This window comes from Polyodon spathula, chromosome 3, assembly GCF_017654505.1.
Source record: "Polyodon spathula isolate WHYD16114869_AA chromosome 3, ASM1765450v1, whole genome shotgun sequence".
NCBI lineage: Eukaryota > Metazoa > Chordata > Actinopteri > Acipenseriformes > Polyodontidae > Polyodon > Polyodon spathula.
The window spans coordinates 89,565,567-89,709,284 of record NC_054536.1 but is presented as its reverse complement, the minus strand read 5'-3'; the positions used below and the strand labels follow the sequence as shown (position 1 = coordinate 89,709,284).

Here is a 143,718-nt window from a genome sequence, read left to right as displayed (position 1 = left end):
ATCTTTCAACTGGCAGAATCTTTTGTAGTAGAATGAAATTATTTGTTTTCTAATATATTTATATCTTGTGGTAACTTTGACTCTAGAATTACCTTGTGAGGTTTCAGATTTGTTCGCTTGTTTGTTTTGGGACCTTTTGTTATGGTCACTTTCGTGTTTCAGAAATGCTTGTTCCTACAGTTCATGACAATTTATTAAGAAACATACCCTAACATACTGCATTTATTTGAGATTTAAATAATACACATTTAAATAATTAACAGATATTTAGGTGTCTTTATCTCTAAGTTGTACAGACGACATTACTTCTAACTGTGAAGGACTTGCAAACGTTCTTATTTTTCCCGTTCTCTCATAGGTGGACCGCATGTGACACTTTGCAATTTGTTTGTTCCTTATGACAAACAATTGGTGATTCAGTATAAACTCTACTTGCTAAACTAATCTGCACCATGGTGCTAGTTTTCAAGAACACCAGCATTTCCACTGCCAGCACCATGACTCAGTTCTCTTCCTCTAGGGATTTGTCTTTGGCCGCATTGGGCCGTTGACTGGTCTGGTCAGTAGGTTAAGGAATGAGGGTGGGTAGACAATAAGAGTTAACAAGAAGACAGAATGTAAAGCTAATGCTTTCCATTCAGATTGATTTCTTAATTCAGTCGTCATTCCAAAAGGGCCTAGTGATTGTTTAATTCAATTGGCATGTCTAATTCGACTAATCTGTATATTCATTCCAATAAAAGTTGTACACCTATTGGTATTGCCTTGGTGTCTTTGACTAAATGGACCATGTTTGCCTACATTTTTACTGCCCATAGTGTTACATCGTGTGGGAGTGAGAGCGATCCACTGGCAGCAAGATGACATTCTAAGTGGATTGGGGGTTATAGTATGAGACAGTCCTGTATCTCAGGGGTGTTCAAACCTGATCATCAATATCTCAACAGTCCAGACTTTTGTTTCATTTTTCTTTTTAGTCTGGTGATAAACAGAATCTAGAGAAATCTGTAACTGCACATTGTTTAAAGTCTCAGAGTCTGTAAATTATCCCAAATAGTGCATCATTAAAAATTTATTTTAGTTTTTTTTGGGATAAAATGGCATACTTTAAAAAACACAAGGCAATAGCCATTTGGCTTGAGTATAAAGTTTTACGTGGCGTAACAGCAATGCGATAATGTCGTCCTGGTAACGGCCATCTTTTCTGTGGATGTGACAGTATAAAGTACAATGTAAAAGAAAGTGGTTTGTTTTGTTGTAGTTGCACATGAATTCTTATTCATTCATAACATATCCGTCACTGTCATAGCATTGTGCTGATGTTGGTGTTTTTCTTACAAACCGTGGATTGAACACATTTGGGATGGCTGGTTAGCTGTGAGTCTTACATCTTACGTTTACGTTTCATCACTTATTGACTCTATTGATTAAATAATTCACATCTGCATTACAAAGTCTTCAATGACGGCTCTGACAGTTGCTATACTAGCTGTGTATCGGCTCTGGATCACTTTGTTGTAGCCTGTACCGTGCATATTTCAAATTATTTAGTTTAAAACATGATCACACACTTAGCACACAACTCTAGCATGCATTGTCTTTCTGCCAAGTTCATCCTCAACAGCAAAACCCAGTGATATACAGACGCATACTCAGCTCTACCTACCAATGAAAACACATTTTCTGCTTTGTGTTGGAGGAGTGAGACATAAAAATAAGGGTTTCTGCAATGGCCACCAAAAGATATCTAACTTTGAATACTGAACCAGTGTCGGCAGCCATTATTAAAAAAAAATAAACATTTTGGGGGCTAAAATGAAGAACAAGTATCACACCCAGTAATTCTGCATTGGCAGTAGATGGTTAGCATTTGAGGTACCACTATACATTTGGGATTTCCTGCTTATTAAATGTTGTATTTGGTATATAGTACTAAGATATTTAGGTTTAATTGTTTGATGAATGAACAAAACACTTCAGACACCAATGCACTTGATAGTCAGCTTTATCATTAATTAATTACATATCATTGAAGAGCGTATGGTTACTAGCTCAGGGGTAAACAAGCTTTTACTATTTTCTTATCAGCATGAATTACAAAGGATTTTTTTTTTTTAAATAGTTGACTATTTGCAAGCCCTTAAACGGTGGTGATCATCCTGGCAGATGCGACGAACCTTGCGGGCACAGCCATGACCACTGCCATTTGGAGGGATTGGACTGTTGTCATGACAGGGTACAAGAGGACACCTTGCGGGTAAGAAACATAGGAATGGCTGGTGCTAAAAAAACAACCTTGTCACAGACTGATCCCACGTGCATAAAATTAGCACAATTTTGTCAGATTCTCTGACAAGCTTGAAAGTGAAAGAACTGAAGTTTACATAAATATTAAATGTCAGAACTTAATTACATCTCTTTGAAAGATTATGTTTTTCTTTATTCTGAAAACCCACTATATCTTGCCCCGTTGCAAAAACAAATGTTGTCCATTGGTCTCATTCAGAGATGAACGTCACCATGAAGAGAATCGATCAGGCGACTAACATCCTGGCTCCTCTGGCAGTGGGTCAGGTGATGACTGAGGTGGCTGGCTGTGGTTTCATACTTGGTTGGAACCTACCCTCTTTGATGGTGGAGTTTATTTTCCTCTCGAGAGTCTATAAAATAGTTCCAGCCTTGCCTATGAACCCAAGCCTGAAGAGTGTGAAGATCTGCTTCTGTATTTGGAGAGGCAGATAGAAATAATGAACCTACAAGGCAACACTAAACACTTAACATATCATAAAATATTTTTTTTTATTTTCCCTGCTGTTCATGTTGTTTTTAACAAGTTCAAATCAAGTCCAAGTCACAGTTCTGTTGCAAGAAGAGTTTTTTTTTCTGTGCATCACTTAGTGAAGTGCCATCACTTTGTGTGTCTGCCAGAGTCTCCCTCCAAGTAGGGATACTGATATTTCTAACAGTCTGCATAAGATCTGGGTATGGGACAAAGCATTACCTACTGTACCTGAAATCTAAACGTATACCACATTTAGCCCTACAAACCAGTTCTGTGGAAGAATATTCATTCTCTATAGTAACAGACTACTTGCAGATCTTGGTATCAGCTCAAGCCACGAGTGACGTTCTGTGCAAGAAAGATACTACAATGATCCCATTGTCTTGCAGGTGATCTCCGGGTCGCCGAGGTACCTGAATTTACAGAAGAGAACTGCCACATCAGCTTGCATCTCAAGGACATCACACATCTTCCATTGCGCCTGAGAAAGCTTACATGGCTGCTAAGCACCTGCAAAGATGGTTGGAAGGCTTATTACAGACAATCTGTGTTGCTAGCTGGCATGGGCTTAGCCTTTCTCTACACCACGGTCTTGGGGTTCGACTGTATAACGACTGGGTAAGCCTACACTCAGGGGATCAGCGGGTCTCAGCTGTGACTGGACTCATGGACACCATCATGTTCACCAAACTGAGGAGAGTCTATGGCTTAGTGACCACAGGGATCATATCAAGTTGCCTTCACCTGGCGTGCCTGATGCTTTGTGTATTTTTTGTCTTTGCACCTGGCAGCCCCTTGCACCTCAACATGTTGTCCCCTTTCCGGATTCCAATTCCTCTGCTAAGAAGGGCAATTCAGGGCAGAAGGAGTTGCATGCATTCCCCCTCCGAGGCAGTGTCAACCAGTCCATTACCAGATCGCTCCTCCATACACTGAGTGAGTCTGAAAAGCACACAGTACTTTGCATTAAGGGATGGGAAAAAAGGTATTTTTTTGTTTTAATTTCTATTATTGTTTACAAAATATATTTTCGTAATATTGTAATGCACAGAACATACATGAACATATAAATCTAAACCTGTAATCCAAACTGTAAGATATAAATATTATATAAATAGGAATACTATATATAGGACTGTATATATATATATATTACTGAAACAGAGATTTTGAAGCTTGCAAGTGACGAATATTTAGACATTCTAATTGTATATAGATTAAATTCAGAAATACATAATAAATCCATATTGTGGTAATTGATGGTAACTAACAGACAACACATACAGATACTTCTCTGTAAGTTACCATCAATTACCACAATATGGATTTATGTATTTCTGCATTTCATCTACATGCAATTAGAATGTCTGAATATTCATCACTTGTAAGCTTCACAAAGTAAAAATGACAAAATGTTTTATTGTTGTTGTTTTGGAGATTATATATATACACACACACACACACACAGTGGCTCTCAAAAGTATTCGCCCCCCCTTGGACTTTTCCACATTTTATTGTATTACAACATGGAATCAAAATGGATTTAATTAGGAGTTTTTGCCACTGATCAACACAAAAAAAGTCCATAATGTCAAAGTGAAAAATAAAATCTACAAATTGTTCTAAATTAATTACAAATACAAAACAGAAAATAATTGGATTGCATAAGTATTCTCCCCCTTGAGTCAATATTTGGTAGAGGCACCTTTGGCAGCAATTACAGCCGTGAGTCTATTTGGATAAGTCTCTACCAGTTTTGCACATCTGGACACTACAATTTTTGCCCATTCTTCTTTGCAAAGTTGCTCAAGCTCCGTCAAGTTGGATGGGGACCTTTGGTGAACAGCAATTTTCAACTCTTTCCACATATTCTCAATTGGATTGAGGTCCAGGCTTTGACTGGCCACTCCAGGACATTGACATTTTTGTTTTTTTAAGCCACTCCAGTGTGACTTTGGCTGTATGTTTGGGGTCATTATCCTGCTGGAAGATTAATCTTCTCCCAAGTCCCAGGTCTCTTGCAGACTTCAGCAGGTATTCCTCCAGGATTTCTCTGTACTTTGCTGCATCCATTTTGCCCTCTATCTTCACGAGCTTTCCAGGCCTTGACGCAGAGAAGCATCCCCATAGCATGATGCTGCCACCACCATGCTTCACAGTAGGGATGGTGTTCTCAGGATGATGTGCAGTGTTAGGCTTGCGTCAAACATAGCACTTAGCGTTAAGGCCAAAAAGCTCTATTTTGGTCTCATCAGACCATAGAATCTTCTTCCACTTGGTCTCAGAGTCTTCCACATGCCTTCTGGCAAACTCTAGCTGAGATTTGGTGTGTTTTTTTCAACAATGGCTTTCTTTTTGCCACTCTTCCATAAAGGCCAGTTTTGTGAAGCACCCGGGCTATTGTTGCCATATCCGCAGTGTCTTCCAGCTCAGCTGTGGAAGACTATAACTCCTTTAGAGTTGCCATAGGCCTCTTGGTGGCCTCCCTGACTAGTGCCCTTCTCGCCCGGATACTCTGTTTTTGAGTACAGCCTGTTCTAGACAGATTCACAGTTGTGCCATATTCTCTCCATTTCTTAATAATGGACTTTACTGTGATGTAGTTTTTGTTAGGAAATGTACTAACCAACTGTGGGACCTCCCAGAGACAGGTGTATTTAACCTGAAATCATGGGAAACACCTTAATTGCACACAGGTGGACTCCATTCAACTAATTATGTGACTTTTAAAGACAATTGGTTGCACCAGAGCTTATTTAGGTGTTTCATAGCAAAGAGGGTGAATACTTATGCAATCAAGTATTTTCTGTTTTATATTTGTAATTTATTTAGATCAATTTTTAGATTTTATTTTTCACTTTGACATTATGGACTTTTTTTGTGTTGATCAGTGGCAAAAACTCCTAATTAAATCCATTTTGATTCCATGTTGTAACACAATAAAATGTGGAAAAGTCCAAGGGGGGTGAATACTTTTGAGAGCCACTGTATGTGTGTGTGTGTGTGTCTATATATATATATATATATATATATATATATATATATATATATATATATATATATATATAAAGTTAGTGAGTAATAATAATAATAATAATAATAATAATAATAATAATAATAATAATAATAATAATAAATATAATTGAATGTGAGGAGTATTACGTCAACGGGGGTGAGGGTACATTTGCCAACATATAATGTTATTATAATACGAAAAAAAGGTTAGATACTTCAAAAGCCATGAGTCAGTGTACAGATCTTTGAAGAATCAAAAGGTTGTAGCTGGTAGTTAATTATGCTCAGTTTTAATGTTTATTTTGACAGGATTGTCACTATAATTGCAAAGGCTTAGAGCCAGCATCACAAATACAAATAAACAAAAGAAAGAACAGAAAAAAGGAGAATAAAATAATAATAGGTAACGTTGCAATGTGTTTTTCTTGCAGCTTTTAATCCTCAGAAGACAGTGTAATTACAGACTTGTCTAAATTAGGTAGAGTAGTTTATTGTTGGGCAGTGTCACCCACGGAAGTAGCAGGCAGCAAAAGCTTTCTGAGAATTAATTAAGTCGTCAATCAGTCACTTTCTTGGTTCTGTTTTACTGCCTTTTAATTGCACTCATGGCAGTAGTGAAACCTGTTCTATTTAGAGATCATCAGGACTCTTCACTGTCACATTGCATAGTACAAGTGATCCCGTTAATGTGCATTTATAGTAGTTGGCTGTATATATTTGTGCATGATTCGTATTTAAACAGCAGGGGGAACTCTAGCATCACTGAATTAAATCCATGTAGTCTGTATCATGTGAACATACGAAGATTATACTAGATTACTGTAAATAGAGAGGTTTACTGGAAGAGCTGGTAAACAAACAGCTAAACACAGACTTATTGAAAGAAATGTAGGAGCTGCTAACAGTTCTGCAGTCCTTATCCCAACAGACATCGGACCCAAACATGTGGCTCACATCGTAAACCGGAGAGAAAGAAAACAAACCTGTGGCTGATAAAGATAAAGACGACTTGCAAAGTGCAGATGACCAGTTATTTCTATCATGTGAATTCATTTGTCTTTTTTTTAGATTCTTCAAGGTACAGTACTTGTACAGTGAGTCCCCTTCATAATGTAACTGTTCAGATTAGGATAATGTTTATAATATAAATAAATAGGATAACCCTGCTGACTGTTGGTGAGCTTGTGACCAGCTAAGACTGAGCACCTATCAGGTATATAAAACCCCAAACATGGTTTCAAGCAAATAAGGTAGCTTAATGTAGACAAAAACTTTACTGAAAGGGTATTTTTATACAGTTGTTTTTAGCCAGCTCCTCAACCAGCGACAAGTCTTCTGAACTAGCTGAAAACCGGCAAACCTCCAGCTTTGACCAGCATGCACCAGTGCTAGTCACTGTTGGAATTTCCATTCAACCCAGTGGTTTACTGATATTGATCGTGAATGAAAAATGTAAACGGTGCAACTGCACAAAAATAGTTTTGAGAAAACCTGTTTCAGAAGTGGTACTCTATACCTTATTTTTATTTTCACAAAACAGAGAATCTTATTTCACACGAGCACGAAATGACCGGTGCAGCACTTGTAGGTAGTTCAAAATTTCGGTGATTCTAGTGTTAAAATAAAGGGTTGAAAAGCAAACTTGTTATTTTTTATTTATTTATTTATTTTTTGTTTGTTTGTTAGTTGGGTGGTCACGAACTAGTAAAAGTTGGTACATTATGGGTTTTTGTTTATGTAATTTGTAAGTGAATGCTTACTGTATCTATGATTTATTATAGCTCTATTTGTTTTTAGCACAGCTTTTATGATATAATTGTGGCCTTAATCGGTGAGTTATTGTCCGTGATGAACTGTCGCTGGTGACAAATTGTTGGAATAATAATAATAATAATAATAATAATAATAATAATAATAATAATAATAATAATAATAATAATAATAACACTGTGTAACATTTTTTTTTTTTTTTTGGTTCCTGGGTAGTAAGTGTTATTTCCTAATTGCTTATGCCTCAAAAGTATAGAAAATGGCTATTATTCCCCACAAACTTTGCTTTTGTGACCAGGACAGTGATATTTTGAAATTTACCTATTTTCCAGAACATTCCAGATAGATTCAGTGCTGAGTAAATTTGGAGTAACTTCTAGAACTTTCCAGTAATATAAATAGTAGTATAAATACAGGGGCCTTAAGCCCATCAGTTCAGTTTAGTTCCAGCTGCCTAAGTGGATACATATCTGCATTTTTCTGAGATGGCATAAAGAGGCTGCAATGGTGGCATTCCTGATGGGTCTCCAAGGCGGTTTTACCAAGTTTCCCTGCTATCTTTGCCTTTGGGACAGCAGGGACACCAAGGCGCACTACCACAGGCGGGACTGGCCACAGCGGACCGAGTTCTCTGTGGGGAGGAACAACGTCAAGTGGGAGCCACTGGTGGACCCCCGGAAGGTGCTGATGCCACCACTGCACATCAAATTGGGCCTTATGAAACAATTTGTCAGAGCTCTAGATAAGGAGTCAGCAGCCTTCAAGTACCTTCAAGACTTCTTCCCTAAGCTGTCTGAGGCAAAGGTCAAAGCCTGTGTCTTCATTGGACCACAGATAAAGAAGATCCTGGAGTGCAATGAATTCCCCAAGAAGCTCACTAGTAAGGAGAAAGCGGCTTGAAACAGCTTTGTCGCAGTGGTTCCGGGCTTCCTGGGCAATCACAAGGCCGAAAACTATGTGGAGCTGGTTGAGACTCTGGTGAAGAACGACAGCACAATGGGCTGTAGGATGTCCCTCAAAGTCCATATCCTTGATGCTCATCTTGATAAATTCCAGGAGAACATGGGAGCGTACTCGGAGAAGCAAGGCGAGCGCTTCCACCAGGATATACTGGACTTTGAACGTCGCTACCAAGGACAGTATAACGAGAACATACTGATTCGTGAAAGTGATTTACAGTTTCATCTTAAATCTCGAAAAACTACTCACTTCTAAATCTTTTGTAGTCATTTTTGTATTACTTTAGTATAAATACATGTTAATTTGGATTCATATGTTGTTTTTTTCTGACTTTATGTGAACGAAAAGACACAAATTCGTCCGTTTTCTCATTGGAAATAGGTATATTTCAAAATATCACTGTCCTGGTCACAAAAGCAAAGTTTGTGGGGAAAAATAGCCATTTTCTATACTTTTGAGGCATAAGCAATTAGGAAATAACATTTACTACCCAGGAACAAAAATTGTGTTACATAGTGTAATAATTTGATATCGAAAACAAAGCCAATAAAAAATAACTTTAAGAACTTTTTTTTTTTTTTTTTTATTTTTAAAAACAAATTTCGAGGGGGAATTCACTTCTAAAAAATGTTATTGGCATATAACAAGAAAGAAAAACCCGAATGCGTCAAACAACGAAGTTTAACTTTGTGAAAAGGTTTAAGACAACGCAACCACGACACAGGAGTTACCTTTAGTTTCACGACTAGCAATCTGCAGTACTTAATCACCCGCTCTTCCCTGACACCCTACTCCGCGCTGCACGCTTTGCGTTTGGTTTGCCCCCTGCTCGCTGTATAATAACCTTTCTCTTTTGTTAAAATGCAGCTATTGAAATTAATTGCATTTTACGAATGTTGTATGTAAGGCGTCATTCTCTTGGGCATCGTGTTTGCTGCAATTAACATTATTTTTTAAAAACAAAACAAACACATAAAATGCTACAAAGTAGAGCACAAGAGGGTATTGGTGGTGGTTTGACACAATTTGGTTTCATACATAAGCTATATCTAGCGAAAAATCACTCGCATTGGAGTTTGAAGAGTTCAATTTACATGTGCATTCCCCTGCAGGAACATACAATCACCCCATTTACACGAGCGGACCAGCAATGGCTCGACGACGAATCTAAATACCCCACTGTGGCCCAATCATGCTGTAGCAGCAATTAACCATGGCAGAACATTTTCATAATGACTTATTTTTTTTAATATTTTACTGCTGGTCCGTGTCACTATTTGCTTTACTCTGCCAAGCCAATAGACAGCGCTACAGTTTCGCTTTAAACTTAGTTTAGTGTCGTAAAGTCTTCGTTTACGGCAGGTCGCCGTGTTACCTTGTGTCTTGTGTGTGGGCGAGAAGATAGCAACCGTGTCAATTACTGTATATTTTTATACAATAAAATCAACATGCCGAAACTCAGCAAGGAGACCAAGCAGCGATTGCAGCAAGTTTTCCAATGTGGACAGTTCGCCATACGCTGGGGCTTCATTCCTACTATTCTGTACCTTGGTTAGTAAGCACGTTGTGTACATTTCTCAATATGCATATGCGTCCTGTATACGCTCCGACATGTAGAAAATTGAAGTCAGCTTGTTTGAAGAAAAAAAAACAAACAAAAAAAAAAAAAAAACAGGAGGGGGCATTTTGTCTTTTGCGGTCTGTTTGTTGTAGCTTTATTCGGTGTTTGAACCTGGTCATGCGTTGCAAATTGAATGTAGCAGCATTAAACAATATGAAGGATTTATGCATAAAAATGGTTATTCTTTTATTACCTGTAGAATTTAGGAAGCCTTTATTGTTGCGTATGTCAGCCTTGTGTTAGGCCGGCTGTACACAGGTCATCACAGCATAGGTCAGGTAAGGTAAGGTCGTTTACTGATCCTGGCGTGGGCCTGTACGGTACCACCCTGTAGCTGATTTTAAACAGTACATTTAAAAAAGTCACATTTTCTGATTGCCTGAAGCAGCAATTATGAAAGTAAATATTGGACTGTTAAGGGTTATGATGAGTACACAAACGCGCACCTCCCTGCATTTGAATCCCCTCATACCTCATTGTGTCATATCGCATAGCTTTCCAAATAGGATTGTATACATGAAAGCATTTTTTTACCATTTTGGTAATACAGGTCCCACATAAATTGTTTTGTTACACATGTATCTTTTATGTTATTGAAAACGGACTGTTCTAGACTTTGGTTAATGTTGCAAAGAAAGGTACTTCATTCATACCTTGAGCCTTATCAGCCCTTCCTTGTAATGTGCTCATACTGGTTTGTAACCTGTATTAAACCATTGCAGGCTTGTTGAAGAACTGGCTGCTGTTCTGAGTAAACATTATATAATTATTAAGTCACGTTTATGCTATCATGAAGTTACTTACAAAGGAAACAGAAGTCCAAGAAACTCTGCATGCAGCATCAAGCCACATAAATGTATGATATAAGAATATTCTTAGCAACCCCCATATTTTGCAACAGGGGTTGCACTATGGACAAAAAGTTAAGCTAAAACTGAACTGCAAAATAAATGAGGAAGTGGTGAATTTCATCACTTATCTGATTGATTTGCATCTGGTAAAGTTGTACTTCTCCAAACATTTCTTTCATTCCTTTGGAAAATACATGCAGATTCATTCAGACTTTAATGCAAAAAAAACACAAAAAACTGCCCATGCTGCAGCATCAGTTTGCAGCATCAGGAAATACCAGTTTCGATTGGTTAAATGTTTTATTTTGGGGCTTCTGTTGACCCAATAGATTTAACGTCGGGGAAAGGGTCTCCCAAATTATCCCCTTTCAAGATAATTACAGGATTTTCCATTTCTATTTACATTCCACTACTACCTCTTGTGCAATACAGTATGTATTACTGTGTGCCACAGGCAAAATTTGTGGTCATGTTACGATTTGAGAAGTTTAGCTTAACATAGCCTGGACTTTTTATTCCATTTTAAATGTGCTTGTTGAGGAGGAGGTGAAACTTACCATAACCCACCAGAGAGACATTACAGCACAGGAATCCAGATTGGCAAAACGTTGGTACACGGTACTATTGTCTCGGTTCCCCTTTCAAAATAGTGTTTATTAGAGATTATGCTTTCAAAAAAATACCATATCAGCTCGGAATATGTACACATTATATGGGTGAATATACAAAGGAAACTGCCTGACTCAAGCCCATGTCACTGGGGTTGATTTGTGAAACTTTACACCACTGGGATTGGGCTTGTGTTAGTCCTTTTAACCTACTGAGACCCCTTGTTGGTATCCCTGAATAAATAAGTAGTCTAGCTCGGGTAACTTTGAGAGGGCTATACAGTGGCTGTCAAAAGTATTCACCCCCCTTGGACTTTTCCACATTTTATTGTGTTACAACATGGAATCAAAATGGATTTAATTAGGAGTTTTTGCCACTGATCAACACAAAAAAAGTCCATAATGTCAAAGTGAAAAATAAAATCTACAAATTGTTCTAAATTAATTACAAACATAAAACAGAAAATAATTGATTGCATAAGTATTCACCCCCTTTGCTATGACCCACCTAAATAAGCTCTGGGGCAACCAGTTGTCTTTAGAAGTTACATAATTAGTTGAATGGAGTCCACCTGTGTGCAATTAAGGTGTTTCACATTATTCCAGGTTAAATACAGCTGTCTCTGGGAGGTCCCACAGTTGTTTAGTACATTTCCTAACAAAAACTACATCACAGTAAAGTCCATTATTAAGAAATGGAGAGAATGTGGCATAACTGTGAATCTGTCTAGAACAGACTGAACTCAAAAACGGAGTATCTGGGCAAGAAGGGCACTAGTCAGGGAGGCCACCAAGAGGCCTATGGCAACTCTAAAGGAGTTACAGTCTTCCACGGCTGAGCTGCAACAATAGCCTGGATGCTTCAGAAAACTGGCCTTTATGGAAGAGTGGCAAAAAGAAAGCCATTGTTGAAAAAAACACGTCAGATCTCGGCTGGAGTTTGCCAGAAGGCATGTGGGAGACTCTGAGACCAAGTGGAAGAAGATTCTATGGTCTAATGAGACCAAAATAGAGCTTTTTGGCCTCAATGCTAAGCGCTATGTTTGGCGCAAGCCTAACACCGCACACCATCCTGAGAACACCATCCCTACTGTGAAGCATGGTGGTGGCAGCATCATGCTATGGGGATGCTTCTCTGCGTCAAGGCCTGGAAAGCTCATGAAGACAGAGGGCAAAATAGATGCAGCAAAATACAGAGAAATCCTGGAGGAAAACCTGCTGAAGTCTGCAAGAGACCTGGGACTTGGAAGAAGATTAATCTTCCAGCAGGATAATGACCCCAAACATACAGGCAAAGGCACAGTGGAGTGGTTAAAAACAAAAAGGTCAGTGTCCTGGAGTGGCCAGTCAAAGCCTGGACCTCAATCCAATTGAGAATATGTGGAAAGAGTTGAAAATTGCTGTTCACCAAAGGTCCCCATCCAACTTGACGGAGCTTGAACAACTTTGCAAAGAAGAATGGGCAAAAATTGCAGTGTCCAGATGTGCAAAGCTGGTAGAGACTTATCCAAATAGACTCATGGCTGTAATTGCTGCCAAAGGTGCCTCTACCAAATATTGAATCAAGGGGGTGAATACTTATGCAATCCAATTATTTTCTGTTTTGTGTTTGTAATTAATTTATTCACTTTTCACTTTGACATTATGGACTTTTTTTGTGTTGATCAGTGGCAAAAACTCCTAATTAAATCAATTTTGATTCCATGTTGTAATACAATAAAATGTGGAAAAGTCCAGGGGGGGGTGTGAATACTTTTGAGAGCCACTGTACAAGAGAAAACACAAACATTATTCTGAAGTCACGCTGTAATGTTAATTTGCCACATATTCTTTGTTTTTTGTTCATCAGTGGTATTATATAATGAATGCATATTGACTTCTTATTACCAGAAGAATGAACATGCATTGTGCTGTAATGTTCATAATATCATTAGTTGGGCATTCTATAGTCCACTAGTCCCACATGGTTCACTCATATGCCTAAAAATCATTATTCTTCATGGTAGGGCACCAGTTAATCCTAGCTCTTATTTTGGCATTTTGAACCACCAGAACATTTCCAAAACAAAAGCCCCAACACAACCATCATATATGAGTGACAGTCAGCCCTTGCTGAGACAGTTATCCAGCTTGTTCTACTTTGACAATTGTAATGAAAGGCGATATACAAAATAAATATTATTATTATTATTATTATTATTATTATTATTATTATTAATTGGAGCATTTTACAGCACTGTAGAATTTCGCTGGGTTGCATAACTGCCCTGTTTGTGGTTATCCTGGGATCACCTCTAAAAGTAGGGTGTTGATGCAATTCAGGATGATTCTTGTTTGCTGTGGCGGTGGGAGACACTCATCGATTCTGTCATACTTTACTTCCTCAATAGAGTTGGCAATGATTCAGGAATTCTAGTCCTTGCAGTCCAACTTAGATACAGTACAATGCACTGTAGACTAATATTGGGCTGTTTTTGGAACTAGATTAATTTCTCTCATTAACATAATACCGAAAAAAAAATATACACATTAATTTATGTAGTATTTTTACCATGGTTGTAAAGTTCTACAAGGGCTGGACAAAAAAAAAAAAAAAACACACACACAGAAACATCTATGATGTTTGCACACACTGGAATGAAGATATGAGCCCCTGTGGAAGTTCCAGTTCATAGAGCTGGTAGTTAGCACAAGCTTCCTATACAAAATGTAAGAAGTTCTAACTAACACAGGGAAAGTTGTATTTTATTGCATATGGCTTAACCTTGGGTCTTTGTTACGATGAGAATCACACTGCTTTTGAGGAAAAAGATGTAGCGTACAGTATCCACCCATTGCATGCCTCTAGCCTTTCTGTCGTTACTTAATATTTGGTCACTATTATTTGCACTTACATATCCCCATTAGAATGCTAATTGGCAGTTTTGAAATTATATATTTAGGTATGTAAAAAATAAGGTTTGCCCTTATTAGCTCCTGTGAGTTGCCAGCACGTAATTTGTACGTATGCCACTTTATGTATACTGTATCTGAAGAGCTGCTTGTGTCACCGTGATGAACTTTAGGACATTCTTTACCACATGTTGATCGGAATTCGGGTATGAAGGAGGTGCCAGTTGGTTTGTCTTTATACAGAGGATGTCGGTGATGTATGCAATGTAATTTGTGTTTGTTATTGCAGGCTTTAAGAGAGGTGCTGATCCTGGGATGCCAGAGCCTACAGTTTTAAGGTATAGTTCAATATTAATATTTATTGCATCTGTTATACAGCATGCATTATTTAATGCATTGCCTTAAAGAATGTTTTTATACTCTGAAACTGGGACTTGTAATTGGTTTCAGCATTGAGCAAATAACTAGTTGATATAGTTTCTATCAGAGTGGAAAATGCTAGAAATATTAGTCCCTAAATATATAGTGGAAGCGAGTTATGCAATCACAAAAGCACCTGCAACTATTGCCACTGCAAAAAAAAAAAAAATCCAAATGTTAATGAAAATGAGAAGGGGAGAATGGATGTGGAGCTTTTGAAAAGTAAATGCATCCTTTCAATTGCATTCAAAAATGCAATTTGGAAGTACCTAGCAAAATAGTTCCAGCAAGTCTATCTTACAGTAATATGCATTATCATTATTTCATAGGTCTCATGTTTAAAATACACAGTTACTGTAATGTGTGCGCTGAATTTACTTTCTTACCACCATGGGAGTGACACCGCTTCCCAGAAATAAAGGGCATTAAACTTTTCACCCTTGTAAATTCCTAAATCCCTTTGTGTTTAACCCATCATTCCCTTTCTTTTTCTTTAAAGAATCCCTGTTGTAAAAAAAAAAACAAGAAGTATTTTACAAGGTCACAGATATATTTACCGTCCTTCATCCGCACAAATAGTGATGAACAATTCCTGGAAATTCCAAAAGTATGGTGCTGTTCATTTACACGGTTTGTTTAGTTATAAATGAAAGATGCAATGCCTAATGAAGCAGAGCACAGTTTCTGCTGTAGTTCAGAAGAATGATGTCCTGCACCAATGTGTACAATTTAAAACAATCATTTAAAACAAGTACACATTCAAACTGCTTTGGAAAAAACTACAATACTATCAGAATAATCATATACTTTATAGTTATATACTGTAATCAGAATTTATTATTGGCTGTCCACACACTATATATATATATATATATATATATATATATATATATATATATATATATATACATACATACATACACACATATATATATACACACACACACAGTACCAGTCAAAAGTTTGAGTACACCTGCTTGAAACCAGGTTTTTCATGATTATCTATGCTTTTAACTGTGTAAATGTGTCTATAAACACTTAATATTTAATTATATGATATGTGTACTTATATAAGCTGATAATCATAAGTGAATTGCATTAAAAAATTTAATTTTTAAATGAAAATGTAAATCTTGTAAATTTCAATGAAATGGTCACCCAAAGCAAGGGGATTTCAGTCTGAAGACCAAGTCAGTTAAAAGTCTGAAATGTGTATAACATGGTTTTAGAACACTGGCCTAAGTATAAAAGTGTCTTTGTTAGATGTTCTCCAAGCATGTTCCCTAATTAAGCTTTTGTCACCAGTTATTGTTAACAGGTGAGGGTCCATGATTACTATAAAATATAGGTAGCATAGGTACAAGTTTGTCATTCCTAAATGTAAGGGAGCAGAAAATGGCAAAATACACTCTGTTAAGCAAAGAAAAAAGTCTGTAATTACTTTATGAAATGAAGGTCAATCTTTAAGACAAATCGCAAGAACTTTGCAAGTGTCTGTAACTGCTGTGGCCAAGACCATCAAACAATTTGAAGAAACTGGCACTCATGAGGACCGAACAAGGTCAGGCAGGCCAAGGGTGAGCTCAGAATCCGAGAACAAGTTCATTCAAGTCACAAGTCTGCGAAACCGGCAATTAACTGCCCCTGAAATACAAGCTCAGCTAAATGCTACTAGAAGTACAGATGTTTCAACATCAACTGTTCAGAGGAGATTGCGTGAAGCTGGCCTAACTGGAAGAATTGCTGCAAAGAAACCATTGTTAAGAGGGCAGAATAAGAGGATGAGACTTGCCTGGGCCAAAAAACACAGAAACTGGACATTTGAGGAGTGGAAGTCAGTCTTATTGACTGATGAGCCAAAATTTGAAATATTTGGGTTTAACCGCCGAGTATTTTTAAGACGCAGAGAGGGTGAGCTTATGGGTTGTGCATGTGTAGTTCCCACTGTCAAGCATGGAGGAGACAGTGTCATGGTCTGTGGTTGCTTTGCTGGTGACAGAGTTGGTGATCTTTACCAAGTCCGTGGCAAGCTCAACCAGCATGGCTATCATAGCATACTTCAGAGGATTATGGCTAGTTGGGCAGTCCTTCATTCTTCAGCAAGAAGAATTCTTCTTTCAGACACGAAACACACCTCAAAGTTGTGCAAGAACTATCTGGCGAAGAAGGAAAGTGAAGGACAACTCAATCTAATGACCTGGCCTGCCCAGTCTCCAGACCTCAATCCCATAGAACTTGTATGGGACGAACTGGACAGAAGTAAAGCTACCCACAAGTGCCCTACATCTCTGGGAATTGTTGCAGAAGAGCTAGGAAGACATGTCGGGTGATTTCCTGCTGAAACTTGCCTCGTGTTTGTGAGGCTGTTATTAAGGTGCTGGAGTTTGGTGGTGAATAAATATTAGAAATTGTAATAATTAGGGGTGGGCATCTATATGATAATTTTATATCAACATCGTGCACATATTTCGATATCGAATATAATCACACAATTGCAATATGAAATATAGACGTTAACAGATATTAACATAAAAGAAAAAAATTCCTTTAATAACAGTAAGTAATCACAGGGGGAAAAAAATGCAATGAACCACACGGACGCATCTCAAAATAAGCCCAGTAGTGCTTAATGCAGCATGCAAAAGTTTGTTTTTAGGTGTGTATCCCTTTAAAAAAGATGGTCCTGTTTCTTAATTAGTTGATGCGCGCACTTTTTGAAAACATGATATAGTTTCCGGAAAGGGTTTGGCCGGTGAGAGGAAACAGGTGATGAAACAGGAGTCGGGTATTCGAGAGATGGTACACAGATTGTGGATTTCATGTTTTTCTTGATTTATAGCTACTGAATGTTTTAAATACATTTACCCGGGTTCTTAGAAAAATAAATAAAAACGCCAATCAATGGAATCAAACGGTTAAGTAATACTTTGAGTTCTGTTTGCCTACGAGACTAACAGTGATTGGTATGTTTAGGGTTTGTTGTACCTTAATGTAAAATAAACATGATTATACTGCGTTTGTATTTTTTACCAGTGTTAGCAAGAATACTGCTAAAAATCTGCCCGCTTATGAGATGTTTTTTATCTCACGATATCAATATTATTATTGATATAGAAATGATTATTGATATCTAACGATAGCGATATCATATCAAAGTATTGATACTGGTGTCCACCCTGGTAATAATGCTAAAGGGAAAGGAAGTGCTCTCTAGACCTGCGTGTACCTCTGAAATAACATTTCTTCAGAAAGTAAAGTGATATATTTTGAAACTGTTTGAACACAACTCTTGCTCATGTCTGAGATTGTTTAAATAAAGATTACAGTATTTTCTAAGAAAACAGTCCTTTATTGTCAGTACTCAGTTATTTTTCAGTTCTGTTTTCTTTTCATTGTCGCCAATTAATTACTACTTGCCTTGTGTTTGTTTTTCAGTTTGCTTTGGGGTTGAGACAGTTGGAGACCAAAGGGATATGTTGTCTGCTTAAGGAAGAGACTTGCTGGAAAATCCTATTCAGTTCTGTCCATTGTGCTTCTCTGCAAACTGACTGGCTTCACTGCATCACTTGTTTACATGTAACCATCAGGTTTTCTAAGGGAATTCCTATCACTCTGATTGTCAGTTGCATTAAATGCAGTAAATCCTTTACAAAACAACATGTGGTGAGGGTTTCTTTTTATATATATTCTGAATAAAAACTTGACTTTTGTCTTTATTTATTTAACTTATTTTCCATTCTAATTTAAGAGGAAGTAGACGTCCTCTAGGTACAGCATGTTGTAAAGTGATCATTCCCAACCTAATTGCACATAATCACTATTAAACAACATAATCACTATTACATTAGTAGTATCTTACACCTACAGTTGTATGCAAAAGTTTGGGCAACCCTGGAAAAAATTTATGTTATAATGAATCTTTCAGTGAACATAAGTTGACCTGACATCCACATGGAACAAAGTTAAACATGACACCTTTCTGCAAATGTCAATACAGGATTACTATTTATTTGCATTTATTACAGATTCAAAATAGTTTGCATACAACTTGCCCAAACTTTTGCATACAACTGTAATGCTTTGCTGAAAGAACTGCACTTCGTTTATATTGTAAATAATGTGTGAATCACTCCCCAACTCCTAGTACGCACAGTAATCGTCCTTCGGACTTGCCAGGCTCGTCAAGACTAAGCACCATGCTTCATAATTAGTTGGCTTTTGTATTTAATATATTTCAAACTAATGTGGTTTTATATAAATCTACCTGATCACCTCCAGCAACTGGGAACTCAAGTCAGCTTGCGGTGCTTTGAAAGGTAAGCTCAAGCAGTGACCTGTCAGCATGTGCACTGTTTAGAGCAGATTGCGGGTAAAGCGCTCCACAACAAGCCCACACACACACATTTAAAAATACTTAAATATGAAGAATATCTTTTTTGCTGTAAAATACTGACTGGTTAGCTATACATAAATAATACAAAAATGCCGTTTTCTGAACAATTAAAAAAAAAAAGATACTGCTTAAATCAGTAATACCACATTTTTCTGTTTCTCAAGAAAGTACATACTGCATTAATGTACTGAAACTTGTCTGTAATCTTAGTCCTAGGACATTTACCCAGCAGCACAGTTTGGTGTAGCTGTGAGGTAGAATATTAAGGGTTTGGTTGTCCCACAAATCAGGACAGGACTGCCACTTTTAACAAGATTGCATGTACACTTTCAAACAATATTACCACTCTTGCATTGTTTAAGTATATTTGAATAACCACAGTAACTAAATAAACAAATAAATACATATAAGTGTTCTAGTGAATAAATAATTATTACAGAACAAACTTCTAGATAATTAAATATATTAAAATAGATTCCTTCATCTCAAACACTTTAAACTAAAACGCTCACACATACATGATCTTTCTAGATTTTCACTTGTTGATGTTGCGAATAGCGACATATGTTTTCTCCATGAAACTGGTGAAATCCCTGAGAATTAGATGCACATTCACTGTCCGACCCCACTCACTGTCGCTGCTGTGCGGGAGGATATCCTTTGTGTTAATTTCTGACTTGGTGACGCTTTTGGGATTCTTCATCTATAGAAGAAATACAAAATAGTCAAGTTTAACCCCTCTTATCCTGGATCATTAACTCGATTTATGCTGCACTAGACAGGCTGTGTCCAGTAATAACGCTTTACACATCATCAACCAACCTGTCAGAAAGCATCAAAAGGCATGTTACTACCAAACACAAAACTATCCAGATTTTCTGTATATCAGATTCGCATTCCTTGATTAAATCACAAACACAATTCCAAATGTAAAAGAAAATCCTACTCACCCTTTGAAAGACATCAGCTAACAGACCTTGAATTGTGTCCCATACTTTTTCTACTGTGTCCTTCCCGCTGGTGTAGGAATCCTTCACATAATTCAAGTACTCCAGATATTCTTGAAGCCCCATAGCGATCGTTCTTAAACAGTTTTCCTGTGTAAAATGCAATGTGTTTAAAATTCTGCAGATGCTGTCAAACACCTGTTTAATTGTGTAAGCGTATTCCTTCAGCTTGCATTGTAGATATAATACCGTAAAACTTCAAATAATCGCCTGTCTCCAATACGCGCCGGCGCTGCTGGCAGATATTGTAATGAGGGTTGTAATTAGGGTACAGGAGTTTACTTCTCTTTTATAACAAATTTGTTTCCTCTTCCCCTTCAAGAAGTTTCCTTACTGTTGATGATGTTAAGACCTTTTTTGGAGGGGAAGGCTATGTTTTTCAGATTTCATTCATTCATTAATTCTTTTTTCTTTTTATTTGTCCAACAATTACCCATTAGATATGTTAACCCTTTGGGTCGTCTTTTAAAACATGTCTCGCTGCTGAACTGATTGAAATCCTGAAGTCAGACCTTATAGTATACCTTAAATTAATTTTTCTATTGAAAACCTTGGAAAAGAAAAAAAAAAAAAAGTATTTTACCTTCTTGAACGCAAATGATAAACATCCACCCACTACTGTAATCTTAGGTAGATTGGTTGTGTACAAACTCAAGAAGCTATTATTAACAGGTAAATTAAATGCATCGAGGAACTGAAATAAAGAAGAACAAAAAAACGTCAATGCAATAAATTGTTTTGTTTTTTTTTCTCAATATCATTAATCTATGAAATTAACCTGTTGGTCCCTGAGTTTTAAAACTTCGCTGTGCAGCCACTCGGCTAAAGATTCCCAATTGGTTGATAGTTGGTTGTTTTGAAAGCTTCCCGAAGAATCGTCTCCTGAAAATTCTACAATAGGAGCAGTTCGAACCAGCCACGCCGACAGTGATACCACTAGCAGCACCAGGACAAAACCACGGAGATCTGGGGGGGAAAAAAAGAAGAAAGTGCTAAGTTCCTGTAAACACTGAGAACTGTCCAAAAAATAAAGTTCATGTTGGCTGTGCACTCACGTTGTGCAGAGTGCATCCTGTCAAGTGTGAGTACAGAGTCGTCACTGTAGTAGTCGATTTCTGAAAGTCGATGAGCAAGTTGCTTTGGAAACATCTTTGCTCTCTTTATATAGCCGACCTTTTTATTTTTTGGAATTCCCACGTCTTATTTTTGATGATTTTTACATATTCAAAATTGCTTAGTCTTTCTATTATCATACACCAAGTTATGAAGCTAGTAAAATAATAGTTGATTCTGAAACTTCAAAGGCATTTTTAAGGATATTAAACAAGCAAAAAGTGCCTACTTCAGTATAGTGGAACTATCTTGAGGGAAAGAAAGTTGAAAAAAAAATGACTAGGAACTGTATTAAACTTTTTTTTTTTAATATTTAAACTTGAGCTTGAAATGTCATTGCCATAAATCACTACGAACAGCCTTTAATTTTACATTTACCTTCAATATTTAAATATAACAATTACAAAGATGTTTTAGTAAGTCTCAATAAGCATACCGTCATGTTTAAAAAAATTAATTAGCTGATTTAATCTTTTGTTTCAGTTGTTTTAAAATTGTTTAAAAGGTATAAGGTGTTTTTAAGCTCAATATCCATGAGAATATATGTCTTTAAAATTGCCCAAAAAACAATTATTTATTTATTTATTTATTTATTTTATTTATTATTATTATTATTATTATTAATAATAATAATAATAATAATAATAATAATAATAATAATAATAATAATAATAATAATAATAATAATAATAATCTATTTATTTATCGAATTATTTTGGCAATTTTAAAGACATATTATCAAGGATTTTATTCTTAAGTTTAAAAATACCTTATACCCTTTTATGCAAAATTAGCTAACCAATTTTAAAACAAATGAAATAAAATATTTAATTTAGCCAAAATATTACAATTCTAAAGTCTCATGCACATTTGTTCACAATGTGTCCTGTAGCCGGACAAAACAATCAATTTAGACTTAGCTTTAGGTTAACTGAACATGCTAAACCATAGCTTATTGCCAAATATTCTTTTGTGGAATATTTTGCATAGAACCCCCTTATTTTCTAATTAGAATATAGGTTCTTGGGGACAAGTTAGGGTAATTATGTGGATTAAAAGATAAAGCACACATAAGCAAAGCTTCGTTCCTATTTGTGATATCTGTAAATCCCCTGAAATTATTAAACATTACCAATTAAGGGAATTACATAATCTTTTAACTGCTCAATCTATAAGGTATGTTCTCAAGCAGTGTAGGTGATCTAACTGATATCAATCTATTGAGTGGGGCGTTATGAAGGATTATCAACCCATTGTTATTGGTCAAAAGGTACTAGCATGTGTTTAAAAATCCAACTATTGATTTATTTCGTGGTTTATCTTACATTTCCCGTACGGTTTAGCGATGCTTGTAATCAGGGTGCGATTTGATGGGCAGGGGGGGGGACTTCCCTGGCACTTTCAGTTGTCATCCCGGGAGGGATAAATTTACCCACCCGATAAAAGATTTTGAATTTACAGTTACTTTCTTCAAGAAAATCGTAAACATATTAAAAATTATAAATATATACTGCATCATCTTTGCACAAATTGACTTAAAGAGAAATCTCGGTCTAAGCGCTTCAGACCGTAAGATCAGTAGCGCATTGTATTAACATGATTTAAAAAAATAAAATATAAAAATGGAATGCTGTAGCAAGGCAGATTAAGCAATGGCATTCGGTTGCTGTATTTCAAACGGTTATTTTTGATTACCATTAGAAAGAACTGAAGACAGGACACTGAAAATCCACAATAGCTTTTTTTTTTTAAAACAGCCCCAGATCCAAAGACTGGAACTTTTACCCGCGAAGTTACTCACCAGTCACCCGATGAACAGAGTGGAAAAAAAGGCGAAGATTAACAACAATTCACTTTTGCAGATCAAGCTGTTAAAATACACGTGTTGTATTACGTTCCATTGTTGTTACACTCTGTGCAGTTATCAACGAGGTTATGTGCAACAATGCAAGTACTTGTGTTTAACGTTATTTTAGTTGCTTAGTCATTCTCTTAACTGTTTAAATTGTGTACTACAGATGTATCAAGGCTTACCATTAGTTTTGTTGTTTGTCTACTGCAACTCTGACAACTCGCAGGCTACTTGTAATAATGAATTGGTTCTGAAATCTGTTGCTCAGATATTGAGTTTTATTATTTATTTTGTCTGAAACCAGATTTAAATTGTTTAAACAGGGTGCGTGATAGCAGGTGGCTGATTTGATATTGTTTGATAATTAGCCAGGATAGCTTGTGAACTGCAGACATGTATTTTGTGTGTGATTGTGCATGAACTAGAAGTTACAGGTGAGTGGAGGATCTGATCAATCACAAAAATAATCCCTTCACCCTGATACCATCTTGCGTGTTCCCATTTTCACTATGGGCCACTCAGCCAGTTAACTTACACCTATGATCATGCAGAGGGTCAACTGTCATCATATTCCTGATAAGGGAAATTACACCTTGTCTCTGGAAAGAACCAAATCTCTGCCTATCCTAAAAGCAGTACAGACAGACAGTGCTCAAGGTATACAGAGATAAATCACAGTTTATAACACGAAGTAAAATACAGCATTTTTGCTCCACAGTATGAACGTTGAGAACATGTAAATAAATCCATTTATAATTGTGTTGCATCATGTAATCATGATACCACTAACTATTACAAAAGTGAATGGATTCATGCCAAGAGGAGAGATGTTCTGACTGTGTTCTGTTGAGATCCCAGGTTCCCCGCCTCTACCCCTTGTTTCCTCTTTGCAGGCTTATCCTAGTATCTGTATCTTGGTACGTCACACTTAAACGATCCTAGATGGAAAAATGAAGGGGGGGGGGGGGGGGGGGCTTACACCGACATCACAGGATACTGAGAAAGAGAAAGTCTACTAAAATGGCTGCATCAGCACTGAACTTTTGAATAATATTGTCTTTTCAGGGTATGTTGAAAGCCTTTTTCTGTTTCCAGCATTTCAAAATTCAGCACTGCGTTTTCCTGTTGATGTCAGCATTTTAATTTGTATTTTTCTTAAAAGAAAATGGGTACCAAATAGTGTGCAGTTCCTATATTGCAGTTGTGATGATACATCTCAGCAAACACCAATTTAAAATAGAAAATACTGTACACTTATATATAGCTTCTGAGAGTTAGTTTAGGGCTGAGTGCAGGTTCTGTGTTCATTGTGACAGTACCATCACTCTGCTACCATTTCTTGGATGACTACAGTTTTGTTTCTTTGTGTAGTGTTTTTGTTTCTTTGATTTATTTGTAAATGAAACGTGTGCCCCTGAGCTCTGATCTAGTGTGCTATTGCTGCTACTAGCCAGCCTCTTTATTACTAATGTAAAAAATAGAAAAAAAGGAAGTACTAATGCTGGAGCAGTTTGAAAAGCTATCTAAAGAAAACTGAAGTAAACTTTTAATATTTACTTTCTGTTTTTGTTTTGACACATGTAGGCTATCTACCATGTAGATGCTCTATTTGAATTCTAATTGAAAGTCATGCTCAGTAACATTGTGTAATCTGTAAAGCATTTGGTACTGTTTAAGTTTCATGTCAGTGTTTATAATTCACAAAAAGCATTGTTACAATTTTGTATTTTTAAAGGTTTCTACAACAGATCTGCTTATTTTTGTGTGGAGACAAATAACCATGACACAAAATTAGAAAGTTAAATTGGGGGGATTGTTAATAATTCTTTAGCAAACACTCTCCTCATCTATTTTGACATGTTTGCTTTGAAACCCTCTTGGTATCCAGTCCATTTTTCCCTACAACACTACATGATAATATGTAGAAATCGTATATAGTGCTTTAATGTGTGAGGCCTTATTTTGAATTTATATATCATACCCAATAATAGAGACCTGAAAAAAAACAAGTATTAATAAAAGCTGGCATAATTAGTTGCAGCTGATTCCCCTCTCAGAAAACTGGAGCTCAGAGAATTTCTCCAATTCCCCCCTCCCTGGCAGGCAGCGGATACTTGATTTAGGTTCCTTGTGTTAAGGGGGAAGCAGAGGTGCAAGTGGGATGGGGGGAGGCTCCAGCAGGGGCACTTACTAGCAAATCTGAGCAGGGAACCCCAAGCCTCCACCCCCACCCACACAAACCAGAGGACCGTGTGAACTCAAAAACCACTGGTGCAGCAAGCCTTGTAGTCTGATATGTGTAAGATTTTTTTTTAGCACTCCTTTATGAAAGATATATTTGTTAATAACTACTGAAAGACAGAGTATGCTAGAGGGTTAAACATATGAACCCCTGGTGCTTGACATAGTTTCATTTTTATGTCAAACAGGGTCCTGCAAATCTCAGGATATTTAATTTACTCAGTGGGTCTTTAAAACATTAGTTAGTGTTACTTTTGATTTTATCCACATGGTGAAAGCTTTACACCAAACTAAACTACCAATCAGTGAAATATTACATCCATTGTTACCCATTTACTAGAATTCTGAAACCAGTAATTCTGTAGACATTCTTATTTCATCATGAATAATTCTTTCTGTTCTAGGATATATTCAGAGCTGCTAGGATATATTCAGAATTGCTAGGATATATTCAGAGGGAACTGTGTCTCTTGGCTGAGACAGAATATTGGTGTTAAGGGAGAAAAGCAAGCAACTTCAGTCAGTACGGTCTGGATGTTATTAATAAGTGTGTTTACCTGGATGTCGCTGAAGTGTTCTATGCATGTCCTCATTTGTAATAGTAATAGTTACTCCAGAGTGCAGTTTATTTAAGATGGTACCGGTAATTAAACCCTATCCCATTTCTCATAATTTGCACTGGCTTAGCTCCCTTTATTCCAAAGTTTAAATCAAATAGCTTGATGTTTCAGATAATGCCACTAATGGCCACTGGAAGAAACATTTGTCTGCTTCACAGGATTACATTTAGAGGTTGATGTAAGGATACATGCAAAATGATTTATGCCTGCATATTGCTGCCAAAATACATGTTTAGCTGGCGTAGCGGTTGCTAAAAATGTGGCTTATGTAAAGAATGGTTTTCACTTGGTGTTCTGCACCAGCTATCAAATTAAGACTTTGCCATCATTAATCCATTTTAATGATATTGAAATGTATTCAAATGAAGAAAAGAGCATGGAATTGGGCAGGGATCTGGAATACTAACATTATAATAGAATTTTGCCTTGCACTTGAGCAATCGCTGACCCTCCAAAAACTTCCTCTAACAAGGTGCAAACCATTGTAAAAGCGAGTAATTAGGAGCTGTATAAAACCACACACCTTCATTGGCCTCAGGATGGCTGCTGTGGTACAGTGTCTGATGCAGCGAGGCATGGCTCTTGTTGAGTACAGGCAGGAAAATCTTTAGAGGAGAAGGGCAAGACGGTCACTTAGTTTGGGATGGATTGTCCTCTCTGCTTCCCTCTCCAGCGGTGTCAGCAGAGATGTAGATGGCGGTTCTCTTCCTGCATGCCTGTGATGCATTGCAAGTTTCTCTTTTGTTCGCCATTGCAGGTCCTGCCACCTTTTTATCACCTGGTTGACTGTCCTCCTGGTAACACCGACAGCATTGACTTTCTCCACTATAGAGGACCATATGGCCTCTTTGGTAGCATAACTGATGTTGGCTGAGGCTTTTCCAAATAACTACGTTTTATGCTGACCTGAAACGTAAGGACTTTCAGCTCCTCAGAAAACTTTTCTTTTACATGCACCAAGAGGACTTTGCTGACCTTTCTCTGACATTTTTTAGTTTGGTTTGATTTTCGTGCTCCACAAATCTCATACAGTGCCTCCTGCTCTCTGTACTCCTAACTCTCCTCACCTCTGGGTTGTAAGTGCAGCCGCTAAACAGCCCGATGCACAGGCGGCGCTCATTGTGACCCTCATTATCATGATTGCAGCTCATTTTTTCTATGTGTTGAGTAATTTGCATTGCTTTCAAGCTTACATAGGCCGCAGTGCAAAATAAATTGTTTGTCCGCTTGGCAATTTAGATTTTGCAGCTGCAATTGTTTGCTCTGCGCCTATCCTTCCATTAGCCCCTTGTTGTGCTTCCATCCTAATAGCAGTTTTCAACAATAAAAACTACGATAACTGTGTGAGAATATGCACTATAATGCTAACACTGTAAAAAACTAAAATCTAAGTTTGGAAGTTGTTTTTATTTATTTTTTCATATGTTAAATTTTAATCTTGATTTTTCTTTTTGCACTTTTTATGAATTTAAAATTATATTTGCCTCCAGAAGCGTTTTTTCAGTGGTAAAACTCTTGCAGTGTTAGCAATATACGCCTCTGGAACTTGGTTCCCTCCTACAGAGGTGTGATATTTTTTTTTCAGGGTAGTTTTATTAGTGACAGACATAGAAATCTCTTATGGTATAATGGTGTCTGTGGCTGGTATGGTTTTCACAAGTCAAATCGCTGTTGCAGGCTAATTAAACCTTCGTTAACTAGGTATTTCCAATAAATGCTGGTAAAGAAACTTTTGCTAAATAAACTGGTAAGATACAGTTGAATATATATACAGTTATGTTGTCTTAGAGGAAGTGCATCATTATTTCTCTTGTTGAATATCTCCAGTGTGCTCAAAAATACCCAAATGAATCATTTGAAGGTCAACTATCCATTTTGAGTGTCTAGCATAAAAAAAACTGCAGTATTGAAAGTGAAAAGTGATGAATAATACCCTGACCACCTAATTAAATGTTCAGAAATGTGTATGAATGAATGCGAGATGTCCTCTTGCACAGGGGGTGAGAGACCTGTAAAATGATATATACAACACACAAATCTGTGATATGAAGCAGAAAACTTGTTACTGTAAAAACCTTTGTATAAGTCTATATAAAGGGGGGAGTGACTTATACACCAGTGTGACCTATAGGCTTTTTCCTGTTGTCTTAAAAAGGGGGGTTATTAATACACTGGTTTTTACAGTATTTAATTTACTTGGAGGTTAATATATAGTGTATATTACCACTGCCTTTTTATTTCCATATTTTAATATTAAAGAATACTGCTGTATAAATAATGTATCAATAATAGAAGACAATCAGGCAGAAGTAACACTTGACATTTCTGGAATGGTTCCAGTTTGTGCACGATGCTCATATATGATTACCCCATTATCTACCAAGGAAACTGTCCGAATCTCCTTCAGAGATTTTCCATGTAAACAGTACTCTGAAGAAAATGTTTATTTATTTATTTTAAAAATTATTTTACTCCTATTTTCTCCCAATTTGGAATTATTATTATTATTATTATTATTATTATTATTATTATTATTATTATTATCATCATTTTTCTCCTTCACCACAGCGATTCCCCACACAGCTAAGCTCAGTGGCTTCCGATCCCATGAGCCAAACAGTGTCTTTTTACACCCAGAAACTCGATAGCGGATGTCTACTGGCTATCAACCTCTGGAAGATAAAGACCAGCCCCCAAGCTCAATCTGCACCTGGCCTGTAGGGGTCGCGGAAGAGCGGTGAGGAGAAACTTTGATCCCTGACAATACTGTACTGATACTGTATCCCAAGCAATATAGCAAACATGAAAACAGTTATACCACTAATCTAATTACATTATCAACCCGCAACTCCTTAATATTTCCAGGGGCTGTGTTTTTGAAGTAGCCCAATTCCGTGGGAAAACCGCTGACCTGGCAACTCTGCTGCTCTTGTTAATTTTTGTGGCTATATGAAACCCAGTGAAAGGTTCATTATCGCCATCTACTGGTTGTTCCCATTATAGTTTTTTTCTGCCTTCTGTCCACTTGATGTGTCTTTCTTTGTGTGCAAAATCATAAACACAAATGAACAAAATTACTGTGACAAAACTATTGACGATAGAATAATCGTTAGAATATATATTGCAATTATCTTTTTATTGTCTTATTGCAACACCCCTACAAATAAGATTTAATGTATCTGTAGTTGAGATTTCTCATGACCGATACCTCATATCAAGGAAGGGGATTTGGGTCTGAATTTGGTGTGAAGGTCAACTGGACTGCAACAGTAAGTTTGCTTACTATACCAGAATCTAAGTCATTAACGTAGATTAGGAATAGCAGAGGACCTAATACTGATCCCTGTGGTACTTCATTGGTTACCTCACTCCATTTTAAGATTTCTTATCTAGTCAGTACTTTCTGTTTTCTACATGTTAACCGCTCCCTAATCCATGTGCATGCATTTCCTTGAATCCCTACTTCATTCAGTTTGAGAATTACTCTTTTATCCAGGACTTTGTCAAAAGCTTTCTGGAAATCTAAATAAAACCATGTCATGTGCTTTGCAATTAACCATTGTCGATGTTGCATCCTCAAAAAAATCAAGCAGGTTAGTTAGACGATCTCCCTTTCCTAAAACCATGTTGACTGTTTCCCAGGATACTGTTACCATATAGGTAATTTTCCATTTTGGATCTTATTGTACTTTCCATAAGTTTACATATAATAGAAGTCAGGCTTATTGGTCTGTAGTTACCTAGTTCGGTTTTGTCTCCCTTTTTGTGGATCGGTATTATGCAATTATCCAGTATGTTGGTACAACCCCTGTGCCAAGAGACTTTTGCATGATCTTGGCCAGCAGTTTGTAAATAACTTCTTTCATTTCTTTGAGTACTATTGGGAGGATCTCATCCGGCCCAGGGGATTTGTTTATTTTAAGAGCTCCTAGACCCTTTAACACTTCTGCCTATGTTATGCTAAAGTTATTTAAAACTGGATAGGAACAGGTCGACATGTGGGGCATGTTGCCTGTATCCTCCTCTGTAAAAACTTGTGAAAACTAATAATTTAATATATTTGCTATTTTTCTCTTTGTCTATGGTTTTGCCATTTGTATCTCTTAGGCATTTTACCTCCTCTTTGAATGTTCTCTTGCTGTTATAATTTTGGGAAAACTTTTTGGAATTGGTTTTAGCCCCCTTGGCAATGCTCATTTCTAGCTCTCTCTTGGCCTTTCTAACTTCCTTTTTGACTTGTGTTTACAGTTCCAAGTAATCTTTCTGTGTGCCTTGTTCTTGGTCCATTTTAAATACCCTGTCAAGTGTCTTTTTTCTCTGAATATTTTTTTTTTACTTGATCTATTAAACCATTTTTTCCATTTTGTTTTAAATTTTGATTTGTCTACTTTTGGGATGTAATTGTTTTGCACCTCTAGTGATACTTTTTTTTTTAAATAGCCATCCTTTCACTGTGGATGTTTTCTCTATTTTACTCTGATATACTTCTGTTAGTCTTTGTTTTATTCCTTCATAGTTTACGTTTTTAAAATTGTAAACCTTAGCTTTAGTCGTTACTTTGGGGTTTTTAAAAAGCACTTCAAATGAGACCATGTTGTGATCTGAGTTTGCCAACGGTTCTCTGACCTCTGTTTTAGTTATTCTGTCTTTGTTATTTGAAAAGACTAAATCAAGGCATGCCCCCCCTCTAGTCGGTGCCTTGACAAATTACGTTAGGAAGCAGTCATTTGTCATTTCTACCATTTCAATTTTGTCTGTCATACTCCCCACCGAGTTTTCCCGTTTTATTCCGGTAGACTTTTGTGATATCATTTTGTAGTTTCTTTGATTACAGGATGTTAAATACATTTTTTTAAAATTATGCCTCAATCCTAAAATTCTAGGTGATGCAATACATGTGGCCATAGCTGTAATGTGATTAACTGAGTTTCCACCACAATAGCATTAGTCTCAACTTCAGATAGAACTATAAGAAGCAAGCAGACACACATGTCTTTTCTCATAGTTTTACCTTAGAATTCTAGTGTTTTAAAGTTATAAATGACGTCATAAATATAGGCAGCAAAATTACTCAATTCAATAAAACGGCAGCCTTTTTAAAAAATAGCTGCAGAAACTAGAGGAAAATAGGCAACCGTCTATTTCCTATTTTCAAAATTGGTAGGCATGTTTTTCTTTATCTAAATAAGCAGATAAGTTGCATATTGTACAAAATAGATCAACAAAATACTATTTTGCCTTACTTAGATAGCTTTTTCAATAAATATGACACACTGTAAAACATTATTATTCAATGATTTAATATTTCTAACTTTCATTTGAGTGGGAAAGAAAAAAGTCGGGTGAACAAGGTTATCTTTTAATGACCCCCATATGACAAAATACTATAGCATTCTATTTTTATATTAGATTTAGCAAAAGTACTATCACAAGGAACAATTGTCTTACTGGGAGCTAAATCGCATTTCTATCTTCTGATTCATATTTCTGGTAACCGGGTCAAATTGAAAAAACGCTTACTGTACATGACTGGTGTTTCTCCAGAATAAACCAACTAGTCAGATTGCTGGAAAATGAAAGTAAGTATTGGCAATTTTGGACTTGGTCACAATGATGTCTTTTTTTGGTTTTACATATATCTAGAGAAAAGGTAATCAACAATCGATTAAACATGGTAACAGCATTCTTTAACACAAGTTATTGGGCATATAGGGAAGAAGTGAACTTTTTTATGACAGCGATATCTTTTATTTTTGTGACCATTCTTGAGTGCAGGTGCAAGCCCTGTATAAGAAATGCTTTGCTTTTGATGACAAAGGCCAGCAATTCTGGTTGAAGAACATACCAGACAAGACCTGACAAGACAACGATTATAACTGGACACATTTTGGAGTGCAAGCTCCCTGTTGAGACATTGCATGCCAATATCAAATACTGCAAGCTTTGCAAAAATGTACAAAAAATATGTCGCCAGATTTTGTAGTAAAACTGAAACTTTTTTTTTGGTTTGTTTTGTGGTTAAATTGACGTTAAAAGGCAGGATGAACATTCTTGTTATACTATGTGTGAAGATGAGTAATGCTGGAAGTAGGCCGACTGCTGTCTTGAGAGTGCTGTTTATTGAGTGTGAAATAGTTTCTTGAGGTTTCTATATTCTTGGGTCTTCTTGAATTTCTAAAATTAAAACTTGGTAAAGTGGACTACTTTTAATAAAGTCTGTGGAAAAGTTTTATTTTTATTATTAAATCTGAATCTCCTGAGCTATTTTGCGCCGAGAATTCCAAACAAAATGTCCTAATGCTATTCACCACTTTCATTTCACCACTTCATTTTTAACTTGCTATATTTAAAATAAATAAATAAATAAATACAACATGTGGGGCTGGGAAACAAACTTTATTTTTTATTTTTTTTAATCATATTGCTGTTGTAGAAAACGTGAGCAATGCAACCTTGCCTGGGAAGGAAATAAGAAGATGGGCCAATATGAAAGTTTTCGTCTTTGTGATAACAGTAAAGGATGGCTCTACACAAAGTTTCCACATCCTCACATCTAGATACTATCATTGAGCTAATGAATGTTTTCTATTCCCCACAGCAACAGTACAGTATCATCCAACATTTATTTTAAATAACATATTTTATATAATGTCTATGGATTTATTTGTTGAAGGGTGTGTTTGAGCATCATAAGAGGATTTCATCTGATCTAACGTGTGCACCCCAGCTACAAAACTAACAGTAGTTTTTTTCGTTGTTGTTGTTTTTTTTTTTAAAGGGAATCACTGGGGAAATAATAATTGAGTAAGAAGGGACTCTTTCATACTCATGGGATTCTTCTTTTAATATAAGCCATTTCTTGTAAATACAATAATGTTTTAGCCGTGGAGTCGACACCCACTGCTTTCACAAATATATGTACCTCTTGGTATGCATTATTAGACCAATTCAATTTGCTGAGTTATGGAATATATATATATTTTTAACCGCACATCCGGAATGAAAAATGAAAGAGGTGGTGCAAAATGGGATAATGAAAGTTAGACGAAAGCTAGCGGTTTAAAAATGTAATTTTTAAAAAGGACACTGTTTATGAATCTACTGTTAACATAGCCAAGTTTATCCAGGTTTTCAGAAGATGTTTTTAAGGTCCAGCAAACCAACACAGTGGAAAAAAAGGCAAAGAACAAATGAGCAACAGTAATGTGCCAATAAATTAACAATTATTTCTAACTAATCAAATTCAGATATTTACAGTGTAAGAAATAACTATCCCTTTTACTAAGCAACAACCAAAAAATATATAAAGTATGCTATGTGATATAATCAACGATTAACCCTTTGCAGTCCATTTATTCAGCGCTTGTCAGGCACGTCAGATCTAATTTATTTTCACACGCGCTGTTTATTTTACAAGTGCTGTTTAAAATATATATTTTTTCAGAGTAAAACAGGTTTAAAATGCATTGCATGGCAAAACGACATCAGTACTGCATCTCCAGCCAAGCCCCATCTCTTGTTCGCTGTATTTTTCACATACCTCTTTATAGACGTGCATACTGATAAATGCTCTCCTGATCACTTGTTAATAATGCAATCCAAGTCATTATTTTATTAGTGTAATATTTCAAAAAGCTCTGCAAATGTCTGTGAAATTCTTTGAGCGCTGGATGTGGAATGGTATCTCTGTGGCGCAGCTGCTAGCTCTATTGCTCACACGCCACCTTTTTTTTTTTTTTTGGCTTCATTCGACTCCTATCGGTCTCACTTGGCCATTAAATGGTTTTCTCGGCTTTTTCTGGAGATATTCTTTGAGCGCTGAATGCAGAAGCAGATTTCTCCTTTGTTTATGTCCGTGTTATCTCTGTGGTGCATGGGGCTATCAGATACGCCCTTATTTCGGCTTCATTCAGCTGCTGTTGGTCTCACTTGGCCATTGAATGGGGTTCTCATCTTTTTCTGGAGAAAAAACGACTAGAAACTTGTCTTTTTGATGATGGAAAGGGAAAGGGAAAATCATAATGTCGGACCTGGTCTGACACAGGATTGCAAAGGGTTAATCTACATCAGGAAGATGTGTACAGTACAATTAGGAAATGATTCAGTATGGGGTGCTTCCGGTGACACTCGATCAAGATGGCTGCACTTCACTAGACTTCCTGCTAATACCCCCGTTATTAAAATTATATTATACTTACCATAAAAATTCTCCAATTTTTTCTTTGTTCCACGTTGGACAAATGTCATTGCGTAAAAATCTCCTGGCTTCTCCCCAAATAACTCCCGATGGGAAGTGCCTCAACAAGGCTACATCCCCAGACGAGATGGCCTTGGTGAACAGTGGCGGCACAGGCTGATGCATTCCGCAGGTTGGTGAAGGAGATGTTGTCAGAGGCTCTTGGGCCAATTAGCAGGTATTGCATGGTTATGGGGTGCTCCTGAGCTCCATGAGAACAGACCTGAATGCACACTTTAAAACGATTGAAAAACTCACTGTAAAGATGGAATCCCTCAGAACCAACATGAGGCAAGTGAAAAGCTCCATGAGAACAGACCTGAATGCACACTTTAAAACGATTGAAAAAGTCACTGTAAAGATGGAATCCCTCAGAACCAACATGAGGCAAGTGAAAAGGATGTGAACCATTGCCTTTACCATGTAAACACTTTCCAAAGCAAGCTTAACGATATGGAGGACCGATCAGGTCCAGGTGTTACAACATGTGTGTGGTAAATCTCCCACAGGGGCAAGAGGGAAATAATCCATTACAATATCTCCAAAGGATGTTGCCCCTGTGGATCCCCAGCCTTGATCCTGCCTCATCCACTTCAACGTCCATGATCGAGATTGAAAGAGCAGACTACGTGTTTGCTGGAGCTGCACAGGCCTCCAATAAACCATACAAGCTAATATTTAAATTACTGTGTTACTTGGATCGTCAAGCTACTCAGCAGGGTGCTCAGAAATCACATCCTATACAAGTTGAGGGCCGTTGGATCAGATTCTTTGCTAATGAGGAAGGCTTTCACAGAGGTCAGAGCTACACTTTGTCAGAGAGGAGTGGACACTTTCCTGATCTATCCGGCAGTGTTGAAGATCTCCTATGAAGGTGAAAGGCTATCATTCGGATCTCCTGCTGAAGCAGGGCCATTTCACCCTAGCAGATCTCTCAATTTCGATCCCACTTCACAGCAGGAGGACTCGATCTCAGACGAGTAACTGTTACCTTTATTTTCTACTCCACACTACGGCCTGCTGTTTGTTGTTTATTAATGCTGATTGTTAATTCTTAGTATTAGGGGGTATGGGACGTTTAGTTTGGATAGACATCGCTGCGTGCATGTCATAGGCATTAACACCAGGGAGGGAGGAGGAGGGGGTGACTCTTAAGATTCTTCTCTTACTACTTTAAAGTCAGTTCTGTTGTCATTATTATCATTTGTGAGATTTTATTAAATAAGGGAAGAGAGACCCCCCCATGGGTGTGCGGAGGGGGGGTAGGGAGAAGGAATGCATGGGTTCAGGGTGATGATGAGGGCAGGGTGGGCAGGGTACGGTGGTGACCTGGGAGGGGGAAGGGAGGGACCTCGATAAAATTAACATTGTGCTGTTTTGCTGTCTCTCGAAGATGACTGTTGTGATGTTTTGCTGTATTCTGATTGAGCTAGTGCTGTTTGAGCTGATCTCAGGATACCAAATCTATCTTTGACCTGTGAGCTTATCCTTGACTCCCATGGCTAATATAGAATGTGCATGGTTTAAATTCTCCTAATAAGCATGTTGTTTGCCTTGGTTTATTCCGTAGAAAGAAGACAGATGTTGCCATGATTCAGGAGTCCCACTTGAAACAACAAGAAATTCCTAGGCTGGTTAGCAAATACTATTACACTCAGAGTCGCAGTGTTCTATTATTATAACCTCATTTCCAATCCCGTTCTCCACTCACCGAACACACAACCCCAAGTACAAAGCACACATGGCCTCAATGGCCACCTCCCCCCTTAAAATCCCAAAAGTTTTGCTCAAAGTCCTGGGCCAAGAACAGGGACTTTAAGGGGTTGATGGGAGGCAATGTTGCCAGTAGCCAGGCTGCTACTGGCCATGCTGTCAGCAGATGTGCTGACAGTGGGGCGAATCTCTCCTCCCACTGTACCACTGGCAGCAGAAATGCTGACAATGGTGTGGCTGTCAGCAGATGGCTGACAGCTCCCAGACTGACTCCTTTAGCCAGGGCAGTCTAGCAGCGGAAAAGCTGCTGGGGTTGGTGGTCTCCAGACCTCCCCCAAGATCTCCGGCAGCGAAATTGCTGTGGGGAAAGGTGGTCTCCTGACCTCTTCCCCCTTTTTCATAGCTGGTAGCTAAATCTGGTGGGGCTTCGGCCACACTGACCCCTGCGACCAAGCAGAGCAGGCTGCGACACCTGGAGAAGCTGTTCCAGCGACCACTGGCGATGTGGAGCGGCTGGCAACCCCAAGTGAGACGGAGCGGCTGGCAACCCCAGGCGATGTGGAGTGGCTGGCAACCCCAGGCGATGTGGAGCAACTGGCAGCCCCAGGCGATGTGGAGCAACTGGCAGCCCCAGGCGATGTGGAGCAACTGGCAGCCCCAGGCGATGAGGAGCAACTGGCAGCCCCAGGTGATGCCAGGCAGGCACCCTTGGGCGAAGCGAGGCAGGCATCCTTGGGCAAAGCGAGGCAGGCATCCTTGAGTGAAGCAAGGCAGGCATCCTTGGGCAAAGCGAGGCAGTCCTTGGGCGAAAATGTGTGGGGAGTCAGGACAAGCTGAGGTGCTGGTTTTAGCCCACTTCCTGGCCACTCAGGCCGGGCAGTTTTTCCCAGTGCTTCCCTCAGCAGCCTATGCATGGGCTGCTGAGGATCGCCAGCATCTAGTCCTGGTCCATCTGGTGAAGGGAGAGGCAGCTCCTGCTCCTCTCCCCCTGAAGGTGATGGAGGGAGAGGCAGCTCCAGCTCCTCTCCTCTTGATGGTGGGGGAAGTGATACCAGCAGGCATTCATCCTCTGCTGGTGTGGGAAGTGATACCAGCAGGCATTCATCCTCTGCTGGTGTGGGAAGTGATGCCAGCAGGCATTCATCCTCTGCTGGTGTGGGAAGTGATGCCAGCAGGTATTCATCCTCTGCTGATGGAGGAGGCAGAGGCAGAGGCAGCTTCTGTTGCTCTGCTTCTCGCAGTGGAGGTGGCAGAGGCAGAGGCAGCTCCTGCTGCTCTGCTCCTGGCGGTGGAGGTGGTGGAGGCAGAGGCACCTCTTGCTACTCTGCTCCTGGCAGTGGAGGTGGCGGAGGCAGAGGCAGCTCCTGCTGCTCTGCTCCTGCTGATGGAGGTGGCGGAGGTGTGTAGTCACCTGGCGACGGAGGTGGGAGCGGCGTGTAGTCTCCTGGCGGCGGAGGTGGGAGTGGCGTGTAGTCTACCCCTATTACAGGGGACTGGTGCGGCTCTCCCTCACTTGCAGGGGACTGATGCAGCTCTCCCTCACTTGCAGGGGTAGGTGATGGAGGCAGAGAAGCACCTTCTCCTCTAGTCCAGGTGGTGATGGTGGAGGAAGTGATACCGGCAGTCACTCACCCTCTGCTGGTGGAGATGGGGTCAGCAGGCATCCTTCCTCCCTGGTGGAAGTGGGAACAGCTCCCTCTCGGGCTTTAGATTCCCACAGATACCCCCTCTCGGCTCTGGACTCTCGTGGTCCCCCCGTCTGGGTGCTGGAGACCCTGCTACCTGGGCTGCTGTTCTGTTTATAGCTGCCTCCAGGTAGCAGAGGACCAACTCCACACCTTCCTCCAGGGATTTTGTCTTCCCTCTCATACGCCTCCCATTGCTCCCTGTCCATCAGCCACAGGACCCGGATGGCTGTGGGCATGGACTGGGCCTCCAGCCCAGCATTGTCATGGATCCAGTCCCTCAGCCTGACGGCAGCTTGACATTTTTTTTTTTGTTTTGTTTGTTTTTTAAACAAGAAACTGCGGTTCCTGCTTTGGTCTATGTCTAGGAGGCACTGGTAATCCCATAATGACACCACATGTCACAAAGACGTCTGTAGTGGGTGACATTAGACCAGAAACAGGAACCAGGAAATAAACAACAGAGAGGTGGATTTGGATTGAGTTGAGCGGTTGGTTTTGCTCAGCATTTAATGAATGAACAGAACAGTAAATAAAAAGGTTGTAACAAACAAAAAAATACAGGACACGGCACTGAACACACAACCCTGAGTGAGTGAAATCAAGTCTGTACCGAGACTTGATTGCTAATCAATGATTCAATTGTGCAATTCCCCGTGCTCACATATTATTACATTTTACTACGTGAAGTTCTGTGCAATCCTCGTGCCTAAATACAAATATACATTTGAAACACTTATGTTACACAGACCCATTTATATCCCGTGTACCAATGACTATACACCAACATTAACACACAACATACAACACAAAATATACACAGGGGTGGGGCACTTTGTCACAAATACACATTGCTGTGTACTACCTGGGATTATTATTCATGGTCTCCATGACCTGGATTAAAAACTGAACCAATAAAGAATTGTTTGGACCGTGAACTTTGTTGTCCATCATCTGTTACATATTGCATCACTTCTATTTTGCATTTTTTTAATTTTTTGTTTGTTTGTTTATTTATTTTAAGAGGTCTAGCACTGAGAAAGTTAGGAGTTTTAGTTTGAAATATTTAGGGTAGGAAGGGGATGGCCCAAAGATGGTGCTTTTACAGGTAAAACAAATATATTAATATTTGGTGTTTAAAGAAACACAGCATTTATTGCAAATTTCTGTAAATGTAAAATGGTGAAATGTCATGCTCCTCTCAGATCTGTAGTTCTGAAGGAGTGTTAAACAATGCAAGCTCTCAGAGTTCACAGCACACGGTTTTTCAGGAAGTTTGGTGTAGCAACATTTTATTCTCGATGTGAAATAATTAAATGAATCTTTTAAATTTGGGAGCAGATAGTATTATTATTATTTTTTTTAAATTATGCAACAAGAAACTATGATTTTTGTGAATACTGGTGAGCTTGGCAGTTGTTCTTTACCTTTACCCTCCCACTATTAAAAGTTAGGCGCCTCTGGTATCAGTTTAGGTTAGGTTGGAGCAGCAGGTTTAACACGCACAGTGTTACTGTAATAGGTGGCATTTTTTGTTATATAGTTTACACTTCCTGCTCTACTTGGTTGTGGTTATTTTTTTTGCAAAGTATATTTGTAATTGTTTCAAGTGTTGTTGATTAATCACACATTATGACTGCTTTTTTCAACTTTTAATCCTACATGTTCCTGTGTGGTTAAAATAATTCTATGGAAAGGTTAGCTAAAGTGTATTCTTAAATTCCCCTTACTGTGCAGCACATCCGTGCTCTTGAATTAAATAAACATAGACAAGCGGAAACACTACCTGAAAATGAGAAGGATCTCTGTTGCCATCCAGACCCATGCCGGCTTAAGTCTGAGTTGTAAATGTAAATGAGTCTTAGAACTGTAATAATTATTATGCAATATAAATCTATGTTACCCTGACTAGTTTTAAAACCACCCCCCCAAATTAATTCTGTGGATGCCCATGCAATCAGCATCAAGCTGATAGTAATGGTTCTTCCAAGAACTCCACTCTGTCGATACATGGCAGCTGTCGTAGGCCAATTTTGTCTAAAGAAGTTTCTGCTATGTTTGACATGCATAAGTATGTTCAGGAAGGGGTACGCTCAAAAGCCATTGCTTGGATGCAACATGTACATATAATTATGCCTGCTTGACAACCGGTACTTCCATTGCTTTCACCACAGGATCAAGAGACCTTTACTATGTTGAGAGAAAGAAGAGACCCTCTGGCGGCAAAAGGGTTAAGGAGTCTGGAGATACAATCAGAGTTCTGAGACAGTGGGAAAAGCGTATAGTGAAGATGGGAATTCTGTGTCGCGTTTCAAAAGATCTAATTTCTAAAGCTCATGTATTCCAGATTGTGGTACCATTGTCTCTCCATCATGAATACTTAACGGAATTCATGATGAGGCTGGCCACCAGGGCCAGCATAGAACTGTGTGTTTCACAAGACAGCATTTCTATTGGAACAGTTTAGATAACGTTGTGAAGGAATATGTCCGGAGATACAAGAGATGTGTACCCAGCAAAGGGCCTGAACCTGACACAAGAGCACCATTGGAAAGTATAACAACTTCCAAACCAATGGAACTAGTTTGTATGGTCTTTTGGTTAGTTGAAGATTCTACTAACAAGGCTTTTGATGTTCTTGTAGTCACTGACCATTTCACCAAATTGGTCCATGTGTTTCTGTGCTGAAACCAATCAGCTAAAATAGTAGCTAAACAATTGTGGGACAATGAGTTTTGCATGCACTCTGACCAGGGTGCAAATTAATATCAGAGCTTTTGGAACTCGTGAAAGTTGACAAGTCTCACACTACACCGTACCACCCAAAGGGTAATGCTGGAGTGGAAAGATTTAATCTTACACTGGGCAACATGATTCGAGCATTACTGCCAAGAATAAAGTACAAATGGCCAGAGATACTCAAGATATTAACCCTTTGCAGTCCATTTATTCAGCGCTTGTCAGGCACGTCAGGTTTAATTTATTTTTACACACACTGTTTATATTATACGCGCTGTTTAAATTTTTTTTTAGAGTAAAACAGGTTTAACACATTGCATGGCAAAACAACATCAGTTCTGCATCTCCAGCCAAGCCCCACTCTTGTTCGTTGTATTTTTCATATACCTTTTTATAGACATGCATAAATGCTCTCCTGATCACTCATTTTATCACCAAACTCCACAATAATCCAATCCAAATAATTATTTTATTATTATAACGTTTAAAAAAACTCTGTAAATGTCTGTGATATTCTTTGAGCGCTGTATGCGGAAGCAGCTATCTCCTTTGTTTGTGTATCTCTGGGGTGCAGCTGCTAGCTCAATTGCTCACACACACCCTTTTTTCAGCTTTATTCGGCTCCTATCAGTCTCACTCAGCCATTGAATGGTTTTCTCTGCTTTTTCCAGAGAAAAAATGACTACAGACCTGTGCTTTTCATCTTTTTGATGATGCTGGACAGGGTCTGACATCGGACTGGAAAGGGAAAATCTTGATGTCAGACCAGGTCCAACATAAGACTGCAAAGGGTTAACTTTCATGTACAACTGCACAATTTTTGAGACCACCGATTATGCACCTTTTCAAGGTGCAGAACTTACCTGTTGATGTTATTGGATCTGTATTGCTTGACCGTGATGTAGTGGACTATGATATTTATGTCCTGTCACTCGCAAAAAACCTACAGATTGCTACTCATCTTGCCCAGCAGCACATTAACAAGTAGCAGAAACGCCAAGCAGCTTTGTACAACCAGAAATTGAAGGGAGCCTCTATTGAGATCAGCAAAACCGCTTTACTAGCCAATAAAAGGGAACGTGACAACAGGAGTATACTGACCTTCATTAAAGTGTCATAAGCAAGTGTAAATTAATGCACAATGCTTATTTTAAATGGTCTTGTCATGCCGTTATCGTTATTTTTTGGAGTGTTGTCCTGTGCACGAGCAGTCACTGTTGATCTGGTGAGGGAAATACCATCTTGATGAAGGAAGGGGGATTCTGAAATACTTCATAAAACTTCTTAGTGTGACACTGATATGAATAAGTTACACAATATTACCTTGGCATGTGTAACTGGTGCAACTAAAAGCATTGTTTGTGCAGCATAATATATTTGAGTATGGAGAAAAGAAAAGTTTGGTAATTAGCCTACAAAAAAAGATACTTGGAACTGTCAGCTGTGAGAAAGTTGTTGCAACTGGATTTTTCTGGAAGCACTGGAGGTAAGACTACACTCCTTTGTACACTTGATGTTAATGCGAACAAATGTTTTAAAACGTTGTAATATTAAAAAGATGTTTTAACAGTAATAATTTATAAATTAAAGCATTAATATTGTGTATAGAAAACTTTTGCTCTGCACAATAGGATTGTTTTCATTAATGGATAGTGTTATACATTCAAATACATGGGCCTGCCTGTGTATTAATCAGCCTTCTCATTTTAGGCCTGTTGTGCAGCTGATATAGTAACCTGGAGGACTGAGTCTTTTTCTTCTGTACTAAACTATTGCATACAAATAAATTTCTGTGGCTGCTGACTGGAATATCCTGGATTTAAGTTATTAATACAACACAAAGTACACCTGCTACATACTTTTGTAAGCAATCCTACCTAGCAATATGTTATCTATTACAGTAACGTAAAAATTTCAAGGGTGACCCAGATGAGACGGCTTCATGTTCACTCGCGCAGGCTGAGACAGTGCAGGTTTTACAGACTCGTATCATCACAATACATTAAGTTAACTAACCTGTATTTTTAAATGTTTTGGGATGGTGAGAGTCTGTGAAATCTTAAATGGTTCCAACTGCCTCAATGAACATAGGGCCTTCTGGTCACCCTATCAATACATGTAAGCAGATTGAGATGATCACAGATTAAAAACACTTTTATAATGCTTTACTAGTGAGACCGGACCGTTATATGCAGGGTTTTGCTGTGACAATTAAATGGTTTTTTTTTAAATCATCCATGTCATTACTTTCTCATTTAAAAGCAGAAGAAAATGAAAGCTCAACATTTTAATAAGTGCCTAGTCTTTATTAATGTTAATACAATTACGAATAGTGACTGTAATAAAGTGTGTCCATAATATTTTATTTTTGTACATTACAAGTTTAATAAAGATTAGTCACTTACTAAAATGTTGCACGCTCATTTGCATGCCGTTTCTATGTTCTGCACAAAACAAAACCAGTAAATTAAACAATTTTTACTACTAACATGTTTCTCTGCTGTAATCGAGATATCGAAATGGCTTTTTGAATTGAATTTTTAAAAGGAGAAGAAAAAGTTTGTACAAACATAGAAAAACAATAACCTTAAATATAATAAAAAATACATTTGTGAGCCTTCTTGGCCAGGCGTTATTACAAATGAGAATTTGGCTTTACCTGATTAAAGTAAGAGGATGATTGATTAGTATTTCAGGCGAATATTTAGTAATTAAGCACATAAAACACAATTTTAAAAAAAAGTACATTTGCAAATAGTGGTTTTTAGGAAAAGTAATTGGCAACCCTGATCCCAACATTAACTATGAATTAAATTTTAAATTAATCTGCAAAGTGTCTGCTCTTTTCACATCAGTGCATATCTATTGGACAGCAAATGCTAAACAATTACACAATTATTCCAACTTTATTTTACAATTCACCACGACCAGCCAATCAATACTTTGCACCAATGAAAGCAACCAGATCTGTACCGGTGATTGTCAAGTCAGCCAATCGCAGCCTGTCAGCTCAACTGGAGCTCAGCATCTTTCAACAACAACAAACCGAGACATTGGCATTTCAGTAATAGGGTTCCATTCAGATATCTGGCACTGTCCACATAAACTGTAAGAAACTCTGGCAAGGAAAAATAATTTGTTTAATAAATTTTCTTTTTTTTTTACTAATTATTTTTGTAAAGGTCTTTTATGAACATTTCTGCGACTATTTGCCTAAAGGTTTTCTCAGCGGAAGGGTACCCAACAAATCATTACAAGTTCAAAATAGTCGCCAATTGATTTTATCCAGTTCACTGACTCGGGAGGGGTGAAGACAAACAAACGCAGTCCTCCGAAACGTGTGCCGTCAGCCGACCGTTTATTTTCACTCTTGCAGGCCTGCATAATTTTTCTTTTCATTTAGAAATACAAAACAGCAAAAAAAAAGATAAACTTCTCCTCTCTTGTGCATGTCATAAATTATGAATTTAAGTATGACTAAGGTCCTTTTTACACCTCCCAAGGTGTCCCGATAAAGTGGTGCCGACTGTACCGTGAAAGCTCTCCCACAGAAGGTAGAATTACTGAATGAAAGAGGGGCAGTGCCTTTGTTTGGGGATCCCAAAGCTCATCAGCAGTGCATGGTAACAGCTGGATGGGAATGCTAAAATTGTGCTCTATCTGAATACAAATGCACAGCTCCACCTGTTGCTGAAAGAAGATACTGCAAGGAGCCTTCTTTATCAAGCTTTAATCTGCCATACATTTCTAGTACAGAAATGCTTTAGGAATAGATTATTCATAATTTAAACATATCATAAAATTAGCAGTGAGATTTAAGAAACTGTAATGCATTGATAAAATTAAGCCCTGAGATTGAAGTCACCAGAACCCCAAGATAAAATAACAGGTTATGTTTTTTATATTGTAATGAAGTCCAACATACTGTATTTCCAAGAAGTGTCAGTACTACAGGTACAGATTAAGCAGTAGAAACATCACACAGTCACACAGAATAAGCAGTAGAAACATCACACTGTCACACAGAATAAGCAGTAGAAACATCATACAGTCACACAGAATAAGCAGTAGAAACATTATACAATATTGTGTGCAGAACTTTGCAAGAGATGATCATTGATGCAGCCGACTGTGCATTAAAAAATAAAGTGCCACTTTACCCTGGATTTTCTGGGGGACCAGACTGAACCCTTGTGGTCTTCTGCATCTTTGAAGCATTGAAGCATGCACTGACACGTGTGCTGTCTTCAGTACAATATCAGATTCGTAACATTTTCATTTCACCTGTGGGGTGGCAGGAGGACATGTCACAGTGATGTTTCCGTTTTAGCAAAGGAAGGACTTGCACATTATTAATAAATCACTGAAAAAAACAATTCCTCTTCACATGTCAAATGTCAGATCTGGAAACACCCCTGAATGCTGGAGGGGGGGGACACACCTTATCATCATTAACATAACACTTGTTATTATGGTTTAACATTATCAGAATTAGATAATATAATAAGATACTTATAATAATACAGTACTGCATATACGTTTTGAGCTTCTATCTCGTTCATTAGACTGCAGGTAAGCTGGAGTGCCACTAGATGGGAGCAGAGAGCGGATGTGGAGCTATAGGAAGTGTCCACTTGAGAGTGTGTGACTTGGAGACATTTACTGGCTTAATTGAGAATCACTTCAGATTAACTGTCTTGCTCTCCTCTGCCAGTTGATGTCCCCAGCACCATTCAAGGGCCGGCTGCTAGAATTCCTAGCATATTTTCCAGTGGACAATTGCCCCCAGCAAATGAGTGTCAGAGCTAAGACAGTTGGGATGGGCCTGTGGATGGAAGCTGTGGTGATAAACGAGACATCCCCAGTAGCGTCAATCTTTCACTAAAGTACTGATATTGAAAATGCCACAATAAAAATGAAATATTCTGACACCTTCAACAGTGGAACTAATGATCAGAGGAGACACATGTGATAATTTAGCACTGTGGGTATTGTGGAAGGGCCGGAAAATTACAAGCTCTCTTCACATTCTGCTTAGGGGCAACCTGGATCTATTGCTCTGAACTCAGGCATGGAGGTGCTGTGCTGTTAAAAGACCCGTAAATAAGTTCTCCTGCTTTTTTGAAATCTTAAGAAATGTTCCTCTCACATTTCAGATTAGATTCATTTTGAATTAAATGTCATGCTTATGTACGGAATCCAATAAGATTGCTCATTTGTAAGACTGTAAAACACGCTGTGGGCCTTACAATGGAACCACAAGGTACTAAACACATTCAAAGTAATAAAAGCAACACATAACAACTCTTAGTCATTGTATTTGTTTTTAATGTATTATACTGAGCTGACATAAATGAGGGGAGAGTTTGGGTGTTTTTTATATTGTGAAATTATTTTTTCACCCATGCACACAACTTAGCAAATATGATGCTAAAGAAGTGATTTGAAAGCAGTAGTGTCCCACAAGCCTACAGCTTCAGCACCCTGATGCTTTTAACCAGTAATAAATTCAGCTCTGAGAACAAATATATGCTCCTGATAACATGACGGCTTTAGTAATCAATCCTATGTATCCAGCGCTTTTGTGAACAACTAAATTCTTACATAAATGCCAGACAATACACTTAATCCAATTACGTTAACTATTGCTTTTCTGGCAGGATGTATCAGAGTTTATGCTTTGCTCAGCGGCTGGTGGAAATGAGCATTACCTTTCAAATCCTGTTGACCACTCCGCGTTTCAGATTAAGAGCAGAGCACAATGTATGGTCTGGATTAATTTTCAGTTAAATAGTACTTTAATGTCAGACACCATCCATGAACAAAAACTATTGTCAATTCAACAATTAAAAACACATTGTGAACAAAATAGGACTTTAGTTACAATGAATGGGAATATTACATGATAGAAGAAAACGGGAGTACAGTAAACTGTACTGGGGAAAAAAAAATCACTGATTCAGAAATAATCGTGCTAATGATGACTTGGAGTAAATAGCTTAAAGAATCTATCCATACATCTCTTAATTGCTGTGTAATTAAAATGCAGCTACTTACATGTTTTGCTTTTTGTTCTTTCGCAAAATGAAACTTTTAGTCTGTTGCTAATGTACTTGTGTTTACAGTACACATGTGGCTGTGTGTTCCTAATGTAACCACATGTGCTCTTACAGTGTAATTATGGTATAGTTAGAGACTCTCAAGTGTTACATGGAGGGGATAGCTGCTATAAAGGCAACTCTTGTCACAGTTGTACAAACATTCTTAGTAGAGAGAAATCAAGGGTAATGAAGTAGTATCCTTAGGCACTGTGTTCAATATTTAATAGTTACTTCTTTCAAGCAGTTCCGTGCAGCTCACAGAGGGTGTTATCTGCCTTGCCTACCAGATGAAAAGCTAATGTTTAATGGAGAAGGTGTGACATGCTGCAGATCAGATATATACACAAGTTGTAGTATCAACAGAATTGAAGTGAAGAATTGATTGTTAGTCTGAAATACTGTACATATATAAGCACTCTGAACAAAGGAGCAAAAACAGTAAGATATGGTATTTGATTAGGAGCCATGTTTGCACGCATAACTTATAGACAAATCATTTGTAGACTGGAGCACAATATCCTTCAGGAAAATCAATGCAGTATATGCCGTTTTGTTTATGATGCTGGGGACACTTCTACATGGCACTGCTCTGATAAAAGGGCAGTTAAGAGAAAGGGGGTGATGTTCTGAAATATAGCACATGTTGACTATGTTGAATGTTGAATAAGGATAGTTTATATGAAACTGTGGGAAGGACAGCGTCACTGGAGCCAGATTAATCCTTAAACATTTATTAAATTTATGGCTGTGGCAGGACAGCTTGGAGGATGATATCTCCAGACCAGGAAGTTGGCACTTGCATCAGTATTCCTGCGCATATTTATTAAAAAATAAACCAAAAGGACAAACAAAAAAACACAGCTCACAAAGCCAAAAATAAACGTTTAAATGAACAAAAACTGCTCCACAAACAAATATCGTGCTGGTCCTTGTTTACAGAACGTTTAAAAGGGACCAAGAACAAAGTACACAGAAAGAGTACTTGGAACTGCAAACAGAAGTTATAAAGGAGGTTAGAAAGGCCACGAGAAAGACAGAAATGAGCATTGCCAAAGGGGCTAAAACCAATTCCAAAAAGTGTTTCCAATATTATAACAGCAAAAGAACATTCAAGGAGGAAGTAAAATATCTAAGAGATACAAATAGCAACATCATAGAGGAAGAGAAAAAAATAGCTAATATATTAAATTATTACTTTTCACAAGTTTTTTTAAAGGAGGATACGGACAACGTGCCCCACATGTTGTCCTGCTCCTATCCATTTTTAAATAACTTTAGCATAACAGAAGCAGAAGTATTAAAGGGACTAGGAGCTCTTAAAATAAACAAATCCCCTGTGCCAGATGAGATCATCCCAATAGTACTCATAGAAATGAAATAAGTTATTTACAAACCGCTAACCACCATCATGCAACAGTCCCTTGAGGCAGCATTCAGCATTCAGAACTGGGCAGACACATGGCAAATTACATTTAATATAGAAGTGTAAGGTACTGCATGCAGGCAATAAATGTCCATTATAAATACCATATGGGAGATTCTGAAATAAAAGAAGGACTCTGAAAAAGAAATGTCTTCATCTAGACAATCTTGGGAAGCTATAAAACAGGCCAAAAAAATCCTTGGATATATAGGGAAAAGTGCTGAATTTAAATCAAGGGAAGTAATGTTAAAACTTTACAATGCATTAGTAAGACTTCATCTAGAATATTGTGTTCATTTCTGGTCACCTCGCTACAGAAAAGATATTACTGCTATAGAAAGAAGAGAGACCAGCATTAGTCCTGGTTTAAAAGGCATGTCATACGCAGACAGGCTAAAATAACTGAATCTATTCAGTCTTCAACAAAGAAGACTACGCACCGATCTGATTCAAGTATTCAAAATTCTAAAAGGTATTGACAGTGTCGACCCAGGGTACTTTTTTGACCTGAAATAAGAAACAAGGACCAGGGGCCACAAATTGAAATTAGATAAAGTGGCATTCAGAACAGAAAATAGGAGACACTTTTTTTTACATAGAGAATTGTGGGAGACTGGAACCAACTCCCCAGTAATGTTGTTGAAGCTGACACCTTGGGATCCTTCAAGAAGCTTTTCGACGAGATTCTGGTATCAATAAGCTACTAACAACCAAACATGCAAGATGGGGTGAATGGCCTCCTCTCATTTGTAACCTTTCTTCTGTTCTTATATTATTTTCGTTTTAATTTCTTTCTACTGGCTCTCTCATTCTCTATTCTGAACACCCACCCTGGTCAGCAAACACTGCAGGTTTTTATACCTGTCGTCATCTGCAGAATAGCAAACACTTAATCAATCTCAAGAGGACCACATTCTGCACAAATTTTATATATATATGCATGGTCGACAGCCGATCTGTCAATAATTCCTTAGCTGCTGACCACGTATTCTCACGAGATGTAGTCTGGCAGAGACGAGCTGCAAACATCGCCTCTGCCAAACTACATTCAACTATAACAAAATAATAATAATCATGTTTTTTTTAAAAACCCCAAACAATGCATTTAAGTCATACGCTACGTTTCTTTTAAAATCATAATGCAATACAACCCCACAAACCATTCATTAAATAAACCCACAATAATACATTTATCAGCTAGGCTCTTCTGCCTTGCCACCCATCTACATGCAGGGCTCTTCTGCCCTGCTACGGGCTCTAGCCACATGTTCTGACAGGGAGGAATTTAACCCCTTCCCTGCCAACCCAACAGCACCCCCCCCCCCCCCCCCCACACACACACCTGTGAACCGGCTGGGCTTTCACACTGCCACAGAAGCATATTTATATTTTACAATATGTAAATTGACATCTGCTCAAGTATTTTTGAAGAGACATTATATACATACTATAGGTCTTAATCAAACTACAAACTCTCTTTAATGCTTAATGCCAATTATATAATATTAACCCTGTATGTTTATGTTCAGCTAAGATCAAAAGATCACAAGCATCAGCTGTTTACCTGCCTTTGTGAACAAAAGAGCTGCAGGAATATAGGAGTATGAGGGCTTGGTTATTATGTGCAGTCTTCTGATTCTGCAGCAAAAATAACAGATCTTGGGACATTATTATATGTCTATTGATTCTAACAAACTGTATAATAGATTTTTAATGGGACCAACAATATTACAGCATCATTTAAAAAAGATTTAAAAAGCAATAAAACCCCTCCAGGTCTTTGAATTGGGGAGATGGTTACAAGGGGGTGAAGAATTACTAAAGTAAGAAATACCTTTCATGTGACCTTGGGATAGGGGATTCAACATAGAAAAGAGAAAATACCTCGCTCACTGTAAAAAAAAATAAAGAAAAGACAAAATTGCCTGAAACGTAAGGAATTATCATAAATGTCAGGATGCGAGTGGTGTGGGGGAAACAGCAGGTATATTTACAATGAACGCAGGTTTATTTTTCCAGTTGTTCCCCTCTACCATCAATGGTATTGGAGGACTGTAATCCGGGCTTGATGTCCCAAACAGTAAATAAGAAAGCTGTATCCAGTGGTGCTGAAGTGGCAGTGCAGGTGCTCCAGTTGATTGAGCTGGCTCAGTAGCGACAGTTCCCGTGGTCTCCATCTGCCAAACACAAAAACAAAACAAGCAGCGCAGGGCCTGTACTCACATAGCTGCGTCCTCTTTGCACTGCCAAATTCCTCCCTGTGATCTGCGGCACGCTCTATCCAATCGCCGCACACACACAGCTGATCACAATAGAGTCGTTCAGCAGTCTTACAGCTACGAACTTTCATCAAGATGGCTGACTTCTGGTTCCATCCTACCATTGAGTCACAAGATGTTATTAATAAGAAATATTTGTACATACCTTTAGGTAAAATTCCTTATGATACAGTTGGCTACAGTACTTATTTAGCAAAATGCATTTAAATTAACAGTTAATGACAAACTAAATACATAATATATGTTTATGTGGATCATGATAAAAAGAAACCTTTTGAACTGGGTTTCTGCTTTTTGTTGCTTACATATTTCATTTAAGCAATATACTTCTGTCAAATATCTTGGAGTTTGTGGTCTGTAGCTGAAAGACCTGTTCAGAAATATTTATAGTAAACACACACTGCTATCCCTAACTGCTAACAGTCTTCCACTCCTCATCTGAGTTGAATTTCAATCTGCACTTTCTGACAGTACTGATAGTGAAGGTGTGTCACAAAGACGGCTGTAGTGGGTCACGTCAGACCAGAAACAGGAACCAACACAAAATAAACAGATTGAGGTGGAATTTGGTGAAGCTGAGCGCTTGGATGCACTCAGCATTTAATAAATGAACAAACAGAAAATAAAAGGTTGCAAGACAAACAAGACACAGGACACAACACTTTAGCAAAAATAAAGAGACAAACAAAACTGACTACACAGACAAAACACGGTGAGCTTGTATTATGGATTTAACTATTATACTAACTGTTACCTTCGTCTCCAATCCTGTTCTCCACTCATTGAACACACAACCCCGAGTGAGTAAAAACATGCTGCTTTTATGCAGCTGTACCGAGACTCGATTGCTAATCAATCATTCAGTTGGAGTCTCGGTACAACTGCAGTGCAATTCCCCGTGCTCATGTATTATTACATTTTACCTGCACGTGAAGTGCTGTGCAATCCTCGTGCCTAAATACAAATATACATTTTAAACCACTCGTGTTACACAGACCCATTTATATCCTGTGTACCAATGACTATACATCAACATTAACACACCACACGTAACATACAACACAAATAAATAGCCCAGGGGCAGGGCACTTTGCCACAGGGTGGGACAATGTAATATTTGCATCTTGTTGGAATGCTTCTAAAAAGGGGAATACACATACATCTAATTTGTTTCATTATTATTTTCTATTTTAAAACACTGTAAATAACTTCAGAGCTGAAAATGTGTTTTGTGTAGTAAATGTATGATACAAATGTATGATGTAAACAAATTTAAAATGAATGTAAATGATTTTAAATATGTTAATTTTTGGTCAGGATTTAGGTGAGCATTCTGTGGTCTGAGAAATTACAATATAGCATTGCTGGAGGACTGAGGGGTGACAGACCAGGATATTTCTGAGACAGTGGGGGGGAAGGGAGGTTATTCAACATGAATCCCATTGCTAGACTTTGAACAACCTCAGGTTTTGCTGCTATTGTATGTTATTCAGTCCCTGCGAGGATGGCCATGAATACACCCAATAAAGCAGTAATGTCACAAGGTAGGACGGGGCCAAAATCGGATCATGAAGATTCAGCTTCATTGTGTGGATTGATACCATCCTTCTGGGTCACATTTATGAATGAATTTAACTGGTTTAATATTCATTTTACAAGATTTAATTTTAAAGTAATGAGAGGGAGGTGATCTGAGTAAAACTGCCTGTGTGTGATTGATTTATTTTTTCTGCAAAATTAAAAATACGCTGTTGCCAGCTCATTTAACATGGTACGCTTCTTTTCCAAAAATTTGTTTCCTCTGTAGTGTGTTTTTTTTGCCCAGGGATTGAAGTTATCAGCATGCCTATCCCCAATCTGTCTTGCTCAGTGAAATGAAACATTACCATCACCATGTCTTCATTAGCAGTAATACTGCTTGCAGTCTGCTCAAAGTGCCTGGGGCTCAGAGGATTCTCTTTGCTTACACTGGCTGATCACATTGCTGATTGCTGGCTGTAAACAATGGCTGGCTCTGCAGAGAACGACGCAGCTGCTTGAAAAAGGAAATGGCTGTGGCTCCGGAGGTGATAGCATTATATAGCCGTGACCTTGAGAGCGGCGGTTATCAATGATGGGTGGGGTCGCTGGGCCTTCCCAGACAGGAAGAACAATACAACCATACAGTGAATTGTTGCATCTTGTATTGCTTCTTGAATTCCAAAGAACAAGGGTTTAGTGATCAAAATGTGTCTGCAGGATACAATTGAAATATGTCCCTCCTGTTTGGAACTGCCTTTTTTTAAATACAGGTACTATATATATATATATATATATATATATATATATATATATATATATATATATATATATATATATACACACACACACACACAGTGGCGCTCAAAATTATTCATCCCCCTTGGACTTTTCCACATTTTTTTGTGTTACAACATGGAATCAAAATGGATTTAATTAGGAGTTTTTACCACTGATCAACACACAAATAGTTCATAATGTCAAAGTGAAAAATAAAATCTACAAATTGTTCTAAATTAATTACAAATATAAAACAGAAAATAATTGATTATATAAGTATTCACCCCCTTTGCTATGACACGCCTCAGTAAGCTCTGGTGCAACCAATTGACTTTAGAAGTCACATAATTAGTTGAATGGAGTCCACCTGTGTGCAATTAAGGTGTTTCACATGATTTCAGGTTAAATACACCTGTCTCTGGGAGGTCCCACAGTTGGTTAGTACATTTCCTAAAAAAAAAAACTACATCACGAAGACGAAGGAACATTCAAAGCAAATTCGGAATAAGGTTCTTCAAAAGCACCAATCAGGGGTAGGATATAAAAACATTTCCAAGGCATTGAATATCCCCTGGAGCACAGTAAAGTCCATTATTAAGAAATGGAGAGAATATGGCACAACTGTGAATCTACCTAGAACAGGCCGTCCTCAAAAACTGAGTATCCGGGCGCGAAGGGCACTAGTCAGTGAGGCCACCAAGAGGCCTATGGCCTAAGTTACAGTCTTCCACGGCTGAGCTGGGAGACACTGTGCATATGGCAACAATAGCCTGGGTACTTCACAAAACTGGCCTTTATGGGAGAGTGGCAAAAAGAAAGCAATTGTTGAAAAAACCTCACACCAAATCTCAGCTAGTTTGCTAGAAGGCATGTTGGAGACTCTGACACCAAGTGGAAGAAGAGTCTATGGTCTGGTGAAACCAAAATAGAGCTCATGGTGGCAGCATCATGCTATGGAGATGCTTCTCTGTGTCAGGGCCTGGAAAGCTCATGAAGATAGAGGGCAAAATGGATGCAGCAAAGTACAGAGAAATCCTGGAGGAAAACCTGCTGAAGTCTGCAAGAGACCTGGGACTTAGGAGAAGATTCATCTTCCAGCAGGACAATGACCCTAAACATACAGCCAAGGCCACACTGGAGTGGCATAAAAACAAAAAGGTCAGTGTCCTGGAGTGGCCCAGTCAAAGCCCGGACCTCAATCCAATTGAGAATATGTGGAAAGAGTTAAAAATTGCTGTTCACCAAAGGTCCCCATCCAACTTGATGGAGCTTGAGGAATTTTGCAAAGAAAAATGGGCAAACATTGCAGTATCCAGAATTGCAAAGCTGGTAGAGACTTATCCAAATAGACACATGGCTGTATTTGCTGCCAAAGGTGCCTCTACCAAATATTGATTCAAGGGGGTGAATACACATGCAAGCAATTCTTTTCTGTTTTGTATTTGTAATTAATTTAGAACAATTTGTAGATTTTATTTTTCACTTTGACATTGTAGACTTTTTTGTGTTATTATGTTTACTAATAAAAAAAATGTTGCACCTTACAGCCTTTTAAGGCAGCTAGACAGGTTACCAGGGGGGTCTGTTTTGAGGTAAAATGGTGCAGCAAATGATTTCAAATGCCATGTTCATTGATTTTTACAAGCCCCTTTTAATTATGTTTGCAATAATTCTTACTGTTTCTGAATTAAGTTGATTAAATATTGAATTATATGATCTGTGTTCATCTTTACCTGGCTTTGAACTTGCTTGGGACACCCTGATACCCCTTTTCCACTGGCATATCTGAGCCGTGAGTTTTAATGACAGAAGAAGACTGGTCCTGAGAATACGCATGATGTGTGTACCATTGAAAATGCAGGATGCACGATGTTTAATAAAGGTCGGTCTCATTGGATATAGAACAATTTAACAAAAAAGAAAAGGAAGCAATTGATACTTTGTCTCGAAATGAAAACATTGTGATAAAACTAACAGACATAGGGGGTGCTGTGGTTATATGGGATAAAACAATGTATGTTAAAGAAGCCTATCGACAACTTGACAATTCAGAACACTATCAAACACTTTCCGCTGTTCTTTGGATAATATGAGAAATGGAATTAAAGAAATGTTGATAAACGCTAAAAATGCAAAATGGATCACTGAGAAAGAATATGGGTTCTTATGGTGAGAACAACCCAGACTTCCATCTTTTTATATCCTCCCTAAAGTACAGAAAGATCTCCAAAATCTACCTGGAAGACCTATTATATCAGGCAATGGATCCAATGCTGAACCAGCTTCGCAGTTTGTTGATTTTTTTACTAAGCCATTTGTGCCCTGCTTACCTTCATACACTCATTATACAACACGTGTTTTAAATAAGTTTAAGGATATGGGGCACGTGGGACCTTATTTTTTGGTTATTTTGGATGTTGAATCTCTTCATACTAACATTGATCACAATGAAGTTTTGACAGCTTTAAAATATTATTTATAAGAAAGACCTGAAGATTGCCTCCCAATGACTTCATTGTTAATTTGACTGAATGGACTTTAAAAATACAAGAAAAATTGTATAGACAAACTAAGGGTATAGCAATGCACTTGTTTTGCTCCTAAATATGCATATATGAATCTGTGGCACCATTTGAAAATTGCAGTCCACAAGCGTCGTCCAACCAACCTGAACAACCTGGAGCAAATCTGCCAAGAAGAATGGGCCAATATCACTCCGACACTGTGTGCAAAGCTGGTACATACTCACCCCAAAAGACTTAAAGTTGTTATTGCAGCAAAAGGTGGCTCTACCGAATATTAATGTGTGGGGGTTGAATACTTATGCAAGCAAGATATTTCAGTTTTTTATTTTTCTTAAAAATATTTTCCAACATAAAACCAATGTCACCTTACAATAATTGATTCTGAGTTTCAGTGTTTAAAAATAAAATATCAAACAGAACAAAATTTCAATGTACCATTTGTAACTCAGTAATATGAGAGAATTGGTCAGGGGTCTGAATACTTTTGCAAGGCACTGTATATATATATACACACACACACAAATCCTCTAATTTTTTTTGGACAAAATGGTGGGGCCGTTATATTGATGATATTCTTTTTATCTGGTCAGGTACAGAAAGTGATCTCTTCTTATCTCATGAATATATTGATAGTACTAATAATAATCTCAAATTATGTATTGCATATAGTAAAGATCATGATGATTGTTTGGATCTAGAAAGATAGTGAGGGATTTTGCACACTTCTGTGTATAGAACAAATACTGAGAGAAACTGTCAAGTCTATTAAGAGCTGAGGGTTTTCATCCTAACTGGTTAAAAATAATATTCTTTTTGGTCAATTTCAATGATTAAGATGCATTTGTGATCAATAATCAGAATTTGATATAGAATCAAAAGTTATGCAACAAGATTTCATCAGAGGGGATATAGACAAGGAATAATTGATAAGCTTTGTAATAAAGAAAAACAATTGAGCAGAACAGATTTGCTGTATAAAAAACAATGATAAGGAATAAATAAACAAAGAACGTATTAGTACAGAAGCACCAAAATTACACAAACAAACTAAATTAATAAAGAGTGATCCCACTTTAAGAGAGGTATTCACTGATCCACCATGATAATTATACAAACAAACTGAAGACAAATAGATCATATGAGATCAATAACTTCATTAATTGCAACACCACGTATGTTGTTTATTGTTTGGAATGCCCATGTGGTTGTTTTTACATAGGGAGAACTAAAAGAAAACCAAAAGAAAGGGTAGCAGAACATACATACACGATTAGAACTGGTAACTTAGAATATCCCATGGCCAAACAACATAAAGTTGCTTATGGAAGTAACTCTGATAAACTTAAAGTGTTAGGGATGGTAAATAAATCAATAAGGGGAGGTGACAGACTCACAGCTTTTGGATACATTTTGGATATTTCAATTAAAAGCTACTGAATTTCCAGGACTGAATGAAGAGTTAGATTATAGACCATACCTATGAACTGAATGTTATTTTCTTACAGGCTCTTTTTGGTATAATCTTTTTCGATATTTATTCTTTTGATTGCTGTTCCACTAATTCTTTGATTAAGCTGTGTTTAATTAATTAACCTGTGAAATTAGTGTAATTCATGTCAATAATTAAGTGTTAATTGATTGAATGTGACTGCTTATGTATTGCTGTGTTGCCAATTGAAACTATACCCCTATGAAGGCTAGTTCCCTTTCAATTTGATGACGACCGCCAACATTAGGTATAGAATATGTCTGCCTATTGGTAGATATTTTCTGAGCTCTATACCAGAGCTGCCGATAGGCCCCTTCCTGGGATGACGACCTCAGTCCGGCCTACCGCGGGGTTAAAACCGCCATATTGAGGAAGCCATTTCTCTTTTTGCCTCTCAAGACGGTAAGGTAAGACCCTCTGTGTCTGTGTTGGTATCTGAGCGTACGGTAAAAAAGACCTTTGAGTCTACTGCAGTACCCTTGCCTTTCAAGCTGAAAGCTGGCTTGCCGCTTTCATGGAATCAGTGACTCCTGATTTAGTCTTTTTCTTTCTTTCTTCCTCAGCAACCCTGCACGTGGTTGCGTTGCAGGCTGCTTCTTTCCTATCTGTGGTATGTGAGTCGACTGTCTGTGCATTATTGATTTAAATGAGTGAGTGTTGTCATTTTTTTCAGCCTTCCACTCATGTGGGAGCATGCCCTCTACCGGGGCTAGGCTCTGCCTTACCCCTGCTGTCGAGCTACTCAGCTGGTTGCCAAGTAGCAGTTTATTTATATATATATATTGTTGTTGTTGTTGACTAAATGTCCTTGTTGACACATCTGCAGTTCACACGCAGTAACCCGCTTGCCTGCGTTGTGCAGCGGCTAGGTTAGAAAAAACAAAACAAAAAAACAACAGCAGGCATTGTCCTCCATAGGCTGTATTTTTCCATACCTGATGTAGAGTAGACCTCGTCTACTGCCCTGGCCCCCCATATTGGTGCGGCAGGCCTTGAAAAAAAAAGATTTAAAAAATCAAAAATTTATAAAATCAAAAACAGCAGTATGCTCCCTTGTAATAGCAAGGCTGGGGTGCAGGTGGTGGAGCGCATTTGGGAACAGTTTGGAAGACGCAGATCGATCTCTTCGCTTCGGCAGAGATGGCACATTAAGGTATTCCCTACACCGCTTTGGCGGTCCACTCGGCGTCGACGCCCTAGCCCACGAGTGGCCCAGGAGGCTCCTTTACACGTTTCCAGCCAGTACCATAGCCCCAGGCCTTCTTGGAGAAGGCCCAGGAGAATCTGGTTCTTGACCTTACACCAGCTTGACCATAAGGCCAGCCCTGGGAGATCCCGCTTCGCCTGGATCACTGAGAGGCACTGTCTGGCATCCGGAACCTGACAGGTTCCAATTATGGGTCTGGCTCCTGAACGGGACCGCTGGACAGCCCTAGGGCTATCTGATGTGGTTGTGGGTACTCTACAGAGAACTAGGGCAGACTCCACTAGGTGGAAGTATTTCCAAAATTGGTGTATCTGTATCTGTATAGTATCTGTCTATGAAGACAGGTCTTGGCTATCACCTCATCTAAGCGGGTCAGTGAGTTGCAGGCGCTGTTGGTGCACAACTCCTGTATGTATACTACGGTTCTGATGCGACCCTCGTATGCTGCCGTTCCTTCTCCCTCGCGACAGCTCTGGTATAGACTATCCCATACCTAATGCTGTTGGTGGTCGTCTTCAAATTGAAAGGGAACATTAGGTTACTTACCATAACCCTGAATCCCTGAAAGAGAATACCATCACCAACCGCGAGGTCGCATCAGTTGCCCTAATGGGTAGCAAAAAGAGAAATGGCTTCCTCAGGATGACGGTTTTAACCTCTCGGTAGACAGGACCTAAGGTGTCACCCCAGAAATGGGCCTACGGCAGCTCTGCTATAGAGACCTCAAAAAATACCTACCAATAGGCAAGCATATCCAATACCTAATGTTGTTGGTGGTCGTCTTCTCTTTCAGGGAACCAGAGTTACGGTAAGTAACCTAACGGTACTCTCTGTTTGTTTTTAGAGTATGTTGGTTTCGTGTTCTATTTTAAACATTCGTTTTTGGATATGCCCCATTAATAAAGGTTTCTTTTTTTAACCTATAATATTGTAAGAGTGCCTTCGTTTTTGGTGATTTACCTAATGGATTAATTTAAATCTGCAAGAAAACAATGGAAAACAGTTTTTTACTAAACTTCTGATGAAACCCTTGACTCCAAAGAGCACCTTTTCATAATATGAAGATTTGTCATATTATTAACAGTTTAAACCAAATATCGCTCTTGCTTCTTTTTCTTTTTTGAATCCAGTCCTGAGAATGCACAACATATTAAAAATGGAACTCACATGCGCTCGAAAGGGAAAAGAGCACTTAAGTTAATGAACGTTCCAGCCATATATTTTTAAGTGTCTACGGAATAAGGGTCATGAAATATGTTTTATAATGAAAGAAAATGTATGCATCCATCTTGTTGTGTTCTGAAGACATGTAATGTTAATGGCCCAGGTGGACAGCAGGTAAAGACATGGTACACCACCTACCAGAAAACAATGTGTTCAGGCTGGAGACTAGACCAGGCTACAATGAACATTAACAACATGCAATATCTACAATCTGAGTGCACTGAACCGTTGTTTCATCAAAGTTACTTTATCAAAGTCAGCTATTAAATCTGAATAGCATAGTTAATATAATGTCTAAAACAGCTGATTGGATAACTGCTATTTTAAGCTGCCCAGGTATCTCAGCCCACCTGAATTGTTTTTCATGTGTTTAATTGTTTCTTTTTCTATATTTTTTGTTCATATTGCAGCAAATGTGGAGTTTTGGTATGACATTTCCACTTTGACAAAACAGTATAGTGTGAACATCTTTCAACATGTGCTTCACATTCTCTTGAAAACTGAAAGAGAATGAACTTTATAGGGTTCATGTACTGTAAACCAAGCTCACTCTCTTCCTAAAAATAAATCTTTTGTAGCCATTTTTGTATTACTTTAGTATAAATACATGCAAATTTGGATTTGTGTTGTTTTTTTCTGACTTCTGATTTAGAAGTGAGTAGTTTTTCGAGATTTATGATTATACTGTAAATTCATTTTTCTGACTTTATGTGAACGAAAAGACACAAAAGCGCCCGTTTTCTCATTGGAAATAGTGATATTTTGAAATGTACCTGTCCTGGTCACAAAAGCAAAGTTTGTGGGGAATTCTTTTATCGTAAAAATATGAAGACCTTTTTTCCGTACTTATTAATAACAAAGTATGTGAATAACTGCGTCCTCTACCCCCAGACCCAGGTTTTTTTTTTTTGTGGTCTGTTACACTGTGCCACAAAAATGTACTGCCCTTTAATCCATGACCCTCCACTAGAAATGGAGGTGAAAGTCACTTTCACACACACTGGGTGTTTTTGGTGAACCCACATAAAATAAAAAATACATCCATAATAATAATATAGTAATAATAATTACACCATATAATAATAAAAAAATAATAATAATATAGATAGTAGTACAATCTGTCGACATAGATCATGTTGGACGGCCTTCATCCATCCGCACAGAAACACAATATATAATAATAATAATAATAATAATAATAATAATAATAATAATAATAATACCTACATAAAAAAATAAAATACACCCAAGGGGTGGTCAATCTGTCACAAAGTGAAACAGTGCTTGATGTCAAACCACATGACATGAAGCTGTTCTCTGATTGCTCAGTTGTGTATTTGTCGCTCGACAAATTCGCAAAAATAGGACCAGGTTCTATTTTTTTGTGTCGCGGCGACGCCACTCGTCGTGTCGCCTTTGGTTTGAAGAGCGCTATTGAAAAGCAGAGGTTTTATTGATTTTCTCTTGTCGCTCTGTCGTGTCTTGTAAACGTAAACGAAAAATGAAAAACCTGTTCACCAGTTTGTTTACAGTTAGTAACTGTTTAAATTCCACAAATATAATTCTACCTTTAGTTGAAACCATACGCGCAATACTATGCAATGCACTCCACTTATAGCTGTTAGGTTTTTTTTGTTTTTTTTTTAATTGTAATCTCTTGAAATATTTTTTAGTGTTCATTTTTAAAATGTTTACTTCTAGGCACATTAGATGAAGCTAAATCGTTTTCTTTCAGTAAAACTGTAACTAGCAGAACATAACGAGCGGCACTAGGATTTATAAACAATGCTGGACATTGCACAAACGTTTTTATAGTAAAGTTTACCTATGATGTTGCTTGGAAAATCTTCTTGATAAGAACCGCATAACAACGGCTGTGTAGACACACTCCTGTATTCTCTCTCCCTGCACCTTACCGCATTGGGTTACTTTTAATTAATAATACAGAACATTCGGTCTGAAAGCGTTGATTTAAAAAAAAAAAAGTAATTTGAGTTAGTTTTCCTTGTTTGTTATTCTCAGGAGTGAAAGGAAAACCAAGGTGTAAGCTGTACTCCAGCCGGGATATCTCAAGAGGAAAAGGTGGAAGTGATGCAGCGTAAGGTTTCCTGCACCTGTGGATGAGCTCACCCGCTGTATATAGATGGTATATAATACAAAATGCATAGCAGTCACACACAGAACAGAAGCGAAGAGAGGGGGCGGAGAGGCGGCTCTTTGCAGCAGGAAATCGGTAATCATCACGCTCCGAGTGCAGATGATTTTGTAAAGTACGATTTCAAAATGATTCTCCCGAATTGAGTGGGAATGGAAGGGTCTGGGGACATTCCCGGCACCTGTACACCAGACGTTGGATTGCTGGCTACCTGGAGATGGAGTAAAAATGCAAAGGATCAAGTCCATCTGAAGCAAAAGATAAAGGATTTACCTGCACTGCTGAAACATGGATTGCATTTAAGGAAGAGAACTGCGGGGACAGTAAGTAGCGACAGCCTGTTTCCTCCTGGTTAATCGTATAAGGGGCGAGTTCAAATTTGGTTGCAATTGCAATGCGTTATTATTATTATTATTATTATTATTATTATTATTAGTTATTTTTTTTTACAATATATTTTTAAAGCTCTTACCTAAATTAATGAAATGCCTGCCAGCTGTTTCATAGTGTTACCTGACGGTCACCCAGTGCGAGTTATGGTGTTAAAAAAACAAAGTAATAAAAGCTAGTATTTGTCTAACTTGTCCTGGGTTTGGCAAAAAAAAAAAAAAAAAAAAAAAAAAAAAAAAAACAAAACAAAACAAAAAAAAAAAAAAAAAAAACTTAATGCAAATTTCTACTTTAAAACATGACGTTTACTGTAAGTACTAGCAATTGTTCCTCTCTCTCAACGTAAGTGTAAAAAGCTTAGCCCTAAATGGCACGCATCAAATAGTCACCATGCACCTTTCATGCAACTAATATTTCTATTGCGAAGTTTTATTTAATATGCAAATTGAATTTCCATTATTTAGCAAGCACAGCAATTCTTATGGTTTCTAATAAAATAAAAACAACATATTTAGAAAGATATTTAAATAGCATAGTTGCCAAAGTGAGACTGTTCTTAGGCAGTGAGGCATACACCAGTCAGCCCTAAGGGAAATTCAATGAAAATGTGCAAGTTGAAACACGATGCGAAATTACTCTAGCACTACCCAATATTTTAGTGAAAGTTGCTTTTAAAAAGCAACCCCTGACAGTTTGCTTTGGCGGGGAGAAAGAAAAAAAGTAAAGAAACTGGAATTGTGTTTGATATTTCCAGTATTGCTGTGGCACAAGCACACTGGAGCCAGGAGTTTTCACTCAATATTAGGAGTTATGGATTAATGTGTACTCTGGTACAGTACTTGTGTTCAGATGTGTACTTCCTGTAAGAACAGTTGTCAGTTCAAGGATTGGGATTGAGCAGGTGCACCAGGTTGCTAAAGGAGACTGATGCAGAAAAGAAGCACGGGGAGCACCATATTGGAAGACTGCTTTAAATAAGGGTTAATCATTTGAGGGAGGGGGGGCAACATTCAATGAGTTTGGACCCCTCCTATTAAAAACAAATGCATTCTTTTAGTGTAAACATTGATATGTACATTAGGTGAAGCAAAGGCAACCAAGCAACAGTGCGTCTGTAGTTCAATGAGTCACACTGTTAGCACTAAAGTGGGCAGCTGTGTCAATGTATTATTCAGTCTTGAACATAAATAAATAACAGGCTACTGTGTGCTGGTCTGAGTTAAGCATGGCACCAATACAAAACCCAAAGTGGCATTTCTAGAAAACTGACAACAAGACTGCAAGTTTCTTTTGAAAGTCATAGTTTATTAAACAATATTCAATGGAAATTGCTATAAACTTTACAAACAAGCATGGGTTTGATTACCATGTTGTTTTGATTACACGGTACAAAAGTCACCTTCTTTTACAGTATTAGCATAGAAATCATTACTCTAAATGTCTTCACCAAATGAAAACATTTGCCTTCCAGGGAAAATGTATATACACAATACATTTGCACTGTAATGTTGTACTTTATTATAGTTTTACCACACATATACTATATACTTGCATATTCTCACAATTTGTTATGGTTGACCATTTTAAATGCTTAATTCTCATCGTGCTCTGCTGTGCTTAACCATGCTAGGAGTTTTTGTTGACTCAGAAATGTCTGCATCTAGACAGTGTGGGGAAGCTATAAAAAAGGCCAACAAGATGCTCTGATACATTGTGAAAAGTGTTGAATTTAAATCAAGGGAAGTAATGTTAAAACTGTACAATGCATTAGTAAGACCTCATCTTGAATATTGTGTTCAGTTCTGGTCACCTTGCTATAAAAAACATATTGCTGCTCTAGAAAGAGTGCATAGAAAAGCAACCAGAATTATTCCAGGTTTAAAATGCATGTCATATGCAGACAGGCTAAAAGAATTGAATCTGTTCAGTCTTGAACAAAGAGTACTACGCTGCGACCTGATTCAAGCATTCAGAATTCTAAAAGGTATTGACAATGTCGACCCAAGGGACTTTTTCGACCTGAAAAAAGAAACAAGGACCAGGGGTCACAAATGGAGACTAGACAAAGGGGCATTCAGGACAGAAAATAGGAGGCACTTTTTTACACAGAGAATTGTGAGGGTCTGGAATCAACTCCCCAGTAATGTTGTTGAAGCTGACACCCTGGGATCCTTCAAGAAGCTGCTTGATGAGATTCTGGGATCAGTAAGCTACTAAAAACGAGCAAGATGTGCCGAATGGCCTCCTCTCGTTTGTAAACTTTCTTATGTTCTTATGCTTTTACTGAGCTTTTCTACACTTTGCTTTTACTGCAATGTACCCCTGTAAACTATTATAAAGGCTGTTATAAGGAATTCTCAAGTATTATTTACAAGTTTTTAAAAGTTTCATGAAAGCAATAAACAAAGCATGTTTTTTTTTTTTCTGCATGTGAAAACAAACAAATACTGTTCCTTTGACAGTGATAGTAGTTGAAACATAAGACTCAAGGATTGGGTGTGTAGTTGGAGGGACATTAAAAATGTGTGCAACACATCTGTGCTGACAGAAAAGTATGTCAACAGATGTGGTTTGTACCTTAACTCCACTGATGAAGTGCAAGCTGCTAAAACAACTACAAGACTTTGGGTGTTAACTGGCCCAAGGCGTTTCCAGTCCATTACTTCAGATTATTAATATCATTGTAAAAAATAAATAAATCAAATCTATTGTTTTCATGATACTGTAATTTAAAAAGAGGCTTCTTAAGCTAAGAAGGAAAATTATGCTTTAGCTTTTTTGGAAAAAAATCAGCTTTTGACTAACATGACACAGTCAACCTACAGTAAAAACAGCACTTACATAAACTTATTGATGATGGAATATGCTTGGACTAGATCAAAATAATGGCTTTTGTTAGTTCTGTAAGCTTATTGGACTTAATGCACGTAGGTTTTAGAAAGTACGCATTTTGGTGTGTGAACAATGAAAGCAAGTTTTACATTTTCATAATATAAATATTTAATGAACGCAACAATTATTTGTATATTATATTTGCTTTTATCAGTGGATGCATGAGTATTACTACATTCACTTTTTTTTTTTGCTTTCACTTTTAGGGAAAGTCACACTTTAGCTTTAATGCTGTTATACAGTATTAAACAAATTTCTAGTATAAAATATAACCTGTGCCCCAGCAAACCTATTGACATTTTCTTTTTATGGTATCATGTAGTATATATGATATTTCAGTACTTCTAAACAACAGGAATGTGCTAATTTATACTTCAGAATATTTTTCAACATTCAGCCAATGCCTGTTTCAGTTTTGAAATATTTGTCTTGGCTGCACTGCTGGACTTTCACTTGAGCAGTGTTTCTAGTTCCTGTCACCTGGAAAGGTGTGTTTGCTTTCCTGCCTTCTCCTTGGAGCCCAGTGATTCTAAAATGCTATTGTTTTGTCTCTAAAGCAGATTGTAGAACCAGATGCCACTCCAAGCTCAGGGACAGAAAATTCAAAATGGAAGGTAAGGTTTGTCAAACATATTTAGATGTTGTTTGTTTGACCATTACTAGACAACCCAGAGGTTTCAGGGTCATAAGCGTTATCAATGATGAAGAAGTCTGCCTGCATCAGAAAAGCATTAATGATTGCCCTACTGTTGAATCCCATTCTAGCCAGACGTATCTCGTTATGCCAATATCATTTCACATTTGTCAACTATATGTAACCATGCACACACATCATGTGTTTTGTTTTTGCATGCCAGCTTGCAAGTTTGAGTTTCTGTGGTCTACTAATGCCTCTTATATTGGCTTAGTTAGTGTTATGAGAGGTAGTGCTGTATCAATTTGTTAGGACATTTATGTAAGTAGCTATGACTGTATATAAAACTGATGTCATTCTGATGTGTTAGTTTGCTTGTTTGTTAAAAACATGCATGCCATTTGATTGTGTACAGGGTAAACAGAAGACTATATTATTTCATTCTTCCTGTTTGATTCCCACCAGGCCTGCTCTCAGAGTTTCCCATGCGCTGGAAGAGCTGTGAGAAATGCTTTTATTGCTGCCAGCCCTCATCCTGCAAAAGACCAAATTCAGCTGGCACGGATTATAAGGTAACTTCAAATGCTGATTGTTAAAATAATCATGGAAACCAGTCCTTGTACTTTTGAGCCCTCTGTTTTTGCTATATACTGTAGCCAATAATAAATAGTTATAGTCTTTACTAATGAAGGTATACATTTTTATCATATCAGCGTAGCATTTGTTGCATACAAATATATAATATATATATATATATATATATATATATATATATATATATATATATATATATATAGATATCTAAATATATTTTGCATCTTAAATCTGAAGGCCACTGTATAGTCTCTTGAATAGTTTTGACAGCGCCTTGCTTTGTTTGCTCTCTAAACTCTGTGCAGTACACAGTGTTCTAATGTTTCTGCTCTAGGAGAAGCTATGTTGGATTGGAGCTGGTTGAGTGGATCCTGAAGCAGTGCCTGTTTATCCAGTGCAGGGTTGTTGCTGCCGGGGTCTGGCAGATCCTGCTGGAGCTGGGGATTCTGCTTCCAGGTAGGTGTTTCTGTAAGCAGTTCTGTGTTTATTGGGCGGATCAATGAAGCAAACAGATCAGGGCATTGACAAAAAATGTCAGATTTCAGATTACCCTTCCGTGGTGAAAAGCGTCCATTAGCATATTTCCCATGACTGAATGCTTGTATATTTAGGTTTTCACGCTAATCAGTCATATCATGTTCAAAATAGGGGTTGCTGTGCGGATTTAAAATATTACTGTGAGAATGTGAAAGTAGAAAAGTATGGCTGCTTCAGTACATGATAAGGTTATTGTAACCTAAAGAAAGGACATTAGAGGGATAATGTTTGAGCAGGTAATACTAGAATATCTCTGTTTTAATTACATTATGAATACAAATATTTGTAAAATTCTCAAGCTGAGCAGTTATAAATCAGTACCCCGAATTTCCTGGGGCCTGTTTCACTGTTCCGAAAAATAGTGTAAAAATATGTGTTGCTACAACTGTTTAAATAACATACCCGTCATTTCTTTTATTAACATCTTGACAACTTTTTACACACAACTTTAAAGTCTGTTTCTGCTCTTTTCAAAATGTCCGCTCTAGTGCACTGGGGTTTGAGATCAGGAGTGTGTCAGACAGGTAACACAGCAATAGCGATCCATGATGTGGTACAGAGCAGAAAAGCCAGAGCAATGGTTGTTATGGTTTTTATTTTTAAATTGCTCTTCCTGCAGTGATTTAGAGGACACACCCCTGATCAGAAACCCCAGTGCACTAGAGCGGGCAATTTGAAAAAGAGCTTTGAAACAGACTATAAAGTGTAAAAAAAGTTGTCAAGATTCTGTGAAATTGGTAAGTGTACGCTAACTAGTTAGAAGCCTGCTAAATACACAGAAGTGCTTTGTAAAACATGTCCCTTGTTTCTTACAAATAACCCCAAAAAAGCACACGTTACATTTTTTAAAAACCATATACAACATTTTTCTGTAATAAAAAACGATATCTTCAAAAAGGGATTTTCCTGACGTCTGTGGAATTAGCACAAACAGGTTACTAATGTCTATTTTAAAGCTCTAATAACATCTAGCATGATTCATCAGTCATTGATATGCAGTATAGTGGGGTTCAGTGATACAACTCATAAGATGAAATATGAGGGTCGTAAAATAGAACAGAGATAGCGGGAATCTAAACAGCATGTTCATTACATCACATGGAAGGGCCATCTGGTTAAATATAGGAAGGCGCTGGCGTTGGCTAGATCATTTCTATTCAGTTTTTTTAAAATGTAGTATTCATATTCTAATTTCATTTAAACAAATACAAATAATTCTACATTTATTTTTGCTACCATAGATAAATGAATAAATCCTTCCCATGATAGTCCTACCCTTGACATTGGCTCCTCTCACAGCTGCAATGACTTCTTTACATTTCTTTAAAAATAAAATACTAGATACCAGAAATTAGATTCCACAGGCACCTTCTATTAAGGAGGACTCCAGCACAATTTTACCAACTACACCTATTAAGGCTACTATGGGGGCTTTTTCTTTGATTGCCTTACAGGAACTGACAGAGCTAGTTCAACATATGAGAGTTACTACATGCTTGCTTGATCCTATTCCTACAAAACTATTAAAAGATGTTCATGATGTTATTAGTACCCACATTTTAAACATTATAAATGGTTCACTTTCCTCTGGTATAGTCCCCTCAGCTCTTAAGGTCACTGTGGTAAGGCCTATGATTAAGCACAATTTGGACCCTAAAGTCCTCAATAACTATAGGCCAATCTCCAACCTACCATTCTTAGATAAGCTTCTAGAGAGAGTTGTTGCAATTCAATTACAAACATTTTTAACTCTTAATGGTATACTCAGTCTGGTTTTCGTGCTGCACACAGCACCGAGATGGCCCTTGTCAGAGTTGTGAATGATCTGCTGATAAGCTCTGACACTGACTTTCCATCAGTTTTAATTCTTCTAGATCTAAGTGCTGCCTTTGATACTGTAGACCATTCTACTGTCTTGAAAGCACAGTGGGACTGTCTGGCGTTATCATGTCTTGGTTCAGACCTTAATCTTTCTGATAGGCTTCAGTTCGTCTCTATTGGGGAGGTAGCATTGGCATTATCGGAAGTTGTCTGTGGTGTTCCACAGGGCTCCATTCTAGGTCCCTTGCTGTTGTCATTATATATGCTACCGTTAGGTGACATTATCCGCAGACACAGAGTGAACTTCCATTGCTATGCTGATGATACCCAGCTATATTTATCCCTAAAGCCAGGAATTTTTTCTGTTTGGGTGTTATTAGCTACTTGTCCTACAGACATCAAGCACTGGATGTCACAGAATTTTCTAATGTTGAATTCAGATTATAGGTTATGGTAGTAGGCTCACAGAACCAAAAGGAAATGTGGGATTACATGAGCTTGACCCTTGCAGTCTCTCATCAAATCTTAAAGTAGAAATTAAGAGTTTGGAGGTCATCTTTGATCCTGATCTCTTATTTGAGACTCATATTAGGGAAGTTAAAGTATCTTTTTACCATTTGAGAAATATAGCCAAACTTAGACCAATTATTTCTGTATCTGATGCCGGGAGACTAATGCATGCATTTGTTTCATCTAGAATTGATTATTGTAATGCACATTTTTCTGGTGACCCAATAAGTGTGGTATCCCGCTTGGAGCTTGTTCAGAATGCTGCCGCTAGAATTCTGACTAAAACCAGGAAAAGTGAACATATTACCCCTGTTTTGGTCTCATTACACTGGCTCCCTCTGCAGTATAGAATTGATTTTAAGATTTTGCTGTTAATTTACAAGGCCCTAAATGGATTAGCACCTAGTTATTTACAGGAGTTACTGACCTCGTATTTTCCAAACTGCAACACGGGAGGTAGGGCTTTTTCTTGTAGAGCTATAATAATAATAGGGTGTGATATAATAAAGGAACACAGCGATGATGAGGCAATGTGGAATTTATGAGGGAGTGGGTAGCTTTGAAGCGGCAGTGCAAAATGCCGCAAGTTCAAGTCCTTGCTTGGCCATTAATGCAATTCTATCTCAAGGGTAGACAAACTTAACTCTTTGTTTACTGACTCTAAAACACACCCTTTTACAGTTCTGTTTGTTATATAAATGTTGTGCTGTATACTCAGTGGTGTTCTATCAAGATATAACCAAAGACGTCTCAGTCATGTGGTCTGCATTATATACAGGGTGTGCATTTATTAAAATTACTGCAACCGCTAAGGTTTTATCCTGAACCAAAATGTCTGATAATGCTGTTCCCACTCCTACCAGAGCCAAGGCTGTAATGTGTGGAGATCTGTTGCCTGCTTGATCCAGAATAAAGATCTTGACTAGGGGCAAAAAGGGAGGGATGTATTTGCTTTTTGTGAACCCACAAGTTATGGAGGAAAATTTTCTGGGGAGAGTTCACTTCATCACACATCTGTCACCCCAACTGGTCAGATGACTGACAAGTCCAGAATGTACCCTCGTCTCCAATGTTCTCGGAGATTACGGAAAATTAGTTTTTTGGGTTCAAAGGGTGAAAAGAGTAGACTCAATTGACAGGGGAAATATGTATCTACTGTTAATCTGAAGTCCTCCTCGGTTAGTGGGTTGCAGTGGTGAGACAACATGTGAATAGGCGTTGCATTGCTAGAAAAACAGTTAAAATATAATGTGTCAACATCCCTTTTGCCGATTATAAAAAGAAAGCAAAAGGAATTCACTGATTTTATTTATTTATTTTTTGATTTTGACAGTTGACCAGAACAATGTGTTTGAAGATGCTAACACTTACTACCAATTCTCCTACGAGGAGTGTGATGTTCAGGACTGCCAGTTCCGAAATGAGCAGGAGTGGCACAATGGGGTTCGGCTTCTCATGCAGCTGGTTCCTTATGTTCAGTTCAGGATCGCTGTCATCAATCAGTAAGTACAGCAATGTTATTTTATTAGCATTTTAATATCCAAGTATGCCATAATATTTGGAATTAGGAAGAACTAGTGATGTCTGTGTTTTTATTTTTATTTATTTATTTATTTTAATGACATCACTACAGTACAAAGGCCCATCCCTGCTCAGAATTTAGGCTACAAATTGTTCCATTCTCATTTACACATCTTTGAAACTTGACATTTTGCACATGACACTGAATATATATACACATGAAACTGAATATATATACACACATGCACACATACATACATTGCCCCAAATATGTCACTCTACATATACTCAAAGTGTGCTGTGACTTTTTCTCACTGGAAAATATGTAAATCACCCATAGGCAGGATAGCACTAAAACAACTTAGGAATACATTTTGCTCACTTCATTGTGCTGTGAAAAGGGAAATTCAATGGGTTATGCAGTGAAGTGCCTAAACATGCACATCATGCGAGTGTATTTCTGACATCTTAGAGGCAAAGACAATGCGTAGAGTAGATGAGTAGAGATACGTTTAATACCAAGCTTATGACTCTTCTCATATTCTTTTTCTAGAACAGTTGCTAAAGGGAGAGGCAACTTTTATATATTGCACAATACAACTTAAATCCATTTGCACAAACTAGGGTGTGTGCTACTGTGCATACTGCAAGGATTTCTAATTATGTGTTCAACGCCTGTATTTATTATTTAAAATAAAAAAACTCTGTAGTTCCTTCTACTGGCTCCTGACAGATTTTGCATTGGTTTGAATATTATTTACATGCTGCTGCTTCAAACCTTGCTGTGTTTAAAATGAGAGTAAACAGAACACAGTTTTTTGCAGGCAGTTGATTAAATGTTTTTTTTTTTTTTTTTTCTCTTACTTTCATGGTTTGTTTTAAGGATTTTAAAACAAAATGCAAACATGGTTAAGCTTCCAGAACAGCTTATATAAAAGCAATTCATAAAACATTTCCCAATTACATATTACACATAGTGAAATCCACAATTGACGTGCACATTTGCAACAATGTTAATACCTCTGCAAAGAGATGAAAGAGGCGACTTTCCAGTGTTGATGCTTTTGTGTACAGGTAGAGGCAGACAGATGACACAGGATGTTTGAGGAAAGCGCTATTGGGCAAGTTTATTAGAGTACACGAATAAAAAGGATATAAACAAACAAACAACCTTGCCATGGTGGGCACCAACTAAACAATTAAAGCCCCTAACTAATGAGGAGAGCCCAGCCCTCTACCTCCGAAACAATATGGTGAACACAGAACATAAAAACAGATGCAAAAGAAAACAAGATTGCAGTGAACAGAAAAACAAAGACAAGCACTCTCTTCTAAACCTTTCAGGACAAATCACCTTCCAGACACTAACCTTTCTCTTAAACTAACCATCGTCTTTTATATCATGTGGTTGAGCTAAATTGATCCTCAGTTAATCATATAATCCCCAGCCACATTCTGCAAACCAAAAAAAAAAAAATGGCAGGGATGAGATTTTAACCACATTCTTCCAAACTTAAATTCCAAACCTATCACCTCCTTACTTCCTCCTTTCCAGCAGGTGTCACTGTGAGACAGTGCTATCAGAGCAAGCAATGAGGGTAACACAGGAATACACTGACTTACTGCTGTACAACAATTCTATGCACACCCAGATTACTTTTGATTTCATTGTACTTTTTATATAAAATAGTTTTGCTAGTCATTATCAAACAGGACTATGTATCTGCTGCTAACATTTTGAATACCTGTCTTGCTGACATTAAGAACTGGATGTTTAATAAGTTTTTAATGTTAAATACAGACAAAACAGAAGTGATGATACTGGGGTCTCGGAGAAAGCATGAAGATACATATTTGATTGATGTTTTATCTGATGGACTCTGTACAGATTTTAGGGCAGAGTTAAAAAAAAAAAAAAAAAAAACCTAGATGTTATATTTGATACAGAACTTTTTTTTGAAGCACACATTAAAAATGTCACAAATGTCATTTTTTCATTTAAGAAATATAGCAAGACTGAGAGGTATTCTTTCTAGGCAGGATGCAGAGAGATTAATGCATGATTTTATGTCCTCTAGGATTGACTATTGCAATGGTCTTCATTGGGACTAACCAAAAATTATTTCTCGCCTTCAGCTTGTACAAAATGCTGAACTTTAACTCTGGGCAAGAGGCAAGAGCATATCACCCCGGTGCGGGCATCTTTGCATTGGCTACCGGTTAGTTTTAGAATAGATTTTACGGTGTTGCTGCTAACGTATAAGGGTTTAAATGGTCTCACACCTCCATTTCTTAAAGATCATTTGGAAGCCTATGTCCCCAATCGTCCACTCCGATCACTGGATGCTGGCCTGCCATCTGTACCTATTAAGAAAAAAATATTTTAGTTATGTGGCACCTAAATTATGGAACAACTTGCCCATCACAATTAGAAAAGCCCCTTCAGTCAATGTCTTCAAGTCTAGACTAAAAACCCATTTCTATAGCCTGGCATTTTCATCCAGATGTGTTGATATCCTCTTGCCCACATATTGTTCCCACTGATTTTTATTTTATTTTTTTCTAGATTAAAATCATATTTTTATAACACCGTCTATATATTCTGCGGTTTTTATTCTGTTCTTTTTTTTAAATGCTTTCTGTTGTTCAGTAATATGTATTCCTTTTGCCTTTGTGAAGCGTTTTGTGGCAACTTGTTGCAAAAGGTGCTATATAAAAATAAAATTGAATTATTTCGAGCATTTTACAGCACTAGAATAGCCCTGGATTGCATCATTCTTTGTCCAAGGAAACTCATAAAAATGGGTGATATAATCTAGGTGGATTCCCTGGTACTACAAATACAAATCAGGCAGGGTTGAAAGGGTTGAATAAATCAACCTCCAAAGCTGTATTTAAATGGTAAACTTAACTTTTAATGTTTTTTTTTTTTTTTTTTAGCATTATGGCGGCATGTCCCTCCCCTTTCTTTATATATATATATATATATATATATATATATATATATATATATATATATATATACTAATATATATATATATATATATATAATATATATATATTATATATATATACATACATACACACACATACATACATACATACATACTGCAGTTTGGCTACACAAAGTTGAGAATGTCAAGATACATGAGGCGAGACAAGAGACACGAGTCTACTGAAAAGATATAAAATACAATTGCTGCATATGCTGGGAGTTGTAACCAGCACACTACTTGTGTTCATTGTTCAGCGTTGTTTTGTTTTGGCCCTTGTGCCTTTTTTGTTTAGATCAGTGTTTTGTTTAGTGTAGGTATTTATTTGTGGTGTTTAATAAAACGCTGAGCGCCGTAGCGTCTGTTTGCCCCGCCATTCCTTGTTTATGTTCCTGGTCTGACATCAGCCCTGCAGCCATCCTAGTCACAAGCATGCACAGAATAAAATAATAAATTGCAACCTGTTTGTTCCTTTATCTGTGAAATCTTGCTTTATGTAGTCAGTTGAATTGAGTTGGTTTTATGAGATTAAATATAAAGATTGAAAACAACAACTTTAAACTTTACAACTAAAATATGATGAGATAAAACACTAGATTAGAAATTTGAAAAATCAATAAATAAACTATTGTCACTACATTTACATTTTTTAGTACCTGTAGATTTGTTTTGAATCTTTTTTAAACCACGGACTTTGTAGATACATGTTATAATGCTAAACAACACATTCTTCCCCCAGGCACAACCGTCAACATGAATTGCCCTCCTCTCCTCTCACCCCATAACAACATTTCACTCTTGAGAGCAACTGATCTTTGTCAGTAGTACTGGCTTCATGAGCACTGTGTGTCAACCATAGAGAACCCTGACAGGTGTTTTAATCTGACACATCTAACCAGTTACTTCAATATGCACAAAAATCCAGTTGAATTTTGTGAAAAGCTTAAATTTTATCCAAAACAGTGTGTGTGTGTGTGTGTGTGTGTGTGTGTGTGTGTGTGTGTGTGTGTGTGTGTGTGTGTGTGTGTGTTTTATCCCAAAACCTGTAAAGATCTTTGCTGTGATACTTGGGGCCTATCATCTTTTTAATAAAAAAAAAAAAAAAAAAATGACTCAGTTGAAATGAGTTTCAACCAAAAAAATACATTACAAACATGTGTAAGTAAAGTGCTTTGTCAATATATGAACCGAATAGAAGATACCAGGTTAAGGGATGCAGATTATGAGCATTCAAACTGTCAGGCAACTTTAAAATGGAATGCAGCTTCTCTGTCGCTACGAACCTCTTACTGAAATGTGGCTTTACCAAGGTCATTCCTAACTCTGCATATGTGAATACAAAATTGAGACGGAGATATCATATGGGAATACGTCAAAGCAAATTTTAGAACAATTATAGTACAGCTGTATGACAGTCAGGCTGGAGGGTTGTACAAACGGATATAATGTTTCTAATTTGGAATGTGTACTGTATAGACAATAATAGAAAAGGATTCTGGTTGATTCACATTATTTGAAGCAAATGCAAATATAAAAGCAATTTTTTAAAAAGAACATTTTTAACAATATAAAACATACAAAAACATAAGTATTATCATATTGCTAGTATTATATTAACAAATTTACCATTAAATTGTTTTACACCTTACTAAAATGTGCCCATATTTTTTTTTTTTTTTTTTAAAGAAATACAAAAGGCTAGAGTGCAGTATTCACGGGGACATTCTTCAAAGGTGTCAGCATCTCAAAACACAATTCTGGAATGTATTTCATTAGTGTTGCCATTTATTTTATTTTTTGTAGGCCAGAGGAAGAAACCGAGGATAAAAAACAATTCTGTAATGAAGTTCTTCAATTGAAAGCACTAGAACGATTAACATCTACGGTAAGGAAACGTCTGTGTGCTCCGTACTGTCTGTGTGCTCCGTACTGTCTGTGTGCTCCGCACTGTCTGTGTGCACCATATTGTCTGTGTGCTCTGTACTGTCTGTGTGCTCTGTACTGTTTGTGTGCTCTGTACTGTCTGTATGTATATTACAAATAACGCTGCATTCAGTTGTCTGATTTCTACAACTTGTCATTCAAACTGGAGACTAGTTGCTATTACTGTTGTAGTTACTGTGTTGCCACTGACAGTCTACATTGACAGACAATGTTCAGAGGGTGTGTACTAGAACCGTGATTTTCTTATAACAAGCAGAAACAGGGTAAATTACATAAATTAGGCTATTAATCATTGCTATTATACAGCATTACTTTAAAATGCTTTAAAAAAAAAACCCTTAAAACGTAATGTTTACTTTTCTGCTTTATTCTTGGATACCTGAATAAGTCCTAGACCGTTTACATTTTTCCTTTGTTCTCTGTGGTGGATTTTCTTTCTTCTTCCAGCTTAAACTAGTTCTATTTCACACACTACAGAAATAAAACCAAAAGCTACAAGTGTATCGTGACATAGTCCTATGGCCACAGAGAACACCTCAGCATACAATAGTAGAAACATGCACACACTATCAGCAGCCATTGTCTTACACAGACATCATTCTACAGTAGCATCTGCACTGTTGGTGGTCCATGGAGTCACCATCATATTCTGTGAGTGGATTAATCTGCATGTACATCCAAGAAATGACTTGATTCACCAAACTGTAATGATGTATTATAGATGAGCCAATGCATATTTATAAGTGCCAGTGTGGTAATTGATAGACAGTCCCTAGAGCAAGGAGCTGAGTAGGAACATGGCTGTTTGCAAGTTAGTTATACAAAATAAATAATGAAGAGTTCTAATATTTGGAAGAGCGATTTGGAAAACCTGTGAGAAACTTATTAATATTATTAGATTAATTATATTAATTATTAGTCTTCCTGAAACCCATCAAACCAGTGAATACTCCATGCATGTTTTAAGACTAAAATAATCCCATAACCAATATGCATCCGTTACCAGTTTGGTCATTACTAATGTACATGTATTTTAGGGAATATTTTATTTTACCTTTTATTTGATTTTTTGTTTTCAGTTTATTTTTTTAGATTTGGAAATCAGTATAATTCATGGCAGACCCACAATCTTTTTAATACATTTTTTAGGACTTGGTTATGGAATGAAACATTAAAAACAATTGTGTTTTGCAAGATGTTGAAGATGACTTGGGTTTAATAGCCAGAGAAGCATAATTTCATGGACAAGACTTATTTAGGTGATCAGATAACACAAATATCAAAAATAGGGATGTGCTGATACTGTAATTGCCTTTAAGAAGTATTTGTAGGCAGGTGTGACGGTAAACTTCAGTCACAGTTCCTTTCCAAACTTTGTTTCGCACACTTTTCCTAATACAGTAGTCTCCGTGTGTAGGAACACTTCGCCTAATAGAACACCCTTGTGGTGAGACTGATTTTTCCCATTGTAAATGCTCTGGCTAAAGGAACAGGAACTTTGCTTAAAAGAACACCTTTTTGGCACAGCTAGTGATTCACTCTCAACTGATACAGTACTGTTTTGTAACCCGATAGCTCATCATCAAACTTAAATTCAAATGGTTTAGTCAGTGTTTTCGAATGTGACTTGTCACCGGAAGACTGTCTTGAGGCACACTGATTGGTTTATTAAATCTTTCCAGAACCGGCGTCATATTATTGCCTCGTTTTATATTCTGATTTCCATGAGCGCACCTGATCTCTACAAAATTGCATGGAAACAAACGGTGAAATACGCCAATATTTCTTTTGTTACAAAAAGTTGGAAATTCTTAAAGCTCCTGAAAAAAAAACCTGAATCAGATATACAAGTCGCTGAGCAATTTTCTGTTCTGGTGAGTTGCTTCACCATTCAAGTTAAATAATTGTGTGCATGTCTTGAATATCGCTCCTGTACAGGTATTCATAATCTAGAGCTGCTGCTGCTGCGTAGTGTGTGTAGGGGTGCTGTGTTAATTTAGTTTGACAGTTAGTTTATAAATACTGACACATTTAATTTTCAACACAGGACTGACAGTAGGGTACCAGCAATGGTAGACCTAGTGTCACATTTAATACAGAAATAAAAACAAAGTAAAAAATAAGTTTGGCACACAAAATGACGAGCGCTAGTCCCACTAAAAGGAAAGTCCCACTCTAGGAACCGACTGCTCTGCGTAACTCTCCCCACATTCCCTAAGCTGACATACTTCTGTTCTGTGGTTTCTGAAGTCCTGGCCTCCCAGGGACTCCGAGCCATTCCGACGGTCCTGGCTAGGCAATCGACTTCACAGGCCCCGTCTTGCAGTTAAAGGGTTGCCTGGTAGTAGTTCCTGTAGAGCGGACGCTTCCCTCCTCGGTGTCAACAAACACTCGGCACCCATCTTTGTGTCCATGGCATTGCAGCCCCCCCGAGCTATAGCGCAGCCACTTTGAGCTCTGCGCAGCATCCCCAGGCATGCCCCCCAGCCAATCCAGACTTCCCAATCAGCTTTGCTCAGGGCGAGCCTGTCACTCAGCTGGTTGCTTAGCAACACGTCTCAACTGATTTTTCCCAGGCACACACACTTGTGCAGGAACCAGTGACCCGGCTGCCTGTCACAGTCTGTTACCTTATTATTATAGTTATTAACATAAGCTTGCCTACTGCTTTCCTCTTATTCTCTGTTAATGTAATATGTTGATGCACGTGCATCATGACAAGTTAATGATATTTATTTGTTTATTGATTTCATATTGTGTCTGTGGTCAACTGTCTTAAAGAACACTTTGGCTAAGAGAACATTGCTTCCCGGGGGGTGTTCTCTTAGCTGGAGACTACTGTACCAGGCATGGTTAAATTGCAATGCCGTTTTCTGTGGTTTAGACAGCTGTCTTTACTGCAATCTTGACAGTTGTGTTGCAGTCATGTAAACCACAGTGCAGTATCAGTTGGCAATGATTTCAAGTCACTAATTGTGGATATGCAAACCACAGTACAGTTTCACTTGGAAATGATTGCAAGTCATCAGTAATGACCTGGGTGGAAGACAAACAGCACTGAAATGAATGGCCCTTTTAGATGTTTGGGGATTGTTCCCTCAAAAAAGCATTTGTTACAATCTTGCAGATTACTGAAGAAAAGGGACACCTTTGCTATTTAGTCCAGGGCTTCTCACAAGTAATGTGCCAGTTGACATTTTATTGAAGGATGTGGTTGCTTGTGGTGTGGAGTAAATGGAGACCATCAAAATCCTATAACTTGTGTTGTAATGCAGTCCTTCCTAGAGGAAACATATCCCTGCATCATGTATTTATAGTGCAACCATGTGCCATCGTTCAAGTGAGGTAAAGATGCTTTCACCCATGGGCTTAATATGATTTTCTTTTGACGTCTACTCAAACTGAAACCACGTCTCCTAATAGCACAGCAAAGTTGAGATTTGGGTGAGAAACTGAATCACCCACACTCTGTAAAGATATGAGTCTTTTAAGATAGGAGTGAAACACAATTCAATGAGAACGTGATAACGCCTAGCATAAAAGCACATAGGTATGTAATCAGATGAGATATATAGAGATGATTCAAAAACACTGTATGTGCGTGCGAGTGAAGATGATGCACGACATAAAGATAGCATGAACAAATGTATGAAAGTACTGTAGTAACATGGTACCTCGTTATTTTTAAAATATCTATTTTGGTCATACACTGTGCAAAACAAAGTAAGCTCACTGGAAAAGAAAGCACTACTTTCACCATGTTAATAAAAAAAAAAGTGAATAAAATATGTTGAATAACACCATTGATCTGAATCTCTAAATGACATTGGTGTTAATCAGAAATAAAGAGCAGGGTTTTTTATTAGCAATTAACTTTTTTTTTTATTCTGGATATTTAGGTGCAGAATGAATTGGCAGCTGCTCTTGCACGGAAAGCAAGGAAATCATGTAAGTATTGCTCTCATTATGCTCTTTGGTAAACTTGTAACAGCAGCTTATTGTAGTTAAAACAATAGAAACTACGGTATAAAGCAAAGGGACTGGCTTTGGGTCTGTCAATGCAATGGGAAAAGCATGGGACTTATCATATATTTTGCACTGATGGCTTTAACTGTTAAACATTCTGAGTAAATACATGTGTGAATAAACCTTTGGAGTTTTGAGGGTAATTGTTTCCTGATTGTCCAAGGTGGGTCTAATATGCTGATTCCTTGCCCAGATGCCCAGTTCATAATCATTTACTCCGTTTCCTGTCCACTACCTTATAAGATATAATGCATATGCAATGTGCAATGTGCATCAGATATATTTGTTATAGTGGCCAACATTTTATGTCTTGTATAAACCTGTGAATTTAATTTACTGTAGTATTTAATTCCCCTGGCTCCAAATATTCTCCAATACTCTTGTTGGGATGCTGTAGAGTAGGTTGGTAAAAACCTCAATTGTTGAATATGCAGTAAATTTCTTATAGTATTTATAAACAGTGCAGGCTCATACAGGTCCTTATAATCCCATTACAATCAATCATGGCATCCAGCCAAAAAAAATGACAGATCACCTACCGGTATCATGAAAAGTCAAGTAAGATTTGAAGTGAAGCAGACAATCCATTCAAAACACCACGAACCATAAATAACATGTTTACGTGGATTCAAATCTGATAATCAATAGCATTAGGAAATTTAATTTTCTCCTGTTATTATAACGCTGCAATCGTGTTTAGCATTTTCAAGAACAAAAAGGCTAACGTGATATACTCTATGTGATATTGAATGTGTGCTGCTTCAGTTTTAGGTGTTAGAAACTAAAATCAAATGATGCCTAACTAGCTTCCTCTGGCTTTTAACTTCAGAAAGTAGTCTGCTGTGTGTATTGCCTGTGCAATAAACAGTGTGTTTTACTGTACCTTCCAGTGTAGCTTGAATAACTGATTGCTCTCTAGTCCCTACAATATGTGCTTTGGGCTGATATGGCATAGAGTGATGATGTAATGTTTTTGGACTGCTTTAGGTAAGAAAGTAACTGAGTGCATGTACAAGTTAAAAATATTCACATCAAATCCAAACTTTAGCAGATTAGAGCTACATGCGAAACATCTAGAGGAGGTCAGGAGGGTATGACAATAGTTTGGTGAAGTTTGGTGCAAAGTTAAAGCAGTTATTGTGTTCACCCGGTATAGTGTGACAGACAATTGTCCAGTTAGATGTTTCACCAAAAGAATTTTGACACAAAACGGCTTCATACAACGCATGTATTTTTGCATTGAAGGAGAATAAAAAGCAAGCTGTACTTCAACACATGTGACATATTTTTCACTTTGTTATATAAGAGGGCATTTTACACTAAATAAATATAACTAGTTTAAACACGTTCTCTTCAGTAGTGGTGTGTTGGAGTTTATACTGTCGGCTTGCATGAAAACACCAACACCTGGCATATAGCCGTGACATCGCTGGCAGAGAGATGCTTTGGATCTCCACCCTGTTACACACTCTGAAGAATTCAGTTCAGTTAACACCTTTCCTGCTTAATCATTTCTTGCCTTTGTGACTGGCTTATGTTTTTTTTGTTACATTCTATGAAACACACAATTATTTGATGTTACATTTTTAATGACTACCTGATCAGTTGGTTACCCACATTGCCCTGCAAGTATGCCTCAACGTCTTGTTAAACTGTTCAGATGCATGCAGCCAAGCCTTCCAGCTTAGACTCTGCAAAGGTGCCCATTCTGATTGTGGTTTTGTGATGTGAAATACTTTCCACTGAGGGCTACGTTGAAACCAGAACAGTGATTCCACTTGTGGACTTGATAGGCCTGATGTGGACCCAGGTCTTTCTGAATGAACCCACACGCTGAATTTCTGATGCTGTTATGAAGCTGTAGGCATTGTGAAGGGGAGGCTTTGTCGGCAGTTTAAATTGGGTTGGAAGCTGTATTTTTGGCACAGTTATGGTTTGTAATTTAAAATGTAAGGGGTAGGTTTAAAAGCCATTTGAAAGCTCCAGCTAATGTGAGTCTGTGGCAAAGTGGCTGCTGATTGTGAACAGGTGACGAGGTGATGCAGTGCAGGAATAATCACAGACAGACAATTGTAATCCGGTTTGGAAAAGGGACTTTATTTTGTAAATCCCGGTTTGGCGACCAAACAATAGGCTCTGGCTATTCACAGCAATATGTAAAGCACAGAGGAAAAAGATAGGTATTGCAGCCCAAATAATAAACACACATTATCCGCCCCACTATAATACTAGCCACGGTCACCAGTTTGGGTGTGTGCAGTAGTGCTCATGGGGGGTGATTATAGTGACTGTGGTGAAGTGTTGATCTGGCTTTGTGCTGGCTCAAGACGACAGCTCCGGATACGTGTTAGCTGCCTGGTGGTTTACAAACACGGACAATTACTAACAGACACAAACAGAACACTCACGAATATTCTCTGGGTCTCTCATGGTCCTTCTAGTCTCAATACAAAAACCAAGCGAAGGAGTAGATTGCAATTCTCCAGCCGCTTTTATGCTGTCACGCATGGCCCCTTGGTAAACGAGTGCAGCTGTCTCTACAGTCTGCAGCTGCTACGTCGTTTCCCTTCCGGGTCAATACATTTTTGCAACAGAGTTTCGCCGCCTTCCAGACTGACCGACTTCCTGACCCTGGGAAAGAACTGTCAGCCCAGCCCATCCAAAGGACTCTACTTTTGCTGCTTAGCGCCCTCACAGGTTGGGAGGGAGATTTACAACCAAGATTCATTATATTTCTGTCACAGTTATAATGAGCATATTGTACAGCGCAGCAGCCCCTGTATGTTTCCAAAAGTGGGGCAGCTAATAAGTGATTGTCGTTATTTATTTCTAGTGGCTCAGGTAGAGGAAACAAATGAGTCAGTTGAAGCTGTGCCTGATGAGCCCGTAAACCCAGCTAATACAGAAAAGGTAAGATTCAACTTTGATTCGCTCTGTGACTTGAGCATCTTACAACCAGGTACTCCTTAACTTGTGACATATATAATTTTGTAACACTATTTTAAAAAGAAACTCGCAGTTTAAAAATGTCAGTGGAATAGTAGCATAATACAATAGGACCCGCAGCTTAGTATTTTTTTCCTCGCGTTTGTTTGCATTACTTTCACAAGTGGTTTCTTTATCTTGACATTGTTCATTTATTTATTTTTACCCCAGTTTTCTCCCCAATTTGGAATTGCCAATTGTGTTATTATTAATCCCGGCGCTTGCAATTGTGCGATGCCCCCTGGGAACTCCTGGTCACGGTTGCCAGTGACATAGCCTGGATTCGAACCTGTGATCTCCAGGCTATAGGGTGCACCTGCACTCCACGCGGAGCACCAGTACTGGATGCCTGACTCATAGTATGCTTTAATTGAATGCCTTGGCAGTCCAATAATAGATCACATAAATTCAAATATTTTACATTAAAGATAAATAAAATAAAAATACACAAAACAAAAAATGGCATGGAAAACAAAGATATATTTTTTTAATGAAATGTTTTAGGTGCTGGCCATTCTCTTCTAATTTGTTGTGCTCCTCTGACATTGAGGTTTTTGAGATTCAATTCTTCTCGACAAACAAAGAGGCTGTATTAAAATGTGTCTCGGAACGCAGTGTGCCAACACTGAATCTGCAGTTTGATGTGTGTTTGATATAATATATACTACAGGTGGGCACGGGTAGAAAATCCGAAACCGGGTACCTGCCGTGAAAAATACCCGGGTACCCAGAACTTTTTCAGTTAATGATTTAAAAAAAAATCATATATATTAATGTTTTAAGTGCATGATACATACTTAAATGCATACATGTAGTCTCGTCAGATCTGTAGACTTGTGTAACCTTTTTCAGTGCTGGAAACATCGAAATAATAATGTAATAATAATAAAATAAACCTTCACTGCTGATTTCTTAAAATAAGTAAAATAAAATAAATGTATGTTAGTTTTTTTATAGTCAACTTTTAAAATAGCCTACATTAAAATGTACGTCCACACAAGCACATTTTTTTTGGAGCATACGCAAAACAATTATTGACACTTTAGAGCCCTGTCTTTTTAATGCATGTTAATCACACTCTTCTGTCTTGACCCTCTTAGCATACCGTAATTCATTTAGTCATATAACCATTATTGGAGCAAAGTACTAAAAATGAAGAACTTCGTCAGTTTCGACAGATTACAATTTTAGAAATTCAGGATCTCTGCAAGCCGTTGAATTCGAGCTAAGTATGATAATATAACCAATACATATAATAGTATTTACAATTAAGGAGAATATTAACTGTTACTCAATGAATGTTTTGCTTTATTTAGACAATTTTAAGCTATTAAAAGAGAATACTATACAGTAAATATACAGTAAAATTGTAACTGCAGTAATTTAGCAGTTGGTTCAAACAGTTTAACAACAAATGCTGGCGTTTTTTCTGAATAATTCTGTGTAAATAAATATAAAACTATGAAGGGGCAACAGTATTAATCCAGACAACAATATAAATTTCACTTATGTAGTGCTCTTCATGCAAGCATTCCAGGGATCTTTACAAAAAAATGTAAAAAAGCCTGTGTCTAGTAGATAATCAGCTACAATAAACAGACCCAAATAAATATGTTTTCAAACAGGATTTAACAGATTTTATTGTGCTAGCATTCCTGATATGAACTGGGAGCAAGTTCCAAAGACAAGGGGGATTATAACTAAATGCCGTGGCTCCGACAGAGTTCAGACAATTTTTAGGGATTTGGCATTTTCCAGTCACTGGGAACGACCAGGAACACATCAGGTCAGCAGATCTTGAAGATAAGAAGGTCCAAGATCATGGAAGGCCTTACAGGTAATAAGAAGAACTTTAAAATAATAATAATGATGATGATGATGATAATAAATAATAATAATAATATCTGAATTGTGTTCATCTCGGTTTTCTTTGAAACTTCTCCAATCACATGAAAATATTTTGTTATTTTCCTAGAATAGCATCGGTAATAAAACAAACTTGAGTGAGATTGAAGCAGTAATTGTATCAATTAAATATGCGATAAAAGACAACATTAACTGAGATAAATTGTAATTGCGAGATATACTTTGTGAGTGTGTATGTACCGGTGTCTCTATTATATATACATATATATATATCATTTTTCTTTCTTTCACTGATGAGAAAGATATTTCAGGCGTCTTCAAACATTCAGTTACTTCTGAACCATTAAACAGTTAAATAACGGAAGACTTCACATAAGCTATAGAGTATTTAATCTTCCTCCAGGCCACAGTATTATAATTGGACACTCCGTAGAAGAATTGCTGTAATTCAGATCTGCTCAGGGCTTCAGCTGGAGCGATTTCACACCACTGCTTCTCAATGAGTGATAAACTCACCCATCCTGTGGTGATTTTATCAAATCTGAGCAGGCCATGTCAATGTCACAGGGGATGTTGGTTAAAACTGACATGTATTTCCAGGGGTGAGGATGTCATGGACAGCAAATTAAAAGATGAACGGATTCCTTGCACCAGTCTGGGGAGCTGGGGCTTCTGTGGCTTGCTGCTTCATAACTGTACTGAACTAGCGCAAGGTATTTTTAACTGCTAGTAATACTCCAAGTTCACAGTTAACAGTTTACACGTTTTAGATGAACACTTGCCATTGACTTCACAGACAAACACTTTTCATTTTGGTAAGGGTATGAGCAAGGGAATTACCAGAGATGTACGATTGTTTTTTATTTCTATGGAATAGGATTTTGCCTGCAGGGTATCTCTGTCATTGAGTCACCTCATAGTAAACATTTTAGTACATATTTAACTATTTTTTATTTATAGAAATATATTTGAAAAAAAGCTCTTTAAAGATCAGAGCTTCAAGAGTCATATGTTTTTTTTGTTTTTTTTTCCTTTGCTGGGGGACTGACTGTGTCAGCTGTGTAAAGTCTAGCGATATTACAGCTTCTGGTGATGAGGTCTTTAGCAGGTTATCAAGGATACAGTGTGTTAGCCAATCGGTTTGCACATTTGTTTAACTATTGACATAATTTGAAACAGTAGCACATTTATACAGCTTTTATGTATCTGTTAGGGGTGGGCAACGATATGAAAATTGTATACCAACATTGTGCACGTATTTAGATATCGATAATATCAAAGTCTTCCAAAACACAGAAATAGAAATTGCAATTGCAATGTCAAACATATATAGACGCTAACTGATATTTACATAGGAAAACTGTAGTGGTGCTTTGCTTCACAATATCCATAGAGAAAACAAGGTCTTGTTATATTGTTTTACTATTCCATCACCAGCCACCTCAAAACCTAAATATTTCCATACTTCACTGCGCACAGACTTTAGCCAATCTGGAAATAATTTAATCTTCAGCTGCTTCACATGTACATGCTAACTCGCTACACCTCTAAAAATATTAAGTACGATGTTGTGCCGAATTTTGATTTATTATGAGATATGATTTGATGTTTTAAAAATACATCTCATTTAATAATGAACCGCTGAAGGATGCGCATATCTCAAAATAATGCAAAACTAATGGCCAATGGTGCTTATGCAGCATGCAACTAACAGAGCTACCTCTGTGACTATGAAGGGAATGTGTTATACGCAATTGAATTATTTATGTTTGACAGTTGTTTCATAATAAATCATGGTCGTAATTGCCTGGCATTGTTTGTGTGTGTCCTATATATATATATGTGCTTTGTTACTGTGAATTTATCTCTTGGGATATTTTTCTGCCAAATGTTTCTCGTCTCTTCATATGTGGGAAATTATTGTAAACTTACTGTTGAATTGTACCATGTTGATGCTGAGCATAAGAGATACAGCAGTGAACACTGCAATCTCCTTCTCCTTGTTCACATTTAAATGCTGTTGTAGTTGTGCGTGAACTACAACTCATCCTTTTCTCTCAGAAATGAAACAAACAAGTAAAAAAAATATGTTAAAGCCAATCAAAAAGCAAAGGAAAAGATGTAAACAGGATTTCAAATAAACTGCTCTTTTGCCTGAGATACCAGTATCCTGCAGTGTGACGTCACTTGGAGCAAGCAGCGTATACAGCGATTAATAGTACTGTAGTGTGTGGTGTTTGCTTACGAGACTGACCATGATTGGTTTGTTGTATATTAATATAAAATAAACCTGATTATACTACATTTGGATTTTTAGCAGTATTAGCAATAAAAAATATGGGGCAAATTATTCAAAGGTCTGTTGAATTTTCTCATCTTTCTGTGCTTGCGTTGCGAATGTTCTGCGTAAAATGGCAAGTGAGTGAAATCTAAAAGAGTTGCGGAGAAACTGCGATTATCACAGCGCTGCGGAAATCAATAAATGAACATGAATTACCACAGGAAACCAACTGCAACGCTCTCAAGGTATAGAACCATACCATAGCCCCAGCACTCCTTCAGTTATGAAAGTTAAAAATGCCATTAAATGTTTTGCTCTCAAATGCATTTTCTTACAATTCTCAACACAATTTTATTCATTCTGCAAGTTCTTGCTGAACCTTGGAAACTGTCTGCTACTGCCTTCCACCGCTGTATGAAGCCTTGGTGTACTTTTTGACAGCAGCCTCTCCTTTGATCTTCTCCATGGTCGAATCTTCCTTCTACCATCTTCAAAACATCTGAGTACCTCCTCAACCTGCTGACCCGCTGTGTCCCTGCCCGCAAGCTGAGGTCCTCCGACTCTGGCCTGCTTGTTATCCCCAAGCAAAAGTGCACCACACTTGGAGAACGCACTGGCTACCTGTAAAGTTCAGGTTTAGCTTCATGGCTCTGACTCTTTGGAACTCTCTCCCAGCTTTGGTACCTGATGCTGCTGCTTGTTATCCCCAAGCAAAAGTGCACCACACTTGGAGAACGCTCATTTAGCTTCATGGCTCTGACCTTTGGAACCAGCTTTGGTGTGTGATGCTCTCTTGCTTTCCCTTGCTTTCACTTGCTTTAGCTGTGTTGTTGCTACTATTTCAAATCAACTTTCACTACCCATATATTATGCTTTTTGCTTTTCATGCATGTAGTATGCATTTCTCTATTATTGTATTATAGCTTCTTGTTACTGTAAAGCTATCTATTTCATGTATTATGCAGCATTCATATATTATGCTTTTTATTTTTCACTGTCATGTAGTATGCATTTCTCTATTATTGTATTATAGATTTTCTTGTTACTGTAAAGCGATCTGAACCTTGCGGTTCAGAAAGCAAACAGCATTTTTGCAATGCTTCTTTCTCTGGGGTTGGCTTGGCGCTGTCACACTTTAACAAAGCCATCCATAAATTGGTGAACCTTGGGTCAGATATTCATTGAGTTGCAGAGCCAGGAGTAGGAACCCAGGAGACTTTCTACACTGCAGTGGTTGAGTTGCCATGCAGATATTCTTTCCACCTCTGTACACCCCCAGTAAACACGAGGGCATGGAAGGTACTGTATATACCAGGGAAAGCCTTTTACGGTTTACTAAGTAATGCATCTAAAGCTTCTTATTACATAACTAGCTTAGAGAAGTGTCCAGCAACAAGGCAGGCAAAAGTAATACTACAATGAAGGACTTACATAAGTTGATTGTAGGAAGTCTTCTGCATATGTGCCACATTTGTTAAATGACAAATAAAGAAATTGTATGTACTGCTGTGATGGATGACAATGGAAAAGAGACGAGTGGATGCTGAGGTTAAATTACCGAAAGACTACAGTCTACTCAGATCTGTAACGCATTGTCAAACTCGTACAAATTGGGGCCTTTTTCCAGTGAACACTGAAGTGAACTGATAGGAGCTGTTACAAGCTGGCAGCCAGGGCTGCTGGTTTATTGTCCTATGCCAAGACTGATGATGTTGCCAGTAAGATAAGCTTAGTGCTGTGAAAATCCCAGGTAACTCTGAGCCTCTGCAGTTTTTATCACCCTTTTTGCATGACTACTTTAAGCAAACTGCTTAGCCAACACAGTTTTTTTATATATGTTTTGATATCTACATAGTGTGAACTTCCAAGGGAAACTGCAGACATTTCAAGTAGAAACTAGCATGTAGGTTGGCAAGACCAGTCAGGATTTTGATCCAGATGTGGCATTGGTTTTATAAAGCTCTGCAGCCTTTGAAGCACTTTAAACATCAGCAGTATTTAAAATATAGTCTGTAATCATCAAACAGCTGGTGTTTGTGATTAACAAAGTATTGGGTTTGTGTCCAGTTGTTGAGTGGATTTTACTCATCCTGCAGTAGATGCAACAAGGGCTTGGGGAAAATGTTCCCTCCGAGGTCACCAATGATTGTATGCTATTTGTATCTGGTGGCTGTTTTTTGGGGGTGTCAGCCCCACGTATTATGAAAACATCACCAAAGCTGGCATTATTTTATACCGGCAGATGCATGGAGACCGTCCTTGGATGGCCGTCAGTAGCAAAACTGTAAAGTGTTTTGGTGTCGTGGAAGAGGGGGAAGTTTACCACTCTTACATCACAAGGACATTTTTTTTTTTAATAGTGATATAAAGAAAGAAAACCCTACTGAGATTTCTTCTTGGTGGTACTAGCTATATTAATGTACCATTGCTTAAGGGTGAGTGGGTTAGGTTGGTTACACCTTCATTATATGACACCTTGGCTGTATGGTTCTGCTGTATCAGTTAACCAAGCAATTCAGTAATACCTTTGTTTTCCTATATTGCAAATGCTCTTGAGGTCTTCTAAGGCACCCAACCAATATCTCGCTGGAGTAAAAAGCGAAAGTCCCTCAAGGAAAAATAAATCATTCAGCAATTTACATAAAGTATGTGCCCTGTTGGTAAAATCAGAGGCATCTGAACCGGGCACATGTGTGTAATTATACATGATGGTTAGTAAAACTTATCATTCACAGAGGCATACAGTCAGTGCTGAGTACATAACCTTATGCCATATTTTAGATTAAATAAACTATATATTTTGTTTGAGAATGCTTTTGTTTTTACAAACTTCAAGACAAGACTAGTTTAGCAGTACATTTGCTTTTATTTTGAAACAAATTTTATACTGTTGCATCAGCTTCAGTTCATGGGTTTTTTTTGTTTGTTTTTTACTCTTTCTTAAATGTTCCATTTTAAAATGTCTCATTGGAACATAGTTAACAGTATTCCACATAAAGCAAATGAATGATCAGCTACTGTACATACTTTTTAAACTAAGCATTGCAGGCCTGCCCTGGATATTTGTATTGGCTTTTCAAATCCATTGTACACTTCTGTTTTCTCATGATATTGAGTTATAACATATCACCTTGTATGCCGAGAAAGTACAGGGGTCCCTCCAATGAAAATATATATCTAGCAAAACAAAATAAACACATGCCAGCAGCCCCTCGATAGTGACTTGCATCACAGCATCCCTTTCCCCCAGCCTTGGCAGCCTTTTTCCCTTGAGCTGTTTAGACTCCCGTCGCCGGGACCGTGTGTGTAACAGGAAACGGCTGACAGAGGCACAGGAGGAACCTCTCTCAGCTGTGAAGCCTTGCACTTTCACTCTGCACTTCGCGGAGATGTTGCTGAACGTTCACTTGCAAGAGGCAGCCACCCCACTACATACTTAGTTAAAAGGGGCTTCCAGACACAGCTCATTTCTTTTGGTTATACTTTTCCTGTGGCGTTCCTTTTAGTTTTGATTTCTCTTTGAGGTTATCATGTCCTGGGACTGTGGATTGAAGTATCTCTTTGCTCTCTCCCAAACTCTCCAGCCAGGGACTGTCTGCACTCTTCATGATAGGGATGATATCAGCCAGATCGAAATGGTTCAGAGGCTGGCCAAGGACAGCTGTCGTTTCCTGCAGACTCCAAACAACACAGCACCAGACAAAACCTTTCAGGTGAGGTGGAGTTTTTTTTTTCTTTTTTTTGTTCTCTCTATGCCTCAGTTAGTGTTGCTGTATCTCTATTCAGTGTGTTTGAATTTCTTACTGACTGTAGTTCTTACACAGTGCCAAGACAGTTTTTTTCATTTGTCTTAAAGTGGTCCATTAGTTAGTAGATCACTCAGTGGTTGTTGCCAGTTCTTTGCCATCATTCTGTTAATTCATAGACTTTGGCATGTCATTTTAACGACTGGGCGCTAGGTTTGTGGCTGTGAATCACAATGTGCTGAATTGTGTTAATTCAGCACATTGAACACTGAAAGAAAGGACAGGCTTCCTCTGTGGAAGCCTGTTCTTTCTTTCAGTGCTAAAGTGCAAAATTAAATCCAGCTTGTTTTTTTTTTTTTTTCCAGTTTCAGTTTTTTTTTTATTTAAAAAAAAAAAAAAATACAATACATACACTGTGACATTTAATTTGCGGGTCCAGTGATTTACCAATGTGTGTGGTATATATATATATATATATATATAATATATATATATATATTTAATTTCGTTTAAATGACACACAACACACACACACACACACACACACACACACACACACACACACAGTAGATGCCAGTTATTAGCAACCCTGATAAAGACAACTTTCAGTTATTAACAACATTTTCCCGGGAATCAATCCCATCCCATAGACTTTAATGTTAATGGAATTCTGATATTAGCCACTGCACGCCGCTTATTGACAGCTTTATTACTAGTTGCAGGTGCTGCAGAGCACACTTGCATGATTTATACGCAAACTTCATGCAGCTTTTATAACACACTGACTTCGCAACTGCGTATTTCTTACATACTGAGGCATTATTGTGGCTTTGAAACTGGCTACGAAGTGGCCCGCAAAATTGAGATGGATTTACAGCGGGAGGTGGTACATTGTAAAAAGCAGACAGTGTTGGACAATTTCTGATTTTAAAAATGTGTTCTTTAGACTTGGTTTTAACTACAACACATATATTTCAGTTTGCTTTACTCATTGTAAAGACAATTGTAGTGCATTGTTGTGTAGCACTATTTAAGCCTTCTCCCCTTTTTTGTTTTACATACATGTGAAGTAAACAGTTTTATGTTTGGGTATTTTTGTATTTCCCATGTTAATTTTTTAACACTAACATTTTAAAACATGTATTTCAGTGCCACATTTGTACAACTACAGTATATACCATTGTTCCATATAAATACACTCGAAAATGGGGGCTTTTCACTTATTGGCAACTTTTTCCTCGAACCGAGAGACTAAAATATATATACATATACACACACATATACACAGTGGCTCACAAAAGTATTCAGCCCCTTGGACCTTTCCACATTTTATTGTGTTACACGGAATCAAAATGGATTTAATTAGGAGTTTTTGCCACTGATCAACACAGAAAAGTCCATAATGTCAAAGTGAAAAATAAAATCTACAAATTGTTCTAAATTAATTACAAATATAAAACAGAAAATTATTTATTGCATAAGTATTCACCCCCTTTGCTATGACCCACCTAAATAAGCTCTGGTGCAACCAGTTGTCTTTAGAAGCCACATAATTAGCTGAATGGAGTCCACCTGTGTGCAATTAAGGTGTTTCACATGATTCCAGGTTAAATACATCTGTCTCTGGGAGGTCACACAGTTGGTTAGTACGTTTCCTAACAAAAACTACATCATGAAGACGAAGGAACATTCAAAGCAAATCCGGAATAAGGTTCTTCAAAAGCACCAATCAGGGGTAGGATATAAGAACATTTCCAAGGCATTGAATATCCCCTGGAGCACAGTAAAGTCCATTATTAAGAAATGGAGAGAATATGGCACAACTGTGACTGTTTAGAACAGGCTGTCCTCAAAAACTGAGTATCCGGGCGAGAAGGGCACTAGTCAGGGAGGTCACCAAGAGGCCTATGACAACTCTAAAGGAGTTACAGTCTTCCACGGCTGAGCTGGGAGACACTGTGCATACGGCAACAATAACCCTTGTGCTTAAGAAAACTGGCCTTTATGGGAGAGTGGCAAAAAGAAAGCCATTGTTGAAAAAAACTCACGGCTAGAGTTTTCCAGAAGGCATGTTGGAGACTCTGAGACCAAGTGGAAGATGATTCTATGGTCTGATGAGACCAAAATAGAGCTTTTTGGCCTCAGTGCTAAGCGCTATGTTTGGCGCAATCCTAACACTGCAATCATCCTGAGAACACCATCCCTACCACGAAGCATGGTGGAGGAAGCATCATGCTATGGGGATGCTTCTCTACGTCAAGGCCTGGAAAGCTTGTGAAGATAGAGGGCAAAATGGATACAACAAACTACAGAGAAACCCTGGAGGAAATCCTGCTGAAGTCTGCAAGAGACCTGGGACTTGGGAGAAGATTCATCTTTCAGCAGGACAATGACCCCAAACATGCAGCCAAAAAGGTTAATGTCCTGGAGTGGCCCAGTCAAAGCCTGGACCTCAGTCTAATTGAGAATATGTGGAAAGAGTTAAAAATTGCTGTTCACCAAAGGTCCCCATCCAACTTGATGGAGCTTGAGGAATTTTGCAAAGAAGAATGGGCTAAAATTGCAGTGTCCAGATGTGCAAAGCTGGTAGAGACTTATCCAAATAGACTCATGGCTGTAATTGCTGCCAAAGGTTCCTCTACCGAATATTGACTCAAGCGGGTGAATACTTATGCACAATTATTTTCTGTTTTGTATTTGTAATTAATTTAGAACAGTTTGTAAATTTTATTTTTCACTTTGACATTATGGACTTTTTTTGTGTTCATCAGTGGCAAAACTCCTAATTAAATCAATTTTGATTCTAACACATGCTGTAACACAATAAAATCCAAGGGGTGAATACTTTTGAGAGCCACTGTGTGTGTGTGTGTGTCTATATATATATATATATATATATATATATATATATATATATATATATATATATATATAATATATATACACAAACATACTTTTTTTTCTGCAGCCCCAAATGTCCCGTGAAAGTTGAACCAGATAAAGTTGCATATTAATAATGACCTTGAGTTCGCTTATTCAACAGATAATGTCTGTCTGTCTGTTCGGTCATTCAAATGCCAGCAACTGTGTAGCTACTTAACACTATTTCAGGAAGATTTGTATGTCCCGGGAGTGATTATTTCCCTCTGTGAAAGAAAGGCTATTAACTGACTATGTATAAATACTTTCTCCAATGTTAAATGATAATCCGATTGCTTTAAATAGTTCAAAGCCACTGTATTAAGGGATGCTAGAGACATGGTAGTTTTTGGTAGTCTTTGTGCTTGAATACATTCACCTGGCATTTACAGTACCTATTTAAGCAGTACTTTTTTTTTTTTTTTACCAAACTTACATATTTTTAGCAATATCTTGATACTCCAGTTACTTTGGCACTTGGTATGGACATTCTTTTAGCACAAATTAGAGGATAACATTAAGTAGGTCTGTAGCAGGGAGAGATCTGTGCTGACTCTGCTGGCGTGTTCACGGGCTGCAGGAGGAGGGCGGCAGTCGCCCAACAACCGCCTGTGAGTTATGGCAGTGACATGGGGAGGTGGGAAAGTTGGTGTGTGGACTTTCCCCCTCTCTGAATGGCTGAGAGGCGAGTCTTGGGTGATTGTTGGTCCTATAAAATAACGCTCTGCTGTTTCCTCAGCTCTGCCCTTATAGACTCGCCGAGAGTGCGGAAACGCTGGTCGCGGACCGAGAACCAGCCGGGAGAGAAAAAGACATGAAAGTGTCACAGTGAGACAGTGAGAGCGGGGAACCCTTGGGCAGACCCTTTAAAAATATAACAGAGCAGGCTAGGTAGCCGGCAGCGTAGGACGGAGATCCGGGTCGCACGGGCAGCGGCGACCAGGATATTGCTGCAGAGTGCAGCACCTTTTATTTGTAGTTTTGTTATTGTGTTATTTTATCCCTTGTTATTTTTGCCTTCTGTTTTCATTGTTATTTCTTTGAGCACCTGCAAGGCGCCGGTATTGTGTACCATCGCTTGGTATGCCCATGGTTCTGTTTACCATCGTTGGTAAATTAGACCACGGACCCACAGCGCCACCTGCGGGATAAACCGAAAAACAGCACCCTGAAAAATAAAACTGGGCACCTGTGCGGTGTTGCCAAATCCACCTGTCTGTCTCCTGTGTCGGTGAATTACCCACCACCCTTCCACAAGGTCATATTTAACCATTTCTGGTTTGATTGATTGATCTGTGTTCAGAACTGCATTTCATAAAACGTCATGGACGTTTTACATGGGAACGGTAAGCTATTGAAGGCTATCTTGGGAGCCAGCTGATCAATTTTGATTAAACTATGTTTTTGTGCAGTAGTAATATCTGATTGGTTGGTTTTGATGAATCTGAGCAGGGCCATATTTAATGATATTCCATTCCACATGCTGTAGATGGTAATATCCTGGTGACCTCATGGTAAAGGCTCCTTTATTGTGGTGTTTACTGTATATCCTTGGGTGGGTATGTTACTTAACATATGTTATTGTCATTCTTTGCAGATACTGTAGTTGCCCAGGACAGAGGTCACCAAGCTTGTAGGGAATTTAACACCTACTTTTATTTGGCAAGAGGCAATTCTTAATTTTTTTTTTTAATGCCCACAAAGCAGATGGCCCTTGTTGTAGCATCACATTTGAAATCTCTGTTATCACAGCATGCCTCTACTCCACGTGCTGGCATATTGTGACTGGAATGCCACCAGATTATCCTAAGGTAGAATATACACCTGTCATACATATTACATGCCTGAGGCATAGGCACTAATTTAATAAGCCACCACTGTGGCCCCTTAATTGTTTGGCAAATCGCATTCGCCTTGAAATGATATTGGCTATAAATGACCCATTTGCAAGATGGTGAGCAGCAACATTGATTATATTTGCAAGAAGACAACAAGAGATATAGAGGTACAGTCAGAGCCACCTAATCAGGATACTGATAATCAGGATTTGTGCTTAAATGGGACATTACTCTGGGAGACGGTTCATCCCAGTGCTTTTTATGTAGTTTAACTAGGTCATGACTTGGTTTAATTGAGGTACAGTATTTTCTACTGATGAATGGGGATCGCTTTTCAGAGTAACACAAGTTCTGGTAGCACAGTGCAGTGCACTTTGACTTTCGTAAACCACGTTGAACTCTTGAAGGAGCTGGATTCTCCTGTGGTTTCTCAAAGTTAGCGTATCAACATCGCAGTTGACACGCCTTGTGATAAGATGTGATTTTAATTCTTTTTCATTTCATGTAGAAATAAAAAACAGCGTTTTAATTTTGTTTAGGAATAAAAAAAAAAAAAACAATTGACTCATAGTTTTAAATGATGTATTTAACATTTAATCATAATGTGATGTGATTTCATTATTTTTCTTTTCTTATAGGAACAAAAAAGTGTTACTAAGGTTGTCTCAACTGCCTCTCGTTTAATTGGGACAGCTGCTTATTCAGGATATTTTTTACTTCTCCTGAGGCGTCCTGATTAAGTGGTGCTGACAGTATTTTCTTTATTATTACAAATGTAATAGTAGACGCTCATCGGCCAAACACTGTGGTTCATTCCTGAGAGGAGTTTGTGAGGTAAACACAGTTTGTAGATTAGCACAGAATATGTTTAGAAATCAAAAAGTCAGAGTTGAAATATCAATTCTTAGTTGGCACAACCAATTCAGAATCTCAGAGTGAATGGCTGTGACTGGCCAAGGCAGTCTCTTGGGGTATTCTTTAAACTGGATAAAACAGAAAACATTTCATACAAATTGTTATCGTGCTTGAATTAATATGTTCCATTGTGGCAATGTTCTTTTGCAGGAAACCCTTTTTTCTATGTTTAACATAACTTCAACTAGATATTACTTCTACACAAAGAGAGGCAATAAAATCGCTTTTTAAACAATTGCTGGCAGCACTGAGAAATGCATGTTTTTTTTTTTTTTTTTTTTATTTATACCATCTAAAGTGGCTTGGACAGAATTCTTTAGAATAATTTAAGGCAGCAAGCCAAACACATTGACGTCAGCTCATGTTCTGCTGATTTTTCTGATTGTAAATGTGGTGTTCTTTGAGCACTTTGGGATTATTCAATACTGTTCTTTCAGATGACAAATGGCATATGGCTTCCTTTTTAGGCGTGTAGTACCGGGCAGGTTCGAGACAGCTGTTTACAGATGTACCATCTGCACCCTATCAAAGCAGAAGGCTTGCAGATTCAGCGTGTACCCAGTGAAAAACTCAGGCCTTGCATATTTAAGACACCAATGTCTTATTGCTAGGAATGCTGAAAATGATCATCAGGCACAGCTCTTGTTTAAAGAAATGTTAGCAAGTTGGATTGAGTTCAACAGACTGTTTCTTTTAAGTTGCAGTAAATGTTTAGAGCTTTATAATTTACATGTTTTGGGGTCTGTCCATATTTGTGCCAAGCTGTAGGACTGAGACATTTTGTCCAAATGTGCCCCACTGTCCAGGCTGAACATTTCTACTGTCAGTGAATGGTCAGAGTAAGAGCTCAGCAATCACGACTTCATATTCAATTTGATTCCGTATACTGAGCATAACCTGAGATCCCATGTCTAACTACATTAATGTAGGTGCACATAATGCAAATTGTTCAATTTGATTAATTTTCTGAAGTGCTGACAGACAGTTTAAGATGTGTTTCTGTTGAGATGGTTTGTACCAGACTATTGTCCATGTTTGGAGTAATTTCCTATGTTCTCCTGTCAGCTTTTAAGAGTATTTAGGTAATGCTGTCAGTGTTCTTTATCATTCTTCATTTCTTCTTTGTAACTTGTTTGTTTCGTAAGTCAGTGGCCTCCTATGTAATGTTAACAATTTTGTATAGTCTGACGCATTTTATTGTTTTTATGGAACCCCCCACATCAGTACTATAAGAAATAACTTAGTTGCAGACAAGATGAGTTTGTTCAGTTGTCTTCAGTTTGTATTGTTATATTGATGACCTTTTTGTTTTGAATTCACCCTTTGTTTAAGTCACTTCTTTCCCCCGCAGTGCATCATGAGCTGTGATATTGGATTCATGTAGCCCTGATTTTGCACCTTCCTGGAACCGTTGCTGTGTCCCAGTCACATCTTCAGAATTCAGTGAGCCTTAGGCCAATCAATGCTCTGGCGACATGTAACCCGCCCCCTCTGTTTTTTTTAGATGTATACAGAAAATTGTAAGCGACGACAGAACCAGTGTCTGTAAAAACAGACATTAAGAATTGCATTTACAGGGTGTTTTGGGCTGTTTCTCAGAACACGCTGCATTAAACTCAGGTGTGCATACATTGGGCAGTGCAGGTTTAGACATGTGTGTACCTTCTCTACACCTGGGAGTGTTCTCTCACTCAGTGACAGAGAGAACGCCCACCTGCACATGCCAGCTACCTCTGCACATTACCCTGAAGAACATAATTATCACATTATATTTTTTTAAGGGGTAATCATAAGGTCTTACAGGAAAACAACATTTAAGGATTTTGTGCTTGAAACTAACAGTGATATATATTTTGTTAAGCAGTTTTGTGTTTCTTGACAATCGCATAAATAAATGATGTTTGTTTTCCTCCTAGAAAGCTTGCACAGCAGACCAAATTTTGCTTGAGCAATAACAATCCTGCTAACTGATGCAGTTCATCAGGTCTTTAAACTCATCGCTTACTCATTACTCATTGCATTCCTCACAACTTTTCATCATATCTTTGCTGCTGGTATTTATATGGTGGCTTTTTGTTTGATTTGAACTTACCTGAAAATCTTTGTTTTCTACATGCATTGATAGCTTCCTTTTGAATTACAATAAACTGCACCTGTGTTATTCTGCAGTAAATATAAGCTCAAGCCATCTACTGAGAGAAACACCTGTGAGAAGTCTAGTGCGTTACCCAACATAAATATTTACACATCCTGGAATTTCCCTGTGGTTTGCTGAAGCTGCTCATTACATTGTTTCTAAAGATCACTGGAAAATTGGAGCACTGTGTAGGAACAGGAATGATCTGAGTTTACAGCTGTGGCACATCAGTGGATCATGTCTTTTTAATTGACTCTGGACAGTCCTTCCAAAAACATCTATGGTCTGTTATTTGATCATGGACTGTATGCAGTAAATCTAGACAGGATTGTGTTTACAGAACAACAGGGCAAAATCTGCCTTTAGGGGTTTGGTTATTCTCTTCACATTTGTGAAATTCCTCAGCTGCTTTGCTCACATGTTCAGCCTCACTACATTAATGTAAGCTGCTACTGTAGGCAATGTATTTCTTCTTGCACGTGGGCTTCACAAAGGTCGGATGTGTTTTGTCCCTGATTTGAGATGATACCACTGTATCATTGCACAGTTTTTTTATTGAGTTTTCTCATGATTTTCTTATGGTTATGTTATGGTTTATCAGATTTTATAATATGCCCTTAAAAAAAAAAACAACCAAAAAACAACAAATCCTGAAGTAATATTTGCCTAACAATATGCGTGATAAGAAAGAAGCATTCCTCCTTCACATAACTGTTGTGAAATGAACTATGGAAAGGAGGAGTGAGTAAAGTCCTGTGTGAATGTGTGTGTGTGTGTGTGTGTGTGTGTGTGTGTGTGTGTATGTATGTATATATATATATATATATATATATATATATATATATATATATATATATATATATATATATATATTATACACACACACACACACACACACACACACACACACACACACACACTGTCTCAGCAGCCACACCCGTGGATCTTGCGTAACACTAGAAGCACATATAAACACCAGGGTCACAGCCAGATGGATTATTACAGTTAATTGGCTTGTAGCACATTGTTAAGCCATCATCATGATTTCAAGCACTGTCGTCTAATGATGGTTTTAAAAACAAGGCTTGGAGTCTATATCCCCGGCTAGTTTGAGACTGTGTGCTTCTTTAAAGTCACTATAAGTATAGCGTGCCATAATTACAATTTAATCCCAGCTTGTGTCACCTTGGACAATTCTCTGACTTGACCACCTTGAAACTCACCGAACTATAAAAACGACCCTAGAACAGAAACAAGATGTTGGGAGAAAAAGACTATCTATAAATAATTAAAGTCGTTGTAGCTAACAACATATTTACATCCATCTTGCCTATTGTGTACTTTCATTTGCAATGGATCTCACATGTGCATTTTGTTTAAAGAAACAGACACACAGATTTGTGTTTTCAATTAAGCAATTATACACTTAGATCATTGATCGGTCTGCCCCTTCAATCATTATCCAACTAGGTGTTTCCTTTAATGACTGACATATATACTAACTATAAGGCAACAAAAGGTGAAAATTTTGAAAGGGGTGTAGATTTTCTATAGGCACTGTGTGTGTGTGTGTGTGTATGTATGTATATATATATATATATATATATATATATATATATATATATATATATATATATATATATATATATATATATATAATATATGCTATATATGTATGTGTATACCATGGGGGTGTGGGGGTTACGTTCTTGAAAACTCCCGTGGTTGGTAAATACTAGAGGTTATGGGAAATAGAGGGTTAGGTTCGCATTGGCGGCGGTTACACTTATCAAAGCCTACCTAAGTTGCATTTTCCTTCACTAAACACAAATGAAAAACACAGTAACATAAAAACAATCTAAATACTGTAACATACTGGCTAATGTAACATGTAAAAAGTAATAGGGGGAGATGCTGGCGAGATGGGTGCGTGCAAGAATACACAAGATAGCGCGGAAGCAAATGCGGATGAGTCATGTTTCCGTATACACAAATCTATATGCAGCGGTTGGCAAATTGGTCTACAAAAGGAAAACCATGTATACATGAATGCCACACACACACACACACACACACACACACACAGCTCTGGAAAAAATTAAGAGACTACTGCAAATTTTTCTTAAATCAGCATCTCAACATGTATGGCAGCCATTCCATTCCAGTGTCTGTTGAATTCCAACACAGGCACACCTCATTCTACTGAATGAGATACTGATTAGGGGATCACCTGAACCAAATCTTATTTAACGAGGAAAAGTATAAAAACCACTCCTGTAGTCATCACTATCCTCTTGCAATAGGACCAGCTGGATGGCAAAACAGTGCTAGTAGTACCTCAAAAGTAATTGGAATAAAAAAATAACTATTGACCATGCCCAAAGAGTTGAAAAGGAAAGTTTTGAGTGAGGAAAAGAAGGGTTCAATTCTGGCTTTACTGGCAGAGGGATACAGTGAGCGTCAGGTTGCTTCCATCCTTAAAATTTCAAAGACGGCGGTTCAAGGTCAAGCAGCACACTTTGGGGACAACAAAGTGACAGACCGGCAGAGGGTGAAAACGACTCTCCACTGACCGGGATGACCGCCAACTCATTCGAATGTTACTCAGAAACCGTAGGATGACATCAAGTGACCTACAAAAAGAACGGCAAACGGCAGCTGGGGTGAAGTGCGCGGCGAGGACGGTTCGAAACAGGCTCCTAAGGGCAGGGCTGAAGTTGTGCAAGGCTAGAAAAAAGCCCTTCATCAATGAGAAGCAAAGAAGAGCCAGGCTGAGGTTTGCAAAAGACGATAAGGATTGGACCGTAGAGGACTGGAGTAAGGTCATCTTCTCTGATGAGTCCAGTTTTCAGCTTTGCCCACCACCTGGTCGTCTAATGGTTAGACGGAGACTTGGAGAGGCCTACAAGCCACAGTGTCTCGCACCTACTGTGAAATGTGGTGGAAGATCGTGATGATCTGGGGGTGCTTCAGCAAGGCTGGAATCGGGCAGATTTGTCTTTGTGAAGGATGCATGAATCAAGCCAAGTACAAGGTTGTCCTGGAAGAAAACTTGCTTCCTTCTGCTCTGACAATGTTCCCCAACTCTGAGGATTGGTTTTTCCAGCAGGACAATGCTCCATGCCACACAACCAGGTCAATCAAGGTGTGGATGGAGGACCACCAGATCAAGACCCTGTCATGGCCAGCCCAATCTCCAGACCTGAACCCCATTGAAAACCTCTGGAATGTGATCAAGAGGAAGATGGATGGTCACAAGCCATCAAACAAAGTCGAGCTGCTTGAATTTTTGCTCCAGGAGTGGCATAAAGTCACCCAACAGCAATGTGAAAGACTGGTGGAGAGCATGCCAAGACGCATGAAAGCTGTGCCTGAAAATCAGGGTTATTCCACCAAATATTGATTTCTGAACTCTTCCTAAGTTAAAACATTAGTATTGTGTTGTTTAAAAATGAATATGAACTTATTTTCTTTGCATTATTCGAGGTCTGACAACACTGCATCTTTTTTGTTATTTTGACCAGTTGTCATTTTCTGCAAATAAATGCTCTAAATGACAATATTTTTATTTGGAATTTGGGAGAAATGTTGTCAGTAGTTTATAGAATAAAACAAAAATGTTCATTTTACCCAAACACATACCTATAAATAGTAAAACCAGAGAAACTGATAATTTTGCAGTGGTCTCTTAATTTTTTCCAGAGTTGTATATATATGTGTGTGTGTATATATATATATATATATATATATATATATATATATATATATATATATATATATATAATGGGCTTCAGTGAGTGGGCTTCAGTGAGTTACAGGAAAATAATTCCATCTAGGGTTTCTGCATTTTAATTCCATACTAAGACAACAAAAGGTGAACATTTTGAAAGGGCTTGTAGACTTTCTATAGGCACTGTATATAAGAGCATTTTATTGGCCTTTTTTTTATAGCTTCCTCACATTGTCTAGATGAAGACATTTCAGAGCCAATGTAAACTCCTAGGTCTTTTTCTTAGATTTCTTCTCCAATTTCAGTTTCTCCCATATTTACAATGTTCATTTTTATTGCCTGCATGGAGTACCTTACACTTTTCTATATTAAATATCTGCCCAGTTCTGAATGCTGTCCAGATCATTTTGAATGACCTTTGCTGCTTCAGCAGTGTTTGTTTGCCACTCGTATTTTTGTGTCATCTGCAAATTTAACAAGTTTGCTTTCTGTACCAGTATCTAAGTCATTAATATAAATTAGGAAGATCAGAGGACCTAATACACCTAATGATCCCTGTGGTACTCCACTGGTTAACCTCGCTCCATTTTGAGGTTTCTCTTTGTCAGATGCTTTCTGGAAATCTAAGTAAACCATGTCATATGCTTTGGAATTAGCCATTTTTTATGTTGCATCTTCAAAAAAATCAAGCAGGTTAGTTTGACGTGATCTCCCTTTCCTAAAGCCATGCTGACTGTCTCACAGGATACTGTTACCATATAGGTAATTTTCCATTTTGCCAATTTTATTATAGTTTCCATAAGTTTCCATATAATAGAAGTCAGGCTTATTGGTCTGTAGTTGCCTGTTTCGGTTTTGTCTCCCTTTTTGTTGATTGGAATTACGTTTGCAATTCTCCAGTCTGTCGGTATAACCCCTGTCTCAAGAGACTGTCGCATGATCTTAGTTAGCAGTTTGTAAATAACTTCTTTCATTTCTTTGAGTACTATTAGGAAGATCTCAGCTGGCCCAGAGGAGTTGTTTATTTTAAGAGCTCCTAGTCCCTTTAACACTTCTGCCTTGGTTATGCTAGTTATTTAAAACTGGATAGGAACAGGTTGACATGTGAGGCATGTTGTCCGTATTCTCCTTTGTAAAAACTTGTGAAAAGTAATCATTTAATATATTTGCTATTTTTTTCTCATCGTCTATGATTTTGTGATTTGTATCTCTTAGACATTTTACCTCCCCCTTGAATGTTCTCTTATATTGGAAAAAACTTTAATTGGTTTTAGCCCCCTGGGCAATGCTCATTTCTATCTCTCTCTTGGCCTTTCTAACTTCTTTTTTGACTTGTGTTTGCAGTTCCAAGTACTCTTTCTGTGTATTTTGTGCTTGGTCCCTGCACGTAATGAGCATTATCAAGTGTGCCAGAAAAGAAATGGAAAGGTCATGATAAGGTACATTTCATAGTGGTACTGTTTACTATTTAGCATTTTCACAGCTTGTCTTTTTTTTCAGTGCTGTTAAAAACGTTATATTTTGGAATACATGTTAAATATTGAGACTTAGCATTATATACTCTGACATCTTTTTTTTTTTTTGCTTGCTGTTTTGAGATTTCCATTGAAATAAAATACTCTAAAATATTATATTTCCTCTATTATATTACATTTGTGATATTTAGTTGTCAATGTTCTAGGAAAGCCACTTCTAGTTATATCTGCCTATTTCTGTACTATACAATAGTTTAATATGTTGATTAATTGATTAGCAGTTAATCATGCAGTGAGGGTAATGTGTTTTGTATATTGGCTTACATACAATTTATATAGACATTTTCACATACATTATGATGTGTGTGTGTGTGTATGTATTTTTTTTTACATTGCGCCCACCAAGTAAGCAGTCTTAACTTAAATGCCCCTTGCTGCCAGATTTTTCCATTCAAACAAATTTTCAAGATGTATTTAATAGTAGTTTAATACTGTAGCACACTGATTATGTGTTGCCACAAAGTAAAGGGGTTCTGTAATATCTGTTTAAAACAACACAGGAAAGGGTTAGGTAATAAAAACTTGTCATCTCATGCCAGGGAATGATGTCACACCACGCATGTACTGTAAATTGTTCATTGCATTATGGTTTAACACGAGATCCTCCTTCTGTGAAGCTTTCTTTGTGTTTTTTATATAAGAATGCCCACTAGCATAAGGCATTCAAACATAATTATCAATGAATAATGTGCTGAAATACACAATGAGCTTGATTTGGAGACCCTTTGTGTCTGAGATCATCCATTCAGACGTCTCTGATTTATTATGAATGTGTTATGAGTAGTGATAGTTCAGAAGGAGAACAAAGAAGTAGGGAGGGATTTAAAAGAAGCTGTGGACCGCCCTCTGCTTTCCAATGAAGCAGACAGAGGTATTTGATGCATGAAATAGCTGAAGGGGATATAGAAAGAGCCCCTAGAGTGGCGTGATGGACAGCGAGACAGCCAAGCATGCAGTGCCTACTGTACATCATGATATAAGCTGCAAAATCCTAAACCTAATTGGCTCATTAGTGGCCCCTAGTCTACTGTTTGTCAGGGACCATTAAAATGCTCTGCAGTCTCAGTTAAAATACCACAGTAGGACAGTTAAAATAAGAATCAGAGAGAAATGTTTAAATATTCACAGGGTAAAGGAAAGGATCAACTCTCTATTGAGAGATAAGGGGGGGTGGGAGGGGGGGTGGGGAGGGGGCGATTTAGTGTGTTTTTTTATTGAAAGAGGATGTGTTCAGATGTATTCAGCCATGTACTGTACTGGATGGAACTGATGTTGCCATGTTTTCCCAAGTGGATTTGGTCTAAAAAAAAATGTATACAAATGTGAAATGTCCATGATTTTTAGCAAAACATTACATTAACCACTCTGAGGAGTCTTGAACACTGAAACATAAATTACACACAACATAATACATGGAGCACACCTCCATGAAACCATTTAATTTCTTTCCTTCTTTACTCTTAATAAAATACATTGTCCTTGGCAGGGTGGACCTCAGGGTCTTGCTTTCTACACTTTTATTTGTAAAGGTGGGGTCCAGATTTTCTTTATCTGAACTGTGGAGAACTACAGGAATACATTTCTTTCTACAGATGTCAAACTGAAAATATAAAAACAGAAAAAAAAAAAAAAACACATTTTCTAATCATTGTTCTTGTCTAAAAGAAACAACATTTTTTCATGTGAAGGTCAATTTTTGTTTTTTTGCTATTGGACTTCACCACAGATTTGCACAGCTCGGTACGTTCTTATTGAAGCAATGCATTTCAAACCGGTTTTGTAAAAAAAAAAAAAAAAAAAGCTCCTGGGATTTTTCAACTGCTGCTGTTTCACCACCACTACCGTTCTCTCCCTGTGTCTGCTACAGAATGATGAAGCGAGCAGAGTGTGTCTGAAGGAACGAGGCCAAGATGTCCTGGTGCTTCAGAGGGTGTCATCAGAGTTCCAGGCCCTTCCAGCTTCAGCGGGAGGAGGGAGGGAGGAGGAGAAAGACAGGAGGTAAGTGCTTTTCTGCCTCTCTTCCCCTCTCATGCTCTTTCTCTAACTGACACACACACACACACTCCGTCACTGACTGACTGCAGCACACTTAACAATCAGATGGAGTGTCAGCTTGCAGTGAGCTGGAGCTGAGGCAGCAGCAGCGGCAGCAGGAGAGAAGGGAATGTTCTACTAGCATGTAGGGACTCCTGTGCAGCAGAAACAGTAACAGTAGCAGCTGCAGTAAACAGAGACAATGATCATGGGAAGCGCCCGTTTGAGGGTGTTTGACCTGCATTTGGAAGGCAAGGTGGTCCCAGCCACACTGGTAGAGGAAGAAGAGGAAGATGACGAGGAAGAATACAGCAGCAGTGGGGAGGCAACTTTGCCAACCTTCGACGTGCCTTATTTCCGATACATTGATGAGGATGGGGAGGAGGTGGAGGGAGAGGAGACCGAGGAAGAGGAGTGGAGCAGCAGCCGCTCGCTCTCCTCTACTGAGGAAGACTCAGCCGACTCCTCTGTTGTTTCCGACAGGTATTTGGTGGTGTCTGGCACCCCCGAGAAGATTCTGGAGCACCTCCTGAGCGACCTGCGGCTGGACGAGAGCCAGGGACTCCAAGACAAAGAGACTGGTAAGCCGTCCTGTCATTGAAGTGCCATTCTTTAAGAACAACTTGAAACAGTCTGCATGTGACTTTGTATTACATGTGGTGTGTGAAACCAGCTTTTTTTTAATAGGAAGTAAGTGGATTTGTTGTCATGGTAAAAAGCTTTGTCGCTGCAATCTTCTTGTTTTATCAGTTTTATTTTTTACCTACCTTTATTAGAAGACAATTATTTTTATTTAAAAATGTGATGTGCGATAGATTCTGTTTTTTTAATCTTTGTATTTATTTGATTTGTTTATACGGTACTAGGAAAGCTTATTTAATATTCCAATTGAGTTGTGTACTGGGTACATTAGGGTAAGGTTGCATGTAATGACAAATACAGTCATCTAGAAGAAAAAGAAGACACAGGCAAGTGACAGCAATGCTGCAATATCAAGGTGCTGTTTGTTTATTCAATATTGTTTGCCCTTGTTTTAAACAATGAGACAGACAGACGAGCAGGCTGGTACCTTTTTGAAAGCTTCAGGCTGAAGAATGAAATGTCACCTGCGAAATTGTTTTGTGTTTTCTTACAGATTATTTCACAAGCGCAAATGTTCTCTTAACCATGGGTGGTCTTGGACTTTCCCTTTCAGCAATCGAGTCTGCCTGCACTACTTTTCGTGCAAAATAAATCTATCTTGTCTTCAGAGACTGTGCATGACTCTATATGGGAATGCCAGCATTATCAACAGACTTATCATGGGCTTTTAAGGATTGCTGAACACAGGGATGCATCTGTCCACTTACTATAACAAGACTACAGGGTATATTTAAGAGAAAATGAATCAGAGAAGTCGTATAGGACGCATAAACTAAGTACAAACAGAAATCAACAGCATTATTTTTGAATGGCTCACATAACAGGACGCTGCCCTCTTATTTTATTATAACAAAAAACTACGTGTATATAATTTAATCCCTACATGGAGCTGTGCCGTGAAATTGAAAGGTTGTGGACATGCTAGTGTCATCACAATTGCATCAGTTATTATCAGACCTACTGGAGTTGCCCACAGAACCTTTTCTGATTCGCATTCACAAGCTCATGCTGTCCTGAGGGTCTTGAAAAGGCTGCTATCTCGGGATCTGACATTGTCATCTTCTGCGTTTGATCAAGGAAGCATGAAGATATGGGCTAATGCTTTATCCTACTGCTGAACATCTATCCCTACTGTGAATGTGAATGTTTACCATTATTTTAAACTTGTTAAGTTACTGAAGGCACAACCACAACCTTCTACAGTTCTGTATTGATCCTAGTATGAAAGGGAAACATACATACTGCAGCAATTCCTAAACGTATTGATTCTGTCAGCTCTATTTACAGGGTCTGTACATACATTTGGAAACACTGACCTGTATCATGACACTGTCAGTAAGATAGAATGGAATGCCAGCAAGGCATGGTGTTTAATTTGTTCTGGAGATATACTTTCAGTTCTTCCGTGAATACACCTTCCTTCAGGGTATATAGGGTGTGATCTGTAATAAGGTCCTTAATCCAGAATGACCCATATTTTAGACTGTCCCTCAAGAAACATGATTGTGCAGCTGGGTTCAGAAGCACCTGCAGAGCCAGCTATTCAACCCTTTCAGAGCTTCTGCATTGCCACTCTTGCCACACTGGTTGTTAAGGTACAGTGTGGTCTTATCATGGTGGAATACAATACAATATAATACAAATTCATTTCTATACAGCACCATTCATGACACTGGGTCTCCAGAGCAATGTACCATTTTTGTTTTGTTCTATCGCATATATATATATATATATATATATATATATATATATATATATATATATATATATATATTACATACACACACACACACACTCCCGCTACAACCAATTCTGTTAAAGCACATTCAAAAACATTTCAATCTACACTTGACAGAATCTAATGTTTCAACCAGCCTAATGGTAACCTGAAGGGAGTTTCACAACTGAGTCGATGAGTCGCATAAGCAAACAGCTCATAGCTTTGATATGAAACAAGCCATTCTACCTGCAGGCTACAGCTGTGCACATTTCTCATATGAATCTGTTGAATTGACTGCACATATTAAATCCATCGGTAATCTTACTCAAACGGATCAGCCTTGCCTACCAGCCAAAAACTACAAATGCTGCCAAGTCACTAAACCAGGAGTTTACCCGAGGCTGAAATACAAACTTTGAGTTGAGTCTTGTAATTCTTATTAATCTTATTGAGTTTGAACATGGTATTACTATATGCTGAGGATTCAGAGCTCCAGTGTATTTTTGAGTTGAGTCTTGTAATTCTTATTAATCTTATTGAGTTTGAACATGGTATTAGCATATACTGAGGATTCAGAGCTCTGGTGTATTTACAGCTATGTTGGGGGATGTCTGATACCAACAGTGTTGTTCATTATAATATTCATATTCATGGCCGCCTTATTATTTTAAAAGAATGCAACCGATTTTACATTGCAATGCTTATTTAAGAAAAATGTGAAAAAAGAAAGGAAAGTTGCAGATTATAATTAATTGACATTCTGTTAAGTAACCCTTATCAGACAATAGCTTTGGTAAAGCTGGTAATAACTACACTTGGACTGTGTCTGATATTTAGGCAAAGAGTGTAAGAATCTAGCTTGGGCTAGAGCACTTAATTGAAGAAAGCCATAGTACAGAACAACCAGTGACAAGAGAATAATCTTTTTCTCACAATCTTCTTCCACGTACTCTGTGACCACCTCAACCGGGACAATTCTGTTGCCTTAAGATTGATTTTTCCAACAGAATAGTGCAAGCCTTTTATGTCTGCTACAGTTTATCAATCCTTTTTATCAATCAGCAATTCCATTATGTCATTTTATAGTCTTCTACTGGAGTCACATAAAATGAAGGCAGGGATGAAACTTGCTTTTGAGTGTATTATAATCTTGGGGTATATGGAGGTTGTCTTTCTGTCTGTCTGTTTGACAGGCTATCTCTATATAGGTCACTGGTGATGAAACTTGACAAGGACATTTTTAGCACAAGCAATTAAGAGAATCTGGGGAAATATGCAATCCATCTGTCTGTACGTTAAACAATTTTACATGTGCATATAGTGGATGAAAGTAATGATCTTTACAGAAAATCATTAACGCAATGTACTCAAATGCATTTACTGGAACACTCGGACGTTATGAATATGTAGGGTTACAGGAAAGTAGACATGTTATTGCAGTGCATTAAATTGCGCTACAATAAACAAAACTTTGCAGATTAAGCAAAGTCAATAGTTCCTGTTAGCTCCCTCTGCTGTTTGCACATGAATCATATTCTTCTGAACACTGGAGCCAATACACTGCTGTGTAAAGAAAAGTGTTATGTGTGTTATTTTAGCATTTGTTTGCTGAAGATGGGTGGGCACAGGCTTGGATAAATCCAGGTAAATTGTGTGTGAGGCTCAAAAGAAGTTTGTCAAAATTTAAAGCAGAGAGCATGGATAAAGCTAGCTTCTAGGTCTTCTCCTTTATGTATGCATAATTAGAAGTTTAACCTTTTGAACTGAGGCTATTGTCAGCAGTGACTGGATATCAGTCTGAAAGGTTCAAAGTCACTTTCTATTAGTAAGTAAACACTGCTTCCCCTGAGCATTAGAGAGTGAGGCAGGCTTAGACACTTTATCCATGCTAATGCTTAAATCAAAGCTCAAATTCATTGGCTTTTCACAGCACGACCACTTATCCTTCGCATTCCCGAAAGAGCACAGTTTGGTAACAACAGTTTTTTGTCCTACTGAACAAAATCTGAGGGAATGTTTAAACCAATAATCTATCAGTTCAATAATATCATTTATTTTATCCAGGTGTAATGACTGCTGCAAATCTAGGCCCACAGCAATTAATAGGGGAATAACTTGTAGTTTAACATTTACAGATAGAATAGCAGTGGTTGTCATGTCATTATTTACAGCAGGATTAACTGCTGGTTAGGACTGAGAGAGTTAAAAATGGCACCAGTCAAGACCATAAACATACATGGACCAATAAAGCTGTATTGGACTGACACTGTCTCTGTGTACTATGATTCTTTGCATCCCAGCTGACTCATTGCGCAACTTTGTGGTGGTCATCAAAATAAGCTAATCAATATTTTAACATATCAGAATCAATTGCATACAGAGTTGTCTATTTTGAGATTTGTGGGGTCCGTTTTAATTTATAGTGGCCATAACTGTCTTCACACTTGTGTCTAATCAATGGACTGTGCTCTGGAATCGAGGCTATAGAGTATTGTGTTATAAGTCACATGTTCGTCAAGTCTTGAGTCCTAGTCCAGAGAAAAGTCTTTATCTGAACTAATTCATTACTTGACATACCAGCTTCTAATACACAAACACATAAACTGCCATTGTTTCATATAATATAAAGCTTTCACTGGAAGTCTTATTCAAAGATTGTGGAAAAACTTAAAGAAGAAGTTTGGAAGTTTTCCAAAACATTAAAAAAAAAAAAAAAATGTTGTTCTGCATTTCGGTAACATGGATTTTTCTTTTAATAGTGTAATTTTTTATCTGGTTATTCATTTGCTTTTTGTGTCTTCCACATTCTTTTGAATCTGCCTGAAGGCAATCAACCTGGCATGAGAATCTATAATAAGTGGAATTTCAGGCTAGGTTCAGGGGAACTTTTTTGTGTCTTGTGTGATTATTACAAGAGGAGGGAAAGATGTAATTAACCAAGCAGTGTCTTGCATGTGAATCACACGAGTATGTCAGTGTCTGGAAAGTCTCACAGGAACCGATGGACCAGCCTGCTCTGGCCAGATTCTCCATACAGACAATATATTTATTTACAAAAGAACATATAATCAGACTGAATCTACGAATGATTTTATGTAATCTGTTAAAATTCATTATATAATTAAATAATTTCATTATTTAATTTCGACCTATAAATAATTCCAGACAGATAGTGATACTGTACACGATATAGTGTATTGACAAATGCACATACAGTAATTATGTATCATATCCTCTCTGAATTCATGAGCAGTGGTTCACGGAACAATATTCTTAAAGCAGAGTTATTCGTTTTGATTAGTTACATGCAGTTGCTCCAGTGGAGTGACATATTAATTTTTTTAATATTATTGATGTGTACTTTTTAAAATCTCTGATCATTATTAATTTCCAGGTATTATGAAAGACCAAGATAAAATCTACTTTCTAGTTTTACAGAAAAGTTATTTGACTGCAACACACATACATAACAGTCATAACATGTATTGCGTTTGATATTTGTCAAAAAACGTCAACCATAATAGCAGCCCCAAAGCGCTGCAGACTGGTAAATGTGCACCTCTTACTTAAGAATATAAGAAGGTTTACAAACGAGAGGAGGCCATTCGGCCTATCTTGCTCGTTTGATTGTTAGTAGCTTATTGATCCCAGAGTCTCATCAAGCAGCTTCTTGAAGGATCCCAGGGTGTCAGCTTCAACAACATTACTGGGGAGTTGGTTCCAGACCCTCACGATTCTCTGTGTAAAAAAGTGCCTCCTATTTTCTGTTCTGAATGCCCCTTTGTCTAATCTCCATTTGTGACCCCTGGTCCATGTTTCTTTTTTCAGGTCGAAAAAGTCCCTTGGGTCGACATTGTCAGTACCTTTTGAATTTTGAATGCTTGAATCAGATCGCTGCATAGTCTTCTTTGTTCAAGACTGAATAGATTCAATTCTTTTAGCCTGTCTGCATATGACATGCCTTTCAAACCTGGAATAATTCTGGTCGCTCTTCATTGCACTCTTTCTAGATCATCAATATCCTTTTTGTAGCGAGGTGACCAGAACTGAACGCAATATTCAAGATGAGGTCTTACTAATGCATTGTACAGTTTTAACATTACTTCCCTTGATTTAGATTCAACACTTTTCACAATATATCTGAGCATCTTGTTGGCCTTTTTTATAGCTTCCCTACATTGTCTAGATGAAGACATTTCTGAATCAACATAAACTCCTAGGTCTTTTTAATGCTATTGAGATAGATGCTAAAATATTCAGAACTGGCCTGCTCTACCCAGTGGAAAAGCTTGAAACGATCAAGCATTGAAAGACAGCTTCTGTTATACTCTGCTTGGCAGGATATTGCCCATTTCACTGTCTGCTCTCTTTGACAGCAATAGGATTTGAGAATGAGACCCTGGAGCCCTACGGTAGTTGTGTTTGAACATACAGTAATTGCAAAAAGCCACCAGGTAACATGCATGTCCATGTGGGTACCTGTTGAGGGTGAGCTGAGGTGAATCCTATTCTGGGGTGTCACTAGGTAAACATCTTTACTATTTTTTTTATGCTGCCAGAGTTTCAACATCCCAAGGTCAGTGTCCCCAAAATCTAGTGTTCATAAACTACTAGGTGTTTGGAGCATTGCCAACTCTCCTATAGTTAGGGTTCACATCTTTGACTTGCTGATCCAGGAGCGAAGATCCCACATATGTGCCCAGGTTCCCATTCTTCACAGCAGACACTAACAGCATGAGTTAAATATCCTTCTGTCCATGTCCTAGGGTATAGCTTGTAAACTAGCAAATAAAAAGGTGCAAAAGGATGGAAAGAACGCTTTTGCCTGAGTAGTTGCTCATTAACTCATTTTCACACATTAAAACCTTATTGATATCTCCATGATCTAATTAATAAAGACGCTTTTGTCATAATGGGGCAGATTGACCCTGCAGTTAATAGTTGGGGAGGAGTTCATTAATTTGGTTTATTGCTTTGTTTAGTTTTATGGCTCTCTTTCTCTCTGAAATTCAAGGGCAAGCATTTGAAGCTAATGGGGTTTTATTTCACTAATTTAATTACCTGTGGTTTCATGTCTTTTTAAATATGTTTTGATTATCTGTGGTGTGATTATGTTTTCATTAAATAATGATTACATTCTGTTCAGTGTTTTCTGGCTGATTCAATCTGGGCATGTTGCATCTGTGTGTGAAGGACACAGCTGTTTAAAAGAGTAAAAACAAAAGGTGAAGGGAGATGAAAGTCAAAGTGATGAAAGTGGTGGGGGTGTAAAAGGGGATTAAAATGGTTTAAAGTATAGGGTCTCAGGTAGCCTGTGCACCAAGGATCAGTATAATGAGGTTTAAATAAGATTTAACACTGAATGTATTGAAGAATTTGAAAAACAGGTAATTAATTATATTTATATATTTACTGTATATATATATATATATATATATATATATATATATATATATATATATATATATATATATATATATATATATATATATATATATATATATATACATGAGCCTCTATTTAAGACAACAAATTTTAGACAGCAAAACGTAAACAAATATATAGACTGTGGATAACTCATTGAGCGGATTTTACCTAATTACAACTTTCTTTTGTAAGAAACTGTCAGAATAATCCAATTCTGCACATTTTAAAGACCTGAATTTAACTACATTGTTGCTGTACATTTTCTTTTCTTTTTCAAATGATTTTAGTCCCTAAAGCTTTCTACTAAGATTCCTGATGGTCTTTGAACTTCACCATTAAATAAAAACTACAAAATCCGCAGGAGTTTATCTTCAAGCTTCTGGCAGGCTCTATGACATGATAACAAGACAGTACCTGTCTCTGTGCATTAAAAGCCCTTTCATGTCAAATACTGCCTAAAGGATAAATGGAAATTGCCCAAACGTAGTGGAAAATTGGAAATATGTTATTTATTTATTTATTTTCTTCAGGTCTGGTATAATAATTTCTGTGCCATGTTTCCTCATCCCTGCCACAACTGGCACAAATAATATACTGAACTTGAAAGGCTATTATCTAATCAGATTTTCTCTGAAAGAACATTCACATATTGATTTATGTTTGCTGATTAAGTTTTAGATTCTCATAAGAAATCTTTATGATAACCCTTGCTGTTATGGTGTTCTTAATCTACTGTTCATTTTTAGAACAATAAAGAAAATGGATATCGACTTGTATGTATTAGATGGAGGCAGTTGTTTGTATGGGGTCATAACGGTCAGTGCAGGTGACCTTCCCTTCTTTGGGAGCATGAGTACCACAGATGGTAAAAGGCATTAAGAGCAATTATGGATGAAAATGGTACTCAAGCAGATCATTTTTTAAGCAACTATCTGAAGGGTGAATTAAAAATGAATTAACTTCATATCCTATTATAGGAATTTAATAATAGAAAAGACAGAGTTCAGCTACTATGTCGAGGTCACTGTGGAAGCCTTCGTTTTTAGATTAATATCCCACACTATGCATTATTTACATAGAGCAGCACAGGTGTGCTACAGTATATACCTGAGGGAGGTATACCTTTTTCTCATTGTGGTTATTTTAAATCAACATATAAAAAGGCTAATCAAATAACCTATGATTACAGAATCAACGATTATATAGAATTCACATTAATCAAAATCTGTCACAGACTGATTACATATCCGTTTGAAACGTGTCATTTAAAACCTTTGTACGGTTTTTTACATGAACAATATTTCAAACCATCAAATATGCAATTACCAAAGATTATGGATCTCTTTTTAAACAGTATACGGTAATAAATTGAAAAAAGTTTGATAGTAATATTATCTGACCAGAAAACTCTGGAAATAGATTTGCTTTAACGTTAATTTAATACCTGACTTCATCCACAATCAGAGCAGTCACTCTGTTGCAAGCCAATGTATTAACCTCTTATAATAACTCAGGACACGAGTAATTGCCTTGCAAGAATTCATTAATTAACAACACTAAACATCCATTAGTTTTTGGTTTTTTACAGATCTCTAAAAGCCAAGATATGAAATTCATTACTGACAATAATACCATTTTCTGTACAGCTTTATCACTACACTGATTGAAATGAAATTTGCAAATCAGTCTCTTTGCAGAAGACAAGGGCCCCTGTGAGAATGGAGCCGCAGCACACCAATCAGAACTCCTTTAGAATCACTGATGCAAGGATGTCTGTTTTTCAGCTGCACTGGGACGATCATAAGAGGCTTTTATTCTTTTTTTTATTTCCCCGGGGGTCACTAAGCCCAGGTGGTAATATTTCAGTGTTTGCTTTAAAGATCCCCGTGTGCGCAGCTTTTTTCATTAAACTGTCCTGGGATTAAAAACGAAGTAATCGTCTCCTCAGTGATGTGCCATCCTATAGCAGTATCAACAGTGAAGTGGCTGGATGTCTTTGATTAAAATGGATGTAATTAGTGGCTACTGATTGCTGCAGCAGAAGTGACAGGGATTTTGATGTGTTTTATGGAAGTCAAGTACAAGGAGGAGAGAGCAGAGTCTCTGGGATATGGGTACCAAGCAACAATGCTGAAGTTTCAAGGCATTATTATAGTACAGTTGTATGAGTACTGGTGCGTTTTGTTTGTTTCAAACCAGGGTACAATAATATTCAAAAATGTATTAGAATAATACTCAGTATCAAGCATCCTCTAGCACTGAGGTAATTGACAAATAGTTTATAATTGTCAATGCTGTTCTATTTTTAAAATTCATATAAGAAACTAAACAATTATTGAGGCAGATGTCTTCATTTTCAATCAACTTGAATCAGCAGCACAGGTGCTTTTTGCATATCAAGTAAATATAGAAGTAATTTCTGCCATTAGGTATGTTTACTGTGAACCAGACCAATAACATCCCACATTTAGATAAAAGCATCCACAGGTAGCGGGCAATCAGCAGGCTCATTGATTGGTAGAAGAGGTTGTTTCTTTTTATGTAATTAAGAAAGACAACTGTTCCTTTATTGAACAAAACGACAAGGCTTGTAAACTGTAACTGAAAGCCGTAGAGCTTGTATGTTGAAAACCCTGATGCTTAAGAAAAGCTCTCAAAAAACGGGACTTTTTTGTGTGTTTCAGAAACTCTCCTGGATGACTTCTTGCTGACGTACCTGGTTTTCATGACAACAAATGACCTGTGTGAAGCTCTGCTGAGGCAATATCTTTTTCCAAGGTCTTAATATAGTAATTTATCTTACTGTATTATGAGTCTTAAGCACTATATCTTACTTGTGACTCCCAACGACAAAGGACAATGCCCCCACCTATTGCCTTGTCACTAATGCAGGGTAGTGACGACTCCAGCTTATAGAAAAGGCCAAAAAAAGGGTTGCAAAGTTATTTGTGTGTCTGTGGTCTGAAATACACACTTTACTGCAAAAATAAAGGGCACTTTACCCTGAGATGCAATGGCAAATCCCATCTGGTGCAGAAACTATGTGTTTACAGTATAAGCTCCTTTTAATCCCCAAATAAATGCTAACCCTAATATCTGATTTTGAAGTTGTTTAAATAGCATAGCCCTGTTGTATAACCCTTCCAAGTGGCTAGCTCTGCATTACTAGATTGATGCAAGGGCTGGCAATTCATTAATGGATTTGTAAAAGCGGATTGCTTCCCTAGGGGTAGATGCTGTTGAGTTTGATGCTGTTTGCTATTTCTGCCCCACTTAAGGGTTTGCATGTATTCCCATGGTGGAGAAAAAGTGAGCTGTTTAAGGGAATATCAATCTAAAAAAAAAAAATCGATTACCGCTAATTATTATTCTTTACTTTTAATATGATCACATCTCATGACAAACATTCAGCTGAAGAATCCTTGACTTGTGCTCACCTATTGCTCTAAGAGATACAGGGGCAAGGAAGAGACCTCCGACGCTCTGTTCAGAAAACGCAAGGTGCTTCACCTGGTGTCCCAGTGGACAGCTCTCTACAGAGACGTGTTACGGGAGGATGAACATGTGCAATTATTTATAAAGGTAGGTAAAAAAAAAAAAAAAAAAAAAAAGGATACAAATGTTAAATAATGTATAAATTGTATAGACGCTTGGTAAAGAGAAAACTGCCATGATGGCTCCTAAGCATAAGAAGGTAGAATCAAGATCCCTCTACATTTCCCTTGATGAGTGCTTGTTATGTTGTCCAAGTTTCAAATCAATACAATTACCCCCCCCCCCCCAGTAGATGACATATCAATCTAAACAGACTGCTGTTTAGACTGTTCTCCTGGAAAAGGCACATATGTTTCTGGTGATAATTTTCATATTTTCATCTTTCTGCCTCTGCTACTTGTGCTACTGTACTGCTTCCAGCAACTGACTTAATAATGTATGTTATTTGTGAGTCTGAAGAGTCTGATACTAGCAGCCCTTTACTGTGCAATCATCTGCATTCTGGAGGCTGAGATCATTCTATCAAAGGTAGACATAGCATGCTCTCAGGCAAATGAGACACATTGATTTATTGGGTAAACCCATATACTAAACCATGCTAAGCTAAGACAAGTCTTAGCATTTTATACAACATGTTATAAGGAAGTAACTCTATATAAAGATGATGTTGCTGGCTGAGTGCAAGAACTTCATAACTATCAAAAAATATTCTTTTAAGATATGAATGTTTATACCCAAACATAAATCAGCCGTCCAGATGTTTCTTAATTTTGGGGAATTTGAGACATTTTGTAGTTATGAAGTTCTACCACTCAGCCATAGATATATGGAAGCAAAGTGCTATGTTAGGGCGGAGCTTTTCCTCATAGTCAGTCTACTGGGTTTGACGATATGAAAACTCCACACGAGTGCCCTCTTGCATTGTTCTGTTTTATGCACTTTGTCATTTCTAGATGGTTTTAGATTTTTTTTTTTTTACCCTCTGCAGTGAACACGTGTGTTCACAATTTTATTTTAAATAGCGACTGAGCATACTTATATTCAGTTAGAAACAAACAAATATGTCATTGTATCGTTTTCTTTCAGACCCTGTATAGATATGTGCTGGATGACCTCTATGAATATCCAAGTTTGGAAAAGGATTTGAAGGAATTCCAAAAGCTCCTTCGAATTCATCGCAGGCAGTGAGTATCCAAAACCACAAACATGTGAAAGACCTGTTACAAAACCATCAGTGCAGTGTGAGGCAATGTAGGTTCTTGAAATGTGGTCATCCTTCCATGATTACTGCCTTCTGTCCAGATGTCTTGTGTCTTATCCTTTATTTGTGAGTCCTCCTATCATGTTTTTATGGATATGTGTCACTGGTGCTTTGAAACACACTGACATTGACATTGATAGTGTCAACACTGTATTTAGTCGTGAGTAATAATCAAATTGTTATAAATGTGAAAATGTTCCCAAAGTCAAATTTCATGTAATACGGAGATCACTTGATTTTGCTTCCTATCCAGAGGCAAAAGGGTTTTTAAAGGCAGCGCCAGGGCTGAGTTCTTCATGAAACGCGTCATTATTTCATGAAGTGCCCTCCTTGTACTGCCACAGGAGCTCACAGCAGCAATACAGCAGGGCTCTGTCTCCACAGCTTCAAAACAGCTGCATGCACCGGAAACAGCAAGTGACAATGGAGAGCCTGAGAGATCTTTACATTGGGATTGTGTGTGGACCCTCACTTTAAATAATACTAATAAAAAACAGGCATTCAAGTTCTGCATGCAATATGTAAGTCTGAACACAGCTTCCCTGACAGGTGTGTCAAGCTGTGTCAGATTAAATACTGTAGCATGTTGCTGTTATCCACATGACCTCAGTCACTTATCCTACCCCAGTCCCATCTGGCGGAAGATTCTTACCAGCACCGTCTGGAGGGGCTTTGTGACCTTAAAGAGAGGCAATTTAGAAAGTCACGAGAGGTTTTAAGTTGCAGTACACACACTTTGTTATTATTAGAAATCAGAAAAAAAGGTAGGGTGGCGGGAGGGACCATAGTAAAAGCACAACATGGTTACACTGTTAGTTTCCCTTTGTGTAATTCTAAACTGGGGATTGTAATTTGAGTGTCACTGGATTATATTACTACTGCTTCTGAAGAAAATAAATGACATCTAGAATCAAAACAAAACAAACAAAGAATTATTACACAGGTGAAGAACACCTCCTGTCACTATGCGATTAATCTATATGATGGTACTTTATAGTAAAATGTGTACTGTAAATGCCTTTCAGCATAGCTGTAAAGTATTTCTGTTTTTTTTCAGCACTGTTGATGAATACTCACCACACAGAAAGGTAATAGTTAAGTCTGTATTTCTAATAGCTTGTGCCATTCCTGAGTATGTAGCCTTAAAGCAGCTTGATGAGTGATCATTCCCCTTAAAATTCTTTCATTTCAAGCAGTTATGTAAATATTTAAAAAGCAGTGTATGTGTTTGTATTTCCCTGAAGGATAAGCTGAAGTACAGCTATTTCAAAATGTAATGCAAATGCAGCCATGTAGTAAAATGTGAAAAACAGAGTGGGCATGGCTGTGATATGATCACACAGGGCATGTATCATTCTTAGGTCATTCAATAAAAATGAGTCTGCTACCTATTAGATTGGATAGATCCCATTATTCGAGTTAGGCTGTTCTTGGTAAATCAAACTTCTGAAAGAAAGTAGCGTTGACCGCTCTGTACTGTATGTATTTCACGCTCTACTGCACAACACCACTCCACAGCCAGCCATTGTCCTGCTCAGCTTTCCTGTGGAAAGCTTGCTTCACAGGTGCCAGTTTGTGTTAAAGGGTTAATAAACAATAAGAAGGTGTAAGCTGCACTTCCAATGTTTTCTGTTCCTTGATACAGAATAAAGCCGTCTTCCACCAGTTCAGCTTGAAAGAGAATTGGCTCCAGCACAGAGGGGAACATAATGAGACAAAGGAAGGTAGGTTATAAAATCTGGGGCCTTTTAGATGAAACATGTTAAAGGTTAAATGTTTATATATGTTATGTACTTTATAGCTCTTACAGCACAATCATGTTCTTCTAAAGAAGTTTTACTATAAACAGCTGCAGGTGTCAGCACACAAGTTTCTATAGGCAGCACACTGAAGCAGTACAAAATGTCAAAGCATGCTGAACCAAGGGCTGCGTCATGTATTCCAAGCCAATATGTTTAATACTTTCTCTTTTCTAACTCAATCACTGGCACATGTGGGCTGGGCTGTCTTCTCACTTAATGCTCCATCATAGGCATAAAGAAATAGATAGATTTACGTCTCAGCTGCACAGGGGTAGGATTTCATTACTCATTCATTACAAACTTAATAACTGAATGTATGCCATTGATTGTGTTTGAGATTGGGGGGAAAAAAAGAGCAATGTTAGTTTGGATTAAATACATAGTTATGCCAAACCTGCACAATCACTGGTAACTACCAATGGAGCTACCGTATATATACCTCAGTATGTATGTATGTATGTATGTGTGTGTGTGTGTGTATATATATATATATATGTGTGTATATATATATATATATATATATATATATATATATATATATATATATATATACATCTCCAGTGAGGATGTAAACTAGTAGTGTTTGGCGTGTGTAGTCATAAAAGTATTTGGTGTTACTAGAGTTAAATTTAAATTCTGCTTTATTTTTTTTTTTCAGAAATAAATGATTGCTAGTATGTGGTAATGAAATAGTAAGCCCTACATCTGCATACAGCATTAGGTCCCCCCGGTGCTCTGCATATTGATGCAAAACGAGTGCCCGTGTTTGTTTAATCATGTGGAAATGTAGAATCCACAACGGGAGCTCGGCGGTTCTTGTAGCTCGCAGAGCCGAATCCCATTAGACTTGAGGTCACCCTGCTTCCTGCTCTGCTGATAAACGTTGTGCTTTGCTGAAGATTAGCTGCTGCTGGAGGCTATTGATTTGAATTGGTCCATCAAGCCCATCCCCAACAGGGCACTCTGTGGAAAGCAATCATGATTACAAAGCTCACTATTGAGTTGTGCAGGGGCTGGAGGGAGACGGATGTGTGTGGAACAGGTTTTCCCCAGTTCTTTTTCTCTCCTGTCAGTGTTCTGCCGGGTGTACATTACCAACCACTCGTACCTGAGTGTCATGACCAGCCTGTCTGCCACTGCCCAGGAGGTGCTCAAAGCGGTGGCTGAGGCGATGGAGTATGCAGAAGAGGAGCTGGTGCTGGTGACAGTGACCTTCCCTGGAGGTAATTTAATGAACCAAGAGGAACTGGGGGGACTTTGTGTCACACACATGTAGGGCTTGAACTTTTTGTTTTTATTTTCCAAATCTCTACTTCCCTTTAAATGATAATTAGTAGTTAAGCTGTCTCTGCATCCTAGTAAACAGAAAATTTCTCATTACAAACTGGGTTTACGATCATATTTTCCTTTGCTACAATTCAAGGAGATTTTAAGTGTGGACTTGCTATCAGACTTCATGCTGGGTATGTTATGCTGAAAAGAAAATCCGTCGGGACAACTCTAACAAAAACACAACGGGATGAGCAATTCATGTAATTTGTCAGCTCTGTTTGAAATAAAAATAAGGCTAAACAGAATCAGGCTCAGTCAAGATATGAAGGCAAAAACAAGTTGCATTGTTTTGTAATTAACAGCTTTACACTGCCTGTAGGAAGTATTCCCCCCCCCCCCCCCCCCCCCCCCCCCCTTGGACATTTTCACAGTTTGTTGTCTTACAACCTGAAATCTTGATGCATTTAAATGGGATTTTTTTTCCCTTTGATTTACACAAACTACTCAACACTTTCAGTGTGTGCTGTGACACTCCTAAATAAGTTCAGATGCAACCATTTGCCTTCAGAATTCATACAGACGGAGTCCATCTGCGTGCACTAAAAGTGGTTCACATGATTTCAGATTAAATACACCTGTCTCTGTAAGGTCCCACAGTTGGGTAGTGCATTCAAAGCTAAGATACTACCATGAAGATACCCAGGATCTTCAAAACTACTCCGGGATAAAGCTGTGGAAAGGCACAGATCATGGGAGGGGTATAAATAGATTTCAAAGGCATTGAATATCCCTGGAGCACAGTCAAGTCAATCATTAAGAAGTGGAAGGTATATGGCAACACCCAGAATCTGCATAGAGCAGGCCGTTCTCCCAAACTGAGCAGCTGGGTAAGAAGGGCATTGGTCAGAGTAGCCACCAAGAGGCCAATGACAGCTCTGAAAGACGTACAGCGTTCCTTGGCTGAGATAGGAGAAACTGTCCATGTGTCAACAATAGCTGAGGTACTCCACAAATCTGGCCTGTATGGAAGAGTGGCAAGAAGGAAGCCATTTCTGAAAAAAGCCCATGTAAAGTCCAGCTTGGATTCTGTGTTCCGATGAAACAAAAATTGAAATATTTGGCCTAAATGCAAAGCGTTATGTTTGGCGCAAACCCAACACAGCACATCACCGAAATAACACCATCCATACTGTGAGGCATGGTGGTGGCAGCATCATGCTATGGGGATGCTTTTCATCGGCAGGGACTGGGAAGATGTGCAACCCTAGTAGAGACTTACCCCAAAAGACTCATAGCCGTAATTGCTACCAAAGGTGGTTCTACCAAGTCTTGACTCAGGGTGGTGAATACTTATCTAACCAAGACATTTCAGTTTTTTTTTATTTTTCATTAACTGTTGTTACACAATAAAATTTCTGTTGTCTCTTCAAACTGTTAAGTAGGTTGTATAAATCAAAGGAGAAAAAACTCACATTTAAATGCATCAAGGTTTCGGGTTGTAACACAACAAAATGTAAAAATGTCCAAGGGGGGTGAATACTTTCTATAGGCACTGTATAAATACAATTTAGGTATTTTATTTAACATCATGTAATCAAAGAAACTACAAAATGATAATGCAAAAGTCTGCCAGAAGCCATAACAGTAGTACAATATTTCATGTTAGATTTCAAAATTACACATTTTTCAATTTTTGTCAGTTTTTTGTTAAGTAAATGGAAAAACTACTAAGTGGTATATAATTCAATATGTTAACTAAACATTCTTCAGCGGGTTTCATTCGACTTTATGAAGCAACATTAGTTAATTCTATAGGGTGCTGCAAACTTTACACAGTTCAAGGCCCAACAGTCTGAAGCAGAATGGGCTTGACATTAGTTTGGATTTTCTTTTTACTCTGATCTTTATTTTCCATAGAAAAGCGCATTCTGCAGCCTTGTGACATTGTTTATTCAGAATCACTCACAGCGTCTGGGCATCTGCTTGTTTGCCAGAAAGATCTTAGTGAAATACTGGTAAGAACCTTGTATGTACTGTTTGTAAGCTTATATTTGAATTTCCAATTCAGATGTGAATATAATAAGTATATTCATTTTTCTTGGTGGTTCTGCGTACAGCCTTTGTATGTATAAGCACGCCAGTAAATGCATAGGACTGCAGTGCTCTAATTGGTGTGCTAATGCTCCCTTATACAGCCTTATATGCAATAGTTAACTTAAGGACAACAACTTTTTTCTTCATCCTGAAAATGTATTGTTTGAGTGTTAATAATTTAGAGCCCATTACAATTAATCTAGTACAATTTAATGTAATCAATGTGCATGTCAAGCAATATTAAGTTGCAGTCTAATACGACACAGCCAGTGGTGGGTAATAGTGGAGTATATTTTGTAATACTCCTGATTGGCTCTGTTTATTGCATGCGTTTGTATTTTCCCACAGTGCTTTTTCACAGCTGAAAAGTGAATTAATGTGGGCACTTAGTCATCATGTAATGTACTTGCTGTAATCCAGAACCCATTCACTGACAATGAGGAGATGCAGCACAGAGCTGTCAGAATGCTGGGAATGAATACCTGGGACGTGGCTCTCGCATTGACCAACTTCGACTGGAATCTGTTCAACGCCATTCATGAGGTACCGTCTTCTATATTCATATGCTTCCGAATATTTTATGAGTGTCAGTAACAGTAATAGCCAGTACAGTGACTACACTTTTGTTTTGGGCCCTCTGCACTGAATTTCAAGATATATATTCCATAAATAGATATATAGATATGCAAGATCGACCCACAAGGAGAAACCGACAGGCACTGACTGGGTGAAAATGCACCAGATCTCTGTCTACTTCTGGGGCTTCTAGACAGTTGTGAAATTGGTTTTGAAAACAAAGGAAACAAAAACTTTATCCAATACTGTTAAGATCCTTTCAATTAACCATACATTGTCATCTCCTGTTTATTTTACATATTGAACATCAACCAAATAATACTGAGCGCTTATTTTATAAGATAAAATATATTTGCCTTTTTATTAGATCCTTCTGGTGCTATTACACAAATACATTTGAACTTACTGACTGTTTTTCTAAATTGCATTGTCAGTAACTGAAGAAAAGAAGAGAATAAAATGAAGTACTCGTAAGCCTGATTGATGCAATAAATCTTGCAGTAAACCATTGGCCTCTGTACTAGAAATGACATTTGTGCCAAAGCCATGAGAGACAGCGTGTTGGAAATTGACAGTTTATTGTCTGTCTTATTAATAAATACATGTGTCTCTGTTTTTATATATTTTAGCAAGAGTTGATTTACTACACTTTCAGCAGGCAGGGCAGTGGGAGGAATACTGTCAGCCTAGACCTGCTTCTCCAGAGGTGTAACGAGGTTCAGCTCTGGGTGATGACGGAAATACTCCTTTGCAGTCCGCTCTGCAAACGAGTGCAGCTGGTCAAGAAGTTCATAAAGATCGCAGCTCAGTATGTAGTGACCTTTTTGTTTTTCTATTTGTCACGCTGTCCTTTTACACACTGACCTCAGTCTGTCCCATTACTGATCATTCATACTTCTCAGTTTATGATCTAAAATTTTAGTATTTGACAAAAAATTTAAAAAATAAAATAAATCATGTAATCAAAGAAACTAACATGTGTTAACATAACATTATTCAGCAGGTTTCATTCGACAAAGCAAAATGAGTTAATTCTGTAGGGTGATGCAAAACTTTTGGCCAGAGCTGTATATTATTTATCTAAAGAGTGGTAGATCTAAATACTGCCACTCTATATTATGTTTCCCCCAGGGGGAGATTTGTTGACCCGCTTGTTAACATAAAGAAAGATACAATGAAATAAGGATTGTAGAAAATGTAAAATCTGCCACCGTGTAGATCATTAAAATAGACCTTTTTGACTCTTCCTCCACAATAATGAAGTTCTCCTTACCAGTAATGTTCTGTTAAATTTGCAAACATTTCCCAGCAAATGTGCAAGAATTGCTTATTTTTTTATAGGTTTTAAGGGTCTATTCAATTGAGTCGAATGGAAGTGGATCTAAATACCAGAGTTGTTTTAATCATTAAAACAATGCCCTCCAATAGATTTTAACAACCATATACTTAGGAGACTTTCATGTACTGTTGGATGTTTGATTTCGATAACCTTGATAGGCAAAAATTCAATTATGAAAATGTCTTATGAGAATTAAGTCTGAGCTTGGCAGTTAACATCTCTTATGTTAGATAGCGTTCTGTGATGTGGACTGTAACTCAGACCACCAAACCTATAACAGTCCAACCAGACACTGTGTTGAACATGCCTTTTTAACTTTTAACCAGGGCACCCGGAACATTGCTGTGCTTTCACACTGTGCTGGGACCTTGGTACCAGGGAGCGTAGTGTAGGCCTTTCCACTAAATACACAGATTGGAATCTGTGATCTTCAATTCTAAAGGCCTCAACCTCCACCAGTCACGAATTGCCATCATAGCAAGGGCCACCACCACACACCTAGTGGGTGCACCGTGTAGATATATAGCAGTAGGTCCAGGTCAACACAGTCACATGAATGTATATCACACAGTTCACTTCATCCACACAGGGTACCCCCTCCATCATTCACGCCACGACAGTCCCAACTGTAACACGCAGGCACAGCTCTACCCCCACACACAAACACACATGCACTCACACAAATGAGCCATATGTCACCAAACGGCACTGGATCAAAAATAGCTCTGATCTAATGTAAATTAAATCTCGATTCTTAGAAATTAATTGTGAAAATAGCAAGTAAATATGACCCATAGACAAGACCATGACCCATAGACAAAAGCAGAATTGTCCTTCAAATTTGGAAGTGAAATATGGAATCACAAAAGACAGTGGAGCTGTCCAGGTAATAATAAAATGGTTCACCCTGAAAAAGGTGATTGTTATCAACCCATTAAGTGCTAGCAAGTGCAGGTAGTCATTATCACTTATTGTTTATGGATGATCAGTACTGTAGGTAATTCAGTGCACATTCTGTACTTGTAGCAGAAAAAGTCTTAATATCACCCAACAACTGTAATACTGTAGCACCCACTTCTATTTCACTTAATGATTCTCAACTCTGACGTGTGTGTGGCTTGGCTGAGAATATTGTTTAGCCCACTGAATCACTGCTATCACCCTGTAGTGGATACATACCAATAATGGCCCATACCAATGGGATGTTATTCGTTGATAATGTTCCACATCATGGGTTGCTTGCATTCAGATGGGAGTAGAATAGAGAGTGTGATGAAACTCCTGTATAGATAGATTTTTTTTTTTACTTTTTCAGAATTCATTTGAATTCAATGTTCCCATCATGTTTTAATGTATTTGGTAGAGGAAAGGGGATGATGACCTTTCATCATGCCATGGGCTTGCTCCGTGCTTACATCACAGAGCTGCAGGGATTTCTGATTCTGTGCATGTTGGTATATGTGCTGTCTCTGAAATAGCTTTTAACACTGTTCAGTTGCAGAGCTCAGCGGAATGTTAACTCCTTTTTTGCCATCATAATGGGACTCAATAATGTAGCTGTGAGTCGGCTCAGCCAGACGTGGGAGGTAAGGTTTTTTATTGTTTATTTTATTTATCTTTTTGGCCTATGGGTCATATTTTTGTAATTTAATAATAAATATGATAGGCACTAATTCAAGTCTCTCTGTTTTGGTCAGAACTCACTTCAACCCACATATTTCTCCTCTTAATAATAACTAAAATGATTCATTTTAAATACAATGTCCAGATGACTGTAAAGCTACATGTGTATTATCAGCCTTTTCTAATAACTGAACTGCTGGCCGCAAAAATTAAACAGTGACCCTGCTCTACTTGAAATTGACCTAGACAGGACTTTTTATAGTTGTTTATCTTGTTGTGCACTCCAGGAATGTTCCCTTTTTAATGCTTTCAATTAGTTATGATACTGAATTTATTAGAGGATTTATTTCTTTTACTTTTTCTTATTTTCAGAAAGTTCCTGGAAAATTTAGGAAGATGTTTTCAGAACTTGAAACATTAACAGTAAGTCATTTATATTAAAAATGAATAATCCAGGTGTCACAAAATTAAACCCCTCTAAAATTATAATTGCTCCTGGTAGAGACCAGTAGCCCCCCATAGAATTCCATTAATATAATATTAAGTTTGCCACAAGGGCCATCATAATATAGGAGGCTGTGTGGTCCAGTGGTTAAAGAACCAGGCTTGTAACCAGCAGCTTCAAATCCCGGCTCAGCCACTGACTCATTCTGTGAGCCTGAGCAAGTCCATCTTTCGGGTGAGGCGTTCTTGTAAGTGACTCTGCAGCTGATGTATAGTTCACACACCCTAGTCTTGTATCTTGTAAAGTGCTTTGTGATGGTGGTCCACTATGAAAGGCACGATATAAAAATAAAGATTATTATTTTAAGCATTACTCCATTGGAAATGTGGCATATCCGGTGGTGCCACAGCACATGTAGGCTGGTGAAGCTGTGGTACACAACCGAAAAAAAGGCAACATGAAGAAAAATAATCTTGCTTTTAAGCTGTGTTTCTTCATATTAGAGCAGCAGCCTTAAATGTAATTGTTATCCTACTTAGAGAGAAAGAGAGAGAGATATAAAAAGAGAGATCTCTCCTTTTAAGGTGTATATTTGTGTGTTTTGTAAATGTGTACAGTGTAGCAGATCAGAAATAGCAGTCCTTCTGGTCTTTATATAATAAAGCCTTTCCTGGGCTGTTGATTTTTAAGCAATGCATGTCCTTACAGGACCCTTCGCTAAACCACAAAGCCTACAGAGATGCCTTCAGAAAAATGAAACCTCCAAAAATCCCTTTCATGCCTCTTCTACTGAAAGGTAACTAGATAAAACTGTTTGTTTGACCTGCTTTGAATATTTGTGTAACGTTTTTTTTTTTTTTTAATCTGCCACTGTGGTGCTGCCAAAACTACAAAACTATATTTCAAATTCAGGAAATGTGTGGTTGTCCTGTAGAACTGTAAAACAGACTGAGCTTCAGAGACCACCTTGAGTAATATAGATCTCTTCTCAACATCGAAATGATTTTCTTTCAGTATTTCTTAACTTCACACTATTGAGTATTTTGTAATGCTAGATGCAACATTTTAAAAGAAGGGAGACTTTTTTTTTTGTAAGGATATATGAAGTTGCTCACCTCTAAAGAAATAAAGATGCACAGCCACACGTCTGTACGGCTGCTGATCCAATCATTGAAGTCCTTAACTTTCTCCAATTACACCTGTGAATTACACCTGTAAACGTGACAAAAGAAAAAAAAAACATAGGCTTGTAAGTTTGTTAAAGTAATTAATAACAGGGCAAACCATGAAAGTGTTGATTGACTTAATTTGAAGTAGATTAATACCACTGCAATGTATAAAATGAGATGTTCTTCTCATTTTGTATAAAAAAAACAAATAGATGCTATATAGCTATCCAGAAACGAACCTGGAAACATTCTGTAACTCCATTTTATAATATAGGTTATATATATATATATATATATATATTTATATATTATATATATATATATATATATATATATATATATATACACACACACACACACAGTGCATATAGAAAGTCTACCCCCTTTCAAAATGTTCTCCTTTTGTTGCCTTATAACCTGGAATTAAAATGCATTCATTATTTTTTTTATTCATTTACTTACACATCCTACCCCACAACTTCCAAATGGAAAAAAAAAACCTAGAAATTTGTTGAAAATTAATTAAAAATAAAAACTGAACTAGCTTGGTTGGATAAATGTCCACTCCCCTTGTAACAATCCTAAATTAGCTTAGGTGTAACCAATCGCGCCTTCAAAATCACACACCAAGTTAAGTGGCCTCCACCTGTTCTAAATTGTAGTGATTCACGTGATTTCAGGATAAATTCAGCAGTTCCTGTAGGTTCCCTCTGTTGGGTAGTGCATTTCAAGAACTCCGGGACAAAGCTGTTGAAAGGCACAGATCAGGGGATGGGTATAAAAAAATGTCAAAGGCCTTGACTTTCCCTTGGAACACAGTCAAGAAGATTATTCAGAAGTGGAAGGTGTATGGCACCACCAAGACCCTGCCTAGATCAGGCCTAGGAAGAAGGAGACCGATCAGAGAGGCTACCAAGAGGCCAGTGGCAACTTTGCAAGAGCTACAGGCTTTTATGGCCAAGACTGGTCGAAGTGTGCATGTGACAACAAGCACTCCACAAATCTGGCCTGTATGGTAGGGTGGCAAGAAGGAAGCCATTACTCAAGAAAGCCCACCTTGAATCCCATGTGAAGTATGCAAAAAAACACTCAGGAGATTCTGTAGCCATATGGCAAAAAGTTTTGCGGTCTGACGAAACTAAAATGGAACTTTTTGGCCTAAATGCAAAGTGTTGTTTGGCGCAAACCCAACGCAGCGCATCAACCAAAGAACACCATCCCTACTGTGAAGCATGATGGTGGCAGCATCATGTTATTGGGATATTTCTCATTGGTAGGGACTGGGGCACTTGTCAGGACAGAAAGGAAAATGAATGGAGCAAAGTACAGAGAAGTCCTTGAGGAAAACCCGTTGCCCTCTGCAAGAAAGCTGAAACTGGGAAAAAAGTTCACCTTTCAGCATGACAATGACCCAAATAACACAGCCAAAGCTACACTGGAGTGGCTAAGGAACAAAAAGGTAAATGTTCTTGAGTGGCCCAGTTTTGTTAAGAGGAATGGTCAAATATTGCCAAATCTAGGTTTGCAAAGTTGGTTGTAGACATATCCCAACAGACTCACAGCTGTAATTGCTGCCAAAGGTGCTTCCACCAAGTATTAACTCATGGGGGTGGAGACTTATTCAATTATGATCTTTCGGGTTTGTATTTTTAACATATCATTTTTTTCTCAATAAAAACTTTTTTGGACACAACTAAATGTGAAAAAAGTTAAAGGGGTGTAGACTTTCTAGAAATATATATATATATATATATATATATCTATATATATATATATATAATATATTTATAAAGAAACCTTTTTTTAATAAAGTTAGCAGAAGGCATACTGTATGTCCGGGAAAAAATGACCTGCTTTTACTAGAAGCTGCTTTCAGATTGCTCTTGTATTCATCCTGCAGGGTGTGCATGTGAGTAGCAGTGTCTTTAGTAGATACCAGCACAGCATACTGACCAGCATACTATTGTTTTTTTTAGATGTCACCTTTATCCACGAGGGAAACAAAACTTTTCTAGATAACCTAGTCAACTTTGAAAAGCTGGTAAGTAAACACTGCTTATTTAACAATTAAAAACCATGACTTCATAATTTTGAATTATTATCTCATTTACGTGTAATCATATTCCTTCACATGCTGTTGTAGTGGATGTCTTTGTCGGTAGCTTATTTGTAAACCAATGTAAGTGCAGTGAGACACACTATTGATTTCATTCCAATGCCAACCCTATAGTTGCCAGTAGAGAGCTGCTCTATGTCAGCAGACTGCTAAAACATATTGTAGTAAAATCACCCCCCTTTAAGGTGTTATTGTGTACCATGAAATCTATTGTAAATCTGCTATTATATTTTAAAATTAATTTAATTGTCTCTCTTAAAAATGTAGATTAGGTCTGAATAGTGGCTTAGGCGGGGTTTGTGAGGTTGTCCATTGCTTATGAATCAGTACAGTCCTCCCAGGGATAATAGGCTGTTAAAATGTGTTAACTGTGGCTCGTTAACAACCTATGGACAGAACTCTGTACAGGTAACAGCCTATTTAACAAAAAGGAGTGCCACATGAGGTATGGTACTGTGTAAAAAGTGCTTTACTTTTGTGAGATACTAGGTGAGTGCTGATACGAAATACAATATATACTAATCTGCAAAAATACTTTATTATAGGATCTTGGCAATGAAGAACCAAACTGTGACATATATGGTGTAGTTGAAACAGGAGGGTGAATAATTCCAATGTTTGAGTAAAATAGAAAACTGAGCTGTCAAGACTGGACTTGCTTTAATTAAGAGAAAGCGGTATAATAGCACAGTCTCTTCCAGATCAAGAGTAGAAATAGTAACAATTTTGGGTGTGCCTTGGGTTACTTCATTCATGGCCTTTTCAGCAGGAGATTTACCTGTAATGTTAATTTTCACTTGCCAGACTAAACAATAATGTCCATACAGTATGCAGATATTTTCATTGTGATGTAGTTATTATTTTAAATAGCTGCCTTACCAATTAAATATCTGTCTTACCAAGTAGAAGTGTAGGTATGTAACTGGATCCACAAGGAGCGTGCTTTCTTTTTTTTCTTCTTCACACAGCACATGATTGCAGACACTGTTCGTCTCCTCAGACACTGCCGGACTGACCAGCTAGGTAGGTATTCCCTCTGATTTCAAGAGACAATAATAATGAAAATCTTATCAATATTTTTTTGAACTGTGCCATACCATTTTACATGACAAATATAAAACAACTCCCAGTATAGCTTTTGCATGCAATATATTTAGTTGTTCATCTCAACCTGTACATGCCAAACATGTTTATATATAAGACCAAAAGACTAGGGGTCCTATTCAGAAAGACCAGTAAGGGTCTTGCAGTGTTATTTTATAGCATGGCTGCAGTAAAAAAAAAGTGTAAAAGTGAACACCATCTCATTTTTTATTAGACAAGCACCTTGTGACAAACATTGGTGCTTTACATTGCAAGTCTGTGGGTTTTACCCCGGGGGTGGAGCGGTCTCATCCACGCGAGATCTAATACACTTTATTAGACAAGGCGGCCCGTCTTCCAGATGGAACCCTCACAGTGTGCTCCCCCAGCTTCCATAGGGAGAAAACCACCCTGCTTTGCATTGAACTCCATGCCATCCAACAGGCTGAGACTTGCCTTAAAGTTTATCCATGAACTCGGAGAACTGTACGATCGCATGGCCACCTAGTGTACAGCAGGCAGTAGCCAAAATCTGTGAAAGAGGCCTTGTTATCTAACATTAAGTATTAAATGTCTTAGCAGCTCAGTACTCTTTTAGGGGGTTAGGTTACCTAGGTGTGGTTAAAAGATAATGCCTCTTGCGCACCTTGGCTACATACAGCTTCACATTGTTTGGATGTTAGCCGAGAAAGAGCAGGTAAAGCTGAAGTACTTTGAGGTTTTAAAATGCAGAATGCAGGACATTTTTAAAACGTCTCCAGGACTGTTTAAAATGTTAAAACATACCTTAAATGTCTGGTTTACATTTAAGTAGCAGTAAAGTGTTTTTATTAATAATACAGCAGTGTAAGCATTTAAACAGATACATGCAGTTTATTTTTTTAAGCTTGTTTCTACAACTGGTTCAGTGGTTTATAGAAGCTTTTTTGCATTAGAAATTCCCATGAGTGTCATGACAGAAATATGCTAACATTTCATGCCACTAGTTCTAGCTAGGTTTTTCTATGTTATTAGTTATGCCATGTAGATTGCATGTGCAGGTACTGGAAAGCCAGATCTGTTTGGAAAGAATAACTAGATATTGGAATGGTATAAATACAAGCATATCCTTACATGAAGTCGATCAACAGGAATCTGTGTTTTAGATTTCTCAGTCACATACTTATGTGGAAAATAGAATCGGTACTGTTGAAACATAGGAGAGGGTTAACAGTTTGCAATTACAATGCCAGTGTAGTGGGATTCTTTCCTCTGTGGATTTTGTTGGTATGGTTTCATGATAGTGATGTAAATGTGATACAAATGCTGCGTATTGGATGCCATCTAGTGGCAAAACAGAACTATTACATATGTGAAATAAACTACTTTAATCTCATACAACTGCCACAACTAAAGAAGTAAAAATCTGTGTTCTGATGTTGCCGCTGATGGTTATGTTTATTTAGAAGTGCATAGTTTCATGTTCTGTTATGTATAATGTGTGTCTCTCATCTTTCTGCTTCTATTTCTATAATAAATAGCAGCTGTTAACTGACAAAATCTCTTGTCGACACAGGACATGACGGAACACAGAACCACCAGGACGTGAAGACGTTCATTCACCACTTACACATTATAGACAATCAGCAGACACTGTTCGGACTGTCTCTCTCTCTGGAGCCTCGACTGTAGTCAACACCCACAGGAGCATTCTGTGTGTGTGTGTGTGTGTGTGTGTGTGTGTAATGTTTTCCCTTCTTTATGCAAGTCAAGGTTGTTATAATAGTAGAAAACACTAGTGAAGGCTTTGAGTAAATTGTTGATGCTCATAATCCATCAGAGTAAAAACATGCAATATATATATATATATATATATATATATATATATATATATATATATATATATAAATTACTCAAAAATTACAATCGACTCAACGGTGTATGGAAAGATGCATTCTGGGAATAATAAGAAGAGACATAAAAAGGAAGGAATGGATAAGAGCGCAAACAAAAGTAAGCAATGTTATTATAAAAGCGAAAAAAACTGAAAAGGCCGTGTGCCGGGCGTGTAGCAAGAAGAACAGACCGTCTCTGGACCCAGGAGATACTAGACTGGATCCCAAGAGGTGTAAAGCAACCAAGAAGAAGACCTCCAGGAAGACGGCAAGATGAAATTAGGAAACACGGAGGAGCAACGTGGATGAGGGACGCAGCAGACAGGCTTGTGTGGCAGAATCTTGAGGAGGCCTTCATCCAGCAGTGGATTGAAAAAAAGCTGAAGATGATGATGATATATATATATATATATATATATATATATATATATATACACACATTTTTAATATGGCATGAACACCAGGCTGGTTATATATCAGTAAGAACGGGTTTGTAACACTTTGCTGTTAAGAGTATATGCACAGTAACTTTGTGGTGACACAAAAGCACAGTGAACCCTGACTGCAGTGGATTCATGTTAAACTCTGTGCAGTGGATTGAACAAATCTGGAGCCTGGGCTCACATTAGTGAATGAAGTAACTGACAGACATGTCATGGCAGTGGTGGAGAATGATTCTTACGTTTTTTACATACTCTAGATGGCTGACAATGTTCACAAATATAACGCATTGTAATAATAATGTAGTACTGCTAGTGCAGTTGGAGGGAAGTATAACATTACAGTATATCTCTGCTATATATATCACAGTAGGATATGCCATTACACAAATAGATTGTTAATGTGTGTGTGTGTGTTTCTTTTTACATTAATTATCATAACTATAGAACAGTTATCAACTGTTTAACCATCAAAAAATACAGTTTTGAAAGAAGTGCTTAGGGATATCCCAGTTTCAGTAGCACAGATTTTATACTAAAGAATATATGGCCACAGAGCACTGGATCATTTGTCTTTATCTCTATATATCTGTGGATTAGTAGGATTAAAAGAGGTAATGCAAAAAAAGCTTATGAATTTAAAAAATACAGTACCTAAATATATTAGTATTGACTGTTGTAAATGAACCCCATAAGATTTGTTCTCAAATGTATGAAAAGAAGCTCCATGTTAGTCCTTTATGTGTACAGGTTAAGTTATGGGTTTCAGTCTCCAGATAAAACCATAACATTCCATAACACTAGCATGGTGCAAACTTCTGTGTCATCGCTGACATGATTCCCATGATAGTGTCAGCGGTGGCTTAGGGCTTAGACATTTCTTATTACCTCTAATGATGTATTGTCACGTGCCTGTGACCTGCAACATTGTGCTGCTGCAGGATAAAATGATTTTTTAATTCAGTGTAAATCTTCAGGTGTATCAATGACAGAAGAGTTTAATGGTGGCAGAAATACATTTCAATCGACACAAATTTTACATATTTCTGAGAATAATGTATTCACAGCTTGCAGGTTGTGTATTACTGAACTGTGCTTTAAAAAGACGTTCGAGAAATGTAAATGTATTTAGACGAGTAGGAATAACATTTCCAGCAATTACTTCCTGTAAATGTTCTACACTTTGCCATGTTGCAGAGCACACTTTCAAAAGGCTTTCATGGCAATACAGACAGCAGAAGAAGACTAGAATAGGATTACATATGTTTTTTGTTATTTTTTTAACAAGCTAATTTTCTTATAAAGAAGTTTGCCAGAGATTACAGAAGCACACACTCAGACTGTTCACTTTTTGCCTTAGAAAAGGAATTCAATCCATTAGATTCTCTCAGAAGTATTGAGACATGTCAGAGAATCATAGCATCTTCTCCCACTTAATCAATATTTTTGTTACCACTGGATCGACCAAGGAATTTTCCATCTTCAAAACAGAGTCAGTGTGTTTTGTGCCAAAATACAACAATGCAGCCTCTTTTCAAATGTCATCTGATTTTGAGCTCTGTGGGATATGTTGAAGTTAAACTTGACCTTAAGTTGAATTTAAATGTGACCATATAACACACAAACAGCTTGTTTTGGAGCAAAATAGAATTGCTTAGTTTGTAGCACTGTGTACAATTAGTGTATGTTAGAGAGCAATGCTGAGTGTCACTGTGCTTACAGTTATAGAAAAGAGATGGCAGCTTTAGCAATGTTTTATCTTCATGAAGGCTGGTAGTTGTTACTTCAAAGATTCTCTCATTTATTCTATCACAGCATTGTAAGTGAATGCACTAAAATTGAGTCATTATTCCAGCTCAGTATACATCCACAATAGAAGACGTATAGCAGCCTTTGAAAGTCGTTTTACTCATAAAACAGTTTGTGCCGATTGTAGTAATAATAATTTGTATTATTGTTATTATTGAATCATTAACTACTGTGGTCTGGAAATATACATCAATGTGCTGCTTCCTCTGTTCTCAGATAACTACCAGTATTAATTCACAAAACAGCAATGTTGTAGAGCAATGGTTATCTACATAGTGTGCCACAGGCCCGTTTCTATTATTGTATAGAGTAAAAGTTTAATTGCTTTTACAAGATGTTTGGTTAATCTATGTGTTGTGCCCTAGTAGTTGCTATAATGCCGTACAGTGAATAAAGCAGTTTGTGTTCCTACCAGGCATACACAATTATAATATTTCACAAAGGTAAGGCATAGATTATTCACATATGTTGTAAATATTGAACTTTGGGCATTAAGACTATTATTTATTGGCAGATAGGATGTTATTTATTGTTTATTCTGACTGCAGTCAGACCCCCTACACTGAAATTTATTAAACGCTTGTTTATGTAAAGTCGTTCTGTGAGTTGGTGCTGTTTGTACACCCACAGATACAGACATTCAGGTGGCGTGAACTGGTCTGTGTGAAATGGCAATTCCATTGATGGACTTTATTCAATGTGTATGATAACCAGTGTCTCTTTTGTAATAACCTTGTAACTGTACATATACTTATGATATGTTAAAGCTATAATTTATATTTAAATATACAACGACCATGAGCATTACATTAAAAGAGTGTTCCTGTTATCCCCAACTTTTTAAATAATTAAATTAACAAATATTAAAATTAAAAATAAAGCTTGTGTTTTGTTGTGTGTTTTTTTTTTTTTTTTTTTTTTTTTTTTTTTGAACTACAATAGACAGTATATTAAATAGAACAGAAGATTCCCTCCATCTACTGCATGGGAAAAATAGGCAGCTTTGCAATCAGATCTAAAAACATACAGTACTGTGCATTCTTAATGTCCTCTGGCAGACTATTGCAAAGCCTGTAGATTGACTGGCTCAGTCAGTACACCCAGTATTGAAAGCACACCTACAGTCTTAATGCAGCTCTCCGAATCATGTCTGAACTCCTAGCACATCAGCTACACCAACCATTCAGTCTTCCCCATGTGGAATAAAGAAATATTATATTTACTCCAGAAAATATCATTAGGCAAATGTTTATTTCTTCCAGAGGCAGGTTAATGGTTACACTTTTGGTGCACCTGGAGTTCGGATTACAACAATGTATATATAAAATGACATAAAAGTAGTGCAATAGTGTAAGGATAGTAAGGATCCAGTAACATGGGGCTTGGTCAGTCAAATACAGCACACAGTGGGAGGGCAGATCAAGAGATGTACAAGTGCAGTGTAAACAGGTGTCGTTGAGGAGGCAGCAGACGGCAGTGAGAGACGGAGCAGTCCTGAAGTTCTCCGGTAGCTGGTTCCACCACAGAGGGGTGAGAGAAGAGAAGCAGCGGGCATGGATGGAGAGTAGAGGGAAGGCATGACCAGGGCCAGTAGAGGAGTGGAGAGGGTGCAGGGAGACCTGACGGATTGGTAGGAGAGGCTGGTGTGGTTAATATCTAAAAGGGATGCATAAAGAATAATGCAATTCAGAGGGTTTTTTGTTTTTACTTGAACTTCAGCTTTTCAACCTACACCTAGATGGCTGTTTGAGAAGTTAACTCCTTGTGCTCTGTGCTTAGGCCCCGAGTCTATCAAACTATTCAACTAAAAAAAACTGTCCTGGCACAACCACAAGTTAGTTATACAGACCTTTGCTCGTGAGTGGAGTCTGATTGATCTAACACAGGGTTATTGTTATTAAGACCTTACCCTGCCTTTCTATTGAAGATTAGAATGCTTGGCGAGAAGTCAAAGACTAAGACAGGAAGAAAGCGATGTAGCACGCTGAGAGGGGCTGGCAAAGGAAGCCAGCTTATACTGTATATGGTTGGATCATTCCCTAAACTCTTTAAACCAACACACCCAAAAAACTTTTTTTTTTTTGATGCCCGAATGCCTGTGCTCACATAAACATATACAACATTAATTAGCACGGTGTAGCTCTATCTGTTCCTGCTATAACAGGGGGAAAGAGAGGCATTGATCTTTTCCTGTATGTTGCTTGGTATCTTTTCTTTCTGATTGGCAGTTTAATAGTTACTCACTTGTGATGACTGAAACAGACCATGATGCAAAGTGACATAACAATAACAATACATTAGTTAAGATAACTGGTCATCCATTCCTATACCAATTGCCTTTTAAGATCAGATTGCTCCGACACACAGTTTTTGGGGAGGTGGGATGCTTGGGGCTAAAGCCAGTTTGAAACTAGTTACCAGCTGGTATACATCACTCTAGTATGTATCCTTAAAGGGTTTGAGACAGAGAAGATTGTGATAACCAGAAGGTTACAATATTCAGGTAATATTAGATTTTAAAAAGTAACAAGGTAAATATTTTCTTTGTTCTTTTTTTGATTGCAGGACACAGACTTCAGCATATGAGGGCTTGTTACATTCAAATGGCAGTTCAGATCACTGTATCCACCTGCTATGGCATTATTTTTTTCTATACCCTATGAGTATTCTTTGTGAAAACATTTAAAAATTACTTTGCTGTTTTTGATATCTGTAGTGTGATGTGAAAAAGATGATACCACACTGCCACCTAGAGGATTTCTTCACTCCACACGTTACAATATCGTAAGATTTTCACCAGTTCTTCATTAGATTGGACTAGAACCATGTTAATAACTGAAGAATAACTAAGAAGCACTTTATCAATTGGTGAATAAAGCAAATAAAATACTTGACTGATTTTGAAAGCACAATAATACATTGTAAGAGTGTGCTGGATAAAGAGAAAATGACTTGGCTGTTTCTGTGTTCACCAACCGTTTTGCTGACATTAAGCTCTGGATGAAACAGAATTTTCTGCAGCTCAACAGCGACAAGACTGTAGTAATGCTATTAGGAACCCCGCATCAACTGCGGAAATCCAGTTGTCAAAACATGACATTGACAGGGTGCTAATGGAGTTTTATTCTAAAATGAGAAACTTGAGGGTCATTTTTGACCCTAGCTTAACCTTTGAGCCGCATGTTAGGAATATTACCAAGTTATCCTTTTTCCATCTAAAGAACATTGCTCGGCTGCGACCCGTCTTGTCGCTGTCTGCTGCAGAAAAGCTTGTCCATACGTTTGTATCCTCCAGGCTTGACTATTGTAATGCCTTACTTACTGGAGTGTCAAAGAATACCCTTCAAAAGCTCCAGTATGTTCAGAATTCTGCAGCTAGGGTGCTGACGAGGTCTCGCTCTGGTGGTCACATAACCCCCATACTGAAATCATTACACTGGTTACCGGTCAAATACTGCATTGACTACAAAGTCCTGCTGCTGACTTTTAAAACCAATAGAGGTACCTCTCCCTCTTACATTTCTGAGTTAGATACCACCTACACTCCTAGTCGTGCTTTGTGGTCCTCCGATGCCGGCCTTATGGTTGTTCCCCTGACTAAACTGCGCACAGTGGGTGACAGGGCTTTTTCCTCCAATGCTCCTAAGCTGTGGAACACACTTCCATGAATCACAGATCTGTGATTCTGAGTCTCCGTCTATTTTTAAATCCCGCCTCAAAACTCATTTGTTTAAATTGGTATTCTTATTACTTTTACTGTCATTGCATTTTTAATTCCAACTGTTAAAATATATTTTGTATGTTTTATTTATTTTATTTATTTTACCAAAATTCAGTTTTACTATAAATAATTTTGCGATATTTATAAAGGTGCATTTATATAAATAAGAAATAATTATTATTATTTAATATTAATATTAATATTATAATTATAATATAATTTTAATTACTAAATAATATACTATATTATAATAATAATTATAATATAATATACTATTGCAATGCTTCTCCTGAGTAGCATGCAGTAAATGTTGCTTTTGATGACAAGTTGTAACACCAGGTCGAATAGTTACTTTTATAGAATACAAAAGACACTGCTGACCATTTTTTAGTGAATCATTTCAGTGCTTTGAGAGGACCTGGTCTTGAAAGGTGCTATAAGTACAATATTGTTGTTGTCAATGCAGAAACAATTTCGAAGGCCTAGTTACTATAGAAACGTTGGTGGCAGCTTCCTTAGAAACGCAGCCTCCTTCCTACCAGCAGAGGTCACTGCTGTTCGCTAAACTGAAAGCTTAGAGCTAATTTCCTAATAATGAGGAATAGTTTCTAGTTTGGAAGAACTGCACGTAGGAAATGCAGTGACGATTATTTCTAGCATAGACATATTTATTGTAACGGGTGTTCTGCTACTGTGTGGGAATCCGCTGAGAGACGAGTTACACACAGGGTTTTGGTGTTGAAACGCCGCTCAGGCAGCTGCAGTGGTTGGTGCCCATCGCTAGAGGGAGCATATACGCAAACACAGTGTACACAATTACACAAATGCAAAACAAAACACAGTGAGAAAAAACGGCTATAAAACAAAAAGTGGCCAGTGGTAGCCTCACTGTGGCTCTGTTTCCTAATTGCACTGCAGCACAATACTCAGTAATACTTAATACAGACGAATGCTTGAGCTGTTCAGTGTCAGCAGGTTTAAGCTGGGACTTCATGCTATGAGCATGACATACAGGTGACTTGCGGCCCACAGGTCTCTCGCCTATATAATATAATAGGAAAGGATTCAATATTTCCATGGCCCCTTAGACCAGGGAGAACACATTCAGTTTCTGGGCTTTCTTAAACCCATTTCCTGTAAAAACACTAGGCTCGAGATGAACTACTAATCACCACACCTACTTATGAGGATTAGGCACAGCAGAGCGTGATGAATATATCACTTTGGAATCTATTCAAATCCAGCATCCAACGCTGGTGCTGTTTACTTTCCATTTTCATTTTCATTTGCATAATTTCAAAAACTCTTTGGCTATGGCTAATTGTGTTGTAAACTTGTGTGGGCAGGAGCTGCTCCCCTGTTCTGTCCCGTCAAAATATCGGTCAAACTATCTATTCAAACCCTGTCACGCCCTTATTCTCTATCTTACATTTCAATTCCCTCCATCATCCCTTTCTCCTCTGCTACGCTGCTCCACCACTGCAACGATCTCCCTCTGGGGGCATGATGCTCACTTCCCAACCTCAGAGGCCCAGCCTTGCTGGCCTTGTCCTCCGCCAGGAAGGAGCTCTTTGAGTCAGAGGGGACCCCTGACTAAGTCAATTGGTTTAGTCTCACCTCTGCCGAGGCGGCTCTCTGCGAGCCAAGGGGAAACCCTGCCCTCTTTTCTAAGTCACACAGGACTTCTCTAATATTTCAATTCTATGGTCCATGCTCCACGCAGCTCTTGCCCCTGCCCTGTGAAACTGTACCTATGATTGGGTTTGATTATAGACACAAATAAAAACACTGTGACATGTTTACAAGGTCAGCTCTGTGCAGAAAACATTATTTGTTTTGACTATGAATTATAGAAAGTCTGCAGTGATGAATATGTATAATGTGCAAGAATAAACTATACAATGTATACTATACTACAAGACTCAATATTGGAATATGTATCAGTACTAAAAGAATAATAATAATATCTTTATTTTTATGTAGCACCTTTCATAGTGGCCCACCATCACAAAGCGCTTTATAGAGGTAGGCTGTGCACTGTGCATTATATGCAGAGTCACTTACAATAGGATATTGATTTAACATGTCATGAACAGAATGGAGCACAAAGAGGTTAAGTGACTAGCCCAGCACTTTGACCATACTGCCTCCTAAAAGAAACGGATAACATTCATAGGAAATGTTTCGACTAGAAGTCTTATACAATTTGAGAAAGTTGTGAGTCAAAGAATTTCTTTTTGTTTAAAATATTACCTCATAGTGATCATCAGCAACAACATTGAGCTTTTGTAGCACCTTTCAAGACCAGGGCCTCTCAAAGCACTCATATATTGTATATAGTTATGTGCCGGCTTGCACAGTCCTTAATATACTTTTTCTCAGAAGACACCATAAATTCACTCTGTAGATCAAATCTTCCATACTGTAATTGTTAAATGTAATACGTGAACCCGCAATACTAGCAAACACCTTCAATATGTTTCACTCATCATGTATGTACTAGGCTGCCCCTCACCAGACTGGTTAATGTGCTATTCAAATGTTGGTACAGACCTATAGGACCTGCTCAGTTAGCAGATTTGATGCCCAAGACTGCACAAATTACACATTTTTCAGGAGGAAGAGTACTATCACTTTAGGAGCCATCTGGAGATGTGACTTGCTTCCCTGAAGTAATCAGAGCTGGGATCTCTCCAGACCCACTGGACCATTAAACCATCACAATGTGAAGTCAGGTTTCTACTGAACTGCAGCAAACATTCTGACGCTCTTCTACTCCTTTGGAATCTCCAAGGGTGAAAAAAAAAGCAAAGCAGCACCATGTGATCTTAAACAGCTGCCCCAAACGTGGTTTTACAAAGCTACTTTTAACAAAGCTACCTGCTGTGAGCCATTGAGCGGGTGCTTGTAAAATAGAAGGTAATAATGCAAGTCTGTGATTTCATTTATTCAGGCTGATTAAGCACACTTTGCATAGTGTATCATTTGCGTGTCACCTAATGACTGACTAGCCTGCCTGACTCATTATTACTGGAGTCTAATGAAAGGAAGAGTACAAGAATAAAGAAGAGTTGACAGAAGTAGCGCTCTGTTTTACCTCAGAGAAATGTTGCGCTGAAATTCAGCCCAGCTGCAGGTGTTCAGTGACAATGCGGGAAGTGGTTAGATTCCAATTTAGCAGAAAATTACTTACATTTATTATTGTTTGTGGGCGAAAGCTACTCATCCCAAAGCAATCATCCATGGTTTAAATGTAGAAGACGAGCATTCAGCTGTCTTTCTCCTGACTTAAAACAATTAGCATCTTGGGCAGCGTTCAACAGCATTGTGTACTAATTATTTGTAGTTTATTTTTTTTCTTGGAAACCTCGTTTTGTCAGTGGTCTTTATGGATAATTTACCCCATTAGATAAACCCATTCAGAATGCAAAATGCTATGTAAGAACTCTTTATTGTGCTAGTGTTTTGAACTGGAAAATCACTCCCCATTACCAGTACCAATTTACATATTCTGTTGCATTACCTGGTAATGACACTGGTAATGTATGGAGGCCTATAGAATTTGCTACTAAAAGAGGTACAAAAAACAAAAACAACGACAAAAAAAAAAAACCAGATACAGCTGCACATGAATGAGGTATTCTTTAAAGAGACTAAGTTTAAACTGTACATCTGTACAACTGTATTTTGTTAGTATTTTACACCCCTTTTGCTTTTATCCAGTTACACCTGGTGCTGAGGAATTGGTGTACTTTCATGAATTTAATGAATTGTTGGCATCAATGGCATATTGTGCAATAAGTAATGGATATTGTACTGTTATGGACACAATCATGGAGACGGACACAAGGTTGCAACACACTGAGATAACCGTTATTGAACTATCATAACCCTTACTCCGGATCTATATAGTTTGCCTGTAAATTAACCCTTTACAGGACACACACTCGTTTTCATGAAGACAGAAATAAAATTAACATCTTTATCATTTTCTTTATCCTGGATAGCATCCTTTTTTTATTCTTCCTTAAAACTTAAATGGAAAAATAAACTTAAATTTCGTAACCCTCTTCCACCCTCCCTGACCATGTTTGGTCAAACAGTACTGACCTAATCTTTCGTCACAGGTTCTTGATGGTTGCAACAGCTTGTTAGCTTGGGGGCCTTGTGGCCCTTACTCCTGAAGTATATAGCTTGCCTGTAAATAAACCCTTTGCAGGACAATTGGCAACATTTCTTAGGATGCTTGTTTTGTTTATTACAAAGTCCAGAATGTAACAAACAACTTGTGCAGTGTTTAAAAAACAACAACAAAAAAAACATCTTCACATGATACCAGTATCAGGAACACACAGCTTCAAAATGGAGACTTAAATGAGCGACACTTAGGGCCTGTGTACATTGGTGGCTATGTCAGCATCACTTTGATATTGATTCTATACTGTAATGACAACAGTTGACTATCTGCTGTCACTGTGTGCTAAACCCCATCTAATACAAGTAAATATATGAGAAGTACAAACCATTGTAAAAGGAGTAAATGTGAGTTACTTTCAAATCTCTTTGGAGCCAGTAGAAACTGATGATAAATCTCAGCAATGATGTACTCTGTACAAAAATCTCATTTTAAATTCCTCCATCCTTCAAAAGAAGTACAAGAGGCATCCTATGGGAAGCAAGTCCCAAAAGTAAGAAGTAAAATCAATTGCAACCCCTCCCATAAAAAACATCACTTTATTATAG

At 37.8% G+C, this 143,718-nt stretch overlaps 2 protein-coding genes and 1 pseudogene across 4 annotated transcripts; all 3 read left to right on the top strand.

Moving 5' to 3' along the window:
* Positions 1-2,144: 2,144 nt before the first annotated feature.
* On the top strand, positions 2,145-3,718 carry LOC121309544 (annotated as a pseudogene).
* Positions 3,719-9,871: 6,153 nt separating this feature from the next.
* Positions 9,872-18,635, top strand: tomm7 (translocase of outer mitochondrial membrane 7 homolog (yeast)). The gene is made up of 3 exons (XM_041246307.1): positions 9,872-10,078; positions 14,789-14,837; positions 18,355-18,635. The coding sequence occupies exons 1-3, from the start codon at positions 9,976-9,978 to the stop codon at positions 18,368-18,370; spliced, it is 168 nt and encodes a 55-aa protein (XP_041102241.1). The 5' UTR covers positions 9,872-9,975; the 3' UTR covers positions 18,371-18,635.
* Positions 18,636-60,819: 42,184 nt separating this feature from the next.
* Positions 60,820-132,877, top strand: rapgef5a (Rap guanine nucleotide exchange factor (GEF) 5a). Of its 3 annotated transcripts, none has more exons than XM_041246305.1 (26): positions 60,820-61,542; positions 65,062-65,115; positions 65,601-65,707; positions 66,064-66,185; positions 69,931-70,099; positions 74,915-74,996; positions 78,955-79,003; positions 81,915-81,991; positions 89,798-89,926; positions 104,901-105,031; positions 105,551-105,648; positions 115,541-115,619; positions 116,294-116,438; positions 117,438-117,535; positions 118,670-118,700; positions 119,258-119,336; positions 120,488-120,637; positions 122,604-122,701; positions 123,201-123,323; positions 123,986-124,164; positions 126,191-126,281; positions 126,691-126,741; positions 127,472-127,559; positions 129,909-129,973; positions 131,017-131,071; positions 132,687-132,877. In XM_041246305.1, the coding sequence occupies exons 1-26, from the start codon at positions 61,372-61,374 to the stop codon at positions 132,800-132,802; spliced, it is 2,637 nt and encodes an 878-aa protein (XP_041102239.1). In that variant the 5' UTR covers positions 60,820-61,371; the 3' UTR covers positions 132,803-132,877. The 3 variants fall into 3 exon arrangements, with proteins under 3 accessions (XP_041102239.1, XP_041102238.1, XP_041102240.1); XM_041246304.1 differs by having other exon boundaries at positions 65,059-65,115; XM_041246306.1 differs by lacking the exons at positions 60,820-61,542; positions 65,062-65,115; positions 65,601-65,707; ... (1 more) ...; positions 69,931-70,099; positions 81,915-81,991.
* Positions 132,878-143,718: the final 10,841 nt, after the last annotated feature.

Excerpts from the sequence above, each read along its gene's own strand:
- tomm7 (XM_041246307.1), top strand. The coding sequence starts at position 9,976 with ATGCCGAAACTCAGCAAGGAGACCAAGCAGCGATTGCAGCAAGTTTTC. Across the intron at positions 10,079-14,788 it reads TCCTACTATTCTGTACCTTG|GCTTTAAGAGAGGTGCTGAT; the intron begins GTTAGTAAGCAC and ends TTGTTATTGCAG.
- rapgef5a (XM_041246304.1), top strand. The coding sequence starts at position 61,372 with ATGGAAGGGTCTGGGGACATTCCCGGCACCTGTACACCAGACGTTGGA. Across the intron at positions 65,708-66,063 it reads CAGCTGGCACGGATTATAAG|GAGAAGCTATGTTGGATTGG; the intron begins GTAACTTCAAAT and ends TTTCTGCTCTAG. Across the intron at positions 105,032-105,550 it reads GAGGAGGAGAAAGACAGGAG|GTATTTGGTGGTGTCTGGCA; the intron begins GTAAGTGCTTTT and ends TGTTTCCGACAG.